The 121896-nt window shown below is 42.4% G+C and overlaps 6 protein-coding genes across 6 annotated transcripts; 2 read left to right on the top strand and 4 right to left on the bottom strand.

Moving 5' to 3' along the window:
• Positions 1 to 3036: 3036 nt before the first annotated feature.
• On the bottom strand, positions 3037 to 8310 carry psmd13 (proteasome 26S subunit, non-ATPase 13). Its single transcript, XM_073464306.1, has 13 exons — positions 8109 to 8310; positions 7202 to 7280; positions 6768 to 6802; positions 6621 to 6676; positions 6483 to 6526; positions 6190 to 6276; positions 5518 to 5689; positions 5328 to 5407; positions 5110 to 5235; positions 4814 to 4876; positions 4056 to 4136; positions 3760 to 3876; positions 3037 to 3387 (listed from the first exon to the last, which is right to left on the bottom strand). Exons 1-13 carry the CDS (start codon positions 8207 to 8209, stop codon positions 3292 to 3294), a joined length of 1137 nt encoding a protein of 378 aa, XP_073320407.1. The 5' UTR covers positions 8210 to 8310; the 3' UTR covers positions 3037 to 3291.
• A 57-nt stretch (positions 8311 to 8367) lies between these two features.
• sirt3 (sirtuin 3) lies at positions 8368 to 12950 on the top strand. Its single transcript, XM_073464305.1, has 8 exons — positions 8368 to 8815; positions 8896 to 8950; positions 10317 to 10499; positions 10577 to 10809; positions 10918 to 11018; positions 11821 to 11982; positions 12140 to 12349; positions 12450 to 12950. Exons 1-8 carry the CDS (start codon positions 8716 to 8718, stop codon positions 12471 to 12473), a joined length of 1068 nt encoding a protein of 355 aa, XP_073320406.1. The 5' UTR covers positions 8368 to 8715; the 3' UTR covers positions 12474 to 12950.
• A 6284-nt stretch (positions 12951 to 19234) lies between these two features.
• On the bottom strand, positions 19235 to 31836 carry drd4b (dopamine receptor D4b). The gene is made up of 4 exons (XM_073464094.1): positions 31588 to 31836; positions 29390 to 29502; positions 26822 to 27414; positions 19235 to 19437 (listed from the first exon to the last, which is right to left on the bottom strand). The coding sequence occupies exons 1-4, from the start codon at positions 31834 to 31836 to the stop codon at positions 19235 to 19237; spliced, it is 1158 nt and encodes a 385-aa protein (XP_073320195.1).
• A 13369-nt stretch (positions 31837 to 45205) lies between these two features.
• On the top strand, positions 45206 to 54589 carry cdhr5a (cadherin-related family member 5a). Its single transcript, XM_073464091.1, has 14 exons — positions 45206 to 45299; positions 46440 to 46612; positions 47329 to 47388; positions 47492 to 47581; positions 47954 to 48047; positions 48179 to 48291; positions 48375 to 48560; positions 51047 to 51137; positions 51334 to 51431; positions 51541 to 51747; positions 52070 to 52183; positions 52286 to 52352; positions 52497 to 52657; positions 53750 to 54589. Exons 1-14 carry the CDS (start codon positions 45206 to 45208, stop codon positions 54344 to 54346), a joined length of 2145 nt encoding a protein of 714 aa, XP_073320192.1. The 3' UTR covers positions 54347 to 54589.
• Positions 54590 to 57025: 2436 nt separating this feature from the next.
• ctsd (cathepsin D) lies at positions 57026 to 66053 on the bottom strand. Its single transcript, XM_073464093.1, has 9 exons — positions 65902 to 66053; positions 62645 to 62801; positions 60830 to 60953; positions 60623 to 60741; positions 60332 to 60531; positions 58724 to 58846; positions 58394 to 58538; positions 57837 to 57935; positions 57026 to 57579 (listed from the first exon to the last, which is right to left on the bottom strand). The coding sequence occupies exons 1-9, from the start codon at positions 65961 to 65963 to the stop codon at positions 57418 to 57420; spliced, it is 1191 nt and encodes a 396-aa protein (XP_073320194.1). The 5' UTR covers positions 65964 to 66053; the 3' UTR covers positions 57026 to 57417.
• Positions 66054 to 112838: 46785 nt separating this feature from the next.
• Positions 112839 to 119039, bottom strand: LOC140994458 (alpha-2Db adrenergic receptor-like). The gene is made up of 2 exons (XM_073464092.1): positions 118713 to 119039; positions 112839 to 113981 (listed from the first exon to the last, which is right to left on the bottom strand). Exons 1-2 carry the CDS (start codon positions 119037 to 119039, stop codon positions 112839 to 112841), a joined length of 1470 nt encoding a protein of 489 aa, XP_073320193.1.
• Between the last annotated feature and the right edge of the window lie 2857 nt (positions 119040 to 121896).

Genomic DNA, 121896 nt, shown 5'->3' with positions numbered 1-121896 from the left:
CAACACACACACACACACACACACACACACACACACACTCAGGGTGACATCACACCTGAGCTGAAACCTAAAATTAGATTTGTGCTGTAAATTACAGCCGAGGTGGATGAAATATTCAGATGTTACTTAAGTAGAAGCAGTGATAACACACGGTAAAGATACTGTGAAGGTTCAATCAGGAAAATGTACGAAAGTATTCAAAGTAAAACAATAAAATGGTTAAAAGCAGCAAATCTTCACATGTGAAGCTGAAAACATGAAATATTTTACAAGAAAAATGACTTAAAGGTTATTAAAGTAGTTGCCGGTCAGTCGATTAATTGACTAATCTCTTCAGCTGTACTTTTTTAGTTTTCGTTGTTTTGTTCTGCAAAAAATACACATTTAATTTGCAAAGTAACAAGTAACTAAAGCTGATAAATGTAGTGAAGTAAAAGTACACGACTTCACTCTGAAGTAGTAGAGAAGAAAGAGAGGAAAATACTCAATATTATGCACAGTACTTGAGTAAATGTACTTAGTTACATTCCGATACTGATCTCTGCCTTTCGGTGCACGTCACAGGAAAGTCGTGAGCGCGTTGGAGAAAACACGTAAAGATTTAATGTGATTCTTTGTCTCGACTTCGTGTCACAAGCGGTTTAACTTCACTGAACTTTCCTCCCCGTGAGCGGATTGTTCTCATAATCTCAGAGTGCTCTTCATACATTATAGAGTAGTTTCATATTTAATAAGCTCAACAGAGGCTACACGCGTGTTTTTACATCGAGAAATCCTCTTATGCAAAGTAGCCACAGACGGAAGCCGCTGCGTTAATGCAGATGTAGTGAACTGCAGCGTCTGATGGAGGAAAACGTGGAAATATAAACTTAAAGGTCACAAAAAAAAACAAGATTAAGGCCTTTAAATGTTTTCTGATTGTCTTTACATCAGCAATGACCCTCAGTAGAGTGCATACCCCCTCCACGGCCCGACAGTTCCCTTCAACTACATCAAGCCGAATCCAATTTCAAACAAAACATGTTTAAATTCACTAGATCCAGATGTTTGTAGTCACTCACAGATACCAGCCACCTGAATGGATCCATCCTTTAATCTGGATCTGCAATAAATAATATAATTTAGACAATAAATAATAAAATAATAATAATTAATAAATAAATAATAAAGACAATAAACTGAGTAAATGTAATAACCAAATAGTCACTCAGTGCTGCATAAAGGACCTAAAAGTCAAACTTATAGTAAAAGTAAAGTGTTAAAATATTTCTCTGGTAAAAGTAAAAATCACATATGAATATTAGGAGTTCAGTAAAATTCTTACAGTATCTGATATTAAATGTACTTCAGTATCAAAAGTAATTTTCTGGCAATAAATGTAGTTACTGTCAAAATAACAAGTAAATTATACACATATTTACATGTATTTATACACTGCACATTACTGGTCAACTGATTATTGACCTGGCTGATTATTGTATCTGATCCGCAGCAGTTTTCTGATGATCAGATCTGTTTTTTCATAGTTTTTCTGATAAAATACATTTAAAAATGTACTTCTTTGGCTCTGATTCAGCACGTAATCTGACAAGTAACCCGTAACTCGTACTTAAATGTATTTAATTTAAGTTATTAAATAAACGTAGTGGAGTAATAAGTAGAATATTTCCCTCCAGAATGTAACGAAGTGGAAATATAAAGTACCAGTACTTGTGTAAATGTACTTCCATCGCTGTTTAACCCTCAACACAAAGTACTTCTACTAGCATTTAGCTGTTAGCTGATGCAGGCTTAAACACAAACAAACAAACAAACAAACAAATAAACAAACTTTTTGGGACTAAACATCAGACAGAGTTAGCAGCCAGCTAGCAGTAGCAGCTAGCTGAGCATCATGGAGCCTGTAGCAGCTAGCGTTGCTGTAAAGAGGCGGTTGTTTGCTAGCTAACATCACCAATTAGCGTCACAACTTCATGATAATATATAAAATATAAAAATAAATATATAAAATAAACATAACTCATATTTCACTTCACTGCAGACGTTGACACACTTCAATACAATATTTAATAATCAACTTCGTGTCGTTCACATTCATCAATTTTAGGTTAAAAAAGCTACCTTTGCTAACCATGCTAACATGCTAAACTAAGATGGCGAACGCACCTGCTGCGACGTCACTTCACGAGCAGACAGCAGAACACCTGTGTTCCCCGGAGCTGCTGGAGACCGTCGGTCCAGTAACCGGTTCCGACGCTTCGCTCAGCAGCTGATGGTTCTTTATAACGTGTCGGTTCGGTCCGCAGCTGCTGCGTGACGACGACAGGCTGTTTACTTCATTGTTCAGGTACTGAAGTAAAAGTACTAATACTTCACTGTAAAAGTACTCAGGTACAAGCTGATACAGCCACTCCCCTGTATCTGTGATCAGTAATGTAACCAAGTACATTTACTCAAATACTCTACAAGTTTGAGGTACATGTACTTTACTTGAGTATTTCTTTTTTTCTACTTTAAAAATTCAAATACTTTTACTCCACTACATTTATTTGATGACTTTAGTTACAATTTGTTTTCATTATTTTATGTAATTGGCAGCTGGTTAAAAAAACAAAACACTGACTTTGATAATAAAAATGCTGAATTATTAAATTAAATTACCTGATATCAAAAGTACTGATGTATCAAAAGTAATTTTCTGGCAAAAAAAAAGTACTTAAACTAAGTTTAAAAAGTACAAGTAAAAGTAACAATATCTTTCACTCGAGGATGAAATCACTCGTGTTGATGTAAAAGCAGGACTTTACTGCTTCAGCTGGCTGAGTTGAGGCTCATTCTTATTTTATTGTTTATTATTTATTTTCTCTATCAAGTTGTTTGGATTGTAAAAATTCTGACACATAAAGAAACGACTCAGAGATCAAAGTGACGCTTTACAATGTTTGTTTTGTCTAAACTTAAATAACTTCAAACAAATCTTAATTCAGCCTGAAGCTGAAACACAAAGAAACAAAACACTCGTTCACACACAATAACTGTCGGGGATGAATGTGACTTTTTTTCTGGTCATTTTTATTCGTGTTTTTAGACAATATCTTCTGTCCGATACTTTGAGGATAAACGTTACAACCGATTGTTTATTTGTAAAAGACCACAGTGTGATTTACAGGTCGGTAATAAACAGACGGTAACAGAAGAAGAAACATCGGATAGAAAGAGAAACGATACAAAAAAAACAGAAATGGTTGTGAAGCGGCGAGGTTTCCCTCTGCGGACCGAAGGCGAGCGGGTTCAGGTGAGGATGTCGTGGGCCTGCTGCTCCACCAGCATGGCCATGTTCTTCACGTCGCCGCACCAGAAGTCCAAACGCTCCTTCATGCCTTTGATCTGAAGCAGAAAACAACAGGTGGGTGAAGATCAGCAGTCTATTTACCCGTTTCTGCAGATGTCACCCGTTTTATTCTGCTTTACTTTCTCACGTCTAATCCATGTTAGTTTGTGATTTCTTACTTCTGTCACGCTACTGTTTGACAGCCCCGAGAGAAGAGAGTGTAACTTTGTTCTGATCCGATTCAGGTGTCACAACAGAGTGAAGATAAACTGACAGTCCTGCTCCTTCAGTAATAAAATAACTTGTCTTGTAGCTGCTTTACATTCTGATCCATTCAGAAGATAAACAACAACATGCTGATAAAAATCTGTTCAAAAACAAACAAAATCTCTTGAGTTGAAATGTGTGAAATCAAAAGGAGGACTGACCTGCTGCAGGTCCAGCACTCTGGGCTGAACCCAGGTCATCTGCACCTTCTGGTCCACCTCATCGATGTTCCCTTTGATGAGGCCCACGGACAGAGCCTTCATCACCAGAAGCTCCACCTGCAGGAGACACCGACACACAGAGCGTCAGAAGCTGCTGCGCTCCATCAGCTCAGCTTCACATCAACAACACCTCCCATAAATAAAGATCTGCTCTGTGCAGACGTTACGAGTCACTCTAATCACAGTCCATAGATTTTTAATGACGTTTATTGACGAGCTGATTAAATCCAACCGACCTCATTAACGGGGATTTTGGCACTCTGAGCGATCTCAGTGAAGGTGAGCTGTCTGTGGTTTGCAGGCCGAGTGAAGGTCATCTGGAGGGAGAGGAGATGTTTGAAGTGAGTTCATGTTCTTGTGTTTTACGGTAACATCATGAGTGTCACATACAAAGATGACAGTCAACATCAGACACATTTGGTTTGTTGGTGTTGATTATCTGTGTTGTCTATCGACTGCAATCTGTACCTCATGTCTAATGTGGGATAGTTTGGCAGAGCCTTGTTAAATAAAACTGGATCATGAAAGATGGTTTAAAAAATTAGTAAAAAGGCAAAAATCTGTGTGTAAAACGTTCACTGAAGATTAATTTTATGCAAAAACTCTGCATGGGTTAACTCCACCTCTAACACACGTACATGTTTAAATAATAAACATCATGACTTGTTTTACAGAAAATCTCGGAGAATGAAAAAATGATCCCAAACACTTAAACGTGCGTTCCAGGGCAGTAGGTGTAAATAAAGTCTACGTCTACGACACGCCGAACACCAAAGAAGAAGAAGTGAGTTTATTCCATTTAAATAAAAGCTTCCAAAACTGAAAAAACAACAAAGCACTAAGTGATATGTAGGTTTTACACGTCCAGACAGATGCACAGAAATCAGAGTTTTGTAAATCTGCACTCAGCGACCTAAAAGTCCATCTACGTGTGAGAAGACTGTCTGTACGTGTGTGGACGAGGCTGAAGGTGTGTGCAGAGATATAAACTCACCTCCATCACACAGAGCAGCTGGATCTTCTGCATCAGTTTGGCTTCATGTGTTGCCAGATCAGGCTACAACCAAGAGAGAAAAATACATCAGCGAACAGATACAGGAGACGATCCTCTGACAGATACTTAGTTTTCAAAGCTGAAGTTAGTGACATCGCTACAGTCAAAACACTAAACCATTACATCATGGGAACACATAAAAAGAGTGAGCGTTATAGATATTTCTGTATTCATCATCTCTTTAGTCCTCACATGCTGATGACAGTCGATTTATTAACTGAACTGTTGTTAATCACCTGCTGGCCCCAGGCAGACTTGAAGCCCTGGAACTTCTCCACGTTGCCTCCATTGAAGGCGTAAAGTGTGTCGATGAGCCACTGTTTGTCCGTGTTCCTCAGGGACTCCAGCACAGGATGCATCAGCTGCAGAGACACAACAGCAGACGTCGTCACTGACAGGCCGAACACGTTAAACAACACACGACGACCAAAGTGTATTTTAGCTAAAATCCCACCAGCTCTCCAAAGTTGTAAACTCCCTCTCCTAAGAGTCCAGCCAGTCCCAGTGTGAACGCCCTCTCCTGCTTCTCCGTCTCTGTGGAGGAAACAACAACGTTAAATCATTGAAACATTAATGTGACGTTCTGAGCTCCATCTGCCTGGAATCAAAGTCCACTAGTTGTTTCCCATCACGGCTCCGCTCACCTGGAAGATCTTTGATGTCCACACAGCCGAGGTAGCGCAGAGCGTCCTTGTAGTAGGAGGCGTGGTTCCCGATGATGCGGTAATATTTGCTAGAGAGGTCGTAAAACCGGCCGTGGACCGACGTCACGCCGGGCAAGTTATTCAGCATTTCCTCGACGTCTTCAATGATTTTCTGAAAGCGCACAGACAAAAAGAGGAAATACGTGGTTACTTAAACCGTTTATAACTCGGTCAGGGCATCAGGCTGCTAGTTAGACTAAACTTGTTGGTTGTTCAAACTAAAATTCTGGCTTTTGTGTTTTATCTCACTAATTGTTCCTTTAAATGTTTGGCTGCAATCCAGTTTATGAGTTGCTTCATCAAATCAGAGAGAAATTATGTACATTTGGGGAAAAGCAGCAGAGATCTCTGCCGGGTGTGTTTTAATGCTTGTTGCGTTTTTTTTTGGCTGCAACCTTTGAGTTATTTCAGTCGGAAAAGGAATTTCACACTCGTGTGAGATGAAGTTCACCTGTTGGTGTTTGCAGCTCTGCGTCACAGACACATCGAGTGTGAACATTACCGGCAGCTTGATGTTCGAAATGTGTCATAACTGGTTATATCTGAACGAGGTCTGAGGTACATATTTTTTTTTTTGCCACAGCAGACTGAAGAGAGTTTGGGAGCTTTTACCTTTGTGGCAGGAAGGTCGTTGATCTCCAGCTTCAGACTGCCGATGGACGTCTTGCAGAGGATGACGGCTTCGTCACTGCTTTTCACCTGAAACCAGACAGAAACATCAAAGATTCATCATAAATACAGCTGAGAAAAGTCCATTATTTACACTCAGCTGCCAGTTTATTATGTTCACTCCTGCTTGAAGTAATAATTTATTGTGTTAGACGACAGTAACTTTGATTAGGTGTAATAAAAAGGCTACTGAGTGTATATTTCAAAGTCTGTGCTGCTGGTATCAGTCAGCGTACCTTCTCCTTGGTCTTCTCAAGGAACGTGATGGCATCTTTAGGATCTAGAAACAAAAAACTTTTGTGTGAATACTAAAACATATTTTTCTAAACTGTCCTTGCGGAGAAACACTTCCTGCTGCTTCATGTTGTTCTTACCTGTCATCTGTCTGGCAACATACAGTATAATCTCCATGAGGGACAATGGGTTGATTCTGACAAAGAGAGCAGAAATAATGAATTAGCATCAAAACAAGCAGAAAATACTGAGCTGGCAGGTGTTACATGTTTAGACTCTCATCTCACCTGTGTTCAAAGTCGCTGAGGAAATTGTCATAAAGCTTTAAGAAAACAAAAAGTTATGTTAGATCACAGAAAACATCAGAACGTTAAACTTTCATCTCAATGGGAACAAATTCTCTAAAGTGGCCGCTAATGTAGTTAGTTTACGTCCCTCGTATTTTCAGCTGCAGACAAAAACAGACAATCGCAGTGGCTAATATGCGGCTTTATGAACATAAATCACCAACAAAATACAATTATAACAGCCCGAGATACAACAATGCATTATGCACACGTTGTTTATCAGTTTCAACAATCTTATTGTCACAACCCACTGATTACACTGAGTTGTCATTGCAAAACAAACCAAATTAGGTATCAAAGTTTGTGATGACACATTTTATCCTCTCTCATCCTTTGTGGTTCAGGTACGTAAGGTGTTCCCGTCACGCAGTTACCTGTATGAGGCCATCTCCTGTTTTGAAGCAAGGATCTTTGACGAAGTCTGTCAGCTTCAGAGTCAACTGATGCCACAATCTGTCAACACAAAACGGTTGGTTATAGTCTCAGCTCATCGAGAACACTTTATCACTACAGCTGTCTGCCAGACACTACATTATGAAGACACAGTGATGGTGGGTGAGTGTCCGGTGATGATCTGATCAGCTGTATGTAAACAGAGATCCAAACCTTCACACCTTATTAGGGCCAATGTTGTTAAACAAAAAACAGGTAAAGGTCCAAATGGAGTAAAATATACTCGTTAGGAAGTGTTTATCCTAAAAGGTGTTCATGTTAAAGTGTCCAACCCCAGGTATCCTGAATACTCTGGGTCAATAAGCTGTTTGTTAAACCATGTAAGCACTTTCTTTTTACTTACACCCCTGCTAACTAATGATAGACAGCTGTGTTACAGAGGAAACTTTCACTTATTATTCTTTAAAGCGCCTGATTCACAGTTTAACCTCGATTGTGATGTGCATTACAAAGCAGCACATTACTACATGTAACTGCTCTTATTGTACACTGACTCATCCATAGCATCCAAGCTAACAGCTATGAACACTTGTGACAGATTCATAAACTCTGTCTTCCATAAGTACATTTCTGGTGCTGGCTTCAAGACATCAACCCAATTAAATAATATCCTCCTGACGTGAAGTGTTTACACGTTTAAAACTGATATTTGAGGCCAAGTTTCCGCTCTGATCGCGAAGAAGAAACTTGCGGCTAACATTAGCCAACGCTCAGCTAACGCTAGCTGCGGCCGTGACTCAGCGTGCACTTCCAATGAATGAGCGAGCTAACGGCAGCTAGCCTAGCGTTAGCAGCGCAAGCTAGCTGACATGCACGGCTTCTTCTCACCTTTTGTTGTAAAACTCCTCCAGCATGTGCCACTCCGCCGCCATCTCCGGCGTGGAGCTGTTGCTCTGCTGCTGTTTGAGGTACCCGGTGACATCTTTCATTGTGGCGACGAGCTGAGGTTGAGTTTTATTCGGGACTGACGAGTGTTGTTGAATTTTTTTAGCTAACGTCAAGTGTTGTGAGTCTGCTGCCTCGGCTGCTGGCCGCAAAGGATGACGGGAAATAAAGGGGGCGTTTCTAAAGCTAGCCAGCTAATGTTAGCTTAGATGTTATTTTTCAGGAAAGTTGATTTGTTGACTGCTGCACGCTTTATTTGTAACCCCCCGTGGTTTGTTTTTTATTAATAAATGACGGGAAATCAAACTCAACATGGAACCAGGCGTGTTAGCGAACAACAGGGCTGTTTTTGTGTAGCTAAAGTCAGGCTACATCGTACATTACGGTAATCGTCATAAGGAGGTCAAAGGACAACAACAACACACTTCAGGCACCAGTCAGCTGTTTTATCTGAGTTTGTGTGGATAAAATGTGCTAACAGCTCGTGTCTGTGTTCAGGAGTCTGCTTGTGTCGCTCAGTGAGAAGCTGCAGGTGGTTTTATTTTGAGTAATGGCTCCTTCAGTGAGCTCCTCGGTCGTGTCACCTGTCAGACTGTGTTGTGTGTATCGCAGTGTGTGTTGGACAGCCAGCAGGAGGCTCTCTGCAAACGGTCAGTAAACATCAGAAATAAAGAGGACATAGTGAGAAGGAGAAGAAGTGAGTAATCGTGCCTTGTGTTGTTTGTTTAAGGCTTGAGTCAGAGGAGTGTGAGTCCAGCAGCTCCAGGTGCAGCAGCTCTGTGCAGGTACTTCACCATCAGAGACACAGACAGTCCTCTCCATGTCCTCTCCATGTCCTCTCCATGTCCTTAAAGAAGATCAGGGTTAGATCACATGCATCAGAGCCATATAAAAATGGCTTAAATCAGGCTGATGTTCATTGTGCATGGAAGCAGCAGTGTGTTTTTACAGGCATGTTGTGGAAACTTGCAATCCTGTGCTTTAATTGCATCGCACAGTCAGTTAAGCTGTGCGCACTTGAGAAAATGCTCTATCCTCAGGTAGAGCTGGGTCGTATATTCATGTTATCACACATGATTGTTGTGATATTTGGTCAGCCCTGGTCTGATGTAATGACCATCAGAAAGAAGCTTTATAATGTTTTTTTTCTTCACATCTACAGAGATGTTGTTGGATTAGTTCAATCACAGATGAATCAAAAATGTCAAATAATGTCTTGTTTTGACTGACCAACAATCCAAACCTGAAATATATTCAGTTTAATATCATTCATGATGTGGAGAAGCATCAAATTGTCACATTTGAGGAGTTGAACCATAAAATATTGGGCCTTTTTTGCTGGAAAATGTACTTAAAAGATGAGTTCAGCCTCAAATGACAACGCATCCCCATGAAGATAGGAAGTCCACAAAACATTTCTGGAGCTTCACGGCAAAACGGAGTTGCAGCATTCTGCCAAAGTAGCTGGAGTCTTATTTTAAAACGTAAAAAACGACAGAAAAAAACCCTAAAATTGCTCCATACAGCTCGTCCAGTGTAATCCAAGTCTCCAGAAGCCCTGCGATCCCAATTTGATTTGAAAAGACGTTATTTAACTGTAGCTGCTAAGCAACATGCTTCCAGTCTGAAATGGGAGCACAAGGCTGGAAATAACATCTTCTCAAATAAATTTGTGGTCTCGGGTTTTAGTTGTTTAGCAGAACGCTGCATCACTGTGAAGCTCCAGAAATGTTTTGTGGACTACGAAACTTCACCTGACTTCCTCAGCATTTGAAAGATGGTTATCACAGTTCCTCAAACCTCAAGCTGACTTCTTCTCATTTTGTTTTTTGTGACCAACTGTCCAAAGATCTTCTTTTTTATGACTGCAGAGGCCTCAGAAAACCACAAAACTTTCACATTTGAGAAGCAGGAACCAGATACTTTGGCCGTTGTTTCTTTAAAGAATGAATCAAATCAATTATTAAAATTGTTGCCAGTTACTTTTCTTTTAATTGATATTTAGCTTCATGGAGTACAGAACATTTTACACCTGTAGCATCTGTAAATGATGAGTCAGGCAACAGTAAGACTTGATGTGGAGTGAGTAGTGGAAATTCAGGTGACTGCAGTGAGTCGGTGATACTTCATGTCTGTTTTGCGTCTTCTCAGACAAACAAACTCTCCCCGGTGGGACGGGGCTCGAGGGCTTTTCTCCCGTGGCGGTGGCGGTGCAGGCGAGGAGCAGCAGACCCTGGAGGACATCGCCAAGAGCATCAGAGAGCGGCAGTTTAAGAGGGTGGTGGTGATGGCTGGAGCCGGGATCAGCACGCCGAGTGGCATCCCAGATTTCAGGTAAAAGGGTCAGATATGATTTTATTATGGCACGTTATTAAACTTCAGGATCTGTCAGCACGTTGTTTCCCTCACAGGTCTCCAGGCAGCGGTCTCTATGACAACCTGCAGCAGTACGACCTGCCTTACGCCGAGGCCATATTCGAGATCGGCTTTTTCCATCACAACCCTAACCCGTTCTTCGCCCTCGCCAAAGAGCTGTACCCGGGGAACTATCAGCCCAATCTGACTCATTATTTTGTCCGACTGCTTCACGAGAAGAAGCAGCTGCTCAGGATGTACACGCAGAACATCGACGGGCTGGAAAGATGTTTGTGTTTTATATCTTTCCCTTCCTTTCCTTATATGATAAAGAAATTACTACACACCACCGAAAGTGTCACTGTCATCATACTTTATTATCTGTGTGTGTGTTAAGTGGCAGGAATTCCTCCTGAGATGTTGGTGGAGGCTCACGGTACGTTTGCGACGGCCACCTGCACCGTCTGCCTGAAGAAATACGAGGGAGAAGAGCTGCGAGTGAGTTTCCACCCAAACACCAAGTCCAACCCCCAGAGTGCAGAAACATCCCCTCATGGTTTAACGGATACAAAAAAATGGACACAGGACGTCTCCTAGCAGGGACGCAGGAAGTCAGTCACAGTTTGTGGCACTGAGGGGTGATTTTAATGATCAGAATAATTTATGTATAATAGTTATTAACAACAATTTGAGAACGTTTGCACTACAGCAGATGGCAAACTTGAACACCAACGTACTACAGCAGGGAGAGAAATTCCCCAGACTCCATAAGAAAATCACTCAATTTTGTGAGTTGTTGCATTAGGAGAAATTTAATAAACTTCTTGAAACACTGTCTGTGACAAATTCGTAATTAGCTGAGCCTCCTTGGTAATTTGGCTGTTATACATCACTTTCTCTGCACCCCGCTTGTCATAAATCTGCCCCAGATTTTTTAAGTGATATTTTCAACCCCAGCATTTGTAGCACGACACATTTCCTTATGTTTCTGACTGAATGTTTGAAAAATACTCCAAATGTTCGTATTGAAACTATTTTTCATTCAATGCAAAAATTATTTTTAATATTTTAATTCATTATCATCCAAACCAGCTCCAAGTTTCCTGTTTCAGATGTATAATTTGCTCGCTGTCCCTCATTTTATCCGGTTGTGCTGCTGAATACTGTTTGAATTTGTGATTAAAAGTCAGATAAAACTTCACTTCAGCCTCTGGTAAACTGAACTGGCTTCACTTTAATATGAATCTTAAAAATATTCAGTGGTTTAGTAATTACTTGTCTTATTTCCACGTGTCATCAGCCGGATGTGATGAGCGGGACGGTCCCGAAGTGTCCCACCTGTAAGGGCGTCGTCAAGCCCGACATCGTGTTTTTCGGGGAGGAGCTTCCGCGTCACTTCTTCAAATACCTGACAGACTTCCCGCTGGCTGACCTGCTGATCGTCATGGGAACCTCACTGGAGGTGAGCGCTTCAAACTACATCATGTCCCTGAAATATTCTTTTATTCTTTTATTCAACATAACAAGAAGAAAATATTTTACTTGTTTATCACCTGACAACAACAAGGACATTCAACATGTTACAAAGCAGCAGCTGTCGTCGACTCTTTGCTCTGCAGGTGGAGCCCTTCGCCAGCCTGGCAGGAGCTGTTCGCGGCTCCGTCCCTCGCCTGCTCGTCAACAGGGACCTGGTGGGACCGTTCGCCTGGCGCCGCCGGCCTCAGGACGTGGTGCAGCTGGGCGACGTGGTCGGAGGTGTGCAGGCCCTGGTCGATGCTCTCGGCTGGACTCAGGAGCTGGACGCTCTGATGGCGGCCGGTGCTGAGAAAGTGAGTGTGTGTTGTTTATTTACTGGTTACAAGCTCACATGGACATTAAAACACTGTGGAGCTTCTTCACTTACGTTGTTGTTTGTACTTTTATCTGCAGGCTGCAACAAAGACAGAAGAGTGATCGTGTCACTGCATCAAGCTGGAAGTTTGACTTTATTCACTGCACTCAGGAATGAAAACACCAACAATGTGAAACTTTTGTGCAGACGGTTTTACTGAGACTCACGTGCTGATATTTGGATTATTGGTCATGTCAGTGGAAACTTGCACGCTGCCAAAACAGGAACTGCTCCACTGGAAATCCAGTAAAACAGAACTTTGTGTCAGTAAAATATCCCTAAGTTGCAGGTAAGTGACGCACAAATCAAACAACAAGAGGTTTTAGTGGTTAAAATAGTATTTCAGTAGCTGGTCGACCACGTTGAGCCAAAAAGAAAGATTAAAAATACTATATTTTATTTATGAGCCTCTAACTTAATGAAATGTGTCAAATCTGTATACAAAAATGCAACGACGACCTTCATGATGGCCTTTGTTTTTATGAAGGTCTAAATTATAATATGTAATACAAGAATTAAGCATTAAAACTGTTGGCAAATATTGCACAAGGTGTTAATTTTTAAAATGAGCCACAAAATATCCTAAAACAGCTGCAACAGCAATCAGGAGTTAACAGCGTATTTGTTGGGGACTATTTTCAGCAGCGGATTAATCAACATGTGGTGCTCTAGTGAGTATTTGTTGCAGCAGGATGGTGTGTGTGTGTTTGTGTGTGTGATTGAGATAAAATAAACTAGTGTGTGTGTTCATGAAGGAACAACAGTGTGGCTCATTGATGTGTTTTTAACAGTTTTTGGACAAAAATCAGCTCTTTGGCTCAGAGGAAGAAGATTAACACACAATATCTGTTGCTTTTGTTCGCTGTTGGTCTTAACTGGGATTTGGTGACATTAACATGATGTCTGTTTTAATCAGCAGAGGGAGCCAGAGGACAACGTGTAGTGTGACATGTCCTGTTAGAGAGGTTTAGGATACTTGAGTAGGATACTCGTCCTTGTAGAGGACAAAAAATCTCAAGCGCTGGATTTAAGTTCAGTTTTGAGGTTTCCATTTTCTGCTACTTTATTCTTCCACTCCTACATCTTGAAGGCAAATATTGTAGTCGTTACTTCACTACATGTATTAGTATCCTCCTCATAAGTTATATCATAATCAGTAAAATAAAAGAAAGACGAGTCTGACCCAATATATTTGAGTTACGAGTGTGTGAACTGTGAGTTTTTCCAGCTGAGAGAGAGTGACGTCATCGTGCCTCGTGGTGTTCAGAGTTTTGCAGCTCATTACAGATTTTTTTATCATATTCAGCACCTTCTTCAGTATTTTAAACCCGGCTCTCACACTCACGCCCCAATTTTCACCTCTCCTTCCTCTCCCTCCTGCAAAAAAAAAGTGTTTTTGCTTTTTGTGCTGCAAGAAATGGTTTCGTCACATCCTGTTAATATCATCTACAGCTTCACTCTCATGAAGGCGACACTGAGGATGGCTTCTACCTGAAACTTGTTTGTTTTTTGCAGATAATAAATAAGAGAGTGTCGGTGATCCGTCTGTTTTGACCCTTTTTATGATTTGTGCTTTTTAAAGGAGCAGTTCACCCAAAAATGAGGTTTGAATTAGTCATCTAATTACACCCATGCTGGTGGAAAGTCATGAGCATGGGTGAAAGACACAAAATGACTACAAAGCGATGGTCAGCAACTACAAAGGCATGCGAAATGAAAACAAAGTGACATAAAATTGCTTGAGAGAGACACAAAACATCTACAGAGACACGAAACAACTACAAAGAAACACAAAGCAACCACAAAGAGACGCACAAAACCTGCAAAGAGACACAGGTGAAGTGTTGCAGTTTTCTCCTAAACAGCTGAATTCACTGGGGACTTGTTTTAAAACAACTGATTGAAGAACCATTAAATTATTTGCACTGATATCGTGTTACTTCCTGTTACACTGGCGCTGTTCAACGAGCCAGTTTTCTTGTTCTGACCAGTTGAAATTGTTCGTTCGAATGACAAAACCAGTTTTTTGTCATCGAGAACAAAAAGCTGAACAAGAGACTCTATACAAGAGTAGAAATACAGACAGTGGACGTGAAAAGATGTTGAGAAGGCAGTAGACTGTGCTAATGTCCAATTTGCACATCTCAGTCGGGGGCCTGTTCAGTATGTATTGTCTCACTCGGTGGTAGAAAGTTTTCTCAGCTTCATTAATCCCATTTTAATTCAGCAGCATTAATGTTGGTCCTTTGTACCTGACTATCTGAGGGAGACAGAAATCCTGCACTACATGGCCTCTGAAATGCATGAATGGACGACTAACAGGTCTATCAGGCACACGTCCGAGGGGTCTGAGGGCCCCGCGGGGACCAGGAGGAGCATTTTAAACCACAGAGTTCAGTCTGGTATTTACAGTGAGGAGGAAACTTTAGACAGGAGTCAGATCTGTAGTCTGAGACAAGATGTGCAGGTCAGCAGCACCTGAGAGTCCTGCCTCACCTGCAGCACCCGAGAGTCCCGCTTCACCTGCAGAACCCGAGAGTCCCGCTTCACCTGCAGCACCCGAGAGTCCTGCCTCACCTGCAGAACCCGAGAGTCCCGCTTCACCTGCAGCACCCGAGAGTCCCGCTTCACCTGCAGTACGGACCTAATAAAGACAAAACAGCTTAAGAAAGACTATAAAAAAGACACACTGACAACAGAGAGACACAAAATGACAACAAAGACACAAAATGACTACAAAGCGATGGCCAGCGCCTACAAAGACTACAAAATGACAACAAAGAGACACAGAACAACTGTAGAACGAAGACAAAGAGACACAAAATGACAACAAAGAGACACAAAATGACAACAAAGAGACACAAAATGACAACAAAGGGACATAAAATTACTTGAAAGAGACACAAAACAACTACAGAGAGACGCCAAATGACTACAAAGAGACACAAAACAACTGTAGAACGAAGACAAAGAGACACAAAATGACTACAAAGAGATGGCCAGTAAACACAAAGACATGCAAAATGACAACAAAGGGACATAAATTACATAAAAAGAAACTCAAGAGACTCAAAATAAACTACAAAGAGACAAAACTACAGACACAAAGCAACTACAGAGACAAAAACTACAGAAACAAAAACTACAGAGAAGAGACGGAGAACGACCAGAACGAGACACAAAATGACGACACAGAAAAGCAAAAGTTATATAAACACACAAACAAGCAGTGCAGCCACCTCGTGCTTTGTGTAGTCGAGGTGTCGGCCTTTCACACGCTTGTGCTCAGGAGCTCATCGAGTCTCACAGTCACTTCATGCAGAAATCTGAACTCACACCTGGCGTCCCGTCTGTCTGCTGAGGTGTTTGAAGAACATGAAGTCGTCTCTGAATAAAAAACGAGACAGTTGGACCTCAAACTGAGCTGAAGGCCACCGGGAACATTTAGATACATGAGACACTTTATTAGAAAGGTTTCCACATAAAACGTGGATATGGCGTACAGTAGGCACAGTCAATAACCAAACATACATACTGTGGTGACAGGCAGTAAAGGCTTAAAGGACAATTTCACTCAAATTTTAAGCCATCCTGCAGTCCAGAATACTTTCTGCTTCAAAAACATTAAAACAACTTTTACACAAAAACTCGACAGGAGGATAATAACTAATGTTGTTAACAAGACACAATCTGGAGATGCTTCACTTCAATTCAGTTTCCTATTATTCAACATCATAAATACTTTTTTTGAAAGCAAGTTTTACAAAAATAAAATGACAAACAGGATCATAATGAGTGTTTCAAGTATAAAAAATAATAGATTTGGAAGGAAATCACAATTCACAGCTGGAAATTCTTGTAACAGGATATTTTTCATGTTATAAGGAACTTTATTTCTTGTTATTACTTCGATAACAAGCCTTCTGTTTTTATATTATATCTCACTTTACTTTATTAAATCCCGCAAATTTGCTAATTTTTTTGTAAACCACGTGCGTCACACTGACTTCTCACCGAGAAACTTTAATGTTTGTAGCAAAAGTTTAGAAAGTTTCCATTTTTAACATGTTTCTTGTTTTTAAAAGAAAACATTGATTATGTGTAACGACGAGAAAAGCTCTTCATATAACAAGACAAGAGTAAATTGTTTATTTTATAAAAGTAAAGAATAAACTGGTACGTGGCAGTAAAAAAAAAAAGATGTTACTCTTAACAAGAAACCGAGTGATTATTTATTGTCACGTTGACCCTCTGCTCCTCTCTGGCTGCGTTTATTATATTATTTATTATAACGTAGATGTGGTCGTCGTCCTCTCGGCTCTAATGAATCATTACTCAGGTAAAAAGCAGAGAGAGCAACAAACTGGTCGTCAGTTGTGTAAAGTGACTGACAAACACGTCAAAGTGACAAAGGTTTTAAATATGAAATATGAAAGCAGACGTGACGACTGAAACACGACTCCTCTTCCACTCAGTGCTGCTGTTAATGTTCGACTTTACACGACAGACGGTAGGTACATCCTTTGAGTTTAAGGCATATTGCTGCTCGGTATTGTTGTTTCTCATCAGTACACATGTTAAAATGAACCCAATCAGCTTTAATGAGCTGAATCCCGTGTTCCTGTTCGTGTTCATGTTCTGACTCACACAGTTTGTAGAAGAAGTCAGTGACGACAGCTGCACTTTGTCAGTTCATGTTCTGCTCTTCAAGTTGCTTTGGCAGCAAATCCTTCAGCTCCTCCGAAGAGATAAATCCAGCCGACACACTCGCGCTTCTTCGTATCCTGCTTCAGATTCCTGGAAGGTATTTATTCCACGAAGCCTTGATGTATTAAAGGGATAATTCAACATTTAAAGGTGCCCTGTGGTGTGTTTGGTCTCTTGTGTGTCCTTCTTCTTCACTGCCTTTTTTGAGGACATTGCTTTGTTTTATAGCGTCGTACCTTCAGTAAAATAGAGTGAAGCCAGCGGCAGGATCACAAATGTGGACCCACTCTTATGAACATTGCTTCACAGGGCACCTTTAAGGATGTACTCTTACTCGCTTACTTGCCAAAATTTAGATAAAAAGATGGATACCACTCTCATGCAGCCAGGAGCCTTAGCTTAGCTTAGCATAAAGACTGGAAACATATGGAAACAGCTAGCCTGCACATGGTTGGGAACGTAAAATTCCAACTTTTTTACATTTTGAGTTGCACCAGCTGAAATATGTTCCCATGTAGGCATGAGTAACAAGTTTAATCTTAAACCCAGCTCCCTGTATTTGTAAAATCCTGAACAGCAGGTGCATTGTTTTGAAAGTCGGAGCCACTGAGGTCCGAGGCAGCACCAATCAAACACCCGCTGACACACTCAGACACACTCAGATGTTTGTCTGGTGTGTCATGGCTGTCTGGAGATGTTTGGTCAGATTCAACACGTTGAGTCTCTGTTTGTCTGCGTTTGATGAAGTTTGTGATGATTTCAAACAGACAGGAGGCATTTAGTACACGTATCCATAGCAACACAGCTCACACATGGATCGAATCACCACCGTGATGACGCTGCGGCGACAGTTTACTTCTGGGTAGAAACATTTTCTGTTTGTGGAGGGATGTGAAAGCAGCACACTCGCTTTTTTGTGTTGTCATTTTCAGATGTAACTGTACGTTTAAAGATTTACAGCAGGGCTGTCAAAAATGTGTCAAAATCACATCTATCTTTAATTGTGTTTACTGTCTGTTTTGTCTCAAAATACAAGTGCAGGTCTGTGAACAAAAAGACCCACGAGGCCGAACATCTTCACTGCATTATTAACACGATATTATCAATATTTTATTTTTTTATATCATGGTTATCGTGATATTTCAACAACCCTAATGTATATTAAAACACGGTGGTCCGACCTTTTCTGACGTTCCCACTGTGCTTATTTTATATTTCATGATATCTTTGATATCTGCACGACAGCCCGTCTCAGTCTAACTGCTAGTTTGTGCTCACTATGTCACTTTCTGTAGTCTGTGGCCCGACAGTGTGTACAATGTAATGTTAGTGGGTGAGTTTTATGTTGTTAAAATAAGATACGACAGCATCAAACCTGCTTTTTAGCTGAATTAGACTCAGTTGGGTTTTTTCTACCTGGAAGTTATTGTAAACATTGTGTTTCGATCTGTAACGCTAAACAAAGATTGAAATTTAAATTTTAAACTTTGGTTTTTATACGAATTAAAGACTCAGACCGTAGCTTCATATTTAACGTACCGACAGAAGAGTGGTATCCATCTTCTCATCTAACTATCTGCAAGAAAAGCGAATGAGTATTTCTCAAACTGTTCCTTCCAGCTGATATGAGAAACATGATTTGTTTTAGTCGTGAAGCTGCGTTCAGCTGTTCGACGTTCTGCTCTGCTGAAGCTTATTCTCTCTTCTGCATCCTGGGACATATTTGCCCTGGTTTTGATCCTTTCAGGCAGAGCAGCGAGCTCTGGACAAATCCCTCGTCGTCACTGGAGCTGGCAGACCGTAACTTGAACTGCGGCTGATATACAGTAAAATCCAGACAAAACACAATGTGCTGTACAGAAAAAACTGAAAATGGTGAAAAGCTTCTCTCAGTCGGGGGAGTTTGTGTCAGTGTTGAGCTGTTTTTTCTGCAGCTTTCTGCACAAATATCATCATTTTGTTTGGGTCGTAATCCCAGAGGATCGAGTCAGAACATCACCGAATGACAAAGTAAACCCAGAAATGCAACATATATCACCAGTGACTGCCTCCTTTAACAGTGTATTTCCTGTCAGACACATCCTTCCTTCAGTGTCTCGTGGAGGGAAACCTGGTGTCAGCAGCAGCGGCGGAAACATTTCTTGAAGAACTTCTTGAACTCCGTGTTGAAGATGGTGTAGATGATGGGGTTGAGGGCGCTGTTGACGTAGCCCAGCCAGGTGACGGTGCTCATCAGACCGGGAGGGATGTCGCACGTCAAACACAGGGCTCGCGTCGTGTGGACCACGAAGAACGGAGTCCAGCAGAACAGGAAGCAGCCTGCACGAAAACATGGAGACAGAGATTCATCTCGTTAAATCACAACTTTAGACTCGGACCTTGTTTTTAACACCAAGTCACAGATTCTGTTTCTGGAGCCTCTTGTGACTCGCTTGTATCCATCCTGAAAGAGTCAGAGCTGGAACTAAATATTAACATAATATAATATGTAATATAATAATAACATCCATCTGGAGGTTATCATCCAACCAGTTACGCATCTTTTGTGTCAAGGATACAAAAACAGAACTGTACTTTTTAATTACAGTGGACTTTTGAAGAGGTTTTGTATACAGAACTGTGTAAAGAAAACAGAGGATTTAAAAACGAGAGAGGGTAGCAGAGAAGTACAAATACTTCATTATTGTACTTGAGTAGATGTTTCATGTATTTGTACTGTACCTGAGTATCTCTGTGTCTTTCCCTCTCTACATCTGAACACAAACATCTGAACTTTCTCCTCCTCACAGCTTCAAAACAGCCTCGTTACTTTAGTTTGATGCATTTGAGGTGAATTATGGATTATTGTTATTTGGCGTCATCGCACGCCGCCTTCCCAACATCACCAGACTGATGTCGACCTATCAGAGCACATCACGCACGGCAGACGCAGTGAGACGAAACAAAGACGTAAGAAGACGTGAACAGACAGAGAGGGAGGCTGAATGGGGAGAAAAGGCGTGTTAGTGTCTCGTATCTGCAGAGATTTTCTTATTTTCTCACTTTGTTGCTGCTCGGGACGCTTTACCAACCCAACATGTGGCTATTTGACGTCCTGGGAATGAGACTCAACAATCAACTATCTTTGTGGTGCGTTCAGGAACAGCTGGGACAAATCCTACTGACTCTACCTTTAACTTTAATAGTCTTTGAATTATATTAATATGACGTGAGCTTCAGTTAGCTTTGACCACAGATGTCCTTCAGATGGAGACTTTTTACTCTGATACTCTGAGTACTTTTCAGAGCCTGTACTCTATTACTTTCACTGGAGTAAACAAGTTGAATCAGTACTTCTACTTTTACACAAGTATCTGTACTTGTGATTTTGACTATTTCTAAGAGCCAAAACAAACTAAATCGATTCTTTCTTTTGGTTTCTTTGTAATATTTATGAGAAAATGTTTGGGTTGCAGTTGAAATCACTTCAGGCCTCCTGCTGGTGTTTTGTTTTGGATGATTTCACACTTATTAAAGTGAGAATGTTGTTTTGCTGTCAGGGGGCATCGTGCCAGCGGTGTCCTCTTTCAGCACCTTTCATTACGGCCAGTCTCGTAATTCAGTTATCTGCTGATTCACTGGAGCAGGAAATGAAAGTGAGATTATGATGACAGTAGTTGAGTTGTGCTGGAGATGTTAATTACAGCCCTGTTGAGGCACAGAAGCCGTTGTAAGTAATCTTGCTGATGTTGCTCGTGTGTGTGGAGCTATTAATCAAACAGGATCACAAGATAAAATATAAACAAATGTCCCTCACACACACACAATCACAGTTACAAGCTCGGCTCTCTCGACTCCCAGAGTTTCCTCTCGAGTCGACAGATTCTCGTGTTTCGAGATAAAACTGACTTCACTTCTTAACGTCACGACGGTTCACCAGCGTTTGTCTTTACAGTGTAACGGATGTTTGTGCTGCAGCTCAGGTAGGTGTGAGGCTGCTGACGTTCATGCAGGATAAAAGCGTCACCTCTGACTGGCTGCCTCTCAGCCATTTTAGCTTAAAGCCCTCAATCCAATTATTATGCAGCACACGGTGGTACAGTTACTGAAGCACAGCCTCTGTTCTCATGTGTTCACTGTACATTCACAAGTGCCGACATGTTGGCTGCAAACCGCCCACACTGAATCATGGCAACAGTACGGACGTTTAACACGCAGAGTACAAATCGCCATCGGCAAGAAGGAAAACAAACAGCCTACAGAACATAAACTAACTACCAATAATAACTTTTTAGGCATCAATAAGCGGAAAAAGTGAAATGATAAGATTGTGGAGTGGTTTCCTTAATATGCCAGAAAACAGGGTCAGTAAGAAGGTTTCTCCAGGCTTTGTAACATGAGTACAATTAAAGGAAAGTTACTTCCTAGATTAGAAGTAAAATGGCTAAATGATACGGACATTTATTCAAATCAATCATTACTATGGCCGAACCGTATCTGACAGCAAACTCATGAAGGAGACGAAGCTCTTTAGTTTCACAGCCGAGAACAGGAATTTAAAAATATCCAGTTGTGGGAATATTATGAATTAGCAGAATTTGATTTAAATCAGATTTTCTTCTGTACTGTCGTCTTTATGATGAGTAAAAATCACCTGTATCAATCAATTATCTAGATAAAACTTCTTAGAGACCATCCAGTGATGGGATCAGACTAACGCTCGTCAACATGTTCACGTCAGCTGTCATCATTTCACTGAGGTCGACCAGGAGGGGCGTGGCTTCAGCTCTCTATAATAAAACACTTACAGTGAGTTTCAGCACTTCTCAGCAGCTCGTCATGTCGGACAAGAGTGAAGCTGAATCTACTTTTAATAACAAAAGTTAAAAGAACAAACTCTCCTCGACTCCGGGTGTTTATTCCTCCAGCTGCTGTCTGCTGGTGACACACCGGCGTCTGTCCCTTCGAGCTAGCTGTCACTCAAAGCAGCCACGCCTTTAATTATGCGTAACTTTAAGTCTTAATATAATTTAAACGAGCGAGTCATATTAAAATTCAGCCCCGTACAGTCGTCGTGAAGGGAAACATTAGATATAGAGACCAAAAGTGTTTTCTGTACGAGGCTGTAAACATTTTTATTCTCGCTGTAAAGTTGACTCACTTTGGGAGTCTCAAGTGGCCATTCGAGGAACTGCAGTTTGTGTTTATTTATTTATTTTTTGCACCTCTGTGTCGGCTTCGTTTGATCGTTTATGACATAAATCCTGCAGGTTTTGTGCCTGAAACAGTGGAACAGGACTACAGTCACAGAACCGATCACTGGCTCAGATCCCTTAATCTGACACCGTATTGTCGGAGCTGGCCTGAATGCATCTTATGAATAAGAAGTGTTCACAGACAGCAGAGCTGTGACACATTATTCAAAGCGGTCCGGTCTCCCAGACAGAAAGGAATAAATCCCATCCATCAAGCTCTCAACACAAAGCTAATAAATCACTCGGCTCCGTTTTATCAGCGACATGAGACGACACCTGAGACAAATGGCCTCCGTTTGATTCAGTTATTCACGTTCCCTCGCTGATCAAGGAAACTAAGCTTATTAAGTTATCTTCTCAGCAGCTTGAACAGAGAGCTCACAAGTGTTTGTTCACCCAGAGGAGCACCTCTGGTTTGAGTTTACAGAGGGGCTGTTTTCACACCGAAGTCTCTGAATCGAGCAGCAAAAGCAAAAATGACCTTCCTGTGTCCGTCCCTGTGTGGTCAGGTTATATATGAAAGTTTATAGGAGGTGTTTATCTTTAATCTGTTATGTGAACTCTGGCACTGACAGCATACATTTCTAGTGAGGGAGCAGAAGAAGAAAAAGAGTCAAGAAATCCCAAAATGTATCAAACAGCCGCGAGCAGTAATGTCACGAGCGAGAATCTTGAGACAGCGAGGTCGTGTATTTCTACTTCATCTCTGACGAACTCGGTCTGGTCGTGAATCATTTAGAGTCTCACTGTCAAGTCACAATGAAACACCTCGACTTCATGTGACACATTTCCTGTTGGAAGAGCAGAAATTAATGAGAGATCAGTGAGGAGGAGAGCGAGACGAGATGAGAGGGGTGGAGGTGTCGGAGTAAGTGATGGTTTTATGAGCTGGAGTTCTTATTTTATTATTTTTCTGCCTGCAGTTGCAGCACGAGGTCGTCCATTAAAGTTATATCTGTTTCACGTAGTACAGAATATAAAATCAGTCGAGAAGACGAGCTTGAATCTCGGTTTCGAAAACGTGTATTGAGTTCTGAGTGATGACGGCTGGTATGTTTCTGTCTGCAGCCTGGACTTTTTAAAGTTTCAACACTTTCAGCTGCCGTCCTCGACCTTCTGCCACCCTGAGCTCATTTATTTCTTTAGAAATATCATGTTGAAGCCATTTTACCTCGAGTAGAAGTAGAAGTACTGACTCAGCTTCTTTCCTCCAGTAAAAGTAATAGAGTACAGGCTCTGAAAAGTACTCAGAGTATCAGAGTAAAAAGTCTCCCTCTGAAGGACATCTGTGGTCAAAGCTGACTGAAGCTCACGTCGTATTAATATAATTCAAAGGCTATTAAAGTTAAAGGTAGAGTCAGTAGGATTTGTCCCAGCTGTTCCTGAACGCACCACAAAGATAGTTGATTGTTGAGTCTCATTCCCAGGACGTCAAACAGCCACATGTTGGGTTGGTAAAGCGTCCCGAGCAGCAACAAAGAGAGAAAATAAGAAAATCTCTGCAGATACGAGACACTAACACGCCTTTTCTCCCCATTCCAGCCTCCCTCTCTGTCGGTTTACGTCTTCTTATGTCTTTGTTTCGTCTCGCTGCGTCTGCCGTGCGTGATGTGCTCTGATAGGTCGACATCAGTCTTGTGATGTTGGGAAGGCGGCGTGCGATGACGCCAAATAAAAATAATCCATAATTCACCTCAAATGCATCAAACTAAAGTAACGAGCCTGTTTTGAAGCTGTGAGGAGGAGAAAGTTCAGATGTTTGTGTTCAGATGTAGAGAAACCTAGAAAATCTATTTAAGTACAGTAACAAAGTATTTGTACTTCCATGATGATGATTAGTTGTAAAATCCTGTCTCGCTGTATTTTTGACAATCCACAAATTCATGCATCCATTAATCCAGCTCGACCTTGTTGAGTGTATTTCAACCCCCACACATTTGTAGCACCGTGTTGTTTTTGGTCCTGAACACCCACTTCATCATTAAAATGCCAACAAGCTGCTGCTTCAAATGACAGACCTGTGTGAAGGCATGAAGTCTATCATGCGTTGGTCTCAGGTGATTTTATCCCCTGTAGTGAAGCGACAGCTCGTTAGCTTTAAAGAAAATCTCTTTCTTCTCTTACAGAGCGCTCACACGTCTGCCAAGGCTTCACAATCCACCTCTGTAGATGTTACGTCACAATAGAAACTGTTGTTATAAAAATGCATCTGGATGAAGAATGGAAACACGTTCACTGCCTGCACTCTGTCAGACTTGTTTTCATGAGTGAAGTAGTTTGTTAGAAAACAATGCAGACAAACAAAAAAAGCCTCATCTCGCAGAAAAACATCCTCAGGACTGCGTCACGCACTAATCTCCAACAGCCCGACAAATTAACTTTCCACTTTCCCCTGAATTAAATGCAAATCTGAACAAATTCAGAAGATATCCGGCTGACAAACACACAGTCAGTCACAGTGCATCAAGCTGTCTGCTGTCATGGCGAACAAGCAGAAGGATGAAGTAAAACTAAAAACTTAAACTTATTTTAAAGGAAAACAAACTTTAAATTGCAATCCTAAGGAGTAAACACATACAGTTTTCATGTTATTACTCCTGAGGCTGCTCGAGCTTTTTTTAAGTGATGATGTCATGATGATGTCATCAGGGTATGTCATTTCTGGCTTGGAGGCGACAAATTTTTAAGTTTGAAGTTGTATTGTGGAGTTTGAAAGATGCTGAGATTTAGAGGTCAGAGAGCTGAAAGATGTTGTTGAGTTGCATTATGGGAAATGTAGGATCCAGTGCTTTGGGAGTTCGAGACTCTATCTCCTTCTACTGCTTTAATTATGACCATTATTGTTTAAGTCGGTGTCTCATAAGTTCCTACATTTTATGGAAGTGCAGAACTAATAAGTGATTATTTCACTGACATTTCATCATCTAACCAACATCTGTGATCTTCTAGCAGAGCAGAGGAAACTGACGTCCTCTTCGATGTGCTTCGTGCCGTCGTCCATCTTGTCACTGTGATAAAGTTTAATTCTTTCATGTTTGATTCACAGATGTGGTTTCTCACGCTGTCACTGCTTTCAGTTTCCTGATTTCTTTGTTTTCCCTGAGGCGGAGGTGAGAATTTCTCTGGTGATTCATTTTCAAGTTTGATCTAAAAGTTTTCTCTCCTGTGTTCTCGGCTTGTGATCTGGAGGGGAAAAAGTTTTGCCAGACTAACCTTCGAAGTTTTTATAAACTTTCTTCCATCTGTGAAAATGCGTGAAAAAAACAATTTCTGTGTTTCTTTTTTTCTCCTGAAATTGTTTTTTCATGTTTTCACAGATGGAAGAAATAAGAATTAAGGAACTTAGAAACATTGTACCGGCAAAACTTTTTCCCCCACCGGTTCACACAGGAGAGAAAACAATTCAGATCAAAACTTCTGCAAGTTTCCCTCCTACTCGTATCCTCCCTCCCACATCTGGACGGGTCAGAACAGTACGTTCGCTTACTTGCAGACTGGAGAATCATAATTCCACATAAACGGCCCGTGTGCCGACTCTTGAACGACACCAGCCACAAGTCAACTCTGAAGTCAGTTATCTTTCCCAATACTCCCTCAGCCTCTACCACTCAGCCGACCTCTCCGTTTTGCTCGTTCTCGTCCAGGTGCGTTGTGTTCTGGTTCTTGTTGTGATGAAGGAGTTGGGTGAAGTGTTACGGCTTCGAACCGACGACTATCAGAACTCTGTTGTTTCTTTGTAACAAGCATAAAACAATTACTTCTAGTTTGCTGATGTCTCTGTAGCTACCAGCAGGCTGGCTAACATTACATTATTATTGCTGATTTTTCATCTTGCATTTTGATGTATTTCAATGTTGCATTCCCCCCTTTGATGGCTCTTGGTGCCTGAAATGTATCTGAAGTCCAGCAGTGCAGTTGCTGGACTTGGTACTGCTCCTCTAACATCAGAGCAGACTGGCAGGTAGGAGCACAGGGTGCTAATATTAGCCTATAAAGCACCGCTCGTGTCCAGGTGATGAAGTAATGACTTGCAAGCGCCCACGCTTTTCTTTCTTCATCAGATAAATGACAAATGGCATTGTGATAATACCAGGGTTGCCACGGTAACACAAGAGAAATCAGATGGTTGGAAATGTCAAGTCCGTTTACATAAACGCCATTGACGACAACTGATGACTCGTGAGTCTCCTGAGGAATTTCATAGAGAGATTTCACCCACAACCCCTTGAAGCTCTGACCTGAGGGGCAGCGGGACACTTGAAGACGAGGGGCGGAGGTAAAAACTGGAAATGAGATGGAGCCTGATTGTAAACAGCCTGTCTTTGACTTATGAATATAGTTAAACACTTTGGATGCATAGTGGACAGCGTGTGTCACGGTTATAGTTCTTTAACTGTATTAAGGTTGAGATGTCATAGCTGCTGTATGAGTCCCTCTGATTGGAGGAGAGGGAGCACATGACCACTCACCTACGACGACAGGCAGCACCTTCATAGCCTTCCTCTCCCTGTTGTTGATCTTGGCTCTCTTCTTCCGGTGCAGCTGGCTGAACGTGATCGTGGGCACCGAGTTCTCTCTGTACTGCCGAGGATACGGGATCTCCTGCTGCATGTAGTCGTCCGTGTCGTCCAGCCGAGACTGGGCCAAGTCCCTCTCGATGATCCTGGGCAGAGGCATGGGCAGAGGCCCGGGGATGGTGCCTGCCAGCGGGGGCAGGGCGGTGGCGACGGCGGCGTGCTGCAGCTTCCTGCAGGCCTCGATGCTGCTGCGCAGTTTGACCTTGCGGGCCTCCTCCCAGCGCTGCAGCCCGCGGAAAACGCCAAAGTAGAGCAGGACCATGATGGGACAGGGGATGAAGAAGGAGCAGACTGACGAATAAACCACGTAGTTGTTGTCCTCCAGTTTGCACTCGCTGGGGTCGCGGTCGGGCACGTTGTTGATGCCAAAGATGACGGGCGAGGCCACGGCCAGGGCCAGCAGCCAGGTGGCCGACAGCAGGATGAGCTGACGATGGTCCACGTGTTTCCGGTTGTAGTTTAGAGGAATGGACACGGCAATGAACCTGCAGAACAAGAGACAAAGAGTTCAGACTTTAAAGAGCACCTTTAATTACTTATTATTTATCAGACATTATCTACTCTCCCTGTGGGGAGCTGGGGACTTATTTTGAAATGTAAAAAGCAAGCTTGTGGACCCTCTTCAGATGGTTTTCACGCTAACACTTTCATCTTAGCAGTTACAGTGTAGATTTCTGCTTTAAAAAGGGTCTAAATAACATCTTTTCAAGTCAATTTCAGATCTCGGGGCTTGGATCACATCGGACGAGCTGTACGGAGCCAGTAATGTTTTCTTTTGGTTGTGGAATGGATTTACATTTTAGGGTGAACTTATCCTTTAATCAGGGATTTTAAGTCATCCCAACTATAATTTGTATATATAAAAGTGTATATTTTATGATAATGGCTCCATTCATTTAAATGGTTATCTTCAATCACAAAAAGCTCCTTCTGAAGGAGGTACAGTATCTTTTTCCAGCAGAAAAAAAGCAAACGTCAGGCCGTCATCCTGCAGCTGCAGACAGAAAGTCAGCAGCTGTTAATTATGACTTTTCACAGGTTTTCCATGTTTGAAATGTAAATCGTCCGTTTGTTATGCAGAGACGTTCTGCAGCTGCCGTCTGCTTTTTGTTTTCCATTAACACTTTTAATAACAGCGGCAGATTCTGAGCTGGTGTGACGAAGACGCGTCAGCATTTTATAGTTTCATGTCTTTAATTATGAATCAGTAACTCTAACAGTTGTCACCTTGTTTGTGCTGTTGGCAATAATTATATCAGTGTCCTCACAACAAACTGACTGTTGATCTGTGATAAAGTTACTGGAGATTTTCATTGAAATAACCTGCAGCTGTTTCTGATCGTTATACTAACAAAAGACTGAATAATCCAGAGAATGCATCTGATTTACACTCAGTGTGAGATCCACATGTAGTTCAGAGTGATGTGATGAATAAACATCAGCAGCAAGCATTTAATATCCATGTACACTGCCGAGCAAAAAGTATTCACATCATTGATTTTCTATAGCGGATACTGATAAATGATAATCACCATAAATCGTCACCCTCCCACCATTGATTCACCAACACAGTCACCACGATAGATAAACTGAACGTTTCTATTGTTGCATCTCTAAGTTCATTTAGGTTGAATTTGCTATTGCAGCGAATCCTTCGCTCTGCTGAGAAGGTGATCATCCCTCCAGGACCGGCACGCCTCAAGGACCCTGAGACGTGCAGGTAAGATGGCTGCCTCCCATCCCGGACACAAACTCTTTGAGACTCTCCCCTCTGGCAGGAGGCTTCGGTCCATCAGAACCAAAACCTCTCGCCGTAAGAACAGTTTCTTCCCATCTGCAACTTGCCTCATCAACTGCGACCGCGCACAATCTAGGTCAAACTTTTTGCACTACTGGACAAATCTGGACAGTCTTAACCTACTTTAAAAACCGGCCACACTCTATTTATATTTATATTCACACTCTATTTATATTTTTATAGTTTTATTATGTCTTTGAAGCACCTACAGACCACAGCAAACTCCTCATATGTGTAAACTTACTTGGCAATAAAAGCAATTTGATTCTCTTTCTCTCACTTACAATGCTGTGCTGATGCTCTTGTTAGGTTTAGACACAAAAGGTGTCCTTAAAAATATCCAGTGCTGTGACTCGAACTGCAGCCGGTCGTTTGGCAGCCTGGTTGGCTGTAATAACACCACCTCCATCTCCTCCACCTCCAAGTCAGCTGATAAGCATGTAATGTGATCGTGATAGGACACGTTTGGTACAACCTTGGATGAATCTGTGGTTTGTGGAAACATTAACTGCTGACTTTACATCCTGGAGAGCTGGATTCTCTCGTTCCTTTCCCCCATTGGCTTACACAGTAAAACCAAACTGAGCCCCCCCCCCTCTGTTATTAACAGCAGAGAGATTTATATCTTCATCCGAACCTTGACCGGGCGAACACACACATACCTGTCCACGCTGATGGCACAGAGGTTGAATATGGATGCGGTGCACAGCATCACATCCATGGTCATCAGGCCGTCACACATCAGCACGTTCAAGGACCAAACTCCACCCTGAAACTACACAAACACACACACAGAAAGACAGAAACACACAAACACTGAGTCATTAGCTGCCCCAAATCTGAGTATAAATACGTCTAATCCTCTTGTGCGTTCAGCGGTGCAGCTCAGTGTTGAGACCAACATTCCTCCAGAGAAACACAACTCTGTCTGTGCACCCTCTCCTCGACTGACTTCTCCTCCAGTGAACACGGAGAGGTTTTAACTTTCACACTGACTTTTCTAATCCAGTAAGCGCACGCAGACAAAACCAGCAGTGTGACACTCAGTAGGTTAACCAGGCTGCAGACGCTGGCACAGGTAACGAGATCACAAATGCAGCTAATTAAGGAGGATTTAAGGGGAAGCTTCAGCACAGCGCCTCCGAGCCACGCAGATATTTAGACGGACAGGCGAGCAGGCAGGTGGCTTTTAATACTTTAATTAGGGTGAGATGACACCATTTAAAGCTTTCTGTTGCCCGGACATATTGTGATTCATGGATCATAACTCTCCTAATAGCCAGTATAAACCTCCAGTGACTCTCCTGTCAGGAATTAATCCTGATTAAAGAAGAGAGGGAGACAGCTCGTCGTGATGAACGGCCTCTGCTGGCTTTAACGGGTCATTTTCCAGCGCTCAGATTACTTCAAGTGTTGATTCTTTTCATCGTTTTATCCTTCATGTTTGTGATAATCATCAGACCCGTCACCATGTTAATGTGTGGTCTTCACGCCCCACAACACTGCCGTCTGTGCAGCGACACACGTCCACCAGTGTTTGGTGTGATACAGGCTGTTATCATGGATGGATGATGAGCCAATGGGCCGCTCAGTACAGACATGTAACGACCCCCCGACCCCTCCGACACAGGAGCAACCTGACTGACTGAGAGAGGCAGAGACGATTGTGCTGATGATGCAACAGTGTTGTCCGTAGTCATTTGTCTCTTTGTAGTCGTTTTGAGTCTTTTGAGTCATTTTGTGCATCTGTGGTCAATTTGCAGATCCCAGTATTGGCTTTTGCATGTTTCTGTAGTCGTGTTGTGTCTCTTTGTAGTTGTTTCTGCACGCCTTCGTTGTTGTTTTTAGTGTCTTTGTAGTAGCTTTTGCAAGACTTTGTTGTCATTCTACATCTCTTTGTGGTTGTGTTGTTTTTTTTTCTGTGGTCATTTTGTCTCTTCTTGGTTGTTTTGCATGTCTTTGTAGTTGTTTTTTGTGGTTGTTTTGTGCATCTCTGTACTAGTTTTTCTGTCTCTTTGTAGTCTTTTCTGTGCACCTTTGCAGTCGTTTTGTGGGTCTCTCTAGTTGTTTTTGCATGACTTTGTTGCCATTGTCCCTCTGTTTGTGGTTGTGTTGCATATTTCTGTAGTCATTTATGTCTCTTTGTTGTTGTTTTGTGTCTCTTTGTAATAATTGTATGTTTCTTTGTAGCCGCTTTGTACGTCCTTGTCATCTTTGTTGTCATTCCACATCTCTTTGTCGTTATGTTGCTTGTTTCTGTAATCAGTTTATGTCTCTGTAGCCGTTGACAGAAATGTCCCGGTGCTTCCTAAAGTAGATGGTGTTGAAGTTGTGGATGTATTGCATATGGATCCAAGTATTTGTTTTGTGTTATCAATTTTTTGTGTGTCTTTTTTGTTGTTATACATCTGTTTGTGGTTGTTTTGTGTGTTTCTGTGGTCATTTTGTCTCCTTGTAGTTGTCTTGTGTCTCTTTGTTATTGTCTTGTGTCTCTTGTAGTTGTCTTGTGTCTCTGTAGTTGTCTTGTGTCTCTTGTAGTTGTTTTGTATCTCTTGTAGTTGTCTTGTGTCTCTTGTAGTTGTCTTGTGTCTCTTGTAGTTGTTTTGTGTCTCTTGTAGTTGTCTTGTGTGTCTCTGTGGTCAGTTTGTGTCTCTCAGTCTGCTCTGAACTCTCAGCTGATTAAAAGCTGCGGCTGAACTTCAGTGTTTCCCTCCGGAGGTGAAGAGGAGCTGTCTGACTCGGTGGACCAACACGGACACTCACAGTACAGATATCAAACACTACACAACATATAACTGTGACTCTGCGGGGGTTCGTCACCCCGCAGGCTCCTCGGTAATCCCGCTCCTCTGCAGCTTACCTCTGCGTAAACGAAGAGCGGCAGCACCAGCACCGCCAGCAGCAGGTCCGCAAACGCCAAACTGACTATGAAGTAGTTGGTGGTGGTTTTTAACGCCTTCTCCAGGTACACGCTGAGGCACACGAGCACGTTTCCACCGGTGATGGTCACAATCAGCACAATCCCGAAAATGAGCGCAGGGAAATTGTAGTCAGTGACCGCAGCCGCCGGCAGCGTGTCGTTGTTGAGGTCAGTGGACACGTCCGACATGGTCACCGCAGACTGACGGGCTCCTTATCCGACGGAGAACGACCCTCTCCGGAGCAGTTTTCATCTATGAGCCGTGTCCAGCGGCCCCCGGGACGAGCAGGAGCGTCACAGGTGAAGTCTGCGCGAGTTTCCCCGTGAGGACGCTCATCGGAGCCGGCGAGGATCCGCGCTGAGCTCCGTGCGCTCCGCTCTCCAAACGCAGCGCAGCTCACATCCCAGATTCAGCTTCATCCGCGCGCATCCGGCCGCTGCTGCACTTTTCTTTTACATTCACGGGACTGACGGGACCGAACCGGTGTCGCATTACGTGGATCAGAACCCCCGCCGGCCTCTCGGTCTCGCTCCTGGAGGAATAAGTTCGCACAGTTGACGAATCAGAAGGCGAAGGCTTAAATCCATCCGCGCAAATCTGCTTACTGGAGCCGCCGTGTGAACAGTCACAGCACGACACGGAATCAGCTGTTCGACCAGAACCAAACCAAACAACACCGAACCAGCCGCACAGAACAGACTCCAGATCAGCTTCACACACGAACTTACATTACACCTCAGCGCAGAGCTGGAAGAAGTACTCAGATTACACTTCAGGAACAGCAGTACTTCCACAGCGCAGTGTAGAAATACTCTGATTTCACTTGTAACAGAGTATTTTACAAGTTAAAGTACAAAATATAACCAGAAGTAAAAGTATCAAGTATCAAGCCTCCTCGTGCAGACTGGCCTGCTTCAGAATAACAGTCATACTCGAGTAAAAGTAAAGATATCATGTTAAAATATTACTTTGGTAAAAGTGAAAGTCATCCAGAAGAATAGTACTCGAGTAAAAGTCTGAAAGTATCTGTATCTAATGTGGAGTGGAAGTGTAAAGTAGCAGAGTATTTAACTACTAAAGTGCCTCAAATTGTACTTAAGTACAGTACTTGAGTAAATGTACTTAGTTACATTCCATCACAGAGAACAACATATATATTAAGAAGTTTACTCTGATATATTATGATTTATTAGATGATTGTGTTTTAATAGCATGAATCTGTAAAGTAACTAGTAACTAAAGCTGTCAGATAAATGTACTGTAATGGAGTAAAAAGTAGAATAAACCTCAAAATAAGTACTGAACCTTTGAAATGTTCCGACCCGCTTTGGAAAAACTGCAAATCTACACATTTAAATTCAGCGACGTAATTTTAACACTTCAGTTACATGTGACCTACATCTCTGTCCTGATATTACACTTGTAGTCAGTTACATAATCCAAGTATCAACATGTTATAAAGTAATGTAACTTGATTACTTTCTGTTACATTTGGATTACCTCAGTACCAAACATGCAGATAGAGACGAGAGAAAATAACAATAAGAAAGGAAGTTACACACTAATTTATAATTATTGTTTTTAATTTAATCCTAGTAATCCCCTTGTACTGAGTGTATCTGTAATCTGATTACATCCTTTTTTCCTGTAATTTTGATGTAATTAAGTTACCTTTGATTGTATCATAATACTGTAATCATGTTATATGTATCCTGTTACTCCTCAAGCCTGCCGAAACACCAATTACAGTCATTGTAATGGAGGAAGTATTCAGATATTTTAGTAAAGGAACTAATACTTCACTGTTAGAGTACTCACTTAAAGGAACAGTTCACCCAACTGAACTTCAAAACACAGCGATCAAAGAGAAAACAAGTTTCAAGGATGAACCTCACTTTTAACCTCAGCTGCAGGAGAAAAAGACGTCTACCTTCATGATCACTGTGTTTTTATGAGCAAACACGGCTGTGAAATAAATGTAGTCGTAATAAAAAGCTGTGATTAAATGCAGTAATAGAGTAAATGTACTTTCTCTCCAGCAGCTGCTGCAGCTTCACTGTGGGCGAACATGCAGAGGCACAAAGTGTCTGAGGTGACGAGTAGGATGAAAATCACACACAAAGAAACACACAAAGAAAGAAGTTCAGGTTGTTCACCTGCAGGTCGTCCAAAGGCCGGCGGAGGGAGTGGAGGTGTGAGAGGCGGAGTGAGAGCCGACAGAGCCGGAGGAGGATTTCAAAGACAAGCAGAGCTGAAAAATAGATTATCAGATGAAGTCGGACCGTGCTGTGTAAACTGCTGCTGTTACTGACACTACTGCTGCATGTTGGTCCTCTATTACTGCTGTTCATCTCAACAGCAGGTTTACTAATGATGTCACCCTGTTCTTGTTCTCTGTGGTCGTTTTCTGCGTCTGCGTAGTCGTTTTGTCCTTCTACATCTCATTGTGGTTGAGCTGCATGTTTCTGTAGTCACTTTATGCCTCTTTGTAGTTGTTTTTGCACGCCTTCATTGTCGTTTTGAGTGTCTTTGTAGTAGCTCTTGCGAGACTTTGTTGTTTTACATCTCTTTATGGTTGTGTTGCGTTTCTGTGGTCATGTTGTCTCTTCTTGGTTGTTTTGCATGTCTTTGTAGTCTTTTGTTGTGGTTGTTTGTGCGTCTCTGTACTAATTTTTCTGTGACTTTGTTGTCGTTCTGTTGTCTTTGTGGTTGTGTTGCATGTTTCTTTAGTCATTTTCTGTCTCTTTGTAGGCGTTTCTCGTCTCTGTCTCTTTGTAGTTGTATTTGCGTGCCTTTGTAGGTGTTTTGTGTCTCGTTATCATTTTGTCTCTTTGTTGTCATGTCTTTGTAGTCGTTTTGTGGGTCTCTCTAGTTGTTTTTGCGTGATTTTGTTGTCATTGTCCATCTGTTTGTGCTTGTGTTGCATATTTCTGTAGTCTCTTTGTAGTCATTTTATGTCTCTTTGTAGTCATTTTATGTCTCTTTGTAGCTGTTTTGTCTGTCTGTTCTGTGTCTTTGTTGTTGTTCTACATCTGTTCTGACGTCGTACTGCTCCTCCTCCTCTTGAATCTAGTTTCCTGTCGCTGACCTCACATTTTTCTCGCAGCTTCCTGAAGAGAAACAAATATAAATCCTCCACCTCTGAACAACATCTGGCTCCAACGAGTAAACGTGTGTCTCTGTGTGAAATGAAGCCTCTTCATTCATTCTCTTCTATGGTTAAACGTACGGTGATTATAAAGTTTCACAAAACTTCTGATCAGTTCTGAAGCTCCTGAACCAGGCCGGCGTTCCCAGCAGTGATCAATAACCAGATCTATCATGTGTCTCAGAAATGTTCCAGCTGGACTGATATTCAGATGTTATAGTGTCTTACTGTTTACTACTACAGATACTGTTACTAAAGGTACTATTACTACTCCTATCAATCTACTGCTAATAATACTTCTATGAAGAGAGACACATAATGTATTGATCCTGTTTGAATTGTGTCATGAATCACAGAGATGATGTTTGTCATCAAACTACTGAAACATCAGACTGTGACGTCATTATAAAGACGACGCAGCCAACAGTGTCGTTAGTGACGTCGTCTCCTGACTTAAGCATTGTAGAGCTGCTCCTGTATATCAGCGGCTCACAGAACTGAACCAGAACCAGCTCTCCCTCCACAGAACTGCAGATTTATTGTGATGTTCATCCTTTTTATGACCTTTTCTGAGTCCAGTCGGCTCCATGTTGGTGTTGATGAGACGATGTAGCTCACTGAGCGCTTTAACACAAAACTACATGAGGTTTGACTTTAATTACAACAAACTGACACTTTACTGACCTGAAATATCTTTTAAACTGACAAACATCATGTGTGTGATTCATGACACAACTCAAACAGGATCAATACATGATTTGTCTCTTCGTTCACTAACATAAAGAGTTATTCTGAAATAAGCTCCACGAGGTCGTGACTTCAGTAGGTAGTGAGTTATAGTACTGCAGCTGTTCTAGTACTACTACTATTTTTAATGCCATTCTACTGTGAGTACTGTGCTACTAATACGATTACTACAGTACTATCTGATAATTAATACCACCATTTTTTAAACTACTACTACTGTGAGTACTGACACTACTTATACTACATGCTATTCTTCTTCTTCTTCTTCTTCTACTACTGATTTATTACCATTTCTCTTTTTACAGCTTTGTGCACATCATCTTAAACATGTGGAGAAGAAATGCAGATTTTTTATGGCCCACATCTGAAATTATTGTTCACTTGGGTGAAAATACAACCCAATGACTTTGAACTACGACGACCCCGACACTAGCTACACTTTTTGCTGTTTATTCTTCCTCACGAAGCCAAAACTTCAGTGATCGGATATTTTTATACTTCTGAAAAACTAATCTTAGCTCTTGAATTTGCTCTCAACTGAGGGCAGAGATGCTTTTTTTTCACCCCACGACTTCACAATCACATGTCTGCAAACAGCTGACGAGTTTTTTTCTTCTGTTTTAAGGAACGTTACTTCTGATCTCAGTGTAAAGGTGTTCGTGCCGTGGCTGCTCCTGTGGCATGAATACCATTAGAATAAAAAGTCGGCAGCAATTAGCTTTTCTCACATCGTCACAAAGCCTCGGGCGGGAAAAGGAGAACAGCACACATGCCTAGAAAATCACAACGCAGATGTTTAACTCGCCCTAAATCCTTTGAGCTGAATATGTATGTAAAGAGAAGAAAGATCACCGTGAAATAAAAAAAAAACCATGAGGGATAATCGTTTCCTCCACTTGAACTCGTTTAATAAATGAGAGCAGGATGTAAAAATAAATGGAGTCTGCTCTTTTCGATTAACAGAAGTACTTCTGGAGCACACTTGAATCGTAATGAGGCAAAGCTACAGGCTCGATTTAAAAATCCAACGTAATATTTAAAGATCTTCTGGCAGAGATGAGCCAGTTCTGTTTGTGTGAGAGCTGTGGTTGAGTTTAAGAGTCTGAGGCTGAAGAAAAGAGGTATTATATTATAATATGCTTGATAACATGATTGATTTAAAGACAAAGTGAAGGAGATTTTGGTTTTGTACATGTACAGTGACTAAAGGCCGAGGTTAGCTTGAAGCAGCAGATCGATGGATAAAACTCGTCTTGAGTGCTGGCAAACACCAAAAAAACACTGTAATGCTGCTGTTGTTTGAGTGTGTGCAGTGATCAAATTATAACGGCTCATTTATGTTCAACGTAAGTTACAGACGAAGCCTTCTGTATGAACTCTGCGTTCATTTCGTCTGCATTTCTGCACGTTTGCTAAAAGCTAAGGAAGAAGTTTAGAAAATGGCTGAACTTTTTGAGGAGAGACTGGAAGAGACACTGCATCCACGTCACAACACCGCTGTCGCTCGACTCCTCTGCCCTCTCAAGTGGTCGCTAGTTTATTATAATAATAACTTAAATAATAACTTTATTCATGCAGCACCTTTGATGCAAAGAAGCAGCGCACAGTGCTCAACACAGACGGGATAAAAGAATACATGAGAATAAAAAAAATGGAGAAATAGGAGATTAAAAAAAAGTGCAACTGCAATAAGTTAGAGAAAAGCAAGCAGACAGACAAATAAAGAGAAATAATAATAATAAGTATAAGAATAGTAACTTTTTAAAGAGAGGCAGTGGAGGATGGGAAGCGAGATGAGAAGCAATCACTGATGTATGAGGAAGCTGGATCATGTCGAGATGATTAAAAGGACTTTTAGATGAATTCTTAAAGATACCGGGAGCCAGTGGAGTGAAGCGAGGACGGGGAAATATGATCTCTTTTCTTTGAATTGGTCAGGATCTTAGCAACAGTGCTCTGAATTATTTGATTTATCTTCACAGAGATGTTATCAATGTGACCTTTAAGATCAGAGAAACATCGTGTTTGGATTAAAGTGGTTGGTTTTTAGCATTCATGCAAGTGAATGTGAAAGATGTATGCTCTCATGGGGAGTCGGGTAGGAACGGGCGTAGTTTTTTAAACAGACTGTGGAGGCGTGTTCTTAACAATATTTGAGTAAACTCGTTCCCACGTCACGCTGTGCGCAAATTAGATATTTAAAATATCAACTTCTGTTTCTGTGGGCCTCCCGCTGCTGCTATCGACAGAGTATTTCATAAATTCAAAAGTTATTTATCATCTTGAGCTTCTTTCTTATGTGAGTGCTCTGATTAATAAATGTGTTCTTTGATTTTGAGACGGTAGCCTCAGGGCTCGAGTCCATGTAGTGTTTCTCTCTCTCAACACTGCCAGTGTTTTTCTGCCAGATAGAAACACTGCATGGATACACTCTCTAACGTCGGTGTTATCGAGCCTGGTGTTGGGTCGAGGTGGTGAACCCTGACTAAACCTGCACCTTTGGGGGAGGGGTGATGCCCTTTTCTTTATCGAGCCGCGGCCCATCAAGATGTGTGTGCACGACCCTGCGCCTTAAAGAGTCAAAACAGGATTAACCAGTAAACAAGTGCACGTCAGGGAGAGGGATGGAAAACAAAATACCAGGCAAACCTAAATGTTAAGGATGAATCGTTATTTATCACACTCAGGAAAGAGCAACAAAGGCTCATTTCAGCTCCCTTAACGTCTTAAAGTGCCGAGCATGTGGAGAACAGCCTGTCTCCATCAGAAAGACGACCATGCAGGACAACCGTGGAAGCAGCTGACCCATGTTCCTCACGTTTGTTCTTTACGTACTAAAATAAGTACGTCTGTTTCAAACGACATATCCGTCACTGCCCACACACTTCCATGTCCTTCACGTTGGCATGAATGTTAAGCAGTACCGCCACTAGAGGGCGCTGCTCAGGGTCAAATCGTTCTCACACGGACCTCCACTTCCTCTTCACCACCGTCCAGTCGCGACCTCCAGTGGCCGTAGTGGTTATTACGGCAGCAAAGGAGGAAGTCAGCAGCAGTAGTATAAAGAGCAACAGTCTGTGTACGGACGAGGTTGTGTCGGATGGTTAGTGCAGCTTTTTGCCTGAGACACAGGCGACGTGAGGCGATGAAGACCTCCTGTACTTAGTTTCATGCAACAGAACTGACTTCTGAAATACAGCATGAGTCATAAAGCAGGAGACATTAATAAGTGATGGTTTCTTTTTTAAAAACGCATTAATAAAACCATATCGGGGCGGATCTCGTCAGCTGTGAGCTCCCAGTCGGCACTGCTAAATATCCTTGTGTGTCACAGTGTTGATAAGAGGCTCAAAAATGTAAAATGTCAGAAGGGTTTAGAGACGAGTGTTTTCTCTTTAATTGTCTCCTTTTACCTGACTGTTTGTCTTCCTCTCCTTCACTCTGCTGTCGGCTGTCGGACAGTTTGACTTCTTCTATCCGTCAGACTTTGAGTGTTTTTATCCGTCTCTTTTGTCTTTATTTATCTTCACCTCTTGTCTCTTTGCGACCGCTGCAGGTCATTAATCTTAATCAGGTGGTCAGGTTTCATCACTCACACCACCTTCCTCTCTCCACACACACACACACACACACACACACACACACACACACACACACACACACACACACACACACACACACACACACACACTCATACTGTACACTGTCCTTCAGTAATTAGCCGTATCCCATCTATCAGCTCTGTCGCACAGCGCTCCGGCTTCTTATGAATTTTTCAAAACCAACTCATAAATGTCTCCTTTTCAGACGAAACAAGAAGCTCCCACCTTTTTTTTTTTTCCTTTCTGAAATATCTTGGTGAAATCCAAAAGGGGAACTCATTCACTTCAATAGCAGCTCTGCAGGAGGTCCCATCTTACATTTACCTGCAGCCTCACGAAACCATCGCAGGCTCGTTCAGGGGCAGGCCGACCTGTGAAAACCTCGGTCAAGTGGCAGGAGTGCACTTGACCGGCAGAAACCCCACATCATAACATGTGGACATTAAGTAATTATAAAATGTTACGAAATTATCCCAAACTATCGCCATGACTCGGTAATCCATTCTCACATCTGTTCTCTGGTTTTTGTTCACAAAATACAGCAAAGACTAGATCTTGCTGACATCTTGGTGAACAAATACTTGGGAGTTTTAGGACGGTGGATCAGCGGGCAGCACCGTCGCTTCACACTGGAGTTTGCTTCTTCTCTCTCCCAATTACCTAAACAACTGAATAGATGGTCAGCGACTAATAATACACAGCAGTCGCACACATCCAAAAACCGTTTAAGGCCGGTGCTGGACCAATAGATGATTAAGATATAGACATCTTGAAAATAATTGGCACACGCCAGGTCCCATTTACGTGCAGTTTATTGATGCATCCTGATTTGTTTGTGGACGTTTTCCAGCTGCTGCCCGTCTCCAGGCTTCTTAAAGAGCAGATATGACATAGTGACAGCAAATTTTTGTCTGGACAGCTACACGATGAGCTGAAACTCGCTGTAGTTCTCCTCTTATGAAGCAGAACAGAGCTGCAGATTCAGGAGATAATTCTCTGCTGGTCATCACCACTAAAGACACCTTCATTTTCATTGGATATGATATAAAAATATTGATTACAGCCACTTTAAAGAAACCTTTTAAATCTCAGGGAGACACGATATGAAGAGCACTGAGTCACAAACTGGTACGAATGAATGGGAAGCAACAAGAGGCCAGTTTGTCCAGTTCAAGTCTGTCTGCTGCTCCGTGGGTCAAAGGTCAACAGCCGCCGGTCAGACCAGGTGACTACCCGGCGGGAACGTCGTCTGTCGGTGATTCATCAGAACCGGACAGATTTCATAGCTGGAGAGTTTAATCACTGCAGTCGGTGTCGTTCACCAAACCACACTAACAAAACGCATTATTCTTCCAGAGAGGATCAGAACAGGAGAGGTGGTCCGGAGATGAAATATGTCTGTTTTTGTAGCAGAACATATTTCCCGAATTATTTTAAAGCGATATGAGTCCGTGTTTCAGGATTTAAATGTTGAGTCAGGCTTGTCGACAAGCAGAAACACTTTCCAACAAAAACAGTGAAAATGTAAAAGGAGTTCTGAGACTTCAGACTTCAGACTTGAACAAACGAGCAAAGAAATATCAGACACACGTACTGTTTTCATGTTCACATGTCCATCTTTTCATCACTTTTATTACTTGTGACTTTGTACTTTAAGGTTTCACATACATGAACTCAATATCAACGAAAACATATATGAAGTGAGGCACATTGTTCGGTGCTCTGCGCACTGCAACTTGAGAAAACGCATTCAAAGAATAGAAAAGCAAATTAAACCAAAAGGAGATGTTATCACTTTTAGTGTCCCCTGTTTCAGTTCTCATCATGTTTCTGTATTTGGTTGTTTTTCACGTCTGTTTGCATGTATTGTCTCACAGTATGATGTAGTTTGTTGAGCTCTCAGGGCCACCGTACTATAAAGTTTATCAAATCAGCTCCAACACAACAATCTGCAACCTAAAAGTAAAGTAGAAACTTACACAGTGAAGTGACAGTAACTATGATCCAGTAAACATAATAGTGGGTGTTTTATAAGGACTTTTACTTTTGATTAACTGATAAAACATTTGTACTTTTACTTGTAATAGACTACTTTTACTTAAAGCTACTGTTACCTTTATCTAAAGGATCTGATTACTTCTTCCACCACTGATTTTCACTATAAATAACTCTTCTCCTGGGTGAAGGTTTGTCGCCTTCTTAACAACCTCTGAACTGAAGTCTAGATTTTTTTTCTTTATTTCATATTAAAATTAGATTTCCTCCTCGACTCAGAAAAGCAGCACTTACACCAGTAATACCGATAAAAATAGTGTAAACTAACGCCTTCGTCTTTCTCGCTGCTTCAGGCGGAACAAGAAGTCTATTAAGTAGGTCTCTAATGAGATTATCTTCTCTGCTAAACCCCACCACCTCTGAGTTACATCAGTCAACAACACTGCACAAATTATTAGATAAAAATAGGTCAGTTAACAGTCCAAAGGTTTGTGTTACAAACACACTATGAACACAAACAGGATCAAGTTTCCACACTCGCAGCGACGTGAGGCTGAAATACTTCTTATCAACTCTGTTATGGACGGAAAATAGAGACAACTTTGCTTTTTTTTTGTCCATAATCATGTAAAATATGACTAAAATACTTGTGAATGTGAAGATAAGATTAATATCTTTAATGTAACATGCTAAAGTTAGCTTCCATGAGGAAAACACACTCACACACTGTTTATTTTCCCCGTGTCACAGTAAACAGACATAAACAGACTGTGAGGCGACAGGAAACATGTCCAGCCTGATGGAGACACAATACTTTGACACGTATTCAGGTTTTACTTAAAAGATCAGAACCATGAGGGTCATTTCATGCCAGCTCACCCAGAATCCAGAGTTTGTGTTATATTAAATTCATGGGACCTTGAAAAACCCTGTGGCTGCGCTCCAAATACTCTTTTTACTCATCATTTTTTAAGTTCGGCCCTCTGAGCTAAATTTCATCACTTTACCTGAACAAATAACCTCTTTTCTCCCCTACTGTTTCAATTATGTTATAACATATTATTTAAATGATGTGTAGTATTAATGCAGGTCTGTCACATCGACAAGTTACCTAGTTTTTATCTAAACACTGAGCGCCACAGATCTCTCTATATTTAGCTTTGTAGCTAAACAAAAACACTTTTTAAGATATTTTGACTGTAGATTTTCTCATGAATGTTTATTTTAATTTCTTGAGATCGTTGATACTCATTAGATATATAATGTATACGATGAATTGAGGGGTCTGCTCTGTCGTCTTTGTTTCACCATTTTCATCTTTTGTCCTCGGGAGGCGCCAGAATCAACTAAAATGTGAAGCTTTAGAGGCGCTGGTTGATTTTGAGGCTCGCTGCTTCGATCCTCTTGCCAAAACTTTGAAATATTCCTTTAGTATGGGATCAACAATCACATATAGTTTTTAAAAATAAGACATAAAATAGATGAAAATCAAACTTTCCTGTTTCAAACTTTCCTCTTGTTGTATTAATGTTTCAGCTCAAAACACTTCAGAGATAAAAACTCAAAGACAAATACCGACTGATGTCACATCTCCTCATTTAACTCTCGGCAACAAAGCAAATAAACATTTTCCAAAATGTCAAACTGATTTGAGTTATCAGTCCAGGTGGAGCGCCGGCGTCTCGCTCACTCTTAAAGAGAAGTTTGTACACAAACAACCCGACTGTCAGTCATCGTATCAAAAGGTTCTGATTTGTTTGTTTGTTTGTTTGTTTGTTTGTTTGTCTCCACTGAAAGAAGTCACTTTAAATAAAGCTGCGTGTTGGAGAAGTTCTGGTTCTCCTGCAAAAGAAGATGTGAAAAACATCCGGATGTAAAGTCAAAGGGTGAATTCTTGTTTATCACTTTGTGTGTTTTGTTTTCGATTTCAGATTAAGATTATTAAAACTATTTAGATTATAAGGATTATTATCTCATTAAGATTATTTAAATTATCTCCTTCCTTCTCCTGTTGGTTTTGTTTTCGACCCTGCAGGAATGAATAAAGTTGTATTGATGATTTAGATGGAGGAGCTGACAGCTGCTGATGTGAAGGCTCCTCCTGCTGGTCACATGGGAACATAACAAACAATAATAATAATGTGTGTGTGTGTGTGTGTGTGTGTGTGTGTGTGTGTGTGTGTGTGTGTGTGTGTGTGTGTGTGTGTGTGTGTGTGTGTTCAGTGTAAGTGAGGAGCATCTCTGCATGCAAACATAATGTATGAGCTTTACCATGACACTGTGAGCTTGTTGTTCCCACACAGAGGAGGTGGGGGGGGGGGGGGGGGGGGGAGGCAGGACGGTGTGTGTGTGTGTGTGTGTGTGTGTGTGTGTGTGTGTGTGTGTCAGTACTTGGTGTGATGTATGACAGCCTGGTGTGAGCACAGCGGTGCCTTGTCCACATGTGAAGCTGTCATGTGTCCCAGTTTGTGCCAGTGTGACTTTCTGTCATCGTCAGTGTGTGAGGGATCAGACTGTGTCACAACAGTGTGTTGAAGCATGAGACATGTTATATGATGTTGTCCCATGAAAAGACTAAATCCAATATGTCAGCTGTCTCTCTGTACTGTCTGACCTCCTGTGTGACGCTCAGCTGATGTAAATCTGTAAATCACAAATATGTCGAATTGTTGTTTGAGAAATGTTCCCAAACAGCTGCTCGCTGTGGTTTCTAGCAAACATTTCTCAAACCTTCCGCTCTGACACCATGTGAACAGGTTTGTTCCAGCTCCTCCTGTAAAGGAAGTCCACAAAACATTTCTGAAGCTTCGCAGCAAAACAGAGCTGCAGCATGGAGAAGTGATCCAAGTCTCCAAACTGATCTGTAAAGACGTTATTCACACCCTCAACATGTGGTCAAGCTTGTGCACCCACTTCAGACATGCCTTTGAGCAGCTACAGTGAAGATTTCATGTTTAAAAAAAATACATTTTTATTTTTATTACACCCCACACAGGCTACACCAGATCATCTAATGCATCTTCTAAATGCCCAGGAAGTAACTCGGACCACGAGGATCTCATACAAAATGTTTTGGAGGTGCACGAACTTCAGTTACTTCTGGATCAATATTTATAAACATGTCAGAAATACTACTGACACAAGAACGAGTGTAGTGGGAGAAATAGATCAGTGAAGATGAAAAGAAAGATTTTTTTGCATAACTGGAAATCCAAACACGAGTATTGTGCAAACTTGTAAACAAGATACATAAAATACTGCAACAGTTAGCTCTATAGACGAACACACGGTGAAGGGACGGAGCTGTGAAGAAAGTCGAGCTGTATTTTTTAAATAACTTTGCAAAATGAATTAAACATAAAGTGAAATAAAGGATGTAAAAAAAAAGTCTTTTCAAATCAACTTGGGGTCTCGTAGAGTCCGGCGTTATCCAAGTCTCCAGACGAGCTGGATGGAGTCTGTCATGTTTAGTCTCCAGCTTCTTCAGTCGTTTCACTGTGAAGCTCCAGAAATGTTTTGTGGACTACGAGACTTCAGCTGACTTTACATCAGAATGAAGGTGAGGAGATGATGACTGGATTTACATTTCTAGGTGAACTGTTCCTTTAAAGTTGTTAAAGAAACAGCTGATTCTCTCAGCTTCACTCACTTCTTGTTCCAGCTCTTCATTTAAGCCCTTTAAAGTTCACGCTGAGTGAGATATCAGGCTCAGCACTCATTGACATCATTCATAAATTTCACGTGAACAACTTTTATCAGGTCTTGGGGGTCAAAGTTTCCAACATTCCTCTGCTGGATTCCTCCCAGGATGCATCAGGGCCACAGAATGACCCGTCCAGCTCAAACAGATGCAAGTATTTTAGTAGGAGGGCAGCGAGTCCTCTGCTGGCAGGCGCTTCATGCAATATGTGCCCGTAAGATGAAGTCACAAACATTGCAACTGTAGTCGACTCCCACTCGCCGGGCAGCACAGACGGGGCATTATGTGGCCGAGTACCAGCTGGTACCACGGGCTCCTCATCCTCCTCCGGGGACTTCATTTGTTGGTGCGTCTGAAATCAGGACATGGAACTGAAATCGAAGAGTAAACCTGGGAACGTTCTCCTCGGATGCATCGTCGTCGCCGTTTGCTTTTGTACAGTTTGTCGGGCTGAAAGACGTGAGTAGAGCTCTGATCACTTTGGAGGGGCGTCATCGGTCACTGGAGGCAGGAGGGGAGGTGATGTGGACGAGGCTGCAGGGTGACAGACAGCTGGTGTCTGCTTTTATTCCTTTAAAGCGCTGGTTCAAAACTTCATGGCTTGTAGACCCTAAAAATGACAATACTTGTCTACTTTTAATTCCACATGAACAGAAGTGGAAAGCGATTTTTTTTTGTTTTCCGATTTCTTATTTCAAAGATTTGAGAGGCCTGAAGAGGTCAAAGACTCCAGTATTTAAAAAGAAAAAAGCAGAAACTAGACAAAAGTCAGGAAAATTTACAAAACTTTGTAAACTTTGTGAAACCCTGTCAATTTTTGGGGGCCCGTTGGGTTCCTGAACCTCAGGTTGGCACCGCTGCTCTAAAGGATTGAATTAAAAAGATTCAAACTCAGAATTTTAATATTTACAATATTAATGAGGTAATAATACAAACAAAGAAATACTTATTTGTTCCAGAAGTGAATAAACAAACTGTTCTCAGAGGAAAATAAGGTCCCAGAGCACTGTTTGAAGCTAGAAAGGTGGCAGGGTCCGCCACATATAAACAAAGTAAAACAGTATAAAGTGTGTCGTCCTTTGAGGTCAGTTTGTTTATTCAGTTTATTCAGTCATGAAAACAAAGAGAGTTTTTTCATTTAGTTTGTTTGTCAGTGAAGATTTTTCCCTCATTAAAATGTCTTCCCTAAAACTACGGAGTGCACCTTTAAAGAACATCCTCACTGTTGTTCTCCACACAAACGGACGCAGGACGTCAGGGTGCTGATGAGGCTGCAGCATGAGGCCTCATAAAAACATCACTGATTTAAAAAAAATGTTGCAGACTTACAGCAGAGACAGAGAGAGTCCAGTCTTTATGCTAAGCTAAGCTAAGCTAAGCTAACAGGCTGCTTGAGTTAGCATTCAGAGATGACAGGCTTCTCTTAAACCTCTTCAACAGTGAATGTGTCTCAAGAATGTTGAACTATTCCTTTAAATAGGAGTCAGGATGTTGTAAACCTTTCTCTCTTTAGTTCTGAGCTGCCCTGAACATCCCGACTGTTTCAAACGTGACGCTGGTCGTCTCTCAGACTGACCCGCTGCCTCTCTCCTCTCTCAGTGTGCACGGTCCCTCCGGGTCCGGTGACGGTCCCTGAAAACAACACGGCGGACGTCCAGCTGGTGAAGGTCAGCTCGGTGGATGATGTAACTCTGACGGTCACAGTGAACCCTGAAGATCTGTTCTACCTGAGAGGAAACGCTCTGATGGTGAAGAAAGGACTCGACTATGAGGTGAGCACTGATCAAAACAGAGTTTATACATGTCGAACTAACCTTTGTGATGAGGATCAATCACCTCAGTTTGTTTTAATTTAAAGAATTGTGACAAGATGTTTGTTCCTCCAACGGATCATTTCTGCGCTGTGATTTCTTTTTGCCTATCAGTCAAAAAAATACCAAAATACTCAAAATATCACCAATAAACTCATATCTGTGTTTAGGAAACTGCGGCTCTGGATGAGGAAAGTGTATGTAATTTCAAAATAACTTTAAATGACCTGATTGGCCGAAGGAGAGCCAATCAGGGCTGAGTCCAGCTGTGATTCACTTCCTGATGACAGTTCAGGAACCTGAAAAAGAAGGAAAGGTCATAACGTCAGTGAATCTTATCTTTGGTGCCAGACTGTGCTGTCAGCTGTATTGAAGTCTATGAGAGAAACACACTAAAACCCAACATATCGATGTCGTCTGACCTCTGAGGAAGAAATGCCTCCAGGAAATGAAAGAGGACACTTCAGAGAGCAGGTTAAACACTGACTGACTGGCTGATAATAATGTGATCAAACCATAAAAGAAATCCTTCATTAACCTGCTCTTCATCAGAGGTCAGACGATGTAGATACGTTGGGTTTTAGTGTGTTTCTCTCAGAATCATGGTGACTGGACTTTCATCAGTTCTGGTGTTTAAATGATGTTTCTGTGTCTTAACTGCTGTGTGTGTCTGTCAGTCTCTGTCCAGTGCAGCTCTGGTGGTTTGGGTCCAGTGCAGCAGAGTCGGGTCCAGATCTGTGAGTATAAAACAAACTCAACAAAGACGCTGACATCATTTAAAACACACTGTGTCTTTCCTCTGACATCATGATGTAAACACTTCACGCCTCTCTCCTTCAGGTGAACGAGTCCGTTGAAGTTCTGGTAGAAAACGTGAACGATAACCCGCCAAACTTCGCTCAGAACCACTTCGTACTGGAAGTGAACGAGGTGAGTTGTTAGTGTTTGACAGCTGCAGCGGTGGAAAAGATCAGCTCCATGACATCGTTCAGTAATGTAATGGAGCCACTTTGCATGATTACATTTACTTTAAGTACAAGTTTCTGCTAATACTGAAGCATTTTTACTTATGTGAGAGTTATAATAATAAATTTAATAAATGTAGTCACCTCACTTATTCAGATGAATATTACAAGATGTACTCAACAAACAAAATGTGTTATTATAGAAGTAAATAAATTAAAATTAGCTCCAACATCGAGGGATTGTAAAATAATACTTTAACACTGTGGTACTGATACATTTACTCGAGTACAGGTGTGTGTTCCAGGTGTGATGTTGACTGAGTTTTGTCTCCTGCAGCTCACGCCGGTCAACTCCACTGTCGGACTGATCGAAGCCACAGACGTCGACTCAGAGCCGCTGTACTATCGCTTAGAGTCCGCAACAGTAAGAGCAAATACGATGTGATGAAGGTGTGATGATGGACTGGACTCAGTGGTTCAGTTCTTTAAGATCCACAATACTGAGATTCAAAACATCAAAATATGTCTTTTCTCTTGTCTTTTCTTTTCTGTGTCCGACTGTTAAACCAGGATAAATATTTCCGTCTTGAAAACATCAACAGTCCAAAAATAATCGTGAAAAGCATCCTGGACTACGATGTGGTGCAGAAGATCTCTCTGGTTCTTCACGTGCAGGTACAGATATCAGTCGTTATCAGAAGCTCCAGGCAGCTGTTCCTCTTTGACCTTTGACCTGTGAAACGTCTCGCATGTTCCAGGACACGTTCAACGGTTCGGCCTCCGACGAGCCCTTCTTCACGTCCGTGGCCTCCATCACGGTGCACGTGAAGGACGTCGATAACCGGCCTCCCTGGTTTCAGCCGTGTTTGAGGACCAACTTGGGAATCGCCAAACTGTGTGTGAGCGGCGGCTACAGAGGACGAGTCAACCTCACTGAGAAGGAGGTCAGTTTATCATCCATCGCCTCACAGCACCTGTCTAAAGTCTGGAACCTGACAACAGCTGAGCGTCGAGTTATTTTTTAATTGTGTCGTCTCGAGATAAAAAAAGCTAATTTAAGTCATTATCGTGAGAAAACAAATGCGAGATTTGTTGTTGCGTTGAGAGGAAGCTGATTCACGAGACTTCAAACTGCTTGTGGCCGACCACTGAACCAATCAGCGTCCTCTGAGGAACTTCTAGCAGCTGCGAGCGTAGTTTAGGTGCGATGACCAGCGAGAGAAGCGACTATGGCGGCCCCCTTCAGAGGTGGGACTCCCTAAAAACACGGGGTGCATTCCTAATCGCATACTTTTTCTCTTTACTTCTAGTACGTACTGCAGCTTACAAAGTACGTACTGTTGCCTGCAGTGTGCATAAAATTGGGACATACTACTTTGTCATGACAGTGCGCCTTGAACTTTGACCCTCTTGCTCCTGTAGACTATCAGTCGAGTACAAATAACGAGTACTGACACTTAAATGTGCTTTCGTCTGTCATTGCGGTGTCATTCTGTGGGTGTTTGTGCTCTCTCGTCTTTGTTTATATTTGTGTGACACACCGTGATGTATCTGACGCAGAGGATTGTGGGTCAGAATAGCCAGAAAAGCACGCTGGCTTACATGCTGCAAAATGTGACCGGATGTTGTGGGACATCCTGCTATTTTTGGCATACTGCATTTCAAACACTTTGCATTGGGACGGACTAAATCTCTTTCTGGCTACTAAACAGTGAGGTATTATGGGTATTGGATCGCAGGGAAAGTATTTTGCCTGGATGTTCGTTGTTTTGCAGGAAGTCGTAGTGAACGCTTCACTGAGCTCTGTGACGTCTCAGTCCGAACTCTAAGTTCACGTTATTCTTCAGTAATTTGTGAATTTGACCTCATCTTTGTGCATGAGAGGAGATATTCTGCCTTGTACCACCGTACCACATACGATTGTTTCAACGTATATCAGAAGATTGGGACACAACACTAAATCTCTTTTGGCAAGATTTATGTGTGACGGGTCCCTTCGTGGTTGCCATTTATGCGGCGGTACTGTCAGTAAAATGCTTACAGGCAGCCCGACCTACATAAACATATAAACAAAAAACATGTAAATCTAGAGGGGACGCCCAATGTCAGCTACTTGGACAATAAACCAATAAACAAAAGCCTCTTCAGGGGATAATCAAACTGAAATGTGCTCCTCCTTATGTGAAATAAAATGACCATTCACCGCCTCTTTTAAGCCTTCACAAAAAGGGCGTCGTCACACCCTGATTGGCTGAGAGGGAAACGCCCCAAGCTGCTTCCACTCCTCCATCAGGAGTCAGTCACCTCACCTGCACACAGGTGATCTGCATCACCTGCAGTCAGTCCAGAGGGATTTCTGAAAATCAGCCCAAAACAATGAAAGATAACACGTCTCAAACAATGGGACGTGTTGGTGACAAGAGTTTGAGTTTTGTTTTATGGCTTTTTTACAATTAGACTTAGAGAATTTATTGTTTTCAGGTATTTCAAATATTATTTCCACTCCTCAGTCACAGTTTAGTTTGGTTGAGGCAATAAAGCTACTTGGTTAGGTTTGAGAAGAGATCATGGGCTGGATTATCACGGTCCAAAGAATTCCTAAAAAACAATATTTTCATGTAACGTATAGAAAATTCGAAAAATTGGTTAAAACTCCAAAGTGGCATTTATTAACACAAATTTTCTGGTTTAATTTCCAACAATTTTATCCTGATTTTCTTACCAACCTTGTCCTGTGGGAGTCCTGCTTCCACGGTCAGTTCTGCGTATAATCTCAGTATCGGTGTTAATTAAAAATAAAACATTATTCAGTCAGTTGACAGATGGAAGTTATTCTTACCGCCCACAGATTAGTGCAGAGAGAGGTGCTAATGAAACAGACAACACTGTCACTTCGTCTTTAACGACAGCAGCCTCGGGGTGAAACATGTTGAGACATGTTCACTTTTATAGAGTGAGAAATGTCCGGGAATACATGAATACCAGTGGTGAAATGTAATCCATTACAATTCAGAGGGAGATATGTACTTTTTACTTCACTGCAGTTAATTTACTTTAGTTATTTTACAAATTAAGGTTTTTGCAGACAAAACATATGACAAACTTTAAAAATATGATGTTTTGTACGGCTCAAACACTCACAGAAGACTAAATAATTTTTTTGTACTCATATTTTCGGTCACTTTTCATTCAAATGATTTTAATAACCAGTCAAATAAGTTTTTTATTCAAACAAAACAGTCATTGTGAAGGTGTTTTAATTACCAAACAATCTGAATATAACCAGATTAGTTGCAGTCCAGTACACTTTCCTCATTAAACTTACATAATTACCTTAGTTTAAGTTTTCCATGCAGACTTTTACTGGAGTATTTCCACAGTACTTTTACTCTGAGTATTTCTTCAACCACTGATGAATTTTTCTCCACAGGAGGGTCCGTTGGTGCTGGAACCTGGTCCGGTGTTCGCCAAGGACGGAGACAAGAACCGGAGCGAGCAGATCAGCTACAGAATACTGCGAGGTTTGAACCGAACCATAAAAAACAGACAAACTAAACGTCAACACAAAAACAGAACGAAAACTTTGCAGAGCTTCATTTTTATGGGTTCATCTTCCTGCAGACTTTTAATATTCTGGAAATGTTTTGGACATTTTGAACCTTAAAGGCAGCTCCACCTACTGGATGTGCTGATGATGGTGTTTTCTTTCATCATCAGGAAATGAGGGAAACATTTTCCAGATCGACGAGGAAACAGGAAACATCACCATGACGAAAGCTGCTGACATCGTCGGCCCGATAACGCTCACAGTTCTGGTAAACAATCTCTTCTTCCCGTTTCTGTGGGAGGTTTTGGATGGGAAGAAAGAGATTAAGATGATATAAGTCTGGTCTAACTCACTTCTCATCCTCACCTGGCCATCAGGCGTCACAGGTGACCAACAGGGATCAGTTCGCGGTGACTCAGGTGACCATCGAGGTGATGAAGAAGAGCAGGAACCCTCCTCGCTTTGAGAGGGAGCGATACGAAGGTTTCATCTACAGCAACTCGGTCCCTGAGAGCATGATCCTCCGAGACCGGAGCACCAACCGGCCCTTCAGAGTCCGAGCTCGAGACGAGGACTTCGCTGCTGTGAGTCCTCGTCATGTCACTAATATTCAGTCCAACAGTTTTATATTCAAAACTACTCACTGTTCGTCTGTTGTTCCAAATGTCGTGCAGAATAATCTGAGCTTAAAGGACTAAAAATGTGTTTCAATGTGAGTTTATGTTGTTTTCAAACCCATCAGCCATAAAAAAAAACTGATAATCTGATCTCAAATCAGGGAGAGATCAGGGGAGATGTGTCACTGTCTGCCCCCTAGTGGTTAAAAATGATTACAAGCAGCTTTAAATGCCGCCTAAAATCGTGTGTGTGTGTGTGTGTGTGTGTGTGTGTGTGTGTGTGTGTCAGGGTGTGAATCCAGATGTGAAGTACGAGGTTCAGTACAGCAGCTACGTCAACGTGACCTCAGACGGTTTTGTGATCCTGAAGAGAGTCGTGAAGACGGAGTCCTTCGCGCTTCAGGTGACTTTTTGTTAATCAAGCACAATAAAAAAAATATGATTTCTCACATTTACTGGTTTATTGTTTTCGTGCTGTAAATGTTTGCGTTTGTTCTGAATGTAGCTCCGAGCGGTCGACATAACGACGGGAGAGTTTGGAACAGCTGCCCTCTCCGTTCAGGTCATACCTGGTGAGACGATCACAGTTATCATCTCTCATACTGACTGACTGCTTACAGTTAAATAACAGTAATAGTCGCAGTAAACACCCACTGAGAAGCTGTGGATTGAGTCGTGGTATCATGCAGGTGTAATCTTGTAATCTCCACCTGCAGCCGTGGCCATCCCGTCTCCCTCCAACGTCGGCTACCGTCCGGGCGACATGGCGCTCCTGGGCCTGGTGATGGCCGCTCTGCTGGTCCTCTGCCTCATCGTGATTGGCTTCCTGATTTCCCGCTTGTATAAAGGAAACGGCAGCATGGACAAAATATGTGAGGTCAGTCAGAACTTCGTCCTGAGCTTTCATCTCTGAGCTGTTTTGAGATTAACTTCGTTTGTCAAACGTGTGTTCGTATATTAAAGGAATACTTTGATATTATGGCTTTCTTGCAGAGAGTTGGATGAGAAGATCAATACTACTCTCACATGTACGGGAAGTATGGAGCTCGAGGTGGGAGGCGATTAGCGTAGCTTAGCATAAAGACTGGAAACACAGGGAAGCAGTGAGTCTGGCTCTGTCTAAAGTGAAAACAATCCATAACGAACACGTTGTATCTGATTTGTTTAATATGCAGACGTACGGAAATGTGAAAACAATGTTTATCTGTTCCCTAAAACCGCCAAAAATAATTTATAATATTTTTATTTTTATTGAATAATACATTTTCTATTTCTGTTGTTGCAAAGGTAAACAAATGAGATCTAACATGTTCATTATCAAGTTTTAAAGGTGTTGGTAGACATATTTTTAACAGACTAGCTGTTTCCTGCAGCTTCCAGTATTTATGCTAAGCTAAGCTAGTGGTCTCCATCTTCTCATTTAACTCTCAGAAAAAAAGAAATAAAAGCGGATAGCCCAGTTTTTTGTTAATTTTTGGCGTCGTGCATGTGAAACATTTTTAAAGGAGTTTTCAAGTAGATAATTTAAATCTCCGACTTTGACAGGAACACAGCGTCATTTCTGTGTCGCTCTGATGTTACTAAAATTACTGAAAGCAAAGAATAAAGTCTTTTTACTGAGCCTGAAAAGAAACATTGACAGTCGCCTGTAAAACAAAGATAACGTGCTGCATTTAAGCTGTGAATATGTCCCTCAGTCCTGAATCGCTCAGTCTCACTGTGTCACTGAGGCGTCTCCGTACAGTAACAGTTACATCAGAGACAGACTCAGCTGTTTGACGCTGCGTGTGCGGAGCTCCTCCTGTGTGGCTCTGATGAATATTTATCAGCTGAAACCCACAGAAGGGCTCTGTGTTAAAGCAGAACAAATGGACCTAGCTCACTGGCATCTGTAACCTTGAACAATGCCTTCATATCCTCCATGCTTCATTAAGTGCTGTATTAATGAGGGGCCTCTCTCCTGCTGTAGTGCCTGGGCCCCTGCCTGAAGTCCGACCAGCCGCGCTCCGGCCACAGGGACTCCCTGCAGTACACCAACGACGGCTTCCAGAACGAGGGCGACCAGAGCCGCGGGGGCGCCAGGCGCTGGAACAACGCCGTCCCCAGACGGAGCACCTTCCCCCAGCCGCGAGGCCGGGTCATCCCCCTGGAGAGACGGAACCGCCACTGCTCCTCCTGTGGCGTCTACACCAACCACGTCCCCAAGGGGAGCCCCTCGGTGAGACAGTCCAGGAGAGGACGGGGGGACGGGGACGAGTACAGCTCGAGATCCATCCTGACCAGGCAGAGGAGGAAGGAGGGCCAGAAGACGGTGTGGTTCAAGGAGAGCGAGGACTCCTCTGACATCGAGGTGGAGATTATCCCAGACACTGTAGGCCGGGTGGAGGAGGAGACTGAGGAGGAGCTGGAGGGAGAGGTGGAGATGGAGGGGGTTGTCAGAGACCCGGCAGCCCCGCTGAGAGAGTCTGACGGCGGGCAGGAGAGCCAGAGCACAGAGCCCGGTGAGGAGCAGGACGATGGAAACAGCTCAGAACAAAAGAAGGGAAGCAAGGAGCAGGAGGGCTGACAGAGGTCAGAGGTCAAACTTGAGTCGGAGGAAACCTTCACGAAACTGAGCTGTTTGTGTTCATGTCACTTTTTGGAGTCGACGGCCTGAAGCAGAGGTGTCAGCAGTCCAACGCCTCCAGACACCTGCCACACCTCAAGAGAAGATTCACCGACCCAAAAAGTTTGTTTTCTACTGTGAGTATCTGAGAATACAGTGATAACTTCATAAAAACAAACTCTGGTCCCAAAGTGTTGGCCAACATTTATCTGTTGTTTTTTAAACGAGGTGACTTTGGTCTTATTTTGGTGGTTTTGGTCGTCATTTTCTTTGGTAATACACTGATTACCTCACAAACAGACGACCTGCTGTAGTTGAAAATCAGTATATTGTTGTCTCAAGGTCAAGAATTTACTGCAAAAATATCCCATTTCCGTGTGTTTTGTGGCCTGGTACCGACCCACGGACCAGATGTTGGGAACCTTGGAGTAACTGGACTGATTGTCTGATTTCTTTGTAGAAACCAAAACTACTAAAATAAGATCCAGGTCACGATTCAGCATCTGGTACCACTTTCTACAAAGGCATCATTTATAAAAGGAGTTAATTAGTTGTAACGAGGGCTGCGACTAACATTTTATTATCGATCGTCATCAATCTGCAGATTCTTTTCTCAGTTAATCGAATAATTTTCACCTATAAAATACGAGAAAACATGAAAAAGTGCCCGTCACAATCTTCTAAAGCCGAATGTGACGTCTTCAGAGTCTCGCCAACAGTTCAAAACCCGAAGAAATGACATTTATTAAAACGTCAAGTGAAGAAAAGCAGCTTATTCTCACATTTGAGAAGCTGAAACCATCAAAAGTTTGCAGCTTTTGCTTAATCTCTTAATTCTATTAACTCATTTTTGCAGCTCTAGTTGTAACTAACATCTTTAAAAGTTGTGAGAGGAACAGTTTATCCAAATCATCTCCTCCTCTTCATGCTGATGGAAAGTCAGGTGAAGTCTCGTAGTCCACAAAACATTTCTGGAGCTTCACGGGGAAACAGCGTTGCAGCATTCTGCTAAACAACTGAAGTAGCTGGAGACTTGATTTAAAATGTTAAAAAATGGAGAAATCCAGGTCTCCAGAAGACACCAAGATCCTAAACTGATGTGGAAAAATATTTATTTACACCCTCATGTTTCCGTCAGGGTGCATGCTTACGCTTTGAGCTCAGCAGCTACAGCTACATCAGGTGGTTGGTCCAGATGAGCTGCTCTATGAAGCTTTAGTAAGTCATTTAAAAACCATTAATAAACCTGTTATAAAAGCTGCCTTATAGAAAGTGGTGACAGTGTTGATCTTTGTTTATTTTATCAGTTTGTTTACAAATAACTTCTTCACTGAATTTTCAGAAAATGTACTTTAGTTTTCAGGATATATATTTGACGATACAGAAGATTTTATTCACTTCACCTCCAGTCGGGTCAGGAAGCCGAGCGGACCAGCAAACGGGCCACAAACGGGCCACAAACTGATGATAGATGTGTGTGTGTGCAGTGAAAGTGGTCACTGCAGTGCTGTGATTATTTCAGTCTCATCCCACTCTGCACACTTTCTGTACGAGCTTTACTAAACTGAACCAGAAGTTTTCTGGATTTTATAGTGAAACATATGTGAAGACAAACTTTATCTACTGAATACTAAACAGCTGAGAGGACGGTTTTATTGTGGACTGTATTTTATTTTAAGTAAAATAACTACTTTTATGGATAAATATACTGTGGTTAATGTAAAGTTGACTTTTTGTACATTAAAGCGATCGAGGGAATAATAAAGTTTGAAGGGTCTGTTGAGTAATTGGGATCGCCTCGCTGGTTAATCAAGTTTTTCCTCAACAAAGTCGCCTGAAGGACGTTATGATATATAAAAAGGGACAGCTCTACCTTTAAGGAAATATATTTATGTGCTTCTTTTGCTGAGTTAGATGAGAAGATTGACATCATCCTCATATCTGTCACACACTCATAAAAAGGATACGTGGGACTAATCCTCCATTTGGTTGGAAGGAGGTCATGGACGTTAAGATATCATGAGACAAATATCAACTCCATATCTTCTCCGCACACTAAAAAAGGCACCTACTGTTGTGTTTGATGGCCTCTAACACCTGGTGGATATCACAAAAAAATTGTGGGAAAAGCAATACATCACTGTAGGTACGGGCAGGTGAAAGACTAATGAACTATTCGCAACTCGTGTCACCTGTGACGCAGCAAAAAAGCTGCACTTGAACACACCGCAAAGACTACAGCTGATGGCCAACTACAGGAAATACCTCTGCATACCACCAGGTTGTCGTTCATAAAGGGAAACCGGAATACTGGATAAAAGAAAATGAAGCAACAGCATGCAGCCAGTTAGCTTAGTTGCACACCTGTATCTCTGACGGGACAGTTGCATTGTGGGTAATACAATAGCAAGATTTTCATGGGGAAGAAGAACGTTTGGAATACAAAAGATAATATTTTTGGTTCTGTTGCCTCATTTTTGATTCATTTAGTTTAAAAAAGTCCCATCGTGAGTTTGAAAATTTGTCTCCGAGTGCAAAGTTAAATCAGGGAAGGCCCCAGACGACCATCTAATGATGAGGTAACCGTGCTAAACAAGTTTTTACCCCCATATTAAAACTAGATGACACAGTAAATGAAGATTTGTTTTAAAAAGTGTTTATTTCAGGCCAATCACATGAAGATACATCTCAAAGTCAGTAGTAGAGGAACGACTTCCTCCTAAAACGCAAATTAAAAGTGTTCTGTTTAAAACGACTCCCTGATTTACAAAAAAAAAAAAAAAGACACTTAGATGTTTTAAAAGAAGCAGGACCAACACAATCAACTGATCATGCTCACTCCTCACACATCCTATCAAATCTGTTTCACACACGGTAAATCGTACAAATTGTTCGGATCAGTGCATTCAGGCTCTACACAGACTCTATTGCTAAATACGTTTGATTGCAAAGCAACAGAAAACATGTGCAGCACAAATTGACTTGGATTTTAAGCTTTGCACTTGGACGTGTTGCTCCAGCGCAGGATGTGCTTATTTAGCCTTGGCGAAGCCGACCCTGTTGTTGTCCCGGTCGAAGACGGTGTAGTACTGGCCGATGAATACGTCTCCCAGAATCCACAGGGGCCCGGCGGGGGCGGGGATGTCCAGACCCATGAAGCCGCTCAGACACATGGTCTTTCCAGCCTGACTCACCTGGATGACATGAAGCAGAACGACACACAGTCAGAAAGAGAAACTAAATGCAAGAACACAAACAGCTGGATGGATCTGTGTGTGATCACTGCTCAGACAACAAACAGCCTCCTGCCACTGCCAAGTGACACAGAGCTGCACTTGTTTAGTTTTTAATGACGCAACGCTCCGTGACAGAGTTGTATTGTTGGTGCGGGAGCCGCCTCTCTGTCGCCTCCTGCTGGAGGATAAACAACATGTCCTGCACTCAGTCTCACCTTGAGGATGTACTGCTCTCCGGTCAGAGAGTAGGACTGTCCGCCAACTTTGAAGGTGATGACAGGCAGCGACGGGACCTTGTCACAGCTCACCATGTACTGAAACACAACCACAACACAACTCTTAATACACACATTTGTTTAACTACAAGTCAACATGTAAATAAAAGCATTTTTTTTGACGTGATGACACCCGAACAACAAATATGATAATTTATGTGAAACTTGTTGCCAGTTAGTTGAAATTAAATGATGGAAAAACAAGAAAGAAAATCAGGAAATCCTTCAATTTAGAAGGTGAAACCATAAAAAGAAAAAAAGAAATAATATAAAACACTCAGTAGTTTCCTTAACAGCTGCTTACTGTAGTTTCAAGCAAACATTACTCAAATATTGATGTTTTCTTCATCTTTTCATGGACTTTATTGACATAAAAAGGAAAATACTGATATCACCAAACTTATTCTCTAAAAAGGCAACAAGACTGTGTCGTGTGTTGTGTGTATATCTCCTCTTCAATAGTCAGAGTTTGCTTCTCGGTCAGATGATTGTCTCACCTCTCCCTGGATGAGTGGAGTGGCTCCGATGGCTTTCTGCAGGGACCTGACCTCCGCCGAGGGGCCGGTGATCAGAGACGTCCCGGAGTCCACGATGGCCTCGCAGCCGCTCGTACACAGACTCAGCTGGGTTCCCACTGCCATCCTGACACACACATAATGAAGCAACTACAATTTAATTTTCAATTAACCAATGATTTAAAAATGCCTATCACAGTTTCCCAGAGCTGAAGATGATGTCTCCAGTGTGCTTGTTTTGTCCACCTGACCGTCACAAATCAGGATATATTGAATCTGTGATTATAGAGTATAGAGTGTAATGATGCTCACCCGTCCATGTGGATCTGCCAGTAGGCCTGGCGGGTGATGTTGACGTAGTTGAAGTCTCCAGTGTAGTATTTGGGGTCGGTTCCTCCGAGGAGCAGCTCACCGCCGGGCTCGGTGTCGGGGTTTCTGACATGTTGAAACATTTCTGGAGTTAAAGCACGACTGAAGCAGAGAACAGTTTCCTGTTTAAACATTAAGTAGTATCATCATTTACTTGGAGTCGTGTTTGTGTCCACCTGATGGGCGTTTAGTTACCCACTGTTAGTATAAAAAATATGAGTGCAGCTTTAAATCTAATCTACTACATTTATGACGGTTCTCCAAATAAACATCTGTGTTCAAATTTGTTCCGTCAATAATTAATTAAATCAGAAACTCCCTCATACAGTAAAACGTGAATATTCAAACACTAAAGTCAGACACGGACAAGAAACGTTGTTATTTGTTCTCAACTTGTGAGAATAATCCACCTGCACCTGACCTGTATGTGCTGCTGTTATCAGTGGCCCTGCACAGACACTTACTATTAACCAATGACACCTGCTGGTGTTCGCAGGTGATGGTTTTTCAACATGATGGCAGACCGGCTAACATTAGCTGAGATCAGTTCTACCAGGCCTGTGTTCTGGAGAGTAAAGCAGCTTTCAAACTGAATATTTTACCTTTTCCACAACTCACCAAAATGTTCAGACAATTTATAGACACGGTCACAGGTTTTGCAACAAAAGACTGACAGTTCAGGTAACAGGTGATTGGATCATGATGGGTTTGAAAGGACCATCCTCGAAAGACTCAGTCGTTCACAAGCAAGGATGGAGGGAGGTTCACTACTTTGTGACACAACACACGGTTGTAATAAAAAGGATATTACTACACAGGCTCAGGAACAAATTTCAGGGAAACTGGGTTGCAGCAGTTTGGCTGTGAAGCCGAATAGCTTCCTCTTCCCAACAGTGCAGGTTAAACTACATTACAGAAAAATAAAAAAGGAACACAACACATCCAGAGCAAGCAAACAGAAAAACTATGATGTGGTTTTTATTTGCTGTTTTTGACCAAACCGTGGCCCAGCAGGGACCTGAAACCAGCAAACACTACAGAAAACAAAGGAAGGGGAGGCGTTGGTGGTGGCTCGGTTCCCTTCACTCGTACCAAAGAGCAGCTGAGAACAACTGGATCGTAACATCCCTAATCTGAAAAGTCACAATTTGTAACGAATGGTGGAAACAAGTAGAAAACAGCTGACAAAACCTCTCAGGGTTCAGTTTGAGTTAAGGGAAGTCCCAGGCTACATCTCACTGAGCTCCTGCAGTGAAAAATGGCTCTCTGTGACCCATATAGACTGTTACTACTTGCTTTAACTCATTATACGAAGATCTGTTAATTTAGACATCCAGCAGACATGAGGCAACATTAGCGTTCATTGGGAGTTGTGTTTCTGTCCAACGGATGAATCCAAGTCTAATATTGATTCGATTAACAGATACCCCTGCCTCTTTAGCTGCTAAATGCTCCCCTTTCTTCACCAGGTAGTCTCTCTAACTTTGCCCGTCTGTGGTTTAGTCCTGATTAAGTAGTGTACAGAGGCTGGCTGCCTCTCTGTTGCCCCACCTGTTCAGGTAGAAGGAGAAGACGTTCTTCTCCACCTTCTTCTGGCTCATGATGTTGTCAAAGACCGGCGCCACACCGTCCACAGAGATGCGTGGGTAGGCCATGCCGAGGATCCCGTCAAACTTGGCAGCGATGAAGGTCACACCGGGCTGCTTGATGGCTTCTCCGAAAAGCTGTTTTTCCACCGAAATGTCTCCGATCTGGGAAAGATTCAAAAAACACCCACAAGTTACGGGACTCTACTGAAACACAAACCGTTTATCGTGAGGCCAACGTGTGAGATGAGCTTACTGTGCATGTGTCCTGACTGAGGTAGCCTGACAAACTGCCAGATCCATACTGGATTGCGAAGGCAGTGCCGTTCTTCACGTACGTGCTGGACTTGGCAGAATTATATTTGTGGTGCAGCACTGACAAAAAGAAAGACGAGATGTTACATTCAAGGCTGGAGCAGGGATGTTATTTTACAGTCTCTGTGAAAACTACAGTCAGACTTACAGCACGCGATGTCTAAGATGGAGCAGTGAACGGAGGGCACCCACAGGTTGGAGGAGCCGGTATCAAACACCACAGTGAAGGGCTGAGGAGGGGTCCCCAGGCCGATCTCACCGTAATACTGGGCCTGGTCGACAAAAGACAGGAACATGATTATCGGTAAAAACAACTATCAGTGTCTTGAAAAACTTGAGATTTCCTGGTCGTTCCAGGACTCTGATCTTTAAAAACCCACCAGTAAATAATCCTGGAGCTGATCTCATGTTTTCAGGAGAAGAGATTACAATAATCCTTCAAGGTAGAGAAACTGAGCAGCTCTGATGATTAAAACAACAACGGTCTGTCCTCAGTGCTGAGGAAGCCCTACAGCTGTCGGCGTCAGCGACTCAGTTATTAGGACGCAGGTCAAATAGTTACCGAGTCACGTCAATAAATCACTCGTTAAAGTTTCAACATGACAGCGTGACACAATAAATGATTTCTCCACAGAGAGCTGAAGCAAACTTCTCCTTCACGTGACTGAAAACCACTCGGGTGAAAACCTTCATGGTGTAAGAGTTTTGTCAAGTCATCCAGACCTCAGAGCACTTCCCTTTTCTCAGCCAGATTAGAAAGCTGCTTTTCCTTTTTGATTGAATCTGTGATTGGTTGTTGCTTTGAGTTACTTCTGCTGGTATTTATCTGTTTAGATAGCTCTGGTTTTATCTGTGCAGACTTGGAGGCTTCTGTCTTTAGGATTTCTTAAACAGTTCTTGTTTCAGTGACTCTCTGGATGATGAGCTTTACCATATAATACATTTTCAGTCAGTGATGGACAGTGTTTCTGGGGAAACAACAGTTTTTTTAATGCTTGTTTATATTTTTTGACAAGAATTCCTTAAATTTGTATTAAATAAAATAATCTCTGCTCTCCTGGTGGCGCGCTCACTTTGGCTCTGCTGGATCGTTCTTTGGATACAACTGATCCAGTTTCTGAAAAAGTGGTTTAGAGTTCTATGCACGACCCATTTAGAAAACTTAAGTCTAGACTTGATTTGACTTGACTTCATTCAGCAGCAGGATAATGAGCCCAAACACACAAGAGTCCTGACTGTCACGGACTGTTCACCTGTTCTGTCACCGGACCTCAACCCCATTCAACATTTATGGGGGCACTCGAAAACTGAGAAAGCCCGAGAACATACTGTGACGTCACAAGAAGCTTTGTGGAACAGGGTCAGAACACGCTGGGACAACAGCAGGGGTTACACTAACTTGTGGAGTCCATGCAGCTGTGTGATGAGCTGATACGCCGCTCTGCATCTATTCACTGGGGTCATTTTTTCCCCCAATGTATTTTATATTACTTATTTATTCATTTATGTGAACCATTAACATGTTTTTGCACTCTCCTCCTTCCTTACAATCCAGGGAGGCTGACTGATGTCATCATTAAAGACAAGGTGATTGGCTAATAGGTCCAGTAAAATCGAGAGCAAACAAACAAACTTTGGGTCAGCTGACGAGGCTCAAGAGGCTTAAAGATCAGGTGCCGACACTGACTCAGCAGTCATGTGGTGAATGTTCCTCTTTGGTCACTCTCACAGGTTATAGCTGATATTAGTCAACACCAGAATGAATCAGCCGTTCTAAAAAGATTTACTGGACCTGACAGGCAAGACTGATTTTCCCTTCAGCTGGGAGGATTTACAGAAAAAGGCAGAGGCGGCCACAACACAACAGGACCTTTGTTGTGGCTCTGCCTCGGCTCGGCTTCTGAAGGGTGCATTAGAGAGAGCGAGGAGCCCGCAGGTCAGAGGCTTGGAGAGCGATGCTTACGTCAAGGTAGTTCTTCAGGGTTTCTGGAGTGGGCGCATTGCTGGAGGGGAAGCCAAAGTTGTACTTGGTGGAGTGTTTGTCAGCCAGGAGCTCCTCTGCGGTCCTTCCCGAGTCCGTCAGCTCACGTCTGATGGAACGGAATTTCTTCAACGGAATTCTGAATGGGAAGAGACGGGAAGAGACGGGAAGAGACGGGAAGGAGAGGTTCAGGGACCTGGTTTCACCCACATCTGATTCCTCTTTTCAAGGACTGAATCGAATCATAAAGTACAAGTGCAAAGGAGATGAAGTTAAAACACAAACACAACTGGTGGCCTAGCAGATAAGATCTGACCCACATATTTTATCTTTATCTGCGCAGCGTTATCCTACAGAGTGTTGCAAAATATTGTTCTGCATAATGCAGCAAGGCCTGTGACCAGAGCACACCCAATTATACAAGTTTCAACACAAACAGAAGATTATAACCTGCATAAAGGAACGATTATTTACAGGATTGTTGTATTTGACTGCATTAGTTTTAGCCAGTTCTACCTGTTGTCTGTCTAACATGCACAACTGTAAGGAGTTCATGCAGGGGAGTCATATATTTAACATCAGTGTCTGTGAATAGACACCAAAAGGCTTTTACAGAAATCAAACTTGTGACGGCCCTCCTGCTACACCCAGCAGCTTGTAAAAAGCAGGATGTAGAAGACAGTCATGCGGGTTACAAGTGACTCAGTGGAGGGTCTTTTCTTCACACAGGAATATTCACTACAGAGGGCTGAAATTCACAATCCTTTAAATATTAAATAATCATACCTACAACCGGAATACGTCAGTAAAGCTTAAAAGCATTTAGCAAACAAAATATCAGACAGGAAGGAAACTAGCAACAAAATAAGATCAAAACAGATATAAGGTGATTACACGAAGCAAAAACATCAGTTTAGAAACATCCAAGAATTCATAATGCGACTCTTCAAAAGTTTGTGAAGCCATTCTTCAGTGCACAGGCAAAATCAGCACATTCACAGTCTGTCTTTACTGATCTGAGAGACTTAATGTTACCATAAGGAGACGTCAATACAGAAATGTCCTCACAGACGCAGTTTGTCCCTTTTGTAGATAACAATATGTTTAAGTCCCCACACCCACAAACATGCACATCTTTAATAAATATAAATATAGCAATATATTGACTGTAGTTTGTACAGAACTGCAACTTCTGTGTGACATCTTACTGAAAAACACCAGAGAAGGAAACAAGTCACGTTTTAAGTGTAAGCATTTAAAGCGCAGCGTGCATCTTCACTGCTTTCAACAGGTTTTCACAAATGTGCTCGTCATTGCCTGGTCATATTTTTCTTGTCTTTTTTGCAGTAATTGTCACGTTCAGTGTTGATTTGTCTGCCTGACGTTGACCTGGAATCGTGTCATAAATGTGTCCATGTTTAGGAAGCAGTGCAGAACCAGATCTCATTCATTCAGCCTCCCTGTTGCCCCTCGAGGGGGCCCATCCCCCACTTCAGGAACCACTAGAGGCATCTCTACTGCGTGACTGTGGCATTGATGTCAGATGGCCAAGAACATTTTGTCTTCTGATTGACTGACTGAGCTACTGAAACGAGTGCAACACAGTTGAAAGATTTACAGTAGTTTGCTGTAAGTGCAAAAACTTAAAAGCTTTCTATCTAAATGTCAAACACTTTCAGATGATACAGGATTAGTTTCTCACTTGACATTTTACCAGATAGACAGCTTCAGTTCGTACATGCTGTACCAACGCTTTTTTCTTCTTTTCACCAAGGTACAGCTGAAGGTGTGAACGAGCCTCGCCCTTTATTTTTCTTCACTTTAACACATTAATGTCCGGATACTGTGAGTCACACTGACTGAAGATCCATGAGAAACCAAAAGGATTTATATCGGACAAATTGGCTATGTCATGTAAAACCAGTGCTGGAAACTAACAACAACAACAACAACAACAACTTTGAGATACTTGTTCGTACTTTACTTGAGAATGTTTTTCTTTATTAAATATTTCATACTTCTATTCCTCAAATATTGCAACTTTTACTCCACTTCTTTTACTTGACAGATAAAGTTACTACTTACTTCTCAGATTAAGATTTTAACTTACAAACATGTGGATCAATTCATGAAATATGATGCACAGATTCATTTGCTGAACACTTTATTAAAATTAGCTTAAATGATCTTAAATTAAAATAGCTTTACATTCACAATGATGAGAAAATATAAACATAGGAGGCTATTCTACTACTTTTTACTTTTCCCCCCATTCTACTTCAACTTCTAAATCAATGAATACTTCTTGGATTAATCACGTCTTCTTCTCTTTTCCATCATGACTCAGATCTTCAGTTTTGCTAACCTGTTTTATGTATTTTAATTGAAAATAAACCACCTTAGTTGCACTTTGTAGTTTTGAGGAGGAGATTTTAAATCAGAAGAGAAACATTTTTTCATAACTGAATAAACAAACTGACAACACAATTTCATACTGTTTTACTTTGTTTACATGTGGCGGACCCCGCCACCTTTCTAGCTTCAAACAGTGTTTTAGGACCTTATTTTCCTCTGAGAACAGCTTGTTTATTCACTTATGGAAAAAATAATATTTCTGAGTTTGTATTATGACCTCATTAATATTGTAAATATATAAATTCCGAGTTTGAATGTATTCTCCAACACTATATAGTGCCCCTTTAGATAATTTTACATTCATAATGATCCCATAAAACACAACACTGACAGGGGGCCTACTTTTAACTTTAATAATTACACACATTTTGTTGCAAATACGTTCATAATTTTACTTTAATTAAATTTATAATGAATTAAATATGCAGTACGTATAGTTGTGATGTATTTCAATAGTGTGGAACTGACTTCAGATATTACAATACTTCTTCCCCAAGCAGATTAACACATCTCCTTCCTCTATGACTCAAATCTTTGCAGTGTGATTGACCCATTTCAAAACTTTTAATTCAAATTAAACCACCTTTCGTGATGGAAACCCCTCTGCCGTCAGTGTACAAGTGTTTGGACCACAGTGGCCCTGAATATAAATGACACTGAAGGTCACAAGATGAACTGCTCGCTGGCACAAACAGTGACAGAGGAGCAGAGCAGCTGCGGAGAGGTAAACTAGCTGGTGCTAGCGTTAGCGTTAGCTCTGTGTACATGTAGCTAGCGCAGCTGTTAGCTATAAAACTGCAGCCGGTTAATGTTCATTTTCTTACCGAACGAGCGCGTCGTTGGTCAGAACCAGAGCCGCGAACACGAACAGGACCAGGCTCCTCATCGTACCAGACCGAGAGTCACAAACTCATGGAGACAAAGATGACCGAGCACTTCGACTTGTTGTCGTTAAATCGCCGACTTTTATCAGCTGACCGGAGGCGCGGACTCACCGTCACGTGAGGCTGGCTGAGCCGTTGGGGACTGACGTCACTTCCGGCCGTCAGTGACCGGAGGAGTGCCGGAAAGCGACCGCCGCCGCCGGGAACGCGCAGGGCCTGCCGGAAAGCGACCGCCCCCGACGGGAACGCGCATCGGCTCAGAGGAAGTGGGCGCAGGTCCACTACGGGTCAGCTGGCAGAGCAGCACCGAGGGAAATGTTTTGTTTACTGTGCAGTCCTGTAGCCCAAGTGAAGAGGCTCCGGAACAAGAACGGCACAGATAAAAAAAGTAACCTGATGTTTCCATAATGTAGGCTAGTTGTCAACAATTGATGAGGGCAGATGCTTTACCTTGCCACTTTTATTGTTGTTGTTGTTGTTATCATTGTTGCAATGTGATTTTACACCGCTTTGATCTATAAATAAAGTCATAATTCAATATCCCTGTTTCAGTGATTTTATAACGAGGATTAGGAAATCAATGCAGAAACATCCACGTCACATTAGATAGCAATCATATAACACACACTGAGAAATTAGTAAGTGCTATCAGAGGTGGGTAATAACGATTTACATTCACTTCATTACATTTACTTAAGTAACTTTTTGGATAACTTGTACTTTTAAGAGCATAATTATGAATACAATAATGCAGTATATATAGAACTGTAGGCGAACTGTAACAGATTGCCTTTACATTCTGCATAACATTCCCTGTGTTTGCAGGTGCATGTACAGTGAATTTGGTCAATATCACTGTGTCACTGTCAGCATTAATAGTAGAGGAAACCAGGTGCATGTACAGTGAATTTGGTCAATATCACTCCTTGCAATAAGGACTTACAGGGTGCAGTCACTTTTCGGCAGGCCTTGCCGAAAAGTGACTGCACCCTGTAACTCTGGATTGGGAGGGGTTACATTCTCTGTCTTTTCAGCATTAATAGTAGAGGAAACCAGGTGCATGTACAGTGAATTTGGTCAATATCACTCCTTGCAATCCAGAATTACAGGGTGCAGTCACTTTTCGGCAGGCCCTGCCGAAAAGTGACTGCACCCTGTAACTCTGGATTGGGAGGGGTTACATTCTCTGTCTTTTCAGCATTAATAGTAGAGGAAACCAGGTGCATGTACAGTGAATTTGGTCAATATCACTCCTTGCAATCCAGAGTTACAGGGTGCAGTCACTTTTCGGCAGGGCCTGCCGAAAAGTGACTGCACCCTGTAACTCCCGTCGGGGGCAGTCGTTTTTCGGCAAGCAGTCTCTTCTCGGCACTACACCGGCTCTTTTGTTTCCCCCTCATTGATCTACGGTGGCCGACGGGGTGCAAATCACAACGGCAAGACAGAAAACACAACGGCAGGTGCACCCGTCGGCCACCGTAGTGATCCCTGCATTCAAAAACATCCATTCAATAAAGGTAACTAAGTATTATCAGCAGAAAGTATCAGTGATCCTGCAGGAAAATGTCCTCAGTTATTGATTATGCATTAATATTAAAGGCAAGGCAAGTTTATCTGCAGAGCACAGTTCAGACACAACTCAAAGTGCTTTACAGGGGCATTAAATTACATTAAAAGACAATACAAATTGCATTTAAAATACATTAAAAACAAGTAGGAAGACATCAAATAACAACACATTAAAACAAGTTAAAAAAAAGGAAAATAAGCTACAGTAGAATAGATTTAAAAGAGACAAGACACAGTGCAAAGCCTTAAAATCGCTTCAATGAAACAGCAAATCCTCACATGTTGGAAAAATAAAATGTTTTTTCATATTAAATGACTTTCGCCCAATTACCCAAATGTTGCTGATTAAATGTTGGGTAGTTTAATTTATGACAAAACATATTTTATTATCTCTTCATGTGTTCTGTTAGTTAAAAAAGAAGATGTAGAGAAACAAGGTTATTGTGTACATGTGGTGAAGAAGAGGTGGAAAAGTGGGATAAAAAAGGAAAAACCTCAAATTTGTACTCAAGTACAGAAGTTGAGTAAATGTACTTAGTTACATTCCACCACTCATGCTTTCACAAATATGTATTTTGCATTTTATTTACAATTTTTCTGCCCAGCAAGCCGTTTCTTTCACCAGGTGAAACGTTCACTTGACTTCATTTAAAGGCTGCGGGTGTGTTAGTGGGCACGTTGTCGTCTCAACCTGTAAATAAAATCCACGTCGGTGTTTGTGCTGTAATGACGAGGACTGAACAGCGAGTGGCTGCCTCATCCCACAAATCAGATGCCAGCATCCAGGAGTCTCCCTCAGTGCTCGACCAAACCTTTCAAACCTCATGGGGAAACTCTGAGCTATTAACAGATAATTACAGAAAGGCTCTTTCTTCATTTCCAACATATTTACATACTGACAGTGAAATATACAGATAATTGACATTTAACAGCATGATTGAATTCGGAGAGCACGACTGATTAAAGAAATAACACAATAAATCCCAAATATGATGCAAAATGCAAGAAGAATGAACAATTATCCTTCAGTTAAATGTGTCATTTGCATTATAAACTGACTTGCTTCATGCTGGAGCAGCTGCAGCACAACTGAGCTGAAGGCTGTGAACTCTGTTCTGTTTAAACATGTGGGGACTGAACATGCACAGAAGTGTATCCCTGCTGTTACCATGAAGGCCACTTTCACTACTTCAGCATGACTAAAGCATTTTAAAAATACGGAAGTGTCACTGATGACTCTGCCAGGATTTACAGTACGTATCACACGGTGGTTCAGCAGCGCCGTGTGTTTAATCCGCCTGCTGTTGCAGAAATGAACACAGAGCTCAGAAATGAACTGAGTCATGTTGAGGAGCACGAGATGAAACTAAACACAGCTGGATTACAGCCACAGTCACATGTAATGTGGCTAATTCTGCAACATAAACCAAAATGCCTCTAAAATGACTTCAGACAGAATCCAGTAATGCTTTTTATAGTTGAGCTGCATCAGTCAGAGATGATAACAGACGTTTTAGAGGATCGAAACCAGCTGTGAGTGTAAAAATGAATATTTTTTTGTTCTGTGGTGACAAACACACTCTGGTGCTTGATTTTCAGTCATGCTGGTGGTTCAGACTGAAACAACTCAACAACAATCTGATGGATTATCATGACATTCATGGTCCCCAGAGGATGAAGTCAGACGGGGGATCCTCATGGTTTTGAGCAGTGGTGTACAAAGTATTCAGATTCTTTACTTAAGTTAAAGTACTAATACTGCACTGTGTAAATACTCCACCATGAGATAAAGTCCTGCAATGAAAACCTCACTTTAGTATAAATATATAAGTATTATTAGCAGGATTGTTTATTATATAACAACATACTTGTCACTGTTTACGAGAAAATTATATTCTATTAACTTTATGGGAGAGAAAGAAATAACCAGAATAAGAGTCCAAAACTGCCAGAAAAGTAAAGTTGGTTTAAATATGCTGTCGATTATTGTCTACAAGAGGCCGACAAAGTCATATAGACACAAAGAGAGAGGATAAAATGAACTTAATCATCATTACAAAGCTGTAAAAACAAGCTGTGTCATACAATTTAAGGCTGACTGGCATTCGTCAGCAACAAAACAACTCGGACGATCAGCATTTTAATGTGAATATTTAACGCAGCATGATATGACAGAGCTGGAAAAAAAAAATCACGTGCAAGAGCAGCAGCCATGAAAAAACTGCAGAGCGCCTCATGTGCTGATGGGAAAGTTCTTTAAAACCATGAGAACATTTGTCAAACAAAGACAAACTGCAACACCAAAGAGGAACACGGGTCACAAGCTGGAAGTCACCAAGAGAGAAGTGACTCGTACTGACAGAAAAAGGAGGTTAATAAATATAATTACAGCGATTCATCTTTGTCTCATGATGATTCCTCCTGATCTGATACAACAAAAACAGTTAGACTTTACAACTTCAAGGACAAAATGTCCAAAAAAGGACATCTTACACGAGACAAAGTGAGTTTATTCCTTCATTTAGTCTGTGATGGAGACGTGACGGCAGATGGGAATGATGGCAGGCTGTCAGACCGACTGGTTCAACAGTCAGCCTTCATTTTCCTGCCCGGTGGCAGAAAAATAGTAGAGAAAGTCAGAGGGAAACAATCTAACTGTTGATGGTGTCATTATTCTGTCGCCATTACATCGTGCAAACAGCATTTACTTTATAATGTTAAAGCAAAAACAAAACGTTCACCTCACAGCGGGATCAGTTGTTTAGTTTTGTAACTCTAACATTGAAGCAGAGAGCGGAAAATAAAATATATAATTATGACACGTTATGAACATTGTTATCGATGTTGCCGACACTGGTCTGACTACAGCTCATCACTCGTCACCTTTGGTCTTAATCCTACAGAATATATGTATGTTTAAGGCAACAGTGTGCTTCCAGCTGTGTGACAGCAGTCTGTGTTCTTCTCTCTCCTGTTTTCAACATGACAAAGCCTCCTTTCAAACAACCCGTTCAGTCTCAGGTTGTCAGATACAGACTCTTTAGTTCAGACTGCAGGCAAACAGGATTTGACAGACTGTCTGCTATTGTTTGGCATTTCTGTGACTCTGGATTTGACTTCATTGTTGTGAGTGAAACAACATGAATAAACTACATTTCATGTGGTTTGATGCTTTCCAGACTTCCTAAAATCAATGTGGAAACAACCTGGATATGCCAAAAACCAAAAACAGATTTGTGCTGGCAGTGTGAACGAGGCCGGACAGACACACGAGGTGGTGTTTATTATCTGTGTGTGACCCGCTCTGTCAGAAAGCCTTCCTGCCAGAGAGACTTTCTAAAACATGGCTAACATTGTGAAAAGGTCCCAGCTTGGTTTGCTTCAGGAAAATGTCGATGGCTTCTGGTTTCACATGGGACACAAACTGCAGTTTCGTGGGCGAGAGTCTTGTGTTCGACCCATCCGTCCATCCACCTCCTCCCTACGCGGACTTTGTCGCTTCTTATACAACACGAGGTTGATATTGGAGTGACTGGACGGTGTGAACAGCCGCACTGAGCCTCTAATATTGCCAACATGGGTTTACAGTGGAGTTAGTTGAAGCCTGGTTTGTCTCGTACAGATATTAAAGGGCACCTTGTGCAGTGTATGAGACACCGAGGATGTGACAAAACATCGGTGTTTGATAACCTTGCAATGAGAACAGACTGTGCTGCTGTGGAAGAACTTACCTGCAAAAAGGTTCAGTATGATTCAAACGAGCCACTTTGTACGAACTTTAAAGTCATCCTGTCATTTCTCACCATAACTGGTGGAGAAGGAATCACTTTTGGACGGTTTCTCCTCAAACGCATTCATGGTGTTACACTCACTCGTACACACACACAGTCATGTGAGCTGTGTGTGGAATAAAACAAGAGACCTTGAGAGAGAATTTCAAATCCTGTTTGCAGCGCAGCAGATCAGGGATTAAGACAACCATGAAAACCAAAACACCTCCGCTCCGGCATTTCCTGTCACCTCTCTGCTGTCAGCTCAGTCGCCAGAATAAAATATTGGCAGTTAACGTTTCTGCAAACCACAGAAAGGTTCACATCTGTACGTGTCATACATACCGTATGTCACGCCAGGTTCACAATACATGTGCATGAGCTGACTTTCACCTGGTGAAGTGGCGGGGATGCTGATGGAGACACCGGGGCATTTTCCAGCCATTTGTGTGGCAAAAAATCCACATCTTTAAAGCCAACATGATCATTTCTCACCCTAACCAAGTTCAGGGGGTTTTGTGCCTAAACTTAACCAGCTAACCTGATCAACATATCTGGGGTTTTGCAGAAACGTACATTGCCAAAATGTATTTTACTGTCTGTAATCACAAGAGTAAATGTTGGTAAGTAAAACAAAACTTTTTTCTCTTGTCACATCACTGTGAGTATGCTCTGTTTAGGTTTAGGCACAAAAAACACAGTTTAAGGTTTGGAAAACATCATGCTGTGGCTTAAGACTAAAAACTGCAAATTGTCCTGATGTCTCCTTAAAAATATCCAGTGGTTTCAGTCTTACAAATGCTGAAATGCAGACTCGAGCTGTCGTCCCCCAGCTCGACTCCACCACCATCACCTCCTCCTCTGGATATGAAAGTCAGGTAATAAACATGTACCGTGAACGTGGTATGACATGTTTTGTACAGATGTCAATATGTCACGTACAAAGTTGGACTTACGTGTGGTTTGCAGACACTTTAACTGCCAACATTTTATACTTGCCGTTGTACCGGTCAAGAAAGTACTTTGTCTCCATTGCACACCTGGATAGTCGCTGTGAGGAACTGAGGTGTGAATATCAAATTGTCAGTTACAAAAGTTGTTAGACACAGGCCCCTAATGGGGCAGAGGGAGGAGATTCAGACACTGTTCGATGATCCAGCAGGCGCTTTGTTTGGAGCATTGGTTCATTAATGCTCTCCTGGCTGAATGGGACAAAATCCCTGCAGCCAGTTTCCAAAATATGTTGGAGAGCCTGAAGAGTGGAGGCTGTGACAGCAGCAGATTAACACACCGTTTCAACTATTACACATGTTGCACTGTCCGCTTCAGTAAAGATATTTGGGAAAACATTTGTCTTGTGTTACTGGGCTCCTCTTTCTTTTCTCTTCTGAAATAATTGCATCAATCTGCGTGAGTGCTGTGAAACCTACTCTTTAGATAAACGATGCATGATGAGCAGCAACACTGGAAGCTATACTTAAAACACTCCTTTGTAGCTCGACTGTTGAATGCTCACACAGCTTTACAGCAACCCCTCCTGGTGATCTGCCTGGCAGCAGGTGCTGAAGCATCTCGTGTGAAATGAACTGAAACGATAACAGATGATCCGACGCGTGGAGCCACTGATCGGGCTTCATGCACAAACATGAGAGCGGAAAACATCATTCATGTCCTGAAATTGGATGGTAGCCTCTCCTGGTATTGATCTTTTTATAGAGAACACAACAAAGCGCAGACTTTGTGTGACTTCTGCCTGTTTAGACGGCTATAAAAAGACCACCTGCGCCAGATATAGTTCAGAGAAAGACGCTGTCACTCGAGCATTCAGGCTTCAAATGTCCAAAAAGCTTTGTAGTTTAATTCTGTTAACTTGTCAGATTTGATGAATCATTGATCGAGCGCTCACAACTTCCTCTTTGATGTACTGAGTCTCACCACAACACATGACAGACACTCTCCTTTGTCTCATATAGTTGCTATTTTAAGAAGTTCTCTTTAGGCTGTCTAACACCTCATCAATCAATCAATCAATCAATCAATCAATCAATCAATCAATCATACTTTATTACTACTCATGAGATCATTGAGGGGTGACCCTTATTTACAACGACAAAACAATAACAAGGAGAAACAGTGACAATGTAAAAGCGGTCACACAACAGGCTGTAAAAAGCTTTGAGGTAATGATTGTTTTATGTTGGTAGCACAGTTGGATAATTTGATAAAAATGTAAATAATGTAAAATAACATTCAGTTACTTGAAGCCCTATAACTTTGCAGACATGCCAGATAATCAAATAGATGAAATAAAATGAGTAACATAAAAATACAGTTATTGATTCAAATCTGTCAGTCTTCACTTTGATGAATGGAAGAGTAAAACTTAAAGGGGCACTGTGTAGTTTTGGAGAAGAAATTCAAACTCTCAAAATATTAATGAGGTAATAATGCAAAATCAGACGCTCAGAGGAAAATAAGGTCCCAGAACACTGTTTGAAGCTAGAAAGGTGGCAGGGTCCGCCACATATAAACACAGTAAAACAGTATGAGTTGTGTTGCCCTTCAAGGTCAGTTTGTTTATTCAGAGTTTGATTATTTAGTATCACAGAGCTGCTGGCGTTGCTGATGATAGAAGAACTTCCTGCTGCTTTCATGATATAAAACTGTGACACTTTCACTGCATCAAGAAATCACGCAGGTCACTTTAAGAAGTTTGAACTCATCTCTCGGAGGCATTTTGGTGAAGTGTACCTTTCACATCTTTACATGCAGGTTTCTGATTAAAAACACACAGCATGCTCCCGCAGGCCGGTTTCATTACGAGTAACAAGTAAGTAAATGAAGTTTTCAGCTGTGAACGATCCCTGAATAGAAGCGCTCGTGCAAAGACGCTGATTCTGAAGGAGCTCCCTCGCTTACATGAGTTGTTTGAGGAATATTTGATGACAGGAAATGAGCCGTGTGGTGTCGCCTGATGTTGGAGTCGGTGTTGGGCTACATTCAGAAAACGCCTGAATGAACAGATCACAATCTTTTCATCAAATCGCAGCCACAGAAAGTTTTATATGGTATCATCTTACTTCAGCTTTCTGCTCATGCTTTCAGTCGATATTTAGTTAAGGTTGTTTATTTTCGCAGGTCTGACCCAAAGGTACCACGAGCCTCCGTTCAAGTACTTCTTGAGACGAGAGAGAGAGAAAACGAGCCAGACACAAAATGACTGAAAACAGAAGAGTGAGAGAGAAAGAGCACTTTCATATAATGACACATCCACCCCCGTCACAAACCAATGAATTTGAAATGAATGTCGACACAGTCGGACGGCTAATACTGACCACCAAATGTTGCTCTTAAGTGTGGGTCAGAATTTAAAATGGGTGTCGCTCGCTCTGCTGCTGATTCGCCTCCTCATGAGTGTAATTCACCGCACAGCGAGGACCGCTGCAGCTGGATCAGAACAGACAGGTGAGAGCAGACAGTCAGAGACAGAACTAAAGCAAATGCCAAGATGAAGATTTCTGACCTTATATAATGGATCTTTAATTACACGCTGTTTGGCAGGCTAATTACCCCTCAGCCTCGGATCTGTTTCCTCAAATAGAGCTGCGTATATTTGTATGTGTGACTCGTTTTCCCCCTGATGGTGTTCTTTTCCTTAAGAGCTAACAAGGACTTGTGGAGAGGTTTCGAGGCAATTTCCTGAGCAAGTCAGTGAGGAAGAGCTCTGCGAGGAGCACGAACTGCAAATTACTGTTACAATTATCATCAGCGCGTCAGAGGAAAAATGTTGTGCTAATTAAAAAGTTTCAGTTTTCAGGATCTCCAAATTATCTCAGAGCAAATAAGCTATATTTTCAATCTTTCCATTTCCTTTTCAGACTTAAGGAAAATAGCTCATGTTATAATACCCATGAGGGAGGAGGGTGACAGGAACAATCTCGGTAATTACAGGCCGATCTCCGAAGTCCCTGAACTGGCAAAGATCCAAGAGTCTCTGGTGAATAATCACTCGAAGGCATTTCTTACCAGACCCTCCATCTGAGGCTTTAGAGCGGGCCGCTGCTGTCACTTTGGTTTTAATTGACATTTTATCAGATTTAGATTAAACAAAAGCACTGTGTGGCTCCCTCTAGGAGCTTTTTAAGGTGTGTTAAGTGCAAACTTTCTTTCCTCCAGTAGAAGTTCAGACACTTGTGTGAAAAAATACTCTGGTGAAAGTAGAAGTACTGATTCAACTTCTTTCCTCCAGTAAAAGTAATAGAGTACAGGCTCTGAAATGTACTCAGAGTATCACAGTAATATTGATGATCACCATCATCTTTGCCTTCGATTGTTAGTATTCATATATTTTTGCTGCAGCGTGACAGTAAAATGTTTCTTAAAATCTATTTATCCACATTCAGAGCATTATGTACAATTTCCTGAGTGTCCAAAGACTTTCATGTCAGCTGATAACTTTAATAAAGTCTGGAGGTGAGAGGAGACTGTGAATGCGTCTGTGTGTTATGCGTTATAGCTCTGAGATCTGTGATAGGCGATCCGGCTGCCTGGACCCGAAATTCAAAATTCATGAATTCTAGAAATTCCATTAAAAATCCAATCAGTGGTGTTGGGATTATTGAAGGTGGCGGCCGGGCGGGAGGACAGACGTCGGCCCGACACGCTGTCCTTCCCCCTCGATGTCATCTCGAAGAAAGAGCTAAATCAACAAAGTCATTTTCATCCAGAATCCAGTCGTCTCCTCCTGAAGTCGATGGCATCGTGGATGAGACTTTGTTCTCAGATTTCTCTTTGAGATAAAGATGTTTCTCTCTCCGCTGACATTAAATGCACATGACAGCTTGGAACCGCTGCCGCGATGTGAGTTTCATAAATTAAGTGGTATTTTCCTGTGGCTGCAAAGATTGTGACAGCTGAGTGTGAAAAATTAGAGCTAATTGGTCTCCATGCCAACAACCCGAGTCTTGGGCCTCGATAATTGACTTCATAAATTTGTCAAGATTGAGACGCACACACACACACACACACACACACACACACACACACACACACACACACACACACATACACACACACACATACACACAGACAGCAGGTTACACAATTACTCTGCAACAGAGGATTATTATGTAAATAACAGAAGATACTGTATATCAGAGGCCGACCGACGTCTCTCCACATTAAACAACTTGTAATTGAGTTCAGACACAGACGTGACTGAGCGTCAGCCGGGGAAGTGTGAGCGCGTAAATAAACCAAACGACTGCAACTTCCACCTGTTTCTCCTCTCAAGGGTCAGATCTGCACCAGAGCTGTCGATAGAGTGTGAAAACTGTTAACGCTACAACACGAGGAGGCAGGCAGGAAGAGAGACAGACAGACAGACAGGCAGACAGGCAGACAGGAAGAGAGACAGACAGACAGGCAGACAGGCAGACAGGAAGAGAGACAGACAGACAGGCAGACAGGCAGACAGGAAGAGACAGACAGGCAGACAGACAGACAGACAGACAGACAGACAGACAGGCAGACAGGCAGGCAGGAAGAGACAGACAGGCAGACAGACAGACAGACAGACAGGCAGGCAGGCAGGCAGGCAGACAGACAGACAGACAGACAGGCAGGCAGTCAGGCAGACAGGCAGGCAGACAGACAGACAGGCAGGCAGTCAGGCAGACAGGCAGGCAGACAGACATCACAGACAAACAGACAGGCAGGAAGAGACAGGCAGGAAGAGACAGACAGGCAGACAGACAGACAGACAGACAGACAGACAGGCAGGCACACAGACAGACAGACAGATAGACAGGCAGACAGACAGGCAGACAGGCAGACAGACAGGCAGACAGACAGACAGGCAGGCAGGCAGGCAGACAGACAGACAGACAGACAGGCAGGAAGACAGACAGACAGACAGACAGACAGACAGACAGACATCACAGACAGACAGACAGACAGACAGACAGGCAGACATCACAGGCAGACAGACAGGCAGGCAGACAGACAGACAGACAGACAGACAGACAGACATCACAGACAAACAGACAGGCAGACAGACAGACAGATTCATCAAAATCTAACGAGACGATGAACCGAAGAGTGATTGGCAGGCAGAGGGAGAGACGGTAACACACACACACAGACACACACAGCTGCAGACGGATACTGTAGGTACACACTCACAAATCCACATCTTGTTTCCATGGCGACCAAGTGAACAGGAATCCAATGTTCAGAACAAATTCTTTTTCCAGTCCAAACCAGTCGGCTCCTCTAACATGGACTGGTGTGTGTGTGTGTGTGTGTGTGTGTGTGTGTGTGTGTGTGTGTGTGTGTGTGCTGCTCTGATCAGAAGTTTTCAGATCTAAGAAGAAGCTTGTTTTTACCAGATCTCCGTCCAGGTGGAGTTGCAGGATGATGACGGTGCTCTGCTGTCCAGACGGATGTGAAATGTGGTATAAATATTCATGGTTCCCGCGGGGATGATGTAAGTTTGTGTTACCTTAAGTTTTGAAAAGAAAAGGACCAGCGAGCAGTGAAACACTGAACCTCACACACGATATCGACCGCAGTGTGACAAAACCTGCAAACGTGCTTTCATGAATCATGTCTGGATAACAGTGTGTACATGACAACTTACACCAATTAAACATGACATCATTTTTATTGAGGATGAACTGAAATAACTTCAGTGGCTGCTCAGTGTCTCCATCAACACAAAACACGAGCTTTGTGTGGGTAGAAGAGCTTCTGGGGGAATAAACACCTGGAGTCTCATCAGGTTCTGCTCTGATCCGACGGGAGGAGAGCTCAGAGATTACTTCTTAACTTCTGGGATTAAAAAGTGGATTTATCTTCACTCCTGGAAGTAGCGTCAGGTGTCCGAGTAAAAAGCACTGTTAAACTTTGCACTTGAGTAAAAGTACACGACTCAACACGAGTGAATATTTTTTGTCTTGCTGAATAAAGAACAACTCTCTGGTCAGTCTCTGTTAAAGTTAGATAATTGTATTTATTAGTAAAGTAAAAGTACAACATTTGCCTCCAAAATGTAGTGGATGGAAGTGTTAAGTAGCAGAATATGAAAATAAAGTAAAGTACAAGTACTTCAAATTGTGTACTTAGTTACAGTCCATCACTGGTCCTAGCAAGTTGATCCGGCTGATGTTAATCTCATATTTTTATGGTTTGAAACATCCAAACTTTGCACCGCCGTCCCAGAATGCAGAACTATTTCACTGGACGACACTAAAAAGGTGAGGACAGCGTGAAGTATTCACCTTTTTAGTGTCTTCCAAGTAAAAGTCATTCAAATTATTTCTGCTTCCTGCCCTTTTGCGACATTCTCCTGACTTTTACTTTGACGATGCTGGAGGGTGAAGTCCAGTGAAATGCTCCTTCGCTCTGTGGTGGCTGTGCACAGTTTGGCAAATCCAGACAGCGTGGAGAATCTGAGCAGCACAAAAAACTACTCCAGCACCATTTTAAACACTCTGGGTGTGATGCAGGCTGGATGAGTAGTGTCGGCACACAGCCTGCCTCCTCAGTCTGTTACTGTCAGCTCAGTTTACTGGAGGTAAAACAAATAACGCCACAGGATCCATTATGAGTGAAATGGACCTGTTACAATCTGTCAACACGCTGTAATATACCTTACAAACTGTCATAATGTGTTTTGGTCTACAGTTATAGATTGCAAATTATAAGACGTCCCTGCTTGGAGACCTGTAACCTCCCGCCTGATGCATGCTGGGAGAATCTGCAGCAACTATGACCCTGAAAATTGAATGAAAAAATAGAGGGATGGAGAAAATAAACAAACACACACATACAAACTAACAGCTGGTGAGTAAAATCCTTCAGCGCATCACGAACACACTCCTCCAGAATGTACCGGTTAATCTTAGAAACACACGACCCAAAATAATGAGAGGACGCCGGTGATAAATATCTGCGACCTTAATATATTTTAATGTATTTTTTATGAGACTGGCATCACAATGCCTCAGTGTCACGGCTTCATATTTCCCCATACATCAAACCAGCTGGCCGGGATTTAATGGAATTTCCAATTTAGGGCTATTTCTCAGGGCAGTAATGGACGCCGTCAGAGGAATCACAGCCTCATTAGGAAGACGCATTACGCGGCTGAGAGCCGACTGCGGCTGCCGCGGTGAACCAAAGAGGCTTACAGGCTGCTTAGCTCTGCATTACCTGCGAGCTCCGGGACCCAAGTGACACTTTTATCAACACGAGCCGCTGCTGTTAACGCTTTATTTACAGCACACTGTTACACCACACTGCTGTGTTGTGCCCCGCACCTTTATTTAACTCCACATGCTCCAGCTGAAGGTTTTTCACCAGCGCAATCCATCAGTGCTGATTGAACAGGAGGTGGGAGGTGGTGGGCAGCAGTCTGAAACACACACAGTCCCTCCAGGAGAGTAGCTACATTAACTTAAGTACTGCACTAAAGTATGGTTTGATTGGATTAGCATAGTTTAATAATAAGAAAGACATAATCAGCAAGGACATTATGATGTATTAGGTTAAGATAAAACTTCCAGAAGTAGTGGGGTCGGGTGAAGCCAAAACATCTCAATCGCCCCCTGGTGGCTGGCTGCAATATAGGTCATAAACCCCGCTCCCTCCATGTCAGCAGATGGGATATGGGCTAAACGAAAAACTCAAAGTTCACCCAAAATTTTCCTGAAGATGGTTTCTGTCATTTTAGCTGTTCTTAGCGGTTGCTAACAAATGTCTAAATGAGACTACGGAGGTTGTTGTGGACATTAAGCGTCCTCACAGCGAACACGGAGACTCATCTACTCACTAGTCTGTCTTTACAGGCCCACTTTAGTTACAAATTATTGCAACTCTGACTTTACAACTTGTACATTGATCAGTTTATAGAAAACCTGTATAGTAATTGTGCAGTAAGACGCTCAGTGGTGGTGACGTTTAAGTCACGTGACCGTGATGTCGTCTGTTTGTAGCCTAACATTAGCTTTGTAATGCTAGAGATTTAATTTACGCTTCAAACATCACAAAGTGGTGTTCTTTGTTATTTCAGGCTTTTTGTGGAGGGAACCAGGACGATGCTAACTTCAGTTAGCCTACAAAAATACGTCATCGCTACACCTCCCTATATTGCGGCTCCATCACCTATTACGCTGATGATGTTACACTTTTCCCATGAAATCACTGTCAGAGAGCTTCATAACGACTGCTTTCTGTGTAAAGATTACATGTTTACTACATGTGTGGGCTACTTCAGAGGATTACTGACACGTGTGAGTGTGGATTGTGATTTACTGTGTGTGATATGTATTTCTACAACTATTTCTACTACTTTACTGCCATCTACTGGATTTAAAGATGTATGGCATTTATTCTGACAAATGTCCTATCTTGCAGTGTTAACGAAAGTGAAAAATAATTTGTGTATCCGCCCCGTGATTTGGATCACTCTAAAGTTGAATGGCTTCTTCCTTGGCCCATGCTAAAATCGATTTTAGCATCAATTGGGTCAATACAAACTATTTCCCAGCCATAAATCAAAATATTGCAAATTGTGTTGTGTTTATAATCCTGTTTACTACTGTGGCAAACGTATTTAAACACTTTAAAACCCCGGGAGAACTTGGAGCTGCAGCGAAGACGGGAGAAGAAGGAGGGAAATGCCTCATCAGCACACTCTGAGAAATATACTATACTCAGACATCCAAATAATATATTCAGCCCATTGAACGTTGTTATCTTGATGAATTGTGCTGATGAAACTGAAAACAATAATATACCTCAGAGCTGAAACATGAAAATGGCTGAACATGACAATCTTTTCGTATAACTGTGAAAAGTACATCGAGCTTAAACCCGCAAACCCCTGACAAGGACCAGGGACGGTGGTGTAAGTCCAGTCCTGTTTATATGTCCCATAAAAGTATTGATATTTATATTGATATCAGGGATATTGGCCTTGTTTGACTTGGTATAGGATCAAAACCAAATTTTGTCGTATCGTCCACCCCTAGCATCTGTCGAAGATGGCGGATGGACACACACACACACACACACACACACACACACACCTGTCCACCAAGTTTAATGAAAATCGGACCAGTAGATTTTCTGTGAGCCTCCCTGACAAACAGACACACGAACAAAAACGACCGAAACCTTAATCTTATTGGTCGAAGGTAACAAGCGATGGTGAGTGCTGTGTTTTTGACCGACTGTGTTTCAGATAGAAGACAACATAATGTTTGTTTGTCCATGTGTCCTCAGAGCACACAGCAGGTATGTGGGTGGATTACCTGCACATTAGATGTGATGAACCTGTCTGGGTCAAATTTAGCTTCACAGCTACACGTTATAGCTCATTAGCATCGTCGGGGAATCGCTTTTTAATGAAAAAGACTCAATCTGATCCACGCTAGAGTGTGAGTCAATGATAATTATTCTGCTCATATTTCTATTGGGATTAATGTGTGTGTGTGTGTGTGTGTGTGTGTATGTGTGTGTGTCCGAGATGAAAGGCGTTTGGGTGCCAATGCCGGCCCGGTCGAGCAGCTGGTGCTCGGCTTCAACCCCCAAAATGATTTTTCTTTCAGATGTGCTGAGAATGTCAACTTTCTGCTCGCCAAAGAGTTATTTAAGTCCATCCATCGATCTGCGCTCTTCAGGTGAACTCAGAGATTATCTTGTGACCGAGTGGTATTTGTGTTTGAGGACGAGTCATTTTCTCTGACTGTGTCTTGTTTACTTCACTTCAGTGTGTGGTGTCCCCTCATGTCCCCCCGAATGTCTCTGGAAGACATGGTGGGTGTATTTATTTAACAGCTCAGACATAAAGGGCATCAAGGAAAGATATAAAAGAAACAAATGGCAATAAAAAACATAAAAAGGAGTTTAAACAGAACAATACTTAAAAATACAACAAGACAAATCAGACAAAGCGACAGAGCAGAGCAGAGTTATAGAAGTTATGATTAAAAAATTGGAAAAGTTGATTAAAAGTAAAGATTTAAAAATGACAGTTGGAGAAAATCTGTGTGAAAGTTTTCTGGGAGTTTGTTGCAGAAACCATGAAAACTGAACTCTGCTTCTCCAGGTGTAGTTTGGACTGTGGGGACAGTGAACAGACCAGCTGGAGACCGTGTGAGAGGTCTGGACATGGTCAGAATCAAGTCTTCTGCAAAGATCTGAGAACTGGACCGATGTGGTCTCTCCTGGTCTTCTGGAGGTATAGAAGCAGCTTTCTGAGTCAGCTGCAGCCGTCTGGAGGTGTGAATATATGGACGTTTTATAAATAAATAAAGTCCTTTTATTCTTAATATATTCTTCCATGAGTCCATGACTGACCTGCACCAAGATTTCTGGTTTGGTTTGTAATCTTTAACTTCGTTTTTTCACTCCACGCTGTGATATTGATGGCTTCACTCTCTGCGTTACTTCGAGCAACCCCTCTTGTGATTCACCTTGTTCTTTCCGAGACTAACGTGTACCTCTCTTCGCCATTCCTAGAGCCTGCTTACTCCGAGCTCCAGCGCCTCCGCCACCCTGCCGCCCAGCTTCTCTCGACTCAGCCACCAGCTAAGCCATCTCATAGATCCTCCCCCTCGCCGCACGCTCACTTGAGCCTCCACCCAACCTCATCCTACCTGCACTGGGATCCCCAGCTCAGTCTTCAGCCCAGCCACACACCAGCCTCCGCTACTCCTAACAACCTGAGCAACTGCAAATAAAATCCTTTAAACCTTTCCCCCTGCCTTTGGTCCAACTACAACATTACAAGTTGTAACAGAATGCCCCTTTAACTGTTGAACAATTCAATCATCTATAGAGGCGTTCACATAAAAAAAGTGCGGATGATTAAATGCAAGACAGTTGTATTAATTACCTGCCAGTACACCTTAAATGACAAAGAAGTGGAATCTTAATGCAAACATGGTAAAGCATTTCACTTTTCTTACATGTTGGATGCAGACGTGCACACAGACTCTGAACATGTCCCTAAACTGTTAACATACATGTAGGTTCCTTTAAAGCAAAGGAAAACAGAGACCTTTACGCTTAATGTATACAGTATAAGAGCACTCTGGTGTTAGCTCTCTGTACTGTAGTTGCTCCAACTCTTCCACTCAGTAGTTAAAAATGCTCAGGTGGCCTAACTTGCTGCTGCTGGCAGAAATGATCTCTTCTCATTGTACACAGTGTTGCACACTCCATTAACACACCAGCAAACTGGAAAATACCTGGAAGCTTTTGAGACTTCACATATCTGAGCTCTGATGAGCATCAGTCCAAACAAATCAAGCCTCAGACCTCCTTTTCTTGCAGTCAGGACACAGATGTCTTTTGGGTTGAGGCTGCACGCTCCATCCTCAGGACACGCACCACATCACACACTGCTCCATGGACCTGCTGGCCTCAGTGTCTGTGTGCTGTTGGGTAAAATAAAACAGCTCCCACGAGTAATGAATACTGTACAAGTGCTGGTGCAGCACCATGCTGGAGGCAGCTGACAGAGATCCACTGAAACACGCTGCTTTCATAGATACGACGTGTAAAACATCACATGAACAGTCAAACTGTCGGTACAGAAGCTCCTGAAGGACAAATCAGACCCGGAGGAGAAAACTGAGGTCAGTCATGAGGTCTCTTGTCTCTTGAAACAAACAAAGAAATAAACCCAGATGACGGGCCTGCAGATTATCCCACACCTGGATTACTGTCAAACAGCTACCAGCTGTATGACTCACTGCTCGCTACTGTAAAGCAACCACAGTGCAGCAGTGTGCGTAAGAAACACTCTCATTTCAAATAGGATCCAAACACTGTAATCAGTTCCACTCATCACTGTATCCTTTCTGACGGGCACCTTTAACAGTAAGACGTGACAGCTTGGTTTGTATTTCCTTTTAAAGCCTTGAAGGGCAAAAACATCAGCTCTGCATTAAACTGCTCACAGAGTCACTGTTCAACACGCTCCAGTGATCGTATAATGTGTGTAATAGATTTCAAACCACTCAATGTAACTGTTTTTAACTACGTGCTGTCCTGTACGGAGCCATTTATCTTTTATGCAGCTCAGTTTTATCTGTTCGTTTGCAGATTCGTATCATTTTCAAGCACTTTTCCCCGTTTTATTTGTATTCTGTCATTCTGCTTCTTATCTGTTATCAGTTTTATGCACCCATTCTGTTTATTCACTCTGATTATGTTCATTGTTTCTGTTTGTTATCACATTTTTGCACATTATTGAAAATGACGGCCAGCCCTCAATGATTTTTTCGAGATTGAAATAAAGGTCGAATGAATGAATGAATTGTGGTCTTTCATTGTCCCTAATCAAGACAGATGAAGACAAGAGAAGCTCAGTTTGGCTGATATAAAACTAACAGCAGTAGATTTTACTAGCTAGCTAATACATCTACATATCCTGTATTAGTGAGCTGGTATTTTTAAGGACATCTGGGGAACCAGCTGTTTTTCTAAGGTGCCAGGAGATTAAGTGGTGCGTCGACTAATGAGAAGGATTTTCCTTTTTATGACAACCTGGGTAGCATTCGAGGCACTCGCTCAACAAACTCACCCGCTGAGGTGCTTGAGTCTTCCCCAGCTTCAACTTCAAGTGCATCTTCTGATGTGCCACAGAAAACACATCGGGAAGTGGAGGGTAGCCGAAAGTCTGAACTGTCCAAAGTAATGTATTCACACTAGAAACGAACAGAACCACGGTTCAGTTTGATCCAGACTGAGACCACCTCTTTCTGTCTGACCAAGGTTCAGCTGTTTGGTGCAGGGAGGTACCCTCAATCTCAGTATTTACAAAAAGTATATTGGACTTTCACATCACTTAGAAGATGAAGACTGACGGACGAGTCGTCTAACTTTTGTAAACGTCTCCTGATCCCATGAAGAGCAGCACAGAGGCAATGTATCCTTATCTAATGACGTTGTTTACTCCTGGCCCCGACAGTTAGATAGTTAGCCGGTAATGCTAACACGGTTTAATCCATTACATTCGTTGTGCAGCATCATCCAGCCGAACTCCCTCATCGTTACAAAAGATAAGATGAACAGGAGGCTTTATATGACGGCATAAAGTCTTCACTTTGGTTACATCACCACGTTTAATCACAATAGACACGTCTCACAGCAAATATCTAATATTTTTTAAAATCCACATTTCGGCTGTCACTCCCTGATTTGTCTTTCCGTGTGAAGTGTTGATCTGTGGGACGCTTTTCCAGTCAGTTTTAATGACTCTGCCGGCAGCTCGTTGAACATCGAGTAGGAGTCTGGAGGACACGTTCAGCACACCTCATCTCTGAGCTGTTTGACACTGATGTGAATAATCAGCTCCAATATTTTTTCTATTTGCAGTGCAGCTTACCTGATGCAATCTCCCAGCTGTCAACCTCTGACATCTCCGACCAGAATGAGGATGAATAATTCATCCGTATTAACATGGGTAAAATCATCACTTTAGATTATTCTGGACATACAGCAGGGGTGTGCAGAGACCTTCCTGCTGGAGATGACTCAGAAATGAAGAGTTGTATCCTTAGATCACCCTCAGTAAGAATTCGACTCAATTCAACTGACTGGCAGCGAGAAGAAAGACGACCAAGAGCACGACGTTCATGAACGTCCCAAAGAGGGTTGAATCAAGAGTCTAAAAGGGTTAAACTCTTAGGCTTAATAAATATAATTGACTTGCAAACAATGTTTTTTGATTATATTTAAGATCAGCTGGCTGTTTGCATTGAGCCCAATATATAAAGATCACTGGTCACCGAGAGCTGAAGCTGAAACTTCTTGTATAACCACAGGAAAATCATCCGCATGTTGACACGTCTGGAAAACATTGAGCTGTTTCACGCTTCAAATGCCAACGTGAACACTGGCCTCTTGCTTGGCTCTGCCTCCTTGTGATATGACACGACTAACTTACTGCGACCCTTTGGCCCAAAAAACGTTTTCCCCACAGAGCATCATTACAAACTGTCTTGTTTTCACTCGCTTTAACCCTGCCTTCCTCCTCTCCCCGTGTGACCGGACCATACCTGTGAACCAGCTCCTCAACCACTCGCCGCCCAGCCTCCGGAGGCATGGACCCCAGCCAGCCTCCTGCGTAAACCGCGAGTCTCCACCTGCACCACCCAGGGAGCCGCCGGCCTGCGCTCGAGCTCACCGTCTCATCCTACCAGCGCATCATTCTTGTGATCAATAAATTCACCTTTCAAGTCGCTACCTGTTTGGGTCCAGCTGTTCCTTTCTACAACCGTTACACTATCAACATATTCTACGTGGATGAATTTTACAGAAACACTTTCTGTTGAGGCTCCTGAAGCTATCAGACTCTGATTTAAGATCGTGCAGACAGGAAACAGAGATGGAAAGAGAGAGAAATGGTGCACAATCGCAAAAAAGACTGGATTTCTTTTGAGTTGACACACAAACAGTCGGTGCACAGTGGTGGTGACTGTTTGTACCGACAGAATACACAAACAGTCCCGTCGTCTAATTTGTGTTTATGAGCCGAGGCAGCGATTCGCCTCACGCTCACTCTGAGCTCATTTCATTCTCGCTGCCTGTCAGCCTTGACAGGATCGTCTTCAGTATTTTTTGGTCTATAATTATCTTGTTTATTTTTTCTTGCAGCACATTTCTGTTGTTTGACTTTATTAACTGAAGCTATCCTCGAATTATTTTTCATTTACACTGTCGGTTTCTTTTTCGTCTTTTGGATGTGTTTCCATTTGCCTGGTGTTTGTGTTTTGGCTCTTGTTTGTGATTCGTCCTTCACAGCAAACACATTTAAATCACGTCTGTTCACAACAGCGCAGAAGAAGGAACGTTAAGGAGGGAGAGGGAAGAAAGGAATCAATGCGTAAGAGCACAGCAACAGAAAGGCCACAGTTATAAGTGACAGCAGTCGGCAGAAGGCAGCGAACAAACAAGGACGAGCATATGTGGATAAAAGGCAGAGAGTTTGAGGCGCTATATCACCGTAAAATATTGCTCTTCAACATCGATACATCATAACAAGGTCAGCTGCAGTCAGTGTTCGCTGCTCAGCTCTGAAACAGGCTGAAGACGGAGCTGATCTGCCATCTCAGGGCTGTAAAATGACACACAAGGCCTGAAACTACACCACAACTAAAGCTTTGTTCTCTTCTCTCTCAATTATTTAAGATGGATGAAGTGTAATAATAAAGTGTTTCGTCAGTAAACACTGTTATAACGTGATATGAAATGATATAAAATGTATGTAACTTTATTTTATACCAGTTAACTCTAAGAAAACAGCATCTGTTGATAGTTTCACCTGGGACAAGCAGAGACTTCTTGTAATCAATAGGCTGCTGGTTAAAGTCTGTCACACTGACATCCATCACAACATTTCATCGTTAAACCCACCGCTCGCACCAAACTGCTGGGGACCGTCTGCAGACTGTAGAGAGACGCCGCGAGGAGCTGATGCTGCTCTCAGTCATGTCGTTAACAGAAAAACTTCCTGCTGCCTCTATTGAACGAAAACTGGGTTTACGACTTTAACAACAGATGTTTGCTCCTCGACTGACAGCTGTCAGAAAACAACCGACTCACACAGAGGTGCGAACTGCAGAGCTACAAAATAAACGATCTGCAGCCGACAGCATCAGTGAGCGGGTTGTGTTGCGCTGCAGGTGAACCACACCTGTAACTCGCCGTTGCTGCTGGTTAACAAAAAGTCAGTGTATTTTCTTAAATCCTCTCATCCCGTATTGACATTATATATAAAATGTGAAACTTTACACGTACTGTGGATCTGATCCATACAGCAGTGTTCACACATGCACTGCTACCCTGGGCTGTTTGGACATTAGCCGGACGAGCTGTATGACAAAGTTACATTTTTTGCTCTAAATTACATTATTACATAATCAGCATCAGTAAACAGCAGACCCTGTCTGGCTCTCACTCGGGGGGAGGGATGCGGTTTTCTGGGGGAGAGTTTACTGAAGTCTCGGTCGAGAGGGCTGAGACAGTAACTACAACAACACAATAGTGGAAGGAGACAAAGACATGGTTAGTTAAGGTTTTTTCTAGATCGCTTCACATTATCACCGCCATCAACAGCAGGAGGCTCTGCTGCCGGGGACAGGCGCTGTTTTTCGGGTGGAAATGTGATGAAGAGTCGTCGGACAGACAGGATGACAGAGGCTTTTCCATTCACTCTGTGACTCCGTTTCTACCTTTGCTGGCGGATCAGCACGCAGACGGCGAGGCGGGATATCGGCGCAAGATTCCCGCCTTGAAAAGGGAGTGTGAACGGGCCGAAAGACATCAAAAACAGAAGGAAAATAAATTAAACTAGAGATCAAACTAAAGACGGGGTCACACCAGCTGCAATGCCAGAAACGGTTTGGGACAATGATACGTGACGTGAGAGAGGTCACTCTGGTGAAACAGGTGAATGTGCCACGGTTAATTTAACCTGTATCATCACTGACATAGATTAAAAGTTGATCGTGTTAGAACGGTGAGGAATATTGAATAAATCTGGTAACGTTTCACCAAACTCACTCTCATGTCACATGTTCAGTTGCATCATACACACTGATCTGGCTTTGCAGCTGGTGTAAAACAGATGATGAAACTGGGATACAGAGATTCACAACTTAGAACAAATTTGGGTCAGTACCCTCCTCACAAAGGGAAAGAAATAGCAGCAATGCTGTCGCAGATGGTGAGAATGTTAGTTACACAAAAAACAAAGGCGCACAGAGGAGAGCGAGTTTTAATGAGCTGATGTCCAAAATCAAAGGTCGGCAACAAAAACAGGAATCCAAGAGTACTGACGAGGATAACGTGAGGACACGGACAGCAAACACAGGAAAAACACAAGAAAACAGGACCAGGGACAAATACGCAGGACTGACGTGAGGACAAAAACAGACTGAAATACATAAATGAGGGAAGACTAATGAGACACAGGTGAAACTAATAGGGCCATCAACAGTAAAACATGACACACGAGGATAAATCTACCAAAATAAGACAGGAAATGGAAACCAAAACCCCAAACCATGACACAACTATCAGGTATAAAATGTGTTCAGGACTGATAACGTTAACGCTGCACGGTTTCTGTTTCTATTCACGTCGTATGCTGAGAATGTTTAGAGAAGATTACACTTTGCTTTACTAAAATGTCATTAAAGACATAATGTAAGAAATCCACAACATTATTCAAGCTAACGGCGCTTTCATGTGGTCGTCTGTCAATATGAGAGGGCGAGGAAGACGTCGGCGAAAAAGCCTGAACATAATGTAAATAAAACATCAATACGTTACCTCGTCCTTGATTATTTGTGCCTGAATCACGTCCGCTGTCCCCTGGTGCCCCGATCGTCTCAGTTTATATAACGCGATGCATATATTGTATAACATCATCAAGGTCGGGGGAGGGAGTTCACTGATCTGACGAGCGTAGCGATGTATATTACAGATCTGAGTCTTAACACATTGGTATTCCAGCCTCGGTTTTTTGTCCACAGCGACTAAAAAAGTGCGTTACAAGTGTGTTCAACTGCTGCAGCACTGAAACTGAATTTCCACAGGCTCATTAAAAACATCTGCACGGGAAAAAAAAAAGAGAAACTGCAGGTGTTTAATCTGTCCTCCCATCAGACAGCAGCGGCAGGAAAAAGTTACCAACTGTGAAAAATGTGCCCACTTCACCTTCCTCAGCAACTCGTGTTCACTGCGAGAGAAGCAGCTCAGAAATAATAAGTCAGCACCGTCAGGACTCTCCCATTATATTAGTAATAATGATGGATGGGAAGGGGATTTCACTAAGCTTCACTGAATGGGGGTAAAGGCGTGTCTTAATTAAAAAAAACAACTCAAGGACAGAATAAATTTGTGGATGTTCCTGAAAGTTTTAACAGCATTTATATTAACAAGTGGGCAGCAGATAGAGACCACGTACTGTTGCAGACAGAAAATGAGAGATAAGAAGACAGACAGAGAGAAAAATAAATAGAGACAGTTAAAGACAAAACAAAGATAAGGAGTTAAAGGGGGAGAGGGATGAAGATTGGTAGAGGCAGATAAAGACAGAGACAAAAGAAAATGCTAATGTCTGCATGTTTCCTTCCATTATGTGAATATTAAGAGTTAGTTCATGGAGATAAACAGCTGCTGGAGATAAAACTCACATCAGGAGCCGTTAAACTGACGAGGACACACGACGACAGAGTTTCAAACCTGAAAATGATGGAAAGAAAACACTTAGGTTTGTCTCGTGTGAATGTGAGGGAGGTTACAGTCTCCTCTTTGCTCCACTCGTATCTATTTATTGTGCCTCTTCATCATTTATTCACCACGGGCCTTCTCCACACCGCACTGAGCCCGTGGGCCAAATCATTATCAGAACCTTCTCAGCCCCAGGCCGAAGGAGCCGTTAGCCCCAAGCTAACGCTCTGGCTACACTGAACACTTATCATCTGCACACCATTCATGGAGCTCGTGTGCAGCTGGATGTTTTTTTGTTACGGGCTACACCTACAGTGCACGTTCACGCAGAGATGTTTGAGTCCAAGGCAAAGAAAAAGCTCAGCTTTTATTTTTGGGATTGTTTCTTCAGATTTTGGACCCTTCAGCGGCGTGAAACTAACTTTTCACCATGTTTGTGTGATATTGATAACATTCAGCCACAAGGTTACTCCATCCTCCACTGCATTCACATCACGACACCGCTGTTGCTGAACCCGAAAGTGGTTGCCAGGTTGTTGCACTCCTACATATTTCAGTGTCAGGTGCAGTGAGACTCAGAGACTCATTCATGTAAAGTGATGAATCTTTCGTGGCGGAATAATTGATTCATGTAACGATTCATTTACTGTATATTTATGTCACTTTTCACGGTGGTGTTTCAAGATTCAAGCAACATTATTCATTGCAATCTTAGGATTTGCCATCTCGGTTTAGATAATGTGTAGCTCGTCAGCTCGTTAGCTCATAGTCTAATTATAACGTAGGGTAAGTGAACGCAACTTTTCCTAATGCTAACATCGCTCCTCCTGGATTTAAAAGTGTTATATTACTAATTTTGACAATCCAACAGGTCGCAACTAATTCGTTTAGGTTTGAGGAACTGTGACTGTTGGTGGTTGTTGCAGATTTTTTATTTTATGGGTTATTGTCGTGCAGATGATACAGATGATAGCTAATATCTGCAAATATCTACTTGTTGTCAGTTGTTGCCATAATAACAGTTAATATTCACGTATTCTGCAACTTTTAGACACTTTATGACCCTTTTCTGTATAAAAGGGTCACACATGCCTCCCAAAAATATTGTTTATGGGAGATAAAATAGACTTTAAACATGTAGAATCACTGATTACTAATAATTTTTCATGATCTTGGCAGCCAGCAAAGTGACGCTTTACACATGAAGTCAGTCAATGAAGGGAACTTGGTTTGAGTTTTGGCCCAACATGAGTCTCTTGTTCCAGCTGACAGTTAACTGAAAGTCTGTTTTCAATTTCACTTTGTCAGGATTTTACCAATATACCAACTGTTACCTCTCAGCCAAGAGTGAAAACTTTGTACAAGATTTTGCAGAAAATCAATAGATCGATAGATACTGTCACGATGCCTCTCAGCCGCTGGCGACTCAAACATCAGTGCGTGCTGCAGACGCAACACGTGTGAATATGATCGGAGGGTGTGTTTCCACGGTAACAGAGCGCTGCCTCGATGTGTGTGTTGAGCGTCGAGTGTTTCAGCTCCTCCAAACTGAACTGTTTACGTATACGACAGTAATGACTCTCAGTATCTGCCTCCTCCTCCTTGTGTCTGCTCTCTAATCCCATTGAGCTGCTTTTCCATCATCTTTTTTTTCGAGGTGGGGGGAATTTCATTTGTCTTGCTTCCGGCCATCCACCCCCATTATCCTGAGCACGGTGAGAGTTAGTTTTAAACGACAGTAATGACTCTCAGTATCTGCCCCCCCCCCCCCCCCCCCCCCCCCCCCCCCCCCCGGCCTGCAAGCCCTCCCCAACCTCTGACAGATGAGGAGGTGGAGGTTTAGGATGGCCAGGAGCCAGAGTCTCTCCTGGATCTATCAGCAGCGGTGAGCTGACGCAGCTCGGATTTATCTGCAGAGAGGAAAAAACAAAGTATGTCTGACTCCGAACTCGCAAAAATATAGAGAATGTTTCTCCTGTATCACAAAACACCGACTGTATGAATATATAGTCTTTTCTTTAACATTTACAGAGTTAACATTGAATAAAATGCATCAGTGGCAGTAAAATAAAAAGGAAATGTTAATAATTTTGTTGGTAAGCAGGAGGAAACACTTTTTCTTCTTCTTCATATCAATTCTGGCTAAATTACAGGATTGTTTTTGTTCCCGACTCTCTGCTGGAGAATTTATCAGAAAGGTGTTTTAATCTTCGTCGGGTTCAGTCGTTAAAACACTGGTAATTTCAAGCGACACTTTGCTTCCACGTGATGAGGAGTAATTTTGGTTAACGACCCGGCAGGTTCAGGTTTCTCCCCCTCACAGGTGACTGCAGCTTCCTGACTGAAGTAATAACTCATTTGTCATGCCAACCCAATTAACGTGTTATCACCTTAATGAGGAAATGTTTTTAAAAAGGGATCTGCAGGATGTTTTATTCATCAGAATAGAAAATGTCTCCCGTCGGAAGAAAACCTTTTTGATTCTTTTGATCTGTGGACTCGTACAGACTAAAGGAATATAAATGATCGAGGAATGGACACAAATTAGGACTTTGAGACCGCTTCAAAGGTCCAGAGCCATCACTGTTTTCTGTCTCTTTGGCTGACCGTGCTTCTGCTCTACTGGTTTCTGTTTAATGTTAGCTAACGTTAATGTCGCTCATGCATTCCCGCTCATGATTTGTCCACATAAAAAGGTTTTCGATATGACCTTTAATAACTGAAACCTGGAGAATTTAACCGATTTAACTGGACATCAGCAGCATGGGAACAGGGATCCTGATGACCTGTTCCTGCTGAATGTTACACATCCACAAACCCCAGAAGGAAATGTTTTCTATCCGTCCATTTGCTTCTGTTGATCCAGGGCCGAGTCGCGGCGGCAGCAGGCTGAGCGGGGTCTCCCCAGCAACACTTCTCAATCTCCTCCTGGGGGATCCCGCAGTGTTGCCAGATGAGGTACATAATCCCTCCAACTGGTTCTGGGTCGGCCCCGGGGTCTCCTCCTAGTTGGTCATGCCTGGAAAAACCTCCACAGGGAGGCGCCCAGGAGGCATCCTGATCAGAAGCCCAAACCACCTGAGCTGTGCGTGACGGGCAGCGCAGGAAGGATATGGTTTTATGAAATTCTTCAAAGGCGAGAGGAGAGTGGAGAATCCAACGCTCTGCTGTCGCCTTTTAAAGACACATTTATTAGTCAGCATCAATCCTCAATGTCCTCTTTGATGATGGTCTGGAGATCATCAAAGAGGACATCAGTAGAGACAGAATGAACTTCAGAGACCTCGACTGTGGCAGTGTCTCAGGAAAAAATAGATTTCTTATGTGCACTTTGCAGCCTAACATACATTATGGAAGCCTTTAAATAACAAAGACTTATACGAGTATACCATCGAAAAAGGCTACAGGAGGAACATTATTAAACACTCCTGCAACATCATTTTGTAGAAAAATCTCCCCAAAATCGATGACAGCCCTGTAGATTCAGGTTCAACAAGGCGATCTGAAAGTGTTTCCAGCAGAATCGTTTGCCACTGTTGTTGCCGTGGTAGTTGTGGTGTGAGCGTTGACTCTGAGTTTTAAAACAATATATTTATAGTTGTTGCAGTTGTTGTTCTTGGTGTGGACGGCCCTTCACCCCCGACACTGACTGTCAGAGAGGAGAAAAGAAACCAGAAAATATTCTCGTTTAATTTGGACATTTTTTCTTTAAAATGTATTTTATGTTGATTGGAAATAATGACTTCAATATAAATAATGAAGTATTGTGAATACTGTGGCCGTCAGTCTAGTTCAGTGGATGTGATCTTCCCGTCACCGCTGTGTTTCACTCGGCAGGATTTTCTTTAACTTGTTTCAGAATCAGAATCAGAAATACTTCATTGATTTACTGGTAAACTGTAAATCAAGTATGACTTGCATCAGTTTGGCTGTCGTGACTTGTTCTTGCCTCTTTCTTACCATCAATTTAAATATTTAAAAGTTATTTTTTCTCCACACTTTCACACCAGAACTGAGCCGAGGATCCTTCTGGGGGCATTTTTGTGTTGATTCCACTTTATTAAACATCATCGTGCATTCGGCGGTCGCTCTGACCTACTTTCTCTTTGACAGATCTACTTACCTTTCCATTTTGTGTGTGAGGTCCCTGTGAGGAACGGTCTTACAGGTGGGCTCTCACTGCATTGTGTTTTACCTTATTTTGATTTTACTGTCAATGCAACAATCCAAGAGGACAGTGCTGAAGGTGGTGCAGCTACAGATGCTTGAAAATAAAAAAAAAGAAAGTGTGGTGTTTGCTGTCAAGTGCAGGCCAGTGACGGTGCATCAATATTTTAAACCAGGCACTATGGGACTGAAGCGTTTCCCTCTGATTTGTTGGTGATATGTGAGAAAATGGATTCTGAAACTGATGCGTCAGTGCACAAACTGTGTGACAGATAGGAGCCTGCAAAATAACTGAAAGGCTGCTTTCCGCCGCGCTTTGTTGTGGAAAAAGAGGCTTTAAATTTGAAAGGCACTTTGTGTACCTCTGCTGCCGTCCGCCTGCTGATGAGTCCATTCATCAATCAGTTATCTGCCTTGACGGGGACTTCAGAGAAAACTTTATTACTTGACATCAAAACAGCAGCTTCTCTGCCTCGACGTGGAGGTACAAAACTGAGCAGTTCAGTTTGTTTAGCAGCGAAGTTGTTCCTGAAACGGCCAAGTATCCTGAGGTCTACATCCACGTCAGATGATTCCTCTCTGATGATAAATGTCTGATGACAGGGCAGGAAGTAGTGTGACTGGAGGTTAGGATGGTGGACCGGTGTGCAGCTCATCTGACTTATATTCTGGAGTCAGCATCCTGTCACAGACCTGCAACAATCTCCTTTTAATTTATCACATCCGCCGTCTTTCAGCTGACCAAGTGTTTTAGTGCCCTACATTTCCTAATCCATCATGCATCTGCCATAACCCGGATCGTTAAAGCGGCTGTAATCGATGTATTTATAATACCAATGTATGAAATGATAGTGTGACCATGAGAGAGGGCTCTGTTTTATTGATGAACCTCCAGAGAATGATCGCCTGCATCTGCCGCTCTTCTCAGTTTGATAGTGTCAGCTCATTGTTTGTCTGTCTGACCCACAACTGTACTGTTTTGGTTTAAAGCCTTTTCAGAACCAAGCACAGATTTTCATTAGAAATTTTGCGCAGGAATATATAAAAACAGATTTTTTGTTCTTGTTAACGTATGCACTCCACTGCTGAATATTCACATTTGATCTTTGAAATCCTTTCAGCTGACATCGAGTGGAGTTTTTCCACGCACACTTTTTAGGGCAGGATCAGACCGAGCCGCACCGATTTGCATTTCCATTACTAGTTTTACTGCGCCCCGTTGAGCCACGCCATCTGGGACGAATCGTCTCCGGAGGAGGTCCAAAATTCGCCCACCTCGTCTCCGAGCGGGCTGTGGTGACGTCTAATGTCCGTGACGACCTCCCTTCACTCCAGCAAACGATCCTGTGTTAAGAGGCTCAACTCATGTCTGAGCAGGACAGTCAGACTCGTTAGACTGCTTTCTTTCTAATGGTCAGCAGGGGGCGACTCCACTGGTTCCAAAGTCTAATTGTATATAAGCTTATGAGAAAATGACTCTACTTTAAAATGATTTGCTACTTCAGTAAACAGTTTTCTAATCAGTTTATGGTCTTAATCTCTAGTGAATCTCTTCTTCAACACAACATGATGCTCACTTTGTAAATTTTGGTCCCATTTTGAGTAAAAACCTGATAATAAACGATAAAGCAGGGAATGTTTTAGGGCGTGGCTACCTCATGATTAATAAGCCACGTCAGCCCTCCATGTCTCAGTCCAAAATGGTAGTCCACAAACCAATGGTTGGTGTTAAGGTGGGTTTATATTTGGTAGAGAGAATAAACAGAGAGTGAATATTGGACTATTCATTGGGTGAGTGCACACCTTGTTTCCGCTGCCCCCCAAGTGTACAAATAAAGTCAGTTTTTGTAGCTTTCATCATGTCCTAGTTGCCATGTGGAGACTTGAAAGAAAGCAATAGTTTTAAAACATTCAGTTGTTCCTTCAGCGGTTTGGCAGCACCTTTTGTTTCTGTTTACTGGCAGCTGTGCCAGATTCATGTTTTAGTGGAGTGAAGGGCGAGTCTGTCAGCTCATATTTGTCCCAGTTTTCATTTAAAGGAATCTGTTATGTTTAGTGTTTCAAATACTCGCTGATCACTGATATACGCTTGAAAGGACATGGAGTCGAAGACTGAACCAGTTTCATCGTTTCATGTCTACAGAAACTTTCTCAATGTGTAAATCCACGTGTGGATAGTTTCACCAAAATCTGAATAAATACACAGCTTCTGTTTGTTCCTTCTGCAGTCAGCTGTTTGGTTCACTATTAACAACCAATGTAAACAAAAAAATGCATGTGAAAAGGAGTTTTATACTTGCACCTACTCTAATATTTGATTATTGTTGGTTTCAGAAACAAAAAGATGTCAGAACGCAGCATTTCATCGCTTTAACTCTCCTGCAGGCGCCCCCCTAGTGGCTGTGGGAGACTGTTGTTTGCATGATCAATTTAATTCAATCTAAAGTAAAAACCTTAATAGTTAGAGCATATTTAAAGATGCAGCAAAAAATAATATCACAATAAACAAAAATACCAACGTAGGCGCTGGGGGATGAAAACATGTTCATGATTCTACGTTTTGTAGTGAAGTTCAAACACAAACACACATTTTCCTGGAAACGGATGTTTTGATGAGATGATGATGAGATGCATGAAGTGTCCTCATCTTCTCATTCACTTTAATCTCTTTGTTTTCCTCCCACATCCATCTTTCACAGTATCTAACCTTTCCATTCATAACGCTCCCTCGTTCCCTCCCCGTCCATCCACCTGCTTTACTCCCCCTCTCCTCATCTGCACCTCCATTGTTTGTTGTTGTTTGTCTGCCAGCTCGACTCCGTTCCTCCGTCTTTGTTTCTGTCCTTGACTCACTAACACAGACAATGAAATTAGTTTCTGAAATCCAATCTGGCTGTTTGGATTAATCACGCCGGATTTGTGCATTCAAGCATTGTTTAACTAAAGTGGTCACAGCTTCAACAATATGTTTTTGTTTTTTCCAGCTCGAACTGAAACCTCAGCTGTCGGCTGGATGAGATGTGTTGAGATGTGTCTCTCGAAAGGAGGGTTTGAAAAATGATTTGAGACCAGCAGCCTCTAAATAAATTTAATCTGAACTGGATCTTAATATGATGATATGAATATGGATATGTGATCTTCTCTTGTTGTTGATATATCATAAAAACCTGACTGCAGTATTTATACACTCCTAAATGAATGACAGTTCAAAGAATGAAGTAGTCATGGCTCATATATATAAAACTTTTAGAGAGGGGCAACAGAAAGCATCGTGACAGGAAGCATCACAAACTGGCAAACTGCCACAGTCTGTTCACGCTGCTGCCGTCTGACAATAGACACATCTGCTGCCGTACCATCAGACTAGAGAGCAGCTTCACTCCTCAAGCTGGTAGACTCCTGAACTCATCATCATCATCATCACTCCATCTTATAAAAACAGATGTAGCAGGACACTTTTTTAAAATCCTTTTGATTTAAAAATGACAATAAATTTGCCTCGTATCTTGTAAAGTTACAGAAGTATCTGCTGCCGTACCATCAGACTACACAGCAGCTTCACTCCTCAGACTCCATTTTACAAAATAGATCATTCAGTTTTTTGTGATTTTATCATAAAAGGACTTAAACCTAGTTTTGTTTTTTAAACCTGATACCTTATACCACTTCATAGGTCAGATTATTACTGTACAGTTTTAACATTATTATTATTATAATGAATATATAGACAGGTTTTGTTGTTAAAATAACACATTTGAGGATGCTGGAGGTATCTGCTCTCTTTTAGGTGCAGTATCAGTATATCCACATGACAAAACCTGTTCCAGAAAGTTCTCTCCTCGCATTTCTGTTTCATCTGAATCCAAATCCATGCTGAAAGAATCGGCTGTGGTATTATTTTGAGTTGCATCAGTGTGTGTTTCTCCCTGCAGCTCAGGCTGGATGAAAGCTAGCTGCTGCCTCCTGAGGGAGAACCTGTCCATTAACTCCCACTGAGGAAACTTTAACCGATTATCCTAACAAATCCAGCAAATGGGCTTTTCTGTTGCGTCAATATGTTGTTCAAATGTATTCATAAGCGCTCAAGTCTTCCAGCTCATCCACAAACTGCTTTTACCAACATTTCTTCTTTCAGCTCTCAAAGTCTCGGCGTCGCTTCAGTTCACATAAAGTCTCCGTCAGAGAAAACTGGGACGACGATTTCTTTGATAATCTGGGTCATATGAATTTAAAAATCGGTTGCCGTTTTACTTGTCTCCTCAATTCAGGCAGGAACCGGCACCTGTCATCATCTAACAATATGAGATAATGCACCGTGTCCTTGGGACAAAGTCAAATTATTGACTCTATTGTGGTAAATTTGCATTGGGGAAACTGTGAAATAAATTAAAAAAACAACCTCCTGTTCTTCATTCTCCAGAGGAATAATAAGTGATTATGGAGGAAGAGAATGAGTCATTTCTTCTTCTTTTTAAGCAGCCGGTTCGTCTTTAAAAACAAATTAATATGAAAGGAAAAAAGAAGGAAATAAGAGACCAAAGAAAGGAGGAAACAACAAAAAGGCATGAAGACAACAGAGAGAACAAAGGGTTCAAAGGTGGAAAGAAAGTAAAATAATGATACGAGCTGACAGAAATGGCAGCACTATCACAGAGTCCTTGTCATTGTGTTTGGTATGAGCTATCCTCTCTCTTTGTGAGCGCGTCTTCTTTCTTTTTATCTTGTTTTTCTTTTACTGACAGTCAGACTCAAGACTCTCCACACATCAGACACAAACACCAAACACTGAATCTCTAACCTTCGTCAACTCAAGTCTGTCTAACAAGCTGGAAGCCAGCTGGATTTGATTTGTTCTGTTCAGACATCAGTGGGAAGCAGAATGACACAGAAGTGGAGCTACAAAGTGTTTCCTGAATCAGGTTTTCTGCCGAACACGACGAGCAAAACCAACACAGGACTCGTGTTCAGCAGGTTTCTGCGTCTCATGATGAAGCTTCAAGTTAAGAGATAAACGATGCACGGATAGTACAACGCTGGTTTTTAAAGGACAACCAGTGTTGCATAGCCCATTACTGATGGTCATTTTCTAAAAGACGCCATACATTTTACTGTCGGCTGACTTTATACCTTCCTAGAAAGCCATTCATTACAGTGTTATGAAAATCAATCGACCAGGACTTTCCAAAAGTTCCCAAATCACACATAATCATTCTCTATCGCTTGTTACTACTAGGACAGGTTTGCACGCTTTAATGCTCACATCACGAACACATCAGTTTTCTTATATTTTCTCATCTATTCCTTCTCCGTCTGAAACTCCTGTCTCTTTAAGAGCCCCCCCACCCTCCTGAATACCCAGTCTGCTCTGATTGGTCACCTCACACACGCCTGAGCCAACACCGCTTACAACAACAGAGCAGCTGTGCTAAATCAATTCTTACGTGCCAAACTAGCAAATTATGCATATATGTGACACGGTGACGTAGTGTGATGTCACAAAGTCACAGAATTAAAGGCGGGACTACCGATGAGGGGTTCAGGAGCAGTTCTTTCTGTGGGAGAGAGGAGCTTCTGTTGGTGCAGACTTTGACATAAAGATTGAGAGACAGTTTATTGTTTGAAAATTAGTATGCCAAGATGGATCCTTTTTTCATTTTTTTTTCATCATTTCTGGGGAGCTACGAACCGTAAAATACAATTAAAATAGCTTCAAAACACCTTTTTTTTATGCCATTGCTGGGTCTGATGCTGTTGTAGAGGGTGCACGGAGCAAGAGATGTGATGAAAACACTTGTCTTCATGGGAACTTTAATCCTCCCTGCTTGCATCTGCACCTTATGATCAATTACGAAGTGAGCTGAAACGATTTCCAGGAAAAACTCCTGGTTAGGAAAACAGTCAGCAGTCATGCAGTTAATGGATAATGCTAAACCAGTCCGGTCCTTCAGTTTTCTGTTGAGGTCCCATATGTTAACACAAAAAGTTACGTAATTATGTTGCGTAAATGCATTCGGCCTTTTAGCTGACTGACAAAACTGAAGCACCATCGAACTGGAACAGAAGGTACATCTGTAAAATAACAACAGGAGAGGAGGACGCTCATCAGCACGGACATAAAGTCACATATTGTTTTATTTATATGTAAAATAGAAACAACAACAACAACACAAACATGTTAACAGGTCAAGTACATGTCGTCTGTCTGATTCTACTTGTGCATGTACTTTAAATATAGCACACACACACACACACACACACACACTCACACACACACACACTCACAAGAGGAAGGAGAGACAGGATGTCAAATCATGAAACCACTTGTCACTCACTCAGACAAGATTTCAGAGATGTGGAAACTGAACAGTAAGAAAGTTGTGTTCAAGTTAATGGCTTGTCACCCGACTGACAGAAAAAACATCCGACATGACTGAAAGTCCCTAAACTTTTACTGGAGAATAATCCACAAAGTTTTATAAAGTTATTTGCCTCAAATACCAACAGAGAAAGTCTGAACTCTGTCGGAGATGAGAATGAATCTGTGCAGTCTGGAGTCACTCTCCATATTAATGAATGCACACAGAAGGATTCTTATAAACTGTGTAAATGACTAAAACACTAAAATATCAGAAGGTACTGAAGGTGCTTCGCTTAGCGGAAAAGCAGGAGGCACAGGGGCTTCAGTTAGCTCAGCTGGTAGCAGTGCTGACTGGCATTTTGCCTAACGCTAACCAAACCACAACCTTTTGACAATGCTAATAACATTCAAAGCATACTGCGTACTGTTGCAAACTTGTGACGACTTATATGACCAAACAGGCCGAGTGAAGAAAAGACAGAGGCCGTCTCAAAACAAAGAAAGGAGTCGTGCAGGTGTGGTGACGTAGAGAGGAGGGAGGGGACCGCTAACTGCGAAATGGACAGGAAGTGGACAGCAGCTTTAACATGTCACATCGTGTCTGCTTCTGTTAAAAAATATCACTTTTGTAAATGTCATGTTCTGTATTCGGCTCTTTTCTGCAGTGTATTATCACCCAGAAGCCAAGTGTGTTCCCCAGTCTGCCCTCCCCATCATCATCATTATTTTTCAGACCTGCCGGCGACAGACATCCAGACTGAGCTTCCTTTCTGCGCTCGCCATTAGGGAGAGCGAGCAGCTCAGGTATCTGGAGGGAGCTCAGAGAATAGCTGCTGTGCCTTCATGTTGAATGGGGCAAGCTAACGAGATTTGGGCTTCTGGTGAGGAGGCCTCCTCTGCTGAGGCATTTCAGGCATGTCTGACTGGGAAGAAAACCAGAAAATACTGGAAGGATTACTTTGTCTAATCTGGCCTGGGAACACCTGAGCTGGACGGAGGAAGCAGCTAGGGAAGATGACGGGGTTTCGTTTGTTTAGCCTGCTGCCACACGACTCTGACTGGTTAACGGTTGGAAAACAGTTGCATAGATGGATGAAACTTTGCTGTGTGTCCCAATGAAGACAATTAGCAATCTGTGGTGCTGGTGCTGTTTTTGTCCACAGGGAGCGCCCTGATCAATAAAATAAATTGTAGCTGACTTTAAGTAGAACTTTGAGGTACTTTACTTCACTATACTCACTGTTCTCCACCACACTGTACTTCATCTTAAAATTACATATTCAGATTATTAATACGTAATATCAGAGGTGGAAAGTAACAAAGTACTTATTTACTTTACTTCAGTACATGTTTCAGGTATCTGTACTTTACTTGAGTATCTCTGTGACTTTCCCTCTCTACATTTGAACACAAACATCTGAACTTTCTCCTCCTCACAGCTTCAAAACAGCCTCGTTACTTTAGTTTGATGCATTTGAGGTGAATTATGGATTATTGTTATTTGGCGTCATCGCACGCCGCCTTCCCAACATCACAAGACTGATGTCGACCTATCAGAGCACATCACGCACGGCAGACGCAGCGAGACGAAACAAAGACGTAAGAAGACGTAAACAGACAGAGAGGGAGGCTGGAATGGGGAGAAAAGGCGTGTTAGTGTCTCGTATCTGCAGAGAGTTTCTTATTTTCTCACTTTGTTGCTGCTCGGGACGCTTTACCAACCCAACATGTGGCTGTTTGACGTCCTGGGAATGAGACTCAACAATCAACTATCTTTGTGGTGCGTTCAGGAACAGCTGGGACAAATCCTACTGATTCTACCTTTAACTTTAATAGTCTTTGAATTATATTAATATGACGTGAGCTTCAGTTAGCTTTGACCACAAATGGCAAACGGTAGAAATGTCCTTTGTTCCTGTACTTTATTACTTTTTCTAGCTGCTGGAGGAAAGAAACTTGTGAATATGATATGATAATATATTATTATTGTTGAAGTTATCAAACAGTATATAAAATAGTTTCCTCCACATTTACAAGCTACAACATTAAAGTGACGTAAACATTAATGCATCAATGACAGAAAAGAAAGAAATATGATATTTCGGCTCTCCTCTCACTGTTGATACTTTATTTATAGCCCACTTTAACTTGAAAGCCTTTTACTTGTACTGATTTCACGCTGTCTGAATTCCTCTTCGATCACTATCTTGAACTTGACATGAATGTTTACTGAGTGTGTTTTCATCGTCGCTGCAGCTGATGTGTTGGAGGTTTTCACTGGACGCTCGGGTCTGAGGTGCAGCACTCGGCTGTATAAAAATGGAACCGGGTCAACAGTTTTCTTTTTAACAGACTGTGTATAAACATGTCAAGTCTTTTCCTGACTGATCCAACAACCAACAAACAGAGACCCGGAGCCTTTTCATTCCTGGCGTCCCGCAGGTGATACTCGACGTTGAACGCAGGTTGCTCTGAGCTGTCGAGCTCCGCGGGCTCTAATAATGACTTCTGTGACTGCTGAGTTCAACTGTCAGAGGAAATCACACAAACGTCAGAGGCGGCAGCAGAGTATTCATCTGAAACATGAAATGAAATTGAGGTTCCTGCCTCAGACAGATGACTTGTGCTCCTAATACGAGGGAGGTCAAACAGCTTGTCGCTTCTCAAAATGTTTCTCTTTGACTCGCTTTCTTCAACCAAAATTATTACAAGTTCAAACTTACACAGTGCCGATAATATGAATTTAAGAGGCGCACTGATTCAGTTTAACGAGATCTAATCAGAATCACAAGTGACTGAATCATTCAGCGTGAAGATAACTTCAATCTGTTCTGTTCATTTTAAAACATCAGCATGTTTTAGTTCAAACCCGTAAAAAGTGAATTAGAAATGAAGTAGTCTCATAATGATGTAACTTTATGACTCATTGTTGAACCAACTATTCTTCTTACTGTGCACATTTACAGTGTTTTTAGCCACCTGATGAATATTATTTTATTCACCTCCTTCTCTGATCACATATTTTTAGATTCAGTGTGACATACACCTACCAAAGATATAATTATCTCTAAAAACGAATCATTCTCGTGATCAATAAATTCACCTTCCAAGTCACTTCCTGTTTGGCGTCACTTTTGGGTCCACCTGTTCCTGACAGACCTACTGTTATCCATGAGGGGATCATGTCTTCATTACAGTTGATGAGAATTTAGTGTCACATATGTTCAGACCCACGAGGAACGTGTTTCAGCCTTTCAGAAAGACTCATTAGATATGAGAGGAGCAGAAGTTAATGGTCTCTATATGGGGGGTTGATGACGGCTGCAGGGATCTGACCAAACGCTCGTAAACACCAAACAACGAGACGAGATCTGCTGAGAGCTGCAACAGGCTCTGAGTTTGGTTACATAACACATAAACTGCATTGTTTGTAATGGCAGTAGATTAATCTGTTCTGTGTTTAAGACTGCATTAGTCTCAGACGTATAATAAACTGTATCAGCAGCAGAGTCAGAAAAAGTTTTTTTAGTCAGACAGAATTCAGAAATACTTTAAAACTGCAAGAGAGAAACAAACATCTCATCCAGCAGGGCTTTTTATTTATTTATTTATTTGTCTAGCGTTTATTTCACCAGAAATGTTCCCATCAAGAGTCAAAATCTTTTTTCTTTTTTTTTTACAAGAGGTCTTGGCCCAGACGGCACAGAAAGTTTGACAGAGAACAACAAACAGACTTTAAACAAACAGCATGATAAATAAAGGGCTTCATGAGCATCATCAACATTCGACCCTGTATGGATCATATGAGGCTGCTGCATTGTAGCAAACGTTTCATAATATTTATTCTGGATCTGTATCACATATTAAAAGTTTTAGTTGAAACAAAACAGAGTCACAGTCTGATCGACCCTCAAACATGGTTATCTCAGTAATGAGGGTGAGGTGCAGTGCGTGCTGGGACGTCTGTGCGTCTGTCAATCTGAATTTTCAGCAGATTTCCGTCCAGCCTGCTGCTGTTTTTCTCTCTGGTTGTGTGTTTTTCAGTGCTGGAGAGGAAGCTCGAGGAACAAGGACAAAATATCAAATCTCAAGAGATCACAGAGGAGTCGCAGACAGAAACAGACAATGAGCTCCAGAACACACGAGGAGTGTTTTTACTTATTTCCTGCAAGAATTAAAATACTCAGGAAACGTCTTCCTTTGACCAAACTGTCCTGCATGTTGTATGTTTACTGTGAGGACGGTCATGTTCAACCCAGTCACCAGAGTAAATGTTGGCAATGTACGTCTCTGCAAACCAAGTTTAAACTTTATGCTGAGCCGGCAGCTCAGGAGGAGAGTCAGCTGCAGATCCAGACCTTCTGGAGGAACAAACACCCAGAGTCACATCACATTCTGCTCTGGTCTGACAGGAGGAGAGCTCAGAGATTACTTTTTAACTTTTGGGATTAAAAAAGTGGATTTATCTTCACTCCTGTTTATCGACCTGACTGCAGCAGGGACCCATGTAGGTGAATGCCATTGTTGAAATGTACTTTACTTCATGTACGTAAAGTTACAGAGAGCAGAGGGGAAGAAGAAGAGAGCAGCAGCTTTAACACAGTTTCAGACAAAGACTCTTGATGATTGGAGGAGACAAGCAGAGAAGACAGAAGGTCAGAAACAGATTTTCCCATAAAAATGAGAACCAATGAAGCAGCCGTGCCGCAGTAGGAGCCGCGAGAGGACTCGGGGGTTCGGTTGCAGACAGATTTCAACCAACTGCTGTGAGCCGTCCCTGCAGCCCTGACAGTTTTGTGTGCAGCCTCTCCAGGTCCCGGCTGCATATCATGACTACTGATGTGTGTGTGTGGGGTTGCCAACTTCTGCTTGTACAGAACAGCCGCAGATAAACAGTGGAAGGAGGGTTTTGTTGAAGTGGGTTTGTTTCGTAACAAAGTTGTGTTTGATTGTGTGAGGGACGGAGTAAACCGGTGCTTACGAGCGTCTCTGCAGCTGCAAACATCTCTGACTGTCAGTCATGCAAGTGCAACATACAAAAGCAGGTTGTTAAACACAGACAGACGAACAAAAACTAAATAATGATCACAGCTGTGTGTTGTTTTAGCTTACAGAGAAAGCAGTGGGCACATCCTGTCCTTTAACTCTGCAGCTGTGCTCGTTCTTCGCGCCAGTTTTGTGAAACAAAGCATTTGTTTTAATGCTTCTCGGGACTTATCCTACTTCTGTCTCTCTCTGTTCAAATATTTGCTTCTTCTCTGTCTATTGTGCATAAATCACAAAAGCTTTCCATCTGCATATAAAACAGCAATTAATATTCTCTGTGGCCTCTGCTCCTCCCTGGTCACTGCCTGTATCTGCTGAAGTTCACATCGTTCTCTCTCCGGCAAACATTTTCCCTCGTCTTCTGTTTGTTTCCACCAGAGCTGGTCTTTGTGAAGCAGACTGACTGCTGGGAGTTCATGTTTTCTTTGCCTTTGCTCTGTGGAGCACCACAGCTCCTTTCTTCCACACTTTTGGTCGCTTATTTGTATTCACTTAAAGCTGCATACTTTGTCCTTCTGCAGGCTGCGACCACTTCTGCATCTGAGCGAGAAAACAAAACGTCCAATAACGAGACTTGAAGAGGAGAAGAAGAGCTAAACTGTTGATCACAGCTCGAGTGTTCATGAACACGTTTTGATTCAATTATTGTCATTGCTGTATAAAATATAGATGCAGCTTCTGGGTCCAAACAGTGAAGCCAACACAGAAGTACCTTAAGAATGCATTCTTTCAAATGGCTCTACTGGTTTCAAAAAGAAGTTTGATTGTATGTAAGCTTATGAGAAACTGACGGTCACTTCTGTCTCGATAAAACAAAGATGGCGACAACGATAGTGAACCTGAGGCTTAAAAATGGCAGTCCACAAAAAGAGGTGAAGCTGTACTTTGTGTTTCTGTCCGTGCAACACTTTGCCACTGACTCCCAAAACAAACGGTGCAGTGAAACAGCTAAAGGTCGACCGGACCCACAACCTCAGTAACGTAACTTCACTACTTTACTAAGTTAAAATAACGCGCTGTTGACTTTCACCTTCACACGGGACACGCACAGCAGCTCCCGGCTACTTCTCCTGACTTCCTCCTTTGATGTCTCAATAATTACCACGGCCATTAGAGGAATAAGCTGCTTTCACAGTTGAACTATTGGGTTGGACTGGTGTCTGAGTAAGATAAGATATGAGATAAGACATGACTTTCACTTTTTACAGCAGTGGTTGAATGATAAACTAAGAAATTAGAAACAGGAGAAAAGCAAGACAAAGTGGAAAAAACACAATAGAGTAAAATAAATATAGTACACCTGAGGAGGGAGTTTAACTTCGGCATCATTTAAACCCTAAACGTCTGAGTGCAGAGGATAAACCCTTCAGATTTATGTAAAGACATTTCATTTTTGTTCCAGTAGTTTTACAGTTGTAGGATTGACAACGATCGATTTTATGTTCTGGTGTTTCATGAGAACTGAAGCCTCTTCCAGCCCTCGTCGTGATTCACTCTTGTTTTTATTGATTCTTGTTCAGTTAATTTTTTATCATTGAAATAAGAAGCCAAGGCTCGACTCACTTGATAATCTCGGCACACTGCAGATGAATCTTACAGTTTAAACAGGTGAGATTGATATTTGCTGTGAAGTGATTTATTAAACTGAACCATACAACCACTGCATGTGTAAATCTGCCGCCTTCATTTCTGTCTTACCACTCAATATGTTATATATGAGCAGAAAATTAACATATTCTCGTTTTGGCGTATAGCAGCTCATTGACGCCCACACTGTTGCTGGCAGGCGGTGGTGAAATGTGTTGAGTCCAGGACCTCATGTCATCGTTCCACCTGGCAGGAGAGGAACCATTGTGTTCCTCCGAACCGATGAGCCAGATTTTAAAATAACCTCTCGAATGCATTCAAACCGGAGCTCAACAATGACAGTTTCAAGGTTAGGAAGCATCACGTGGAGGCTTTGCTTTCTAACACTCAGTGTAAAGCAGATCTTTACACTGTCGGTGCTCAGAGCTGAAAACGTTTGGATGCCAGGCTCACAGATGTGAAAGCAGGTAATGAGTCTGAACATCTTTTGAACACGATGAAAGCTGTCTGCAGAACTGTTTTTATGTTGATCTGGCTTTTAAAAAATGATTATCAGTCACAGACAGCTTTGATCAAAGGTAAAGGACGCTTCTTTGTCATTAAAACTTGATTGATTAGGTCTGAGAATTGAAAAAGATCTCAGAAGGCAGCAAGAAAACAAAAGTCAGAGATGCAGAGATTTCTTTTTGGTATGAAAACCAGAAACCAAGTTTGAGTTTCCTGCAGTGATCCGTTCAACAGCCTACAGGAGTATTCACATTATTACTTTAGACCATGCATCACCAAATGGTGGACTGCGGTCCGGACCAAGTGAAAGCAGGTTGGCTTCTTTCTGGACACGTGACCTTTCCCATCATCCAGTTAACACAGCGATCGTTTACCGATAGCGTCACTCAAATGAGCCAATCAAATCGATTGTGTACCAGAAGAGATATGTGGAAATGTGGAGGGAGGAAACATGGCTTGCTGGAAAAGAAGGAAAGTTGACACAGAAAATAGGACTTTTAAAAATGAATGGACGGACCAATATATGTTCATTCTTCCAGCAGACAGTGCTAAACTGTTGTGTCTCACATGTTGTGAAACTATGGCGGTGATCAAAAGCGGGAATGTGAAGCGGCACAACGAGACCAAACCGATAAGATAACCGAGCTGAGAGGTGAGAGGTGTTGATTTTCTTTGACAGACACAGGGGTGAGGCTATTGGATGCAGTTTCGACATTATGAGGTTCGGACCTTTGCTGGGAGGAAATATTATTAACTGGACCTCTTTGAATTTAAATCGAAGACCCCTGCTGATAAAAAGGCAAACACTCGCTAGATAACACCACAAGAAACTGGGTTAATAACTCAGAGGCTGCAAAAGTTCACACACTTTTTACTCAAGAAGTACAGATACTAAAAAAAGTCTCCCTCTGAAGGACATTTGTTGTCAAAGCTAACTGAAGCTCACGTCATATTAATATATTTCAAAGACTATTAAAGTTAAAGGTTTTGACCCTCCGGGCCACCGTACAGACGTATTACTTTCAAAGAGGAAAAATATCTGAATGCTTCTTCGACAACAGCTCGTCTGAAACTGAATCTGAACAGCACTGCAGCGAGGCGAGGCTCACTCAATAACGGCCTTGAGAGCAGTCATGGCCAAAACTACGCAAGATGTGATAAACCAGAATTATTCTTTAACTCCGTCTCAGACTTTCATTACAGCTGTTAATATAAATGATTAAATGTGTGACCTGCTCCGACTACAAAGCCTAGAAAATAAGCACATGTTCGACGTTGAGCAAGGTGGTTATTTCAGACGGAGAGAGCAGCGGTGAAACGCTTCGACAGGTGCACTCAGATGACTTTCCACCACTTTAAACTCTAATTTGTGGCATTGTAGAGAAGAGGAAGCCACCGCGGCGTCAGTGTTTCAGTGCAGAACGAGACTCATGAGTTCGTCCTGCTGTGTCTCTGTTTGCTGTCTGCAGACCTGTTGGAGGTTAATCAGCAGAGCGACACACACCTGAGCTCAGTGTGCTCCAACTGCAGCCAGTCGTCAGGAACATCTCCTCTCGTCGCCTCACACACCTCACACACCTGTTTCCTTATGTTTATATTCACAGCACGACTGACTTTACAGATTCCTTGGATTATTTTGTATTTTGTTATAAATAAATGACTTTATTATTTAGTCTACTTTGTGACGAGAAGAACGGAGGACAAAGGAGTGCTCTTGTGCTCGTATGTACACTGAAACAGGTCATTTCCAGTTCATACCGGCCATTAAAAGACACCTTCTAGAGTCCTCGTTCTGTTTGAAAAGTTTGTCTGAAGTTAATATAAAGCCTCTGCAGTCGCATGAGCATGGAAGTACTGTGTTGAGTCATGAATCAGGAGAAATATGCAAGAATTGTGATCCGGGAGGACACCGGGAGAGGAAATTAAGAGGGTTGGTGTCTTTATTTTAATTTATTTTACTATGAGCCTGTGATCTTTCTTTATTTTATTAACTTGTGGTGATTAAAATTATGATTAAAAGGGGGAGGGGGCGTTCAGAGGAGCCCATTTACAGATGAACCTAGAAAAATCCCTCACTTTTATATAACCTAATGTTGGCATTTATGTTAATGAGACATCGGGACAGTTTGCAGCTGAAAACTGGTGAATTCAGCCGCTTCCAGCCGCGTTTGAGGCGAAAGAACCAGGCAAGTCGAAACATGAGCTGCACGAACGCTGCAACAGACGACTACAGTGGACAAACAAATCAAAACAGGAAACTGAGATGCTAATACATAATTAATTTTAAAATCTTGGTGCTCACTTATAGAGCCCTACGTGGCTCCACATCACTTGAGTGACCTTCTCTACCCCCACGCTTCAAGCCGAGCCCTCAAGACTCGGGGTGATCGCTGCTTTCAGTCAGCAGCCGCCAAGTTTTGAAATAATCTCCCAGCATGCTCGAGATCTCTGGATTCAGTGGACTCGCAGTTAAAAACCTTCTGTTTCAGACAAGTAGATTATTATTATTATTATTATTATTATTATTATTATTATTATTGTTATTATTGTTATTATTATTATTATGTTTTACTCCTTATTTACTACTTATTTCTACTTTGTGACTGGTGTCTGTGAAAGGTGCTTTATAAATAAACTTTGCTCGCTTACAACGCTAAATAATGCATTTTTTAATGTCATGAGTTTTATTGATGTTAATGACACAAATCAGCTGAAAGAAACATATTTTCCTACAGAACCAAACCCGACCCCCACACACAGCAGCTGGGCAGTCGGAGGAGGAGGACGATGTTGTGGAAGCTCATTTCTGCCACTCAGAGAAGAAAAGTTGATGAAATCTGACTTTTTATTTCATAATTTTGATTTACAATGGAAATATTCTTTCATCAAGCTTAGTGTTCATCTTTTTTTTCTTTAACTGGTGGAAACAGCTTCCATATCTCTCCCCCTCTTTCTCTCTTATTATTTATGTATTTATTTATCTCTGTTAGTTTATTACCCACAAAGTTCAGATTATAACTCGAGCTCTGGGTGACGTATATAAAGGACTGTCGACTAGACGGTCTCATTTAACAACGTTCAGTTCGTCCTCTGAAGGATGTGGTCCCTGAACGAGACACAGCTATGATGTTTTACTGAACGCTGACCGAGTGAGTTTTCTATCTAAACCTAACGAGGCCAAGCACAACGTTAAAACACAACACTGAACATAAAGAAATGAAAAGTTTCAACATATCTGTTTCTCATTTTTAGCATGTGGTCTGTAGCATCGCAGTTAGCTGCTCTGTGTGATGATGTGCTGCTCTTCAGTTTGTACTCACACAAATTATTCACTCTTTAACTGCTGTTAGAGAAAATACGCTCAGGCGTACGTGGGCTCTCATTCAGTGTCTTTGGCCTCCTTTTGTTTCCAACACAATTATCCTCTTTATTATTTCGGTCGAGGTGCTTAATTACACAACATTAAAGTTGCTGTCAAACTCTGTGTTGCGTGGCAACAGAAATGATGTAACAATGCTCGGGCCTTGGACTTGTCGCTCCTCCTGCCACCGCCGACACTCGTATCTGTGGTTTGTGTTTTTTATAAGATAAAAGCATCTCTTCTGATTATCTTCTACGTCCTGTCAGATTTCTGCCACAATCTGCATTAATCGCTAATGCTTGATGTGCGTCCGGGGCCAGGGTTCAGCCCCCGGTCCAGTCAGGTCGGACTATTTTCTAGAGACAATAAAGACGTTGGATGACTCTGCCCGCAGAGGCCGGTCCAGTCTCTCCATCCTTGCTTCGCAGGATAATCAGCTATTGTTTGCTTGAGCCCGAGGTTGATTATATTTATTCAGGCTCGGCTGTACTTCCCTCTCTCCTCTCCTGCCTCTCTCGCATTTCTTTCTCTGTTGTCCTCCCTCTCTGTACAGCAGCTCGGCCCATCTGCTGGCTGCACATGAATTTTTAATGTCTTTGCCCCTGAGCCGTGCGGTGTCAACACAACATCGCTGCTGCGTGAAAAAACTGCTTCCATTCAGCTTCCTGTTCTTTACGTCTACGAGAAGTTAGTGTTAAACTTTTAAGTGCTGCTGGTGTTTAATTACTCCGAGGCAACGATCCATTAAGAAATCAGTGTATATTTTTCGTACAGCAGTCGGTTTTTCTCAGATTCTTATTAATGAGCTTTTATCTGGATGTGTGCCTTGCAGACGCAGCCTGTTTGCTTGTCTCGGTGCAGAGGCATCTCAGAGCTCTGCAGGGACGTAGTTCGCTGCCCTGCGGCCGTTTTCCTCTAATTAACATTCAAGTTCAGGCCAAACCTGAGCTGTAAAGTTGAACTGTGATTGCATCAAGCAGGCAGAGATGGAAACACCTGCTGTCACAGCGTCATCATCATCCTCCTCTGGCTTATTTGGAATAGAAAGTGATTATTTAATAAATCAGTGTTGAATAATAAATCAATACTCCGGCTGTATGACAAGCCCTTTAATGTCGGTTTGACAGCACAGTGGAAAACAGGATTAAAACTGTGTGCACACACATTTGTGTTTGCAACCGTGTGTGTGTGTGTGTGTGTGTGTGTGTGTGTGAGCAGAGAGCACTAACACACAAACACACACTCATACATTCACATCTCATGTTCGTTTGTGAGTTTCAAATAAAATCTTCTTGAAGGCCCTCCTGAAGTCTCGGTTGAAGATGGTGTATATGATGGGGTTCAGGCAGCTGTTGCAGTATCCGATCCAGAAGAACAGGTCGAAGAGGGTGTCGGGGATCGTGCAGTTCTCTCTGCAGACGGCGTGGAGACTGTAAGTGAAGAAGAATGGAAACCAGCAGAGGACAAAAACCCCCATCACCACGGCCAGGACGAACGTGAAGCGCTTCTCCCTCATTTGTGCCACTTTGTTTTTGGACAGAGACATCTGCCTGCTGCGGAGAGGCACCGGAGACGGGAGGAGCAAGTGGTGGGAGCACTGGTCGGATGACGCCCAGGATATGGAAGCGCAGGAAGGAGGAGGAGGCTTCAACCTGTTTCCCTCCGCGTCCTTCCCCTCCTCTGTTTTCACACCTCCGCCGGCTCTCCTGGGGAAGCGAAGAGCCGCGGAAAACGAGGAGGACGTCTTTACGTCCACTTCGCAGCTCTTCTCCTCCAAGTCAATATCATCCAGCTCTCCTCTCCTGATGCCGTTGCTGTTGCTGTCCGTGTTGGAGGAGCTGTGTCGGATCGCAGGCCGCGGGCTGTCCAGCTCGTACTGAGATTTACAGCAGACGGCTCCCTGTCTTTGGCAAGTCCTGGCGGCCCCCACAAAGCAGGTCTCAGACTGTGACGGCTGCCGCTCCATCACGTTCTTCGCCACGAACACAGTGGAGGCTCGCTGCTTGGCAACACGGTAGATCTTACAGTAAACGAGTATCATGATGACTCCCGGGGCGAAGAAGGACACGAGGCAGGAGGACAGGATGTACCACGTCTGGTTATTGAGAAGACACTCCTGCCTCCGGGTGTCGTTCTCCTCCTCCGTCCCCAAATCCTCCTCCTTCTGCGTCATGAGGAGCGGCGGGGAGGAGATGACGATAGAAATGAGCCACACGATGCTGATCATCGCTTTAATCCGTTTCGGCGTCCGTTTGCGGTTGTAGCTGACGGCTTTAGTGACGGACCAGTAGCGGTCGAGGCTGATGGCACAGAGGTGGACGATGGAGGAAGTGCAAAAGAGGACGTCCAGAGCCAGGTAGAAGGAGCACCAGGTGGAACCAAAGTACCAGTAGCCCATGACCTGGAGAGAGGAAACCAATTAAGATATGTTAATGATTCATCAAGCACCAGTGATGACCTGCAGAGGGAAAGAAAAGGTGTTATACTCTCCGGTCAGGGAGGCTTCGAGCCAGGCGCCTAAAGGACTATTTCACCTTAAAATAGAAACTCCTTCAACATCTCATTACAGCTGTGTTGGCTGAAAATAGATCTAGTTTGTTGCAGAACTTCTCAGTGAGTTCGGCCCCCGTGGTTTCACATCAGCCCTCTCGTAAATGATCTGAGCCGACAACCTCTTCACAGCTGACAGAAACTAAAATATCCATCACGTTCCTCCACAGTGAGCTCTGCGGGCAAAATGTCCGAGAGAGTCCAACATTTTCCTCTTCATCACCTGAATTTTCCTCACTGGCAGGTGATGAAGACGTAAATATTGGACTCTGAGCTGCAGTGCAGTTGCTTGGCTACAGACAACATATTTTCTGCTGCAGTGGCTTTTCTGGAGAGCTTCAGTCTCAGTTTATATGAAACGAGGAGCAGCTGAAGATCAGAGGAAGAATGAGATGGAACAGCTGGAGTCTTTTGTTTTCTTAAGGGCTCATTTAGGCTCAACATTAGATACAAATACAGATACAGATGGAGCCTTCTGTCCGTACTCTGCCGTCATTTTGTCTGTCTTTCTGCACGTTTCCTGAAATCTTACAGATGCAGAACAACGGAGCAGTACCTCCAGTAGTCATGGGGGGCAGTGTAGCTAATAGTAAAAGTGAGACACGACCACAGGACAAGAGGAAGAAGCTTTAAAAATGGCAGAACTTTTTAAAGAGAGGTTATTTTAAACATCTGTATGATGACAAACAGCTACTACAGAACATCTGGGAGGAGAGCGGATGGTGGCGAAGGAAAAGTGGACGTCTGAGCGAGACTGATTAGACTCCAAGCGGCGCCCTCCTGTGGTAGATGCACGGAAGTTCGTGGGCCATGACGGTTATATCGTTTGAAACGGACGTGTCTATTTTCATACTTAAAGAGAGCAGAAGAGCCTTACGAAGTCCACGAACAGGGCTTTGATTAAGTTTTAGTTTTAAAGATTTACTATTATTCGAATAAATGCCTGTTAAGTCACACTAAATTGCATTTGCATGTTTACAAACTGGGTTTCTGTGGCGCCAGTTACTGACGTGTTGTGGTTGGTCTGCTGGAGAGAGCAGGCGGAGCTAACACAACAGTTAAAGCAGTGTACTGTTGGTACCGGTCTCTATTAACATTGCAAATAAACAGTGCAGTCAAATTCACTACAGACGAGGAAACTTCACACAGGAGACGCTGTTTGGATCCGTGGGAAGTGAGGCTGGGGTGACTGTGACCCAGAGTCCATATTTCAGTGGTGCTGTTTAATCAGCATCTTGATCTGCCACACCTGTCAGGAGGATGGATCATCTTGGCAAAGGAGACAGAAGGAGACACTGTTTCTATCTGGGCAAACTGTTGGACACTTCTTGTTCCTCATTCCTCAACAGTCGTGCAAGCAGCTGGTAAAGTGCTTATTTCAGCAGGTGTGATGTTTACCATGATTAGCATCTTGTTTAGCAGGTTAGCATGCAAACATCATTAGCAGGAAACACAAAGTTGAGCTGATAGGAATATGAGTCAAGATCACCAAAATCAGTAGCCTTGACTAATCCTGCTGGGATTGTCAACATTGGGACCAGAAATTTATGGAAATCCATCATGCAAGAGCTCGGTCTGGTACCGACAGATACTGGACTGATCATTTATTGTTGACCTGTAACTGCAGTAAAGATTTGGGCAAAGTTTTCTCTCATCTTTTTCTTCAGTTCATCGCAGCAGTTGATAATGACTCCACTCATTTAGCTAAACTTGTAAAGCCAACAGTCCATCAGCTGTAAATCGGGAGAAACAGAGACGCGGATCACAGTCAGTTCAAGTAAGTAGGATGTTAAGTAAACCAGACAAAAGGACCTGGATGACCCAAAGTACCAGACTGGCTGTGTTCTGAACAAAAAATCTATAAAAAAAGTTATCCTGCAGAGAGGAAGAGCAACCTCGATGAACCCAAAGTATCAGCCAGCCCATCCGACAAGAAACAATTACAGACACAACAGGTGTCTAAGAACTAATGAAAGACGGAAGAAGCTCCAGGTGGATTTCAGGTATTACCGGCTGAGGAAAAGCAGAGACGAGGGGTGCAGAGAAAACCTCTGAGTGGAAACAGCAGCTATATATCAGACGGACACCCTCCAGCTCGGACAACATGTGATTAAATTGTCCAGAACTTTTCAATTAACAAGTCCACATGTTCACAGCCTTCATCTGTCGGGCTCTCAGGGGAGAACTCTGCGGTTTTAACAAGAAAATGTTCAACTGGAGAAAAACTAACTCTCACAGGGAAACCAAAACTGTGAGCTGACGCAGATATTGATTATTGAATAAGAACACAGAAGCATGAGGTGAGTGAATTTTAATTTAACCATCACCACCAAATTTGTTATCTGTGATGTGTTCAAATGTTTTCTTATCCGTTCTAAACTGTCTTGATTGTGAAAGGGTTTGGGGTTTTTTTGGTTTGCTGATTTCCTGTTTTATTTTGTAGTAATATCCTTTTGTGTCTTGTTGTCACTTTCTACTTCCTGCTCACTTGTGTTCCCACTCTTCTGTTTCCCTCCGGTGTTCCTGTGCTCGTCTCCAGCCTGATTTCACCCCCACACCTGTCTCTCCACCTGCACCTCATCCCCTCGTTAGTTTAGTATTTTGTATTTAAGCTTGTGTTGTTCCCTCACTCTTTGTTGGTTCATCTGTTTTCATCCTCTTGTCAGTCCTGTGTTCCTGTTTGTGTATTACTTTTGTATATTCCCTTGCCTGGCTTTTGTCGCCGGCCTCTGTGTGTCTTGCGTTTGGGTCCTTTTGTGTAAAAGTTGTGTAAAAGGTTTTTGGGTTTATGGGTAATGTCCTTCAAACTTTCAAAAATTGTACAAATTCCATCACCTGCTGCAGAAAGTTTTCAACGTATGAAACTTGTGGGTAAAGTTTTGTCACCAGTGGATTTCATTGATCCACAGCCACAGTTTTTACTTGCTGTCAAACAAACTGAAACCAACACCAGAAGCATCAGTTCGACCCTGTTTCATTCAAGCCACCTGCATTACGATTGAGTCTGAAGAACAACAAGAAAGAAAAGCAATGCTAATTCAGGATTTGTGCTTGTAAGGAAGACAGCAGGAAGAGGTGGAGTTCAACTTGTTGGATCCACCACCCTCCACCACTTTGGTCCAGACTAAAATCTAGTACAGATATTCATGGTCCCCAGAGGATGTGTCCTGATGATTTTGGTGATCTTCTCACTTTTCCTGTCCTGACACAAGCAGGTTGATATTTATATTTATGTTTTGATTGAAGTGTTTCAACCAATGATGAATGGATTGCCATAAAACTTGGTACAGACACTCATGGTCTTTGTGAAGTTTGATGATGCTTGACATTTCATCTAAAGCATCATTTGGTCTGAATTCAATTTGTCAAATACTTTGGTTTCATGAAGTTTGTTCTTCTTTCCAGTGATCAATATAACCTCAAAGAGCTATAGACTCTTCATCTGTTTTATCTGTTGGATGTACAGATGCCAGTAACATCTGGCTGACATCTGATCACAGCCTAACAAGTGTTTTCCCTTGTTCAGATAAGATGCACAGCTTCAGATGGAGCTTTAGGCTTTGTTCAGACTGCAGGCAAATCAGATTTGTTCCTCACATCGGATCTTTAAGACAGACTAGCGCACTTTTATTTGCAAGTGATTGGATCAGATTTTTGAGTCCAAACATCCATGGGTTGCTGTGGTAACGATGTAGGCATCAGTCACTACGTACGCTGATGACGTGGCTTTATCAACATGGAAAAATTGAGAAATGGAGATAGGTCTACGTCATCTCCCCCTCCAGACCATCATACTGTCAAGTCACCTAACAGACTGTAGGCCACATGGCCCTCCAAACGAAGGTTTTTCAGAGGTACACTTCAAACCGAGAGTTATGAGAACCATGTTGTTTTAAAGCAAGCATAAAACTATCGCTACTAGTTTGCTGATGTCTCAGTAGCTAACTAGCCAGCTAGCTAACATAACATTGTTATTTATTTATTTTGACATATTTCAATGTCGCTTTCTCCTCTTGATGACAAATGAAGGCCAAAAAAGTCCAGCAGTGAGGTTGCTGCAGTTGGTACCGCTCCTCTAATATCAGTACAGACTGGCAGGTAGGAGCACGGGTTGCTAACGTTAGCCCATAAAGCACCTCTAGTGTGAACTAAAGTGGTGAATGAATTGAAAGCGTCCATGCTTTTTTGTCTCCACCAGATACATGATGGAAGAGAAATCACCACAGCTGATGACACGATATTGGATATTGGAAATGTCCGGTTGCGTCCTTTGATGACTACTGATGACGTTTTAGGGTTGAAGGGTTGTCCCTTTCCCCTAGGGGAAATTTCAACTACTACTGGTAACTCTGTTCTGAGGGGCAACAAGGGGTAGGAGTAAAACTTGGAAATGGGATTGAGCCTTGACGCGTCAGTAGAAATCTGATTTGAATGACATTTCAAACCACCTCCAAATATGGACAGGTGTGTCGTTTTTTGCTGTCAAGACTTCCTAAAATCAATCTGGATAATCCCAAGGCAGATTTGGTCTGACAGTCTGAACAAAGCCTCAGAGAAGAGTCTGAAAACACCGTGTCCTCACCTCATTCGCCAAGGAGAACGGGATGACCAGCGTCGCCACCAGAATGTCTGCAGAAGCCAGAGACACCAGGAAGAGGTTCTGAGGCGCCCTCAGGGCTCGGCTGGTGAACACCGCCACCACGACCAGCACGTTACCCACCACGGTCCCCAGGATGATGACCGTGACCACCAGCACGATGAACACCGACGCCACCTGCGAGTGAGGAGGTAGAGGAGGAGACCTCGGCGAGGAAGAGGACGTCTGGTTGACGTTCTCCAAAGAAGAGTTTGGTGGTAAAGTGGTCGGCATCGTGGCCATTACGGACGTGAATACATCCGATAAATCCATCCTGGTTAAATCACTGACGTTATGGTCCCCATTATTCTCTCTACCTCCAGTGCTTCACTGCAGACAGAGTGTCTTTATGGCAGCCAGTGGGAAAATAACACAAAGTACAAGAATGAGAAAAAAGCCAGAGAAAGAATCTGCCAAAACATTCAAAGCTGCCTCTTTGGTTGCAGAAGAAACTATCCAATAATATCCTCGCCAGCTTCAGAATATCTGATTTTTTAAATAACTATCTGTGTGTGTGTGTGTGTGTGTGTGTGTGTGTCTCAAATCCCCACAGCACCACAGCTATGGTCAATATTTCATCATATTGTGCTCAGAGACACGCTGCTTCATCTCAGTTTTCATGCTGCAACACATCTGCAACTGAGAGAAGGATTTGCATGTTTTAAGTTAGGATTTAAAGAAAAAAAAAAAAAGTCATACCTGTTAAAATATCCATTCATAAGCACATCTGAGCCCAGAGGTTGACATTCTGTGTTAAAGCTACGAGACTGGCCTACTTATTTCCAATGAGATGCAAAAAAAAAAAAAAAATAGAAAAAAAAAATAGAAAAGCATATGGCTACATGCTCAAGCTGGAGCAAGGACAGAAACCCTATTTGTAATGCATGGTACCCTCATACTGCTGCACGCCGAAAAAAAGATCAATGAGGCAGAAAAAAGGACCGAAAAGTAGAGAAGAAATGAAGGAAAAATTAGTGAATGGGAAGAAGATGAAGAAGAAGAGGAAGAGGAGGAAGAGGAGGTGGAGATGTAAAAAAAAAAACCACAAACAAACGAGGCAAGAAAAAGAAAAACAGAGGTCCTCACTTTCATGCGAGTCGTCGGCGTGCTGAGTGACACTGCTGCTGCCGCCGCTGTTCAGTGATTCTCTACCGCTGGAAGAGAGAGGAGGAGGAGGAGGAGGAGGAGGAGGAGGAGAGAGACTAACAGAGAGGGGAGATGAAAGAAAAAGAGTAGGAGACGTGTGGAGATGGAGAGAGGAAGAGAAATGTGAAGTAGGAGAAGAGGAGGATAGAAAGGGTCAGGAAATTAGAGAGGGAGAAGTGGATGAAGGATGGAGGAGGGCACTACGGGAAAGAGTGGGAGGAAGAGAGAGGGAAAGAGGGGAGAGATAGGGATGAGGAGAGGAACTTAAAGACGAGAGAGGAAAGAAAAGGAAATGAGAGAGGAGAGGAAGGGAATACAAGAGAGGGAGAAAGAGAGGAAAGAGTGGAGGGACAGGGATGAGGAGAGGAACTTGAAGAAGACGAGATGAGAGAGGAAATGATTGAAGAACGAGGAGATATTTAATAAGAGAGGAGGAAGGTTATAGACAGGAGAGGAGGGCAATACAAGAGAGAGAGAAAGGGAGAAGAGTGGAGGGAAGGGAAGGGGATGAGGAGAGGGAAGAGACGAGAGAGAAGATGGGAGGATGGAGGAGATATTTGGAGTAGAGGAGAGAGGATCAATGAAAATGAGAGATGAGGAGAGAAAGAGAGAGTGGGAGGAAAAGAAAAGGATGACAGAGGACAACAAAGAGAGGAGATATGTTGGGTGAGGGAAGGAGAATAAAAGGAGACGGGAGAAGAGGAAAACGAGGAAGCAAGAGGAGAAGAAAGAAAGGTAAATAGAAGAATAGAAGACAAGATGACAGGGAGCGAGGAAAAAGAGGAGTGGGTGAGAGAGAGGAGGTGAAAAAGAGAAAAAAAGGGAGGCGATAAAACAGGGATGAGGAGAGGTAAGAAAGGGAAATAGAGGAGAAGAAGAGGAGATGATAAGAAAGAGAAGAGATATACAGCGATGAGGAGAGAAGAGAAGGAATGAAAAAGGAAGAAAGGGAGACAGGAGAGGGAAAAGAAAGGAAAACAAAAGGAATACAGGAGAGGAAACAATGATAGAGGAGAGGAAATGAGAAGAAGAAGAGACAGGAGAGGTGATGAAACTAGGATGGGAGGAAAGGAGAGGAAGCAAAGGTAGAGGAGAGGGAAGGAGGAGAGAAGTGAAAGGAGACCTGATGAGAAGAAGACAAGAGACAAAAGAGAAAAGTAAAAAATATGATGAGAGGAGAGGGAAAAAAAACGAAATGCAAAAGAAGAGGAAGGCAGGAGACGAGGGGGGTTGATAGACTGAAAGAAAGCTGTTAAAAGAGAATTTTTATCTCGACACACACATTAACTTTTGAGTGGTCATCATCTGATGTGAGATGAGTGGAGAGAGAGAGAGAGAGAGAGAGAGAGAGAGCAACCTTTTATCTGATCAGCTGTTGATGCTCTTAATTTAGCCGCCTGGCGCTCAGCGATGACATGTAGGCAGATCAACCACAATCTGCCTGCAGTGTGGTTTCATTCCTCCTGGATCTGACTGCAGCCGGCCCACGACACTGACACTCACACGCCTGTTAGATCAGCGTCAGAGGTAAACGACCTCTTAAAACTGACTTCACAGAAAGCCCAGGTGACATGAATCGAGGCGGGGAGGTAATCCCGTGACGCCGCGGCCTGTAGGCATACTTAACAACCGATTTGGGTGAGAGGATACAGTACGTCTTCCTACTGTAGTGACACTCGCTGAATAAACATCAACGAGCTTCCTCAGGGGAGCGTTCCCACCAGCAGCTGTTTATTCAACCTAAAGAGCATTCAGGGCTTTAGGTCGGAGGGAGCGAAGCTGCTCGCTGCCAGAAAATCTGCACGTCACCGCCAATTGTATTAAAGCATGTGAGGTGATAATGACCGGCTCGCTAACAGGATAAAAGAGCAAATCAAATCAGTGCTCCTCCAACTCTCTTCAAATAAACAAACACGCCTGAGAGCTGTGAAGCAGGGCAGCGTCTCAGTCGCAGGAACACTTCCCAGAAACATCATCATTTATG

Source organism: Pagrus major, chromosome 4 (genome assembly GCF_040436345.1).
Source record: "Pagrus major chromosome 4, Pma_NU_1.0".
NCBI classification, from domain to species: domain Eukaryota; kingdom Metazoa; phylum Chordata; class Actinopteri; order Spariformes; family Sparidae; genus Pagrus; species Pagrus major.
This window is presented reverse-complemented; position numbering and strand designations above follow the sequence as displayed.

Excerpts from the sequence above, each read along its gene's own strand:
- cdhr5a (XM_073464091.1), top strand. The coding sequence starts at position 45,206 with ATGGAACTGAAATCGAAGAGTAAACCTGGGAACGTTCTCCTCGGATGC. Across the intron at positions 51,748-52,069 it reads GAGACGAGGACTTCGCTGCT|GGTGTGAATCCAGATGTGAA; the intron begins GTGAGTCCTCGT and ends TGTGTGTGTCAG. Across the intron at positions 52,353-52,496 it reads CTCCGTTCAGGTCATACCTG|CCGTGGCCATCCCGTCTCCC; the intron begins GTGAGACGATCA and ends CTCCACCTGCAG.
- LOC140994458 (XM_073464092.1), bottom strand. The coding sequence starts at position 119,039 with ATGGATTTATCGGATGTATTCACGTCCGTAATGGCCACGATGCCGACC. Across the intron at positions 113,982-118,712 it reads CGTTCTCCTTGGCGAATGAG|GTCATGGGCTACTGGTACTT; the intron begins GTGAGGACACGG and ends TCCTCTCTCCAG.
- ctsd (XM_073464093.1), bottom strand. The coding sequence starts at position 65,963 with ATGAGGAGCCTGGTCCTGTTCGTGTTCGCGGCTCTGGTTCTGACCAAC. Across the intron at positions 60,742-60,829 it reads CATCTTAGACATCGCGTGCT|TGCTGCACCACAAATATAAT; the intron begins GTAAGTCTGACT and ends TCTTTTTGTCAG. Across the intron at positions 60,532-60,622 it reads TCAGTCAGGACACATGCACA|ATCGGAGACATTTCGGTGGA; the intron begins GTAAGCTCATCT and ends AATCTTTCCCAG.
- sirt3 (XM_073464305.1), top strand. The coding sequence starts at position 8,716 with ATGGCTCCTTCAGTGAGCTCCTCGGTCGTGTCACCTGTCAGACTGTGT. Across the intron at positions 10,500-10,576 it reads AGTGGCATCCCAGATTTCAG|GTCTCCAGGCAGCGGTCTCT; the intron begins GTAAAAGGGTCA and ends TTTCCCTCACAG. Across the intron at positions 10,810-10,917 it reads CATCGACGGGCTGGAAAGAT|TGGCAGGAATTCCTCCTGAG; the intron begins GTTTGTGTTTTA and ends GTGTGTGTTAAG.
- drd4b (XM_073464094.1), bottom strand. The coding sequence starts at position 31,836 with ATGTCGGACGTGTCCACTGACCTCAACAACGACACGCTGCCGGCGGCT. Across the intron at positions 27,415-29,389 it reads TGTGCCATCAGCGTGGACAG|GTTCATTGCCGTGTCCATTC; the intron begins GTATGTGTGTGT and ends CTTGTTCTGCAG. Across the intron at positions 19,438-26,821 it reads GGTGCTGCCTGTCGTCGTAG|GCTGCTTCCTGTTCTGCTGG; the intron begins GTGAGTGGTCAT and ends GTTTTCGTGCAG.
- psmd13 (XM_073464306.1), bottom strand. The coding sequence starts at position 8,209 with ATGAAAGATGTCACCGGGTACCTCAAACAGCAGCAGAGCAACAGCTCC. Across the intron at positions 7,281-8,108 it reads GAGGAGTTTTACAACAAAAG|ATTGTGGCATCAGTTGACTC; the intron begins GTGAGAAGAAGC and ends TTGTGTTGACAG. Across the intron at positions 6,277-6,482 it reads TTGAGAAGACCAAGGAGAAG|GTGAAAAGCAGTGACGAAGC; the intron begins GTACGCTGACTG and ends GTCTGGTTTCAG.